We start from the raw sequence: 140,211 nt of genomic DNA on the forward strand, positions 1-140,211 counted from the left end.
ATTCCAGGGGTGTCCAGAAGTCTTGGATACTCTTGGGTGATCTCTATTAAAGATTTAGACCCGTTCTCTCTTATCCACTGTGCTCTGTAGATAGCTGTTCCACTCATAAATTCCTCAACTTGACTAACTGGTTGCTTATTCTTTTTCAGCCACTCTGTCATTTTGTTATTGTCTGCCTCACTGACTTGTGAATCTGCATGAATCAAACAGCATCAGAGTGATTAATATCTCAACAACGTAAAGCAATATTTGAAGAATGTTAACAGGCCGATGTAACAGTTACTACTAAAATTACCAAAATTAGGAGAAAAAAAATCTGTGGATTATTTAGACAGTTTCACATTGAACTGCTTTGATCACACCACAATTTTGATTTAAGGAATAAAAAAGGAATAAGTAAGAAAGTAGAAAGAAGAATGTAAATAAGGTTTCAGCACCTTTGGTTAAATTTTTCTTATACCTGGCAATAAAGTAATCCTCTCAGTCACTGTAGCTCGGCACTCATCTGTGGTTTGTGACCTCTGTCTAGATGTTGAACTGTGCCTGTGGCGGCGTTTCCTGATATTACGGAGTCGTTCCTCCAGAAACCCTGTGGCCGGATGGCAGTATCGCCCTGGTGTATACCATACCTCCTAAAACATCAACACATATGTTAAATGGATAGTTTTCCCAAAAATGTCTTAAAAATGTCTTGAGTTTTTCAAATATTCTACTTCTGTGTGAAGGTGAGTGTAGTTCTGATAAACTTGGGATCAGCATACTCACATATCCACTGCCCTCTGAATCTCTAAGGCATGGAAATTGTGTGACCAGGGTCAGAGCCAACTCTTTCTTTCGGTGTGGTGATGGACTTAGTGGTAGAAGGATTGTACAGATATTAGGTTACTCTTGAGTAAATTGAATTGACAGCTTATGACTGAATGACTTTATGTAAAGTGGAACAATGAATAAAACATTACTTACTATTCCCCAAACTTCTCCATTAAATGGGACACCAAAATGCGAACCATTTTCCTTCAGTCTTCAAGACATAAGTTGTGGTTTTGTTCCAAATTGGAGAGAATAGAAGACCCATGTGTGGTTCCCTCTAAAATCTGTCGTATATCCTTAATGGAGATTTTGTTATTTTTTTTTTAATTACACATCAGCATAACTTCATAATGCTAGAGAATTTCAGATGTCAGAGAATTTTAACATCAAAGATGAAGGTGTCTATAAAGTGTGTATTTGTAAGGTATTAAATATCAGGGAAAAGGAAATATGTACAAATGAGGTTGAATTTTCCACAATAGTCAGTGTCACAGTAGGAACTTCAGTAGGTACCTCGGTTTCACTAGCATTGTTTTCAGAGTGTGCTTCTGTCTGTATGTGAAAAAAAAAACATTTTGGTTTTTAATTGCAGTTACAATATACTTTACATAACCAACCAAATAAAAAAAAGATATATTAATAATTGGACAATACAGTTCCAGTAGATTACCAACCTAACATATGCCCTGCAATTGATTAGTGCACCACACCAAGAATTGGCCTTTTAAAATTATAATAACAAACCTTAAAATTCTAATATATACATATAACCTATGGTAAAGTGTGTATGTCTAGATGTAAAAGAAGCTTCTATTTATAACATGTATTTAATAAAGATAGATAAGGGGGGAAAAGTAAAAGCTTGTACAACTCATTTCATGTAAAAGAAAAAAAGATACTGCCTTAAAAACGTCTGTAGCGCAAGGGAATGTAGTACAAGTCATCGTCTACATTATATGATTTCACTGCATGCAAGGGCTGAAAATCATGCAGTGAGTTCACAGAGACAGCCTCGAGAGCTTCATCAGAGGACACCGCGTATGCAAAGTAATGGCGGTCAAAACCCACAGTGTGCCATTTTTTTTACAACAAGTTTCACATCAATATCGAGGCCGATAGTTACAATAGCTTTTATCAGCCCAAACTGAGGTACTCCATCCTCTGTGCATCCCCTTGTAATGGTCATGCCTGGTCTGTACTCTGTGACATTAACTACTACCCAATCAGGAACATAAACCTCAGCAAATGGGGGTTCTTCAAGACCCTTCACAAATTCTCCCTGAATTGCAGCAAGAAATGAGCGGTGTCCTGGTCCAAAATCTGGGTTTTTGGAGAAAACACTTTCTGTCAGTAAGCGGTAGCACAACATCATCTGATTCCTAAAATTACAAACTACATGGCCCAGCTGTTTAAAGAAATGATGTCTTGCCTCAAATCGCATTGTCCAAAATTATTTTAATGGACCAATCTTCCGAATGGCTCTTGGGTAATGGAGGAGAAAGTGGTGTTTGGGTTTCAGGTGCAGATGTGGGTAAAGTTGCAAAAAAACTGTGTGGTGTTCCGCAATTAGATGTTTCAGGTATATGGTGGCCTCTGTTGTGATGGAAGGGGAGAAAATGAACTCCATGCAAGAAAGGAGTAGTAACAGTTCCCAATGTTTGTTCTCTTTTGGTATTTTGTCTCCAGTGATGATGGGCAAAAACCTTAAGCACCACCACATTTGAGCAGCAGTCTGTCTCATTGCCCCGTCAGGGTTCTTAAGTTCATGTTGTCCCAGTACAGTAGGTTTATTGCAACTATCAGGAAATCCATAATCAAAACTTGTCAATCTGTAGTTCAGTGTTTCTAAACTCACAAGCCCTTCAGCCAACAAGGATGCCAAGACCAATTTGACTTCAAAAGGTCCAATTCCCTCAAGAATGTCATGCATGATGTCTGGAGCTACATTGTCCACAACACTGAAGTACTTCAAATCATCCAAGACACATTTTCGTTTGAGTCCTGTTACTGAAGGGTTGTTGGATGACAAGTCCAAAATGCATTTGTGACTCAAGGCTTTCCTTTCTGTATGAAAATGTTCTGATTTCTGGATTTATTGATGTAAAAAAACTAATTAAAAAAATAGGCCTAAGTTCTGCTTTTCATGAAGTCAAATTAAAAAGGTTTCACTATATTAGTGATGACATTTTTTAATTGTGAGGAGGGTAAGCAACTGAGACAGGGTTTCCTTTTTCAGACTTGCTACATTATCTCTCACCTGCAAATCTGTGGATTAATGTTTCAATGTTCCACTTCTGAAGCTTTTCCCTTACATATGAATCCATAGCATCCTGTGTAAAAAATGTTTAGTTAATATAAAGTGAATTAACAAAAATAAAGCCTATTGTCACCAACCTACTATAAATTCACTGTTTGAAGTTTGAAGTTTGGTTTATTTATTTCAGACTGACAACTTAGTTTCAACACAGTTGAGCTGACAAACAACAGCATATTTCCTTCAGTCTGAAACAGGTGTAGGCTGAAGCTCTTGCTTATAATGCCTACCCTTTTTGAAAACATCTCATATTTTAATCAAATAAAATAAAAATACCTATTGTCTTACATCAATATAATGTTGACAGACAAATCTAAACAGAATACAAAAACATTAGTATTCCCTATGCAATACAATTGCACAATCCAAAATACAACAAAAACAGCTTATTCATTTATCACTCTTTACATTGATTCATATAATTTCCATGCATTATTTTTAAATAGTTTCTTTAACTTACTAAGTGTCCCACATATTTTTAGTTCCTCATGACAGTTATTCCATAAATTTACACCTTTAACTGAAATACAATGGTATTTTGCATTGGTCCGCACTTGGTTCCTTTTAAATATACAAGTTCCCCTTAAATCATGTTGGCATTCTCTTTCTATGAACAACCCTTGGATACTTTCTGGCAATTGATGGTTTTTTGCTTTGTACATGATTTGTAATGTTTTTAGTTCTACTAATTCTTTAAACTTTAAAGCCTTTAATTCAATAAAAAGGGAGTTTGTTGGCTCCTTATAGGTGGTTTTCTTTACTATTTGTAATGCTCTCTTTTGAAGCATAAATATTGGATTGGTGTTTGTTTTATATGTATTTCCCCATACTTCCACACAATAAATAATGTATGGAAGCACAAGGGAACAATAATATATAATGGTATATAATGATTTTTCATTTAAGAAATCTTTAACTTTATATAATATTGCAATTGACTTTGAAATCTTGTTCTTACAGTTTTTCTCAATTGCTAAAACACAATTTCTGAAACCTTGCTCCATTTTCTGAAAACATTAAACACAAAACCTCATCTTCAAGCACTATTTACAAAACCTCTGACTCCTCTTGCAAAATGAAACTTTCGCCTCAAAACAGTTTTACCTGTGTTCAAAATCAAACACTGCTCTCAAAACAGTTTTACCTGTGTTCAAAATCAAACACTGCTCTCAAAACAGTTTTACCTGTGTTCAAAATCAAACACTGCTCTCAAAACAGTTTTACCTGTGTTCAAAATCAAACACTGCTCTCAAAACAGTTTTACCTGTGTTCAAAATCAAACACTGCTCTCAAAACAGTTTTACCTGTGTTCAAAATCAAACACTGCTCTCAAATCATAAACAAAGTGATCAAAATGCTATACACTATCAAGCAGTCGGTAAATAATACACCAAAAAATTTAAAACACATTGTTCAAAACATATAGTTCTCAGGGAGAACTACATTTTTAATCTCAAAACAAATTTTATATTTTTTCATTGTACAGTCTACAGCAGTGCACTGTACTACAGTATACGTTACTCAAAGGGACACAAATGAAAGGAGTAAACATGTGATCAATGTGCTTCTTGTCTTTGGCCTGGGTCAGGCCAGAGCACTTCGTCGACATCACAAGCAATATTGTCCCTCCTGAGGCAACGGGGGAAGAAGCCTCTTGTGTGTCGTATCCAGCCCTGACATGATTCCTCACCAATATCACCACATGCTAAATCCATGGCTTGCAGCAGATTTACTCTGGTGTAGGGTTGTCTATCATAAACTTTCCATCTCCAAGAGGAGAAAAACTCCTCAATCGGATTCAGGAAAGGCGAGTATGGAGGGAGGTACAAGTTCATAAACTGCCCATTGATGTTAAACCATTCCCTTACCTGAGCAGCTCGGTGGAAACTGACATTGTCCCACACTATCACATATGTGGGAATGGGATTCTCATTTAGCTCTTGACCCTGCTGCTCTTCAACCTGCTGCTGAAATAAAATATCTCTTAGATTGGCCATAAATCTTAGAAGGTGCTGGGTGTTATATGGTCCGAGTGTAACATGGTGATGTAGAACACCATGGTTGCTAATAGCAGCACAGATTGTGACATTGCCACCTCGTTGACCAGGGACTTCAACAATGGCCCGCTGTCCAATCATGTTTCGGATTCCAAGTCAAATATTGTCTGTGTAGAAATACAATATACTGTATTTAGAATTGTGTAAGTCGTACAGAGACAGTGATATACTGTAGAGTACAATTAGGCCTACTGTATGCACTTCTAATTCACGTACATTGTATATACTGAAGACTAATGTCATTCACATAGTATGTGTTAGTACTGTAGACAATCTGGATTACAGTAAATGTTTCTGAATGTCCACTTACTTGCACATACTGAGCTCGCAGTTCTTTCACCCTTGGTGAGTTGCGCTCAAAAGGTACTCTGTATACTTGTTTCATTCGCATCCTGTTACGATGGAGGACACGGCCAATTGTGGAAATGCTCACACTGTCGATTCCCTGGAAGTGTGTGTTGTCTTGTATCACTCGTTCCTGGATTTCTCTGAGTCGTATTAAATTATCTTGAAGGACCATGCCCACTATAACGGCCTCTTGCTCAGGAGTGAATATAGCTGTCCTTCCACCTGCATGTGGCAGCCTTGCAATTCTAAAAAAAAGTAGATGTGCAGTTACAAAAAAATGCATGCAGTACTATACATACAGTAATGTAGTTTGAAAATGTCTATTGAAACAGTTGCATATAGTGTAGTACAGTAAATTTGCTATTACAAAAATACAGTAGTATACTGTACCTGTTCTCTTCTCTGAATGTCCTTACTATGGTGGACACAGAAAATTGTGAAAAAGTCCTGCTTCCCTCATTGTCAGTCCATGGACAAGAACATGGTCTATGACTGTTGCTCGAATTTCATCAGATATTTCCACTCTTTGTCTTCCTCTTCCTCCTCCTTCTCCTCTTCCTTGCCCCCCTCCTCCTCCTCTTACTTGTCCTCCTCCTCCTCCTCCTCTTCCTCTTTCTTGCCCTCCTCCTCCTCCTCCTCTTCCTCTTTCTTGCCCTCCTCCTCCTCCTCCTCTTCCTCTTTCTTGCCCTCCTCCTCCTCCTCTTTCTTGCCCTCCTCCTCCTCTTCCTCTTTCTTGCCCTCCTCCTCCTCCTCTTCCTCTTCCTCTTTCTTGCCCTCCTCCTCCTCGTCGCCCACCTCGCATACGCACTCATCCTAGTCCTCGTCCTCTCACATTGTTTCTTCTATCCATTCTCAGACTTTCTCCTTCCCACCTTCAACAACCTGTTTGCTCTCTGAACTGGCTTATATTGGTTGTGTCACATCATTTGAAACAGGTTGAATCAGTTTTGAGTGGTTGTGTTCAATCAAATGACATGTGTTCTCTATTTGTATTTGATTGTTGCCACTTGTGTTTACTAGTATGGATGACATGTGCATTAGAGTGCAGAATGTGTTTTGAGAATGAGAATGTGTTCAGAGTTTTGCTGAAAAGTCTAAGTGAGATCTGCAAATTGTGTTTTACCATGTGAAATGGATTTTAATGTTTTAGCAATTGAGAAAAACTGTAATATAAGATATATGGGGCTTCTAATTTAATTTATTGTCTATAATTACTCCAAGAAATTTAATAGCTGACACCCTTTCTATTTCAACTTCATTAATCTTTAATTTACCTATTGTATTCGATAAACGAATGCCGAATACAATAACTTTTGTTTTACTTATATTTAACATTAGTTTATTCTAATCAAACCAATTTTTTAGCAGTGCCATCTCTTTTCCCATTGTATCCAAAAGTTGTTTCATATTGTCACCAGAACAAAATAAGTTTATATCATCCGCAAATAATATCAGTTGTAATACTTTGGAAACCTCATATATATCATTAATGTATAACAGAAAAAGCAATGGGCCCAGCACAGAGCCTTGGGGAACCCCACATGTTACCTGCATCAGTTGTGACTTGCAATTATCTATTTGGACATATTGATGCCTTTTCTATAAGTAATTACTTATCCAAGAGTGAGCTACCCCTCTTACTCCATATTTTTTCAGTTTCTCTAGTAAGATGTCATGGTCGACAGTGTCAAATGCTTTTTTAAGGTCTAAAAATACCCCAACTGTGTATTGTTTATTTTCTATTGCGTTAGATATTTTCTCCACAAATTCTATTAATGCATGTGAGGTTGTTCTATTACTTCTAAACCCATATTGTTTTTTACTTAATATATTGTATTTGATAACAAAATCATTTAATCTTGAATAAAATAATTTTTCCAATATTTTTGAAAACTGTGAAAGCAAAGAAACAGGCCTATAATTTGAAAAGGTATGTCTATCTCCAGTTTTATATATGGGTATAACTTTAGCGATTTTCATTTTTTTAGGAAATAAACCTTTTTGAAGAGACAAGTTGCATATATGTACCAGAGGTTTCTCAACACACTCGATAATATGTTTTACCACAGACATATCCATATCATTCCAGTCAGTTGACTTCTTATTTTTAAATGATTTAACAATATCAATTATTTCTTTTCCATCCGTTCCTCTTATAAACATTGATTGCTTATTTACACTACCCGTTTCTCTTTCCGTTCTACTTTTCCTATCAATTCCTACAATCTCCCAGCCAGACTGTGACCAACATTGACAAAACAATAATTAAATTCATTAGCAATTTGTTCCTTATCACTTATAATTATATTATTCTTTGTCATAAAATTGGTTGTGCATACTGTCCTTCCAACGTTGTTTCTTACTATTTCATTTAATATTTTCCATGTTTTTGTTATGTTATTTCTGTTATTTTCCAATGTTTTACTATAGTACTCTCTCTTACTATTTCTAATAATATTAGTCAGTTTGTTTTTATATAACTTATATGCTTGCTCTGCTTCTTTAGTTATTTTTTTAATAAAAAGCTTATATAGTATATTTTTCCGTTTGCATGATTTTTGGATTCCCTTTGTTAACCACGGTTTTTCAACAAATTTCTGTTTCCCCATTTTCTTTACTAGAGGACAGTTTTTGTCATAAAAATTGTTAATATGGATATAAATTTATCATAGGCTTCATCTACATCTTCAACATAAACTTCCTTCCAGTCTTGTTTTATAAGATCTTCTTTGAAATAATTAATTGCACCCCTGGTTTTTTGTCTTATTAACTAAACTTGTATGTCTTTATTGGTCCCCTTACAGTATGGTATGGTTGCAAAAACTGGCAGATGGTCACTTAGATCATTAATTAGAAGTCCACTTGTTATTTTTTTTATCGATAACATTGGTAAATATATTGTCTATTAAAGTTGCACTATGTGTCGTAATTCTACTTTGACGTATAATAGCGGGGTATAAGCTCATACTATACATTGCATTAATAAATTCTGTTATTGTATTATGGTGGAGTGGGTTCAATAGATCTATATTAAAATCTCCACAAACAAAGCACATTTTCTTATTATTTATACTATCATACAACCCCACTAATGCTTCTGTAAATGTTTCAATACAAGAACCCGGAGTTCTATACACACAGCTTATAATTATATTTTTTGCTCTCTCTATCTCGATTTCTACAGTAATACACTCCATAACTTTGTCTCTAACAAGCGACATATTTTCCACAACTCTGCTCCTGTAGTAAGAGTCAATGTACAGAGCAACTCCCCCTCCCTTTTTCTCCCTTCTGTTCACAAAGAACATCTCATATCCTTCTATTTCGTACATCACAGCTTGATCATCAATGACCCAAGTCTCAGAGATTGCTATAACTGCCATTTTTTGTTCAATTTGTTGTAAACACTGTTTGATTTTTGAGAAGTTTGAATTTAAACTCCTACTGTTAAAATGTATTATGGATACTGCTCCATCCATTTTTACCTTAACATTGAATTGTTCATCGGTATAGTATTCACAGTTTATTTGTATATTGTGGAAAAAGTTATTCTCAGGATCAATTTCGTTCTCCATTTCTTGTAATTTACGCTCAGTATAGTTAAATGTTCTCAGTTCTAGGCTTTCATGACCCATACAAAGTTCAAAGGTTTGATTCTTTATTTTGTTCAGATGTACGTGTCCTTTGACTGTATGACCCATTCATCAGCATATCCAGCAGAAGTCGTTATTTATATTTATCCAATTCACTGAGTTCTCTTACCATAATGTTGCTTGCTTCCTCGGGTGATCCATTCAACTTGATCCATACCTTGCAATTCCTTGTAAGGTAGCTGTAATTTTACAGTATGAGCTTCTGCAATGGCCATGTATTGTGGTAAATGACCTCCTTTTAAAATGTCCTTTTACTGCTATGTGTCATTTAAAAAGTAATAAGTTAAATGTTATTATAAAGGAATAAAGTCTCAACCAACCGTCATTTTATTTAATGGGCATGTGGCGATCTGAAAAGTGTTATGTAACTCAACTGACTATTGTAATAACTTACTATCTTATTGAGTCATAGTTATCTTTTATAACTTTTAATCTTTATAGAGTTGTCTAGATAAAACTTTTTTTTTTAAGGCAGGATCTAAAGCAATGAAAAAAAAGCACACAATGAATGGCGTCTCGTCCGGACGCATTTTCTTTAGGTCCGAAAAAAGGACATGTCCGGGAAAAAGAGGACGTATGGTCACCCTAGTTTAACACTTTGTAGTATTTTAAATTCACACTGTAGTTGGGATAGCCCAAGTAAACATTTGCGCTACAATGTAGGCCTTTATATAACACAGCATACCTTCTTCCTGTAAGTGACTGAGACACTGGATGGATGGACCAGGCTTCCGCTGGGTCTTGAAGCCGAGCGCGTCGGTTAATATCTGAAAATATGAATAACTTTCCCAAAAAGTATTGGAAAGACCATTGAAAGTTAGGAAGAGTATCACAACCGAGTAGTACTAAGAAATTGGCTGGCTATATGGCCATATTGGTGTCGTTAGTCGCAGATAGCGGACAAAAAGCAGTCATACAGGGGAGATATAAACATGGAAATAATTGGCTGAACATTTAGAACGGAAAAACGGCAATAATACTATGTAAGAGCTTAAAGTCACGTTATAACGAAAAAAAAAATAACGTAAATATGCATACTGTAGTGTGTAATATTAACTCAACCGTGTATCTTCTGTCAGCTGTGGTGGTCAACCGTTGAAATTTGAATTTTAACCTAACGGGCTGCGTTGTTATAGAAACAACCCAATAAATGTTCTGAATAACCCAACAGAACGACCCAATATATTTAACCCAGCTATTGGGTACACAAAATAACCCACCATTTTATTGAGTATACTCTTAAGAATCAGTCTGTTAAATTTGTTTTGCTTTTGCACAATTAACATTATAAGTGATGTTATTTTATTGTTTGTAGATCGTTTCCTGGGATGCTTATTTGTTACGATCGTTTAACTTTTTATTTGTAATCTATTTATTGTCTCCTTTAACAGTGATAATGTAACATCTATTTATTTATATATTTTTAAATATGGAGTTACATTTTTTTTAGAAGACAACATACTATGGTATAGACAATTATAATCTATAAAGTAAACATAAGAATCAATCATAGTCCAATCAATTGAGAGAGAAAAAACTGCAGATGCTGGCTATGTTAGCGAGTATGGCTAATAAATCCACCGCTTTAACTGATCTCTAACTTCTTTATCTGAAGCAAACGCTGTTAAAGCACATTTAATGCTAATTAAATAAAAGGAAACAATCAACTTTATATACCTGAGATCCACGTGCATGCCTGTGCTCAGCCATGATGTTTGATCCGTGTCTCAAGCTAATGACGTAACTTCCAGGGAGGCATCACTGAGCCCGTTGTACACGCCCCAATCCCCTGACTCCACCCCCACGTCAAAACAGTGCCATAAAGTGAAACGCGCAGAAAAGTGAAGCGCAAAGGCAAAATGGTATCACAAGCTCACATGTGATGGAAATGCAGATTAAAAGGAGCATTGCAAAATAATTAGTAGGCATTGCAAAGAAAAAGATGTGTGGCAAAATCATTGCTGCCTAAAAATCTGTTGCAGAGATAAAAAAGGATCTCTCGTTGGAAAGAGATCCGCGCTCTCAGCTCGAAGAGCTTGTTGTCCAGAGACTGAACATTTGCCAGTAGTATACTGGGTAGCGGGGGTCGATTTGCACGATGCCTTACTCTGATGAGAACGCCGGCTCTTTTTCCCCTTTTCCTTCTGCGTTTCCGCGGCCGAGCAGCCCAGACAAAGGGCTCCGCCGGCGTGTTTGTAAACAGCGGGTCGGCATTGAGGAATTTGAAGTCTGGTTTTCGATGTGTAATTGTAGAACCAATGTCCAAAAGCGTTTGTCTGTTGTAAACAATAAGGCAGACAACATCCAAGACAAAAAAACAAAGAACTGTAAACAAAACAAATAATAAACCGCAGTGTTGTATCGGAACTCGCAACGCAGCAGACATAATCGGCGCCATCTTGAGTCCAACGATATTGCTGTAGTTTTGGGATTTTGAGAGGAAATGTGAAGAATTTGCTCTTTACTTTTAAGCAAGACACATGTTGAAGAGAATGGTTTAGATCCACCAACTTCTGCTTTGAGTGCACAGCAAGCTTCCGATGTGCAACTCTGCTTACATGCTAAGAGCAACCTTCTAACTAAAAAAAAAAAAAACCTTTCACCTAGACAAATTTATTTCTAAATATCCATTGTGAAGGTTTGTTGAAAACTACTTGGCTCTAGTCTTGTACCTTTCTTTTCCAAGCATCTATGCATATGTTGAATTAAAATACACTTAGCAGAGGATAGTTTCGATCCATCAAAATCTGGGTTATGGGCCCAGCATGCTTCGGATGTGCCACTCTGCTTTGCTATTGAGTTGCTTTCCAAGTGTTCTGCTGTCTTATTAAAAAGTATTCATTGAAATTATTTTACATTTCCATGTATACTATCTTTTGAAATGTACTTGATTTTAGTCTTGTACCTTTTCTTTTCTAAGCATCTATGCATATGTTGAATTAAAACACACTTAACAGAGGATAGTTTTGATCTATCGACCTCAGGGTTATGGGCCCAGCACGCTTCCGCTGCGGCACTCTGCTTTGCTATTGAGCTGCTTTCCAAGTATTCTGCTGTCTTACTAAAAAATAATTCATTGAAATTATTTTAGATTTCCATGCTTTCGATCTGTTGAAATCTACTTGGCTCTAGTCTTGCAATGTTGTACCTTTTCTTTTCCAAGCATCTGTTGAATTAAAATGCAATTAGCAAAGGACGGTTTCGATCCATCGACCTCCGGGTCATGGGCCCAGCACGCTTCCGCTGCGCCACTCTGCTTTGTCTCATTAAAACTTATTCATTGAAATTGTTTTAGATTCCATGTATACTATCTTTTGAAATGTACTTGACTTTAGTCTTGAACCTTTTCTTTTCTAAGCATCTATGCATATATTGAATTAAAATACACTTAGCAGAGGACAGTTTCGATCCATCGAACTCTGGGTTATGGGCCCAGCATGCTTCGGATGTGCCACTCTGCTTTGCTATTGAGTTGCTTTCCAAGTGTTCTGCTGTCTTATTAAAAAATAATTCATTGAAATTATTTTAGATTTCCATGCTTTCGATCTGTTGAAATCTACTTGGCTCTAGTCTTGCACTGTTGTACCTTTTCTTTTCCAAGCATCTACTGAATTAAAATACTATTAGCAGAGGATAGTTTCGATCTCTCAACCTCTGGGATATGGGCCCAGCACGCTTGCACTGCACCACTCTGCTTTGCTATTGAGCTGCTTTCCAAGTGTTCTGCTGTCTTATTAAAAATTATTCATTGAAATTATTTTAGATACAGATGTTTAGTATCTGTTGAAATATACTGGGCTCTAGGCTTGCACCTTTTCTTTTCCAAGCATCTATGCATATGTTGAATTAAAATACACTTAGCAGAGGATAGTTTCGATCCATCAAACTCTGGGTTATGGGCCCAGCATGCTTCGGATGTGCCACTCTGCTTTGCTATTGAGCTGCTTTCCAAGTGTTCTGCTGTCTTATTAAAAAATAATTCATTGAAATTATTTTAGACTTCCATGCTTTGGATCTGTTGAAATCTACTTGGCTCTAGTCTTGCACTGTTGTACCTTTTCTGTTTCAAGCATCTATTGAATTAAAATACAATTAGCAGAGGATGGTTTCGATCCATCAACCTCTGGGTTATGGGCCCAGCACACTTCTGCTGCGCCACTCTGCTTTGTCTTATTAAAACTTATTCATTGAAATTGTTTTAGATTCCATGTATACTATCTTTTGAAATGTACTTGACTTTAGTCTTGAGCCTTTTCTTTTCTAAGCATCTATGCATATGTTGAATTAAAACACACATAGCAGAGGATAGTTTTGATCTATCAACCTCTGGGTTATGGGCCCAGCCCGCTTCCGCTGTGCCACTCTGCTTTGCTATTGAGCTGCTTTCCAAGTGTCTGCTGTCTTATTAAAAATTTATTCATTGAAATTATTTTAGATACAGATGTTTACTATCTGTTGAAATATACTGGGCTCTAGGCTTGCACCTTTTCTTTTCCAAGCATCTATGCATATGTTGAATTAAAATACACTTAGCAGAGGATAGTTTCAATCCATCAAACTCTGGGTTATGGGCCCAGCATGCTTCGGATGTGCCGCTCTGCTTTGCTATTGAGTTGCTTTCCATGTGTTCTGCTGTCTTATTAAAAAAAATTATTCACTGAAATTATATTAGATTTCCATGCTTTCGATCTGTTGAAATCTACTTGGCTCTAGTCTTGAACTGTTGTACCTTTTCATTTCCAAGCATCTATTGAATTAAAATACAATTAGCAGAGGATGGTTTCAATCCATCGACCTCTGGGTTATGGGCCCAGCACGCTTCCGCTGCGCCATTCTGCTTTGTCTTTTTAAAGATTATTCATTGAAATTGTTTTAGATTTCCATGTATACTATCTTTTGAAATGTACTTGACTTTAGTCTTGAACCTTTTCTTTTCTAAGCATCTATGCATATGTTGAATTAAAACACACTTAGCAGAGGATAGTTTCGATCTATCAACCTCTGGGTTATGGGCACAGCACACTTCTGCTGCGCCACTCTGCTTTGCTATTGAGTTGCTTTCCAAATGTTCTGCTGTCTTATTAAAAATTATTCATTGAAATTATTTTAGATTATCAGGTTTACTATCTGTTGAAATATACTTGGCTCTAGGCTTGCACCTTTTCTTTTCCAAGCATCTATGCATATGTTGAATTAAAATACACTTAGCAGAGGATAGTTTCGATCCATCAAACTCTGGGTTATGGGCCCAGCATGCTTCGGATGTGCCACTCTGCTTTGCTATTGAGTTGCTTTCCAAGTGTTCTGCTGTCTTATTAAAAAATAATTCATTGAAATTATTTTTTATTTCCATGCTTTCGATCTGTTGAAATCTACTTGGCTCTAGTCTTGCACTGTTGTACCTTTTCTGTTTCAAGCATCTATTGAATTAAAATACAATTAGCAGAGGATGGTTTCGATCCATCGAACTCTGGGCCCAGCACGCTTCCGCTGCTCCACTCTGCTTTGCTATTGAGTTGCTTTCCAAGTGTTCCGCTGTCTTATTAAAAAATAATTCATCAAAATTATTTTTTATTTCCATGCTTTCGATCTGTTGAAATGTACTTGGCTCTAGTCTTGTACCTTTTCTTTTCCAAGCATCTATGCATATGTTGAATTAAGATGCACTTAGCAGAGGATAGTTTCGATCGATCGAACTCTGGGATATGGGCCCAGCACGCTTCCGCTGCGCCACTCTGCTTTGCTATTGAGCTGCTTTCCAAGTGTTCTGCTCTCTTATTAAAAATTATTCATTGAAATTTTTTTAGATTTCCATGTTCACTATCTGTTGAAATGTACTTGGCTCTAGTCTTGTACCTTTTCTTTTCCAAGCATCTATGCATATGTTGAATTAAGATGCACTTAGCAGAGGATAGTTTCGATCCATCGAACTCTGGGTTATGGGCCAAGCACCCTTCGGATGCGCCACTCTGCTTTGCTATTGAGTTGCTTTCCAAGTGTTCTGCTGTCTTATTAAAAAATAATTCATTGAAATTATTTTAGATTTCCATGCTTTCGATCTGTTGAAATCTACTTGGCTCTAGTCTTGCACTGTTGTACCTTTTCTTTTCCAAGCATCTATTGAATTAAAATACAATTAGCAGAGGATGGTTTCGACCCATCAACCTCTGGGTTATGGGCCCAGCACGCTTCCGCTGCGCCACTCTGCTTTGTCTTATTAAAACTTATTCATTGAAATTGTTTTAGATTTCCATGTATACTATCTTTTGAAATGTACTTGACTTTAGTCTTGAATCTTTTCTTTTCCAAGCATCTATGCATATGTTGAATTAAAACACACTTAACAGAGGATAGTTTCGATCTATCGACCTCTGGGTTATGGGCCCAGCACGCTTCCGCTGCGCCACTCTGCTTTGCTATTGAGCTGCTTTCCAAGTGTCTGCTGTCTTATTAAAAATTATTCATTGAAATTATTTTAGATACAGATGTTTACTATCTGTTGAAATATACTGGGCTCTAGGCTTGCACCTTTTCTTTTCCAAGCATCTATGCATATGTTGAATTAAAATACACTTAGCAGAGGATAGTTTCGATCCATCAAACTCTGGGTTATGGGCCCAGCATGCTTCGGATGTGCCGCTCTGCTTTGCTATTGAGCTGCTTTCCAAGTGTTCTGCTGTCTTATTAAAAAAAATTATTCATTGAAATTATATTAGATTTCCATGCTTTCGATCTGTTGAAATCTACTTGGCTCTAGTCTTGAACTGTTGTACCTTTTCTTTTCCAAGCATCTATTGAATTAAAATACAATTAGCAGAGGATGATTTCAATCCATCGACTTCTGGGTTATGGGCCCAGCACACTTCCACTGCGCCACTCTGCTTTGCTAGTGAGTTGCTTTCCAAGTGTTCGGCTGTCTTATTAAAAAAAATTATTCATTGAAATTATATTAGATTTCCATGCTTACTATCTGTTGAAATCTACTTGGCTCTAGTCTTGAACTGTTGTACCTTTTCTTTTCCAAGCATCTATTGAATTAAAATACAATTAGCAGAGGATGGTTTCGATCCATCGACCTCTGGGTTATGGGCCCAGCACGCTTCCGCTGCGCCACTCTGCTTTGCCTTTTTAAAGATTATTCATTGAAATTGTTTTAGATTTCCATGTACACTATCTTTTGAAATGTACTTGACTTTAGTCTTGAACCTTTTCTTTTCTAAGCATCTATGCATATGTTGAATTAAAACACACTTAGCAGAGGATAGTTTCGATCTATCGACCTCTGGGTTATGGGCCCAGCACGCTTCCGCTGCGCCACTCTGCTTTGCTATTGAGCTGCTTTCCAAATGTTCTGCTGTCTTATTAAAAATTATTCATTGAAATTATTTTAGATTTCCATGTTTACTATCTGTTGAAATATACTTGGCTCTAGGCTTGCACCTTTTCTTTTCCAAGCATCTATGTATATGTTGAATTAAAATACACTCAGCAGAGGATAGTTTCGATCCATCAAACTCCGGGTTATGGGCCCAGCATGCTTCGGATGTGCCACTCTGCTTTGCTATTGAGCTGCTTTCCAAGTGTTCTGCTGTCTTATTAAAAAATAATTCATTGAAATTATTTTTTATTTCCATGCTTTCGATCTGTTGAAATCTACTTGGCTCTAGTCTTGCACTGTTGTACCTTTTCTTTTCCAAGCATCTATTGAATTAAAATACAATTAGCAGAGGATGGTTTCGACCCATCAACCTCTGGGTTATGGGCCCAACACGCTTCCGCTGCGCCACTCTGCTTTGTCTTATTAAAACTTATTCATTGAAATTGTTTTAGATTTCCATGTATACTATCTTTTGAAATGTACTTGACTTTAGTCTTGAACCTTTTCTTTTCCAAGCATCTATGCATATGTTGAATTAAAACACACTTAACAGAGGATAGTTTCAATCTATCGACCTCTGGGTTATGGGCCCAGCACGCTTCCGCTGCGCCACTCTGCTTTGCTATTGAGCTGCTTTCCAAGTGTCTGCTGTCTTATTAAAAATTATTCATTGAAATTATTTTAGATACAGATGTTTACTATCTGTTGAAATATACTGGGCTCTAGGCTTGCACCTTTTCTTTTCCAAGCATCTATGCATATGTTGAATTAAAATACACTTAGCAGAGGATAGTTTCGATCCGTCAAACTCTGGGTTATGGGCCCAGCATGCTTCGGATGTGCCACTCTGCTTTGCTATTGAGCTGCTTTCCAAGTGTTCTGCTGTCTTATTAAAAAAAATTATTCATTGAAATTATATTAGATTTCCATGCTTTCGATCTGTTGAAATCTACTTGGCTCTAGTCTTGAACTGTTGTACCTTTTCTTTTCCAAGCATCTATTGAATTAAAATACAATTAGCAGAGGATGATTTCAATCCATCGACTTCTGGGTTATGGGCCCAGCACACTTCCACTGCGCCACTCTGCTTTGCTATTGAGTTGCTTTCCAAGTGTTCTGCTGTCTTATTAAAAAAATTATTCATTGAAATTATATTAGATTTCCATGCTTACTATCTGTTGAAATCTACTTGGCTCTAGTCTTGAACTGTTGTACCTTTTCTTTTCCAAGCATCTATTGAATTAAAATACAATTAGCAGAGGATGGTTTCGATCCATCGACCTCTGGGTTATGGGCCCAGCACGCTTCCGCTGCGCCACTCTGCTTTGTCTTTTTAAAGATTATTCATTGAAATTGTTTTAGATTTCCATGTATACTATCTTTTGAAATGTACTTGACTTTAGTCTTGAACCTTTTCTTTTCTAAGCATCTATGCATATGTTGAATTAAAACACACTTAGCAGAGGATAGTTTCGATCTATCGACCTCTGGGTTATGGGCCCAGCACGCTTCCGCTGCGCCACTCTGCTTTGCTATTGAGCTGCTTTCCAAATGTTCTGCTGTCTTATTAAAAATTATTCATTGAAATTATTTTAGATTTCCATGTTTACTATCTGTTGAAATATACTTGGCTCTAGGCTTGCACCTTTTCTTTTCCAAGCATCTATGTATATGTTGAATTAAAATACACTTAGCAGAGGATAGTTTCGATCCATCAAACTCCGGGTTATGGGCCCAGCATGCTTCGGATGTGCCATTCTGCTTTGCTATTGAGCTGCTTTCCAAGTGTTCTGCTGTCTTATTAAAAAATAATTCATTGAAATTATTTTTTATTTCCATGCTTTCGATCTGTTGAAATCTACTTGGCTCTAGTCTTGCACTGTTGTACCTTTTCTTTTCCAAGCATCTATTGAATTAAAATACAATTAGCAGAGGATGGTTTCGACCCATCGACCTCTGGGTTATGGGCCCAGCACGCTTCCACTGCGCCACTCTGCTTTGTCTTATTAAAACTTATTCATTGAAATTGTTTTAGATTTCCATGTATACTATCTTTTGAAATGTACTTGACTTTAGTCTTGAACCTTTTCTTTTCCAAGCATCTATGCATATGTTGAATTAAAACACACTTAACAGAGGATAGTTTCAATCTATCGACCTCTGGGTTATGGGCCCAGCACGCTTCCGCTGCGCCACTCTGCTTTGCTATTGAGCTGTTTTCCAAGTGTCTGCTGTCTTATTAAAAATTATTCATTGAAATTATTTTAGATACAGATGTTTACTATCTGTTGAAATATACTGGGCTCTAGGCTTGCACCTTTTCTTTTCCAAGCATCTATGCACATGTTGAATTAAAATACACTTAGCAGAGGATAGTTTCGATCCGTCAAACTCTGGGTTATGGGCCCAGCATGCTTCGGATGTGCCACTCTGCTTTGCTATTGAGCTGCTTTCCAAGTGTTCTGCTGTCTTATTAAAAAAAATTATTCATTGAAATTATATTAGATTTCCATGCTTTTGATCTGTTGAAATCTACTTGGCTCTAGTCTTGAACTGTTGTACCTTTTCTTTTCCAAGCATCTATTGAATTAAAATACAATTAGCAGAGGATGATTTCAATCCATCGACTTCTGGGTTATGGGCCCAGCACACTTCCACTGCGCCACTCTGCTTTGCTATTGAGTTGCTTTCCAAGTGTTCTGCTGTCTTATTAAAAAAAATTATTCATTGAAATTATATTAGATTTCCATGCTTACTATCTGTTGAAATCTACTTGGCTCTAGTCTTGAACTGTTGTACCTTTTCTTTTCCAAGCATCTATTGAATTAAAATACAATTAGCAGAGGATGGTTTCGATCCATCGACCTCTGGGTTATGGGCCCAGCACGCTTCGCTGCGCCACTCTGCTTTGTCTTTTTAAAGATTATTCATTGAAATTGTTTTAGATTTCCATGTATACTATCTTTTGAAATGTACTTGACTTTAGTCTTGAACCTTTTCTTTTCTAAGCATCTATGCATATGTTGAATTAAAACACACTTAGCAGAGGATAGTTTCGATCTATCGACCTCTGGGTTATGGGCCCAGCACGCTTCCGCTGCGCCACTCTGCTTTGCTATTGAGCTGCTTTCCAAATGTTCTGCTGTCTTATTAAAAATTATTCATTGAAATTATTTTAGATTTCCATGTTTACTATCTGTTGAAATATACTTGGCTCTAGGCTTGCACCTTTTCTTTTCCAAGCATCTATGTATATGTTGAATTAAAATACACTTAGCAGAGGATAGTTTCGATCCATCAAACTCCGGGTTATGGGCCCAGCATGCTTCGGATGTGCCACTCTGCTTTGCTATTGAGCTGCTTTCCAAGTGTTCTGCTGTCTTATTAAAAAATAATTCATTGAAATTATTTTTTATTTCCATGCTTTCGATCTGTTGAAATCTACTTGGCTCTAGTCTTGCACTGTTGTACCTTTTCTTTTCCAAGCATCTATTGAATTAAAATACAATTAGCAGAGGATGGTTTCGACCCATCGACCTCTGGGTTATGGGCCCAGCACGCTTCCGCTGCGCCACTCTGCTTTGTCTTATTAAAACTTATTCATTGAAATTGTTTTAGATTTCCATGTATACTATCTTTTGAAATGTACTTGACTTTAGTCTTGAACCTTTTCTTTTCCAAGCATCTATGCATATGTTGAATTAAAACACACTTAACAGAGGATAGTTTCGATCTATCGACCTCTGGGTTATGGGCCCAGCACGCTTCCGCTGCGCCACTCTGCTTTGCTATTGAGCTGCTTTCCAAGTGTCTGCTGTCTTATTAAAAATTATTCATTGAAATTATTTTAGATACAGATGTTTACTATCTGTTGAAATATACTGGGCTCTAGGCTTGCACCTTTTCTTTTCCAAGCATCTATGCACATGTTGAATTAAAATACACTTAGCAGAGGATAGTTTCGATCCATCAAACTCTGGGTTATGGGCCCAGAATGCTTCGGATGTGCCGCTCTGCTTTGCTATTGAGTTGCTTTCCAAGTGTTCTGCTGTCTTATTAAAAAAAATTATTCATTGAAATTATATTAGATTTCCATGCTTTTGATCTGTTGAAATCTACTTGGCTCTAGTCTTGAACTGTTGTACCTTTTCTTTTCCAAGCATCTATTGAATTAAAATACAATTAGCAGAGGATGATTTCAATCCATCGACTTCTGGGTTATGGGCCCAGAACACTTCCACTGCGCCACTCTGCTTTGCTATTGAGTTGCTTTCCAAGTGTTCTGCTGTCTTATTAAAAAAAATTATTCATTGAAATTATATTAGATTTCCATGCTTTTGATCTGTTGAAATCTACTTGGCTCTAGTCTTGAACTGTTGTACCTTTTCTTTTCCAAGCATCTATTGAATTAAAATACAATTAGCAGAGGATGATTTCAATCCATCGACTTCTGGGTTATGGGCCCAGCATGCTTCGGATGTGCCACTCTGCTTTGCTATTGAGTTGCTCTCCAATTGTTCTGCTGTCTTAATAAAAAATAATTCATTTGATTTTTTTTTTATTTTCATGCTTACGATCTGTTGAAATCTACTTGGCTCTAGTCTTGCACTTTTGTACCTTTTCTTTTCCAAGCATCTATGCATGTGTAACGTTCAGCCAGCTATTTATGTAGGTGAAGATACACAAAAACTTAACGGTCTAATCCTTAATTATAGGAGTGTTGGAATGAGTGAAAAATGATGGCTTGCATAACAAATGAGTTTAAATCCCCAAGTGTATTTACAAAATAGGTGGCTGACAATGTTCAAATTTAACAAGATATATACATATATACAGGACATACAAAGTAAACAAACGAACCGCGGTAATGAAGAGAGTGGATAAATAGTCCGTAATGGAAACTGTCCATACACTGTACTGTAAGTGTGTGTGTGTGTATGTTGAATGGGCCTCACCGGCAGATTAGTTTGAGTCCGGGAGCTCGATTAAACGCAGCGCTGCTCTGTGACGATTTCCTCAAAGGTAAATAATCCAACCTTAAATGATGATTCCACGATGAGGGTTTTCTTTGTCTCAGACTGGAGCTGCTTTAAGAGACGTCCTTTTACTGGGATCGATCGCCAAATCCTTCTATCACCAACGTGTTGCCTCTCTTAACACTGGTTTACCGGCTCCTTTTATACGGAAGTAAAAGTCCTTCCTTGATTTGACTGACGTCACGAGTATTCTCTGGAACGTCGTGAGAGAACTCTTGCGAGAGTAAACGGGAATCCAATCACACACCAGGGCAAATAACACAGGAAGAATGATTATAAAATAACAGCTGTATATATAAGAGTAATTATAATAATCACAGCAGTATAAACATTCCCCCCCCCAGCCAGCGGCATCGGAGAAGAGCGTCCATAGTAGCGCTTCAGGTTTACCACATTATAGGTATCAGTTCTAGGTGGGTTGCCCCAGCACACAGTGTAATTTATTGGCCCTGTTTTACTTTTTATCTCAGCTGGACCCTCCCACTTGTGCGCTAGCTTGGCAGAGAATTTGTTTGAGGAACTAGAGAGAGGATGAGTTTTAATCCAAACCAGGTCACTCATTTGAAACATTTTTCCTACGGTTATTATAATACCTAGCTTGTTTGGCTTGGCACATCCTCATTCTGTTCCTCACTTCCTCCATCATGATGTTTTGTCGTTCTACCAGGGAATAAGCAGCTTGATCTGGTGAAGGTGGTCATGGATAAGACATTCCAGTGGTCCTAGAATTTGCCTACCCAGCATGAGCTCTGTAGGAGACTTTCCTGTGGTTTCTTGCTGGGCGGTGTTAATGGCATAGCGGAATTCAGGTAGCCTCTGGTCCCAGGACTGATGTTGTTGTCCCACATAGGCAGCAATCATGGTTTTCACGGTTCGTTTGACCCTTTCCGTTAGGTTTGACTGTGGGTGATAACTCGTGGTGAGTTTCTGGACACATCCCCATGTTTTGCACAGATCACCCAGGATGCTGGAAGTAAATTGGGGACCCCTATCGGTCACCAGGTATTTGGGTACCCCCAACGAGTGAATATCTCCTCCCGCATAATCTTCACTATTTTCTGGGTCTTACTGTCTCTGAGTGGGAACATTTCCACCCACTTTGTGAAATAATCCACAATGACTAGGAGACAAGTATTCTGCTTCTTGCTGTTGGGGAAGGGTCCCATTAGGTCCACCCCTAACGTGTGTCCAGGTTCGGTGATCGGTGTACTCTGCATCAATCCCGATGGTTTGGTATTGCTGGGTTTATATTTTTGGCATATCTCACAGGTTTTAATGTATTGGCAGACATCTTTCCGGACAGACAGCCACCATGCCACATCTAGGATCTTCAGCAGGGTTTTCAACTGTCCGAGATGGCCTCCAAGTGGATTATCATGATAGTAATGCATGAAATCTGATGTTAAGGATTGTGGTACCACCAGTTGATATTTCACTTTTTTATGGGAACTTTGCGGTACCACACCCCTTGGAGGTCTTCAAAGCTGATGGGTTGGTCTTTGACTGCTCGGGGGTTCAGGATAGACTGCAGGTGAGAGATGGTATCATCCAAACTTTGAGCCTTTGTTATTTCTTCCATAGAGTGAGGTAATGGAGATGCATTATGTGAAGACAAGATCAGGCAAGGAGCATCATCAGCAACAGGTTTCTCCAGGACCCAGGACAACGCATCAGGTCCCTGGTTGAGGCAACCTTTCCTGTGATGAACTTGAAAACAGAACTGTTGCAGGCGGAGTGTCCAGCGGGTAAGGCGTGAGGAGGTCATAGGGCAGTTGAACGCCCAGGCGAGAGCCGCATGATCCGTGAAGACGTCGAAGGGTCTTCCCTACAGGTAATGTCTCCACTTTTCTACCGCCCAAACCACTGCTAGACATTCTTTTTCTGAAGTGCTGTAATTCTTTTCTGCTCCAGTTAAGGTCCTTGATGCATATGCCACCACCTTTTCTCCCTCCTCAGAATGTTGAGTGAGGATGGCTCCCAGTCCTACCTGGAAGGGTTGGTTAATATCAGGTTGTATTAGGACCAATGAATTTTGCAAGGCTTGTTTTAGTTCTTCCATGCTAGCTTGACACTCTGGGGTCCATTCCCACTTAACTCTTTTTTAGGAGGTTCAATGGAGCAGTAATGTCAGCAAAGTGGGAAATAAACTTATGGTACCAGCCTGCCAGTCCCAGAAATCATTGCAAAGCTTTAAGATCTTGCGGTGGGGGGAACTCCGCAACGACCCTGGTCTTCTCTCGGTCCACCTCCACTCCCCTCTCCGAGATTATATGGCCGAGGAAGTTGAGCTGTCGTTTGAAGAAGTGGCATTTCTTCATGCTCAGTGTCAGATTGGCTTGGGTCAGCCATTGCAGAACCATATCTAGGTGTTGAATATGTTGTTCAAGTGATTTGGAATAGATTATTATATCGTCAATGTACACAAAACATATTCTCCCTCTCAGATCAGACAGTACTCTCTCCATCAACCGTTGGAAGGTAGCAGCGGCATTTCTGAGCCCATAGGGCATCGACTTGAATTGAAACAGCCCCTTGGTTGAGATAAAAGCAGTCTTCTCTTTACTCAGTTCATCCATCTCCACCTGCCAGTACCCGGACTGCAGATCCAAGGAAGTAAACCAGGAAGATCCTTCCAGGGATTCAAGGATGTCATGAATCAACGGCATTGGATAAGCGTCGGGTACGGTCTTGCCGTCCAGCTTCCTGTAATCCACACAGAACCTGTAAGAGCCATCAGGTTTGGGGACCAGGACTACCGGTGAAGACCAAGGTGAAAAGGAGGGTTCAATGATATCGTCCCGTAGCATCAGGTCTACTTGTTCTTTAATAATCTGCTTCTTAAGAGGAGACACACGGTATGCACGGGACTTGAGGGGTATGTCATCTGATAATGTGATTTTATGTTGTACAATAGAGGTCTTACCCAGGGTGTTTGAAGTGGTGCGTGGCCAGGCGGCGTTTAACTTCATTAACTCCCCCTGACTGTCAGTGCCCCACTCAGGGATCTCTGAGGAAATGGACCTGAGTTCGGGCAGTCTACCAGTGGAGGGTAAGGCATAATATAAATTCAGCAGCGCAGCCATATTAGCAAACACTTGACCAGTCGGGTTGTTTGTCTTAGTGGGCATCTGTGATGTATGAAAGGGTAATAGGTGTATCCTTCATCAGACGTTAACCCATATCTGCCTCGTCCCACTTCTAGTACTGCTCCCATGGCTCTCAGGAAATCCAGACCAGCAATGAGTGGAAAAGCTAGGTGAGTGTCATTTAGAATATACCTATCCATTTTGCATAAGTGGTCATGCCATTGAAACTCAATCCGTTGCAGGTCTCTGGACTGGTGAATCGTTCCGTCTGCCATCATGAACCTTTGTGGACTGGAGGTAACCACTGATGGAATCTCCCCTCTCAACTGTTTCCACAGGCTTTCTTGCATCAAGGTGTAAGTGCTACCTGTGTCTACCACTGCCTTTACCTCCTTGCCCTTCATCCTTACAGGCACCACAAGAAGAGACGACAGTGGATGGGGTTGAGCTAGTGTTACTCCAGCCAGGTTTTTGTGGAAGGTACCTTCAGCCGATTTTTTGTTGGTTTTTCCTTGGCTGCTCTGAGTACCCACTTTCTGCCAGTAGTCTTTAGCTCCCATATAGTCCTTTTCCACCATGGAGCCGATTTTCACCAGGTGTTCAACAGAGGTAACTGTTCCCCTCATACACCCGGCAACTCTTGGGTTGATGTTGTTGAGTATGCGATTTACTAGCTCCTCCTCACAGATCTCTGGCTTCCATTTCAGACATAAGGCCCAGTAGTCATAAGCAAAGTCTCTCAGGCGTTGTCGTGGCTGCTGAACCATCGTCCTCAGTTTTTCCTCCACTTCTGAGAGGTAATTGTCTGGGAGAAAAGCAGCCATGAATGCCCTTTTGAAGGACCTCCAATCCGTTACCTTGACCTTCTCTGCCTTCCACCAGCTCAGCGCGGGTCCCTTCAGTACTATACTCAAGGTTCCTAGTAGCTCAGCACAGGGAAGGGGTCGAATCTCTAGGAAGTTGTCACATTGCTCGATGAAGTTGAGCACCTCCGCCGTCTCACAGGAGTCTCCGAAAGAAGGGAACTCGAGTCGGATAGGCGGACGGGCACAGAATGAGGATGCACCTGCCACTACAGAGGAGGTATGTACATTAAAGAGCAACATGCAGGTTGAATTTATAACTGAATTAATACTTTATATTGTCTGCAGAGGTCTTTTAAAAACACATATGTAGAAATTACTAATGAAATCTCATTTGATGTAGAGATTTTGATGAAAATGTGCTAGGCTCTGGAATACGCCTTTCCCGCTATCAACGCGTCATATGACGTAGGGCGAGGCAAACAAAAGAGCTCGCGGTCAGCTCTCATTGTGGGTGTTGATGTAGTTAGAGCAGTACAGAAAATTTTAGAGAAGCCATAATGGTAAATTATTGTGTTTGTGCTGGTTGCACGAATTCCAGCCTGTCAGGACATCGTGTCCATCATTTTCCTTCTAGAAAAAACAAGGCTTTTCGGTCTTGAGTGCGTTTTGTGCAGGTGAAGAGAGCAGACTTCACTGCCGCGTCTGTTACCACACACTCGGTCGTTTGTGGTGCACATTTCACTCCGGAGAATTATCGACCTGGAGATTTGTTGGAGTCTCGGATGGGATTTCGGAGTAAGGACCACGTGAGGCTGATTACTGATGCTGTTCCCTCGGTGCACTCGATGGAATCAAGTCCACCGTCAAAGTGTACACCGGATTTTGGCGCGGGCTGGACTGGAGGACAAAGTGCTAACGTTAGCAGACATTCTGTGCAACGAAAACGAGGACTTAGCAGAGTAAGTCTTACTTTTAATTATTTTAACTCTTAATTTGCTCATAATTATAGGCCTGTGGGCCATCATAGGCATGTTCGTCCACACCGGAGAACTCGGTTTCTTCATTCGCATCCATTGTAACCTGAGCTTGAACTTGACCAGACTCCCTCGCCCATCGTCACTTCCGGTTAATGCTTTATAGACGCGGAAGTTATTTTATCACAATTTATCTCAAAATATCGTTAATGGCTAAATATATATTACTCCAGTTCAGAAAATCTAGTTTTATCATCAACATACACTATGCTATATAGGGGTGTCCAACCTGCATGTTGCTCTTTAAGATGGGGAGCAAGCACCTGTTGTTGAACCACATACGTATCATCGAGAGATTTCTGAGTGGAAATTTTCTCTCTAGATGCTAGTGCTGGGGTCAGTGGTCGACGGATCATGGAACCTTGGGAAGCGTCAGGTGAATAGGCCTGTAATCTAGTGAGCGTGGGAGTACTAGTGAGCCTAATTTTTCTCATTTGATTTTCCCACTTTGCATCTCTCCTTAGAAAACAATCTGTTACTGCCTTTTCTAAGTTTCCCAATGCATTACAAAAATAATCCTCCAACCCTGCCAAGCTAGCGTCCACTGCTTGCCTAAAGCTTGTTTCCCTGATTCAATGTACTGTCTTTTGACTGTTTAAAATCTTGTTCTAAAGTGTGTAAGTTTTTAGTTAGGTCCAATAAATTACCCTTACATTGAATCAAGTCATCATGCATCACTTGTACCATGCCTATATTGAGTATACTACTTTCCTCATCATCATCATCAGTTTGTTCACTGTCAGACATGTACAATGAACTAATCATGGATGTTATTTCTTCAGGCGGATTGCGCCTGGTTAAAAATGAACCTGTGGTAAAATCCACCTCTGTTTGTTCCGTATTGAGATTATCATTTACCGGTTTCACCGTTAACATCAGTTGTTACATTTGACACATCCATTTTATATTGAAGAGAGGAGAAAAAAAAAAAAGAAAAAAAAGAGAAGAAAAAGAAAAAATCCACCCCAAACAAACACAATAACAATAATACGAATTTTCCCCGTACGGGCCACCACTATGTAACGTTCAGCCTGCTATTTATGTAGGTGAAGATACACAAAAACTTAACGGTCTAATCCTTAATTATACGAGTATTGGAATGAGTGAAAAATGAAGGCTTGCATAACAAATGAGTTTAAATCCCCAAGTGTATTTACAAAATAGGTGGCTGACAACATTCAAATTTAACAAGATATATACATATATACAGGACATACAAAGTAAACAAACGAACCGTGGTAATGAAGAGAGTGGATAAATAGTCCGTAATGGAAACTGTCCGTACACTGTACTGTAAGTGTGTGTGTGTATGTTGAATGGGCCTCACCGGCAGATTAGTTTGAGTCCGGGAGCTCGATGAGACGCAGCGCTGCTCTGTGACGATTTCCTCAAAGGTAAATAATCCAACCTTAATGATGATTCCACGATGAGGGTTTTCTTTGTCTCAGACTGGAGCTGCTTTAAGAGACGTCCTTTTACTGGCGATCGATCGCCAAATCCTTCTATCACCAACGTGTTGCCTCTCTTAACACTGGTTTACTGGCTCCTTTTATACGGAAGTAAAAGTCCTTCCTTGATTTGACTGACGTCACGGGTATTCCGGGAATCCAATCACACACCAGGGCAAATAACACAGGCAGAATGATTATAAAATAACAGTTGTATATATAAGAGTAATTATAATAATCACAGCAGTATAAACATTTCCCCCTATGTGGCTATGCTACACATGTGTTGAATTAAAAAAGACTTAGCAGAGGATAGTTTCGATCCATTGACCTCTGGGTTATGGGCCCAGCACGCTTCTGCTGCGCCATTGAGTTGCTTTCCAAGTGTTCTGCTGTCTTATTAAAAAATAATTTATTGAAAATATTTTTGATTTCCATGCTTACGATCTGTTGAAATCTACTTGGTTCTAGTCTTGCACTGTTGTACCTTATCTTTTCCAAGCATCTGTGCATGTGTTGAATTAAAAGACACTTAGCAGAGGATGGTTTCAATCCATCAACCTCTGGGTTATGGGCCCAGCACGCTTCCGCTGGGCCACTCTGCTTTGCTATTGAGTTGCTTTCCAAGTGTTCTGCTGTCTTAATAAAAAATAATTCTCTGAAATTATTTTTGATTTTTATGCTTACGATCTGTTGAAATCTACTTATTTAGGCTCTAGTCTTGCACCGTTGTACCTTTTCTTGTCCAAGCATCTGTGCATGTATGTCCCTCCATACATCAATTAATTTATTTTCTCTCATCAATTCGTTTAATTCTTTCCTTCCTGTGTCCGATTTAAAAACCATCCCCTCTGCCATGTCTAGTTTGCTGAAAACTGTGTTAAAATCCCCCATCATTATTATTTCCTTATATTTTTTTTATTACACTCCTTAAACAATTAAAAAATTCTTTCTTTTCTTTTCTTTGGTGCGTGTACATTCACTAAAATTAATTCACGTCCTTCATAATTTACTTCCACAGCCATGCATTTTCCCATCTTATCTTTGTACACCACTGTGGTTGTATTAAAAACATCTTTTCTCATTAAAAGCGCCACCCCTCTTCCAAGCCTACCATCCCCATTATTATATAAAATATCTCCTTCCCATTTCTTTTTGTATTCCATCATCACACTCTCTTTCCAATTTGTTTCTTGTAAAACAATGACATCTTCACCTCTACATTTTTCTTTCACTCTTTCAAATTTTCCCATGTCCATCTGTCCCCTTGCATTAAAAGTAACACAACTTAAAACCATTAAAATAAATACAAATAAATACCTAAAAACCATTATTCTCCATTTTCTCCCTCCAGGCCCTTTAACACTTCATATCTGTTTGCCTGTTCACCTTGGCTTCTTTTCGTAGTCTTTTTTCTTACATTTTCAAAATTCGGTGTTACCTTCAATGATCTCCTTCTTATTTTTCCTCTCCCCCTCCTGTCTTTGTCCAAATTGTCTGTTGTTATTTCCTCTTCACTTTCAGTCTCTTTACTTTGATCCATCCTTCCTTGTCCATCTTTCTCCATGTTATCCCGATAGCTTTTAAAATGGTCTGATATCTCCATTGCTGTCCTTTGTGTGTCCTGCTCCATTGTTTGTTCGTTATCGTTCTCCTTCCTCTCTGTTGCTCGCTCCTTCTTCCATTTCTTTTTGTCGTACATTTTCTTCCTCTTGTCCTTCATCATTATGTCTTTCATCCCCGTTGTTTCCTTCATGCACCTGTCCGTCCACCCAATGCTCCCTACCTTCTTCCTCTTTCTCCATCCAACACTCACATTTATTTAAAATCTCCTGACACTCCGGGCACCTGACTGCGTTACAGTCTCTTGCGAAGTGTCCCTTTTCTTCACATTTGTAGCACTTGAAATCTGGGCACTCTTTAAGCAGATGATCCGGGCTCATGCACAGCCTACAGGTCTTCACCTGGTGACTGTGCACCACCCTAAAATACTGCTGCCCTTCTGCTGTTTCCAGCCTTGTGCTGTAGGGCAATGATGCCACTTCTTTAGGGAACCTTACTTTAAGGAACCTCGTTCCATCCTCGATTCCAGTGCCCGGGTAGCATCTTCTTTTAATTTTTGATATGGGGTTGACTCTCCATCCCTCCAATTTTCCAATTATTTCTCTATCATCTAGGTAGACGGGCATGTGCATGAAGGAAACAACAAAGTCTCTATTTTGTAGTTTTTTAATTTCACAATTCACCCCTTTTATATTCAGCCCATCAATCAGTCAATTCCTCACGTTTCCTCATTTTCCATTGTTAGTTCATATTAATTTCCTTGTCTTGGTCTTAACGCTAGAATTTTCCCATTTCCATATTTATCAACCACTGCTTTGATAATATCCACGGCTCTCACCTCATTAACATTCTCCACATTCACAATCATCGTCGCCTCCTTTAAGTACTTCATTCCACCGATTTTGTCTTGAACATCTTGTTTTTTCCCGTGTCCTGCTCGTTGTTGATAATCCAGTCTGGTGTTGTTTGCCATGCATTTCTCTCCAGCCATTCCAGTATCGTTTGCCATTCGTGTTTCTCCAGCCAGTCCAGTGTCGTTTGCCTTTCGTGGTCCTCCATCCAGTCCAGTGTCGTTTGCCATGCGTCTTCCTTCAGCCAGTCCAGTGTCGTTTGTCGATAATCCGTCCATTTTAAGAAAGAAAAAAGAAAGACAAGACTAACCACCCTCCAGCCAGCAAAATGCTGCTGTTAGGTGGTTTAAAAACTGTCAAAAAAACAAACTTAAAGTAAGAAAACCTAAAAAACAAACACAAACAAAAGCCCAAAATGGAGCTTCCGCTGCGCCACTCTGCTTTGCTATTGAGTTGCTTTCCAAGTGTTCTGCTGTCTTATTAAAAAATAATTCATTGAAATTATTTTAGATTTCCATGCTTACGATCTGTTGAAATCTACTTGGCTCTAGGCTTGCACCTTTGGGATGGTTTCGATCCATCGACCTCTGGGTTTGATTTCCGTAAGATTTAGATGCTTACGATCTGTTGAAATCTACTTGGCTCTTGGCTTGCACCTTTTCTTTTCCAAGCATCTGGGCATGTGTAGAATTAAAACACAATTAACAGAGGATGGTTTTGATCCATAAACCTCTGGATTAAGGGCCCAGCACGCTTCCGCTACACCACTCTGCGTTGCTATGGAGCTGATTTCCAAGTGTTCTGCTGTCTTTTAAAAAAATTATTCATTGAAATTATTCTTTATTTCCATGCTTTCGATCTGTTGAAATCTACTTGGCTCCCCATATGCATTAGTAATGCAATGTCTCGTTCCCTTCGTCTCAGGGAACCAAGGTTATGTACATAACCGAGACCTTATCACGTTTGCTTTACACGCAAAAGGTCCCCAGTTCGAAACTGAGTGGAAACAGTGGAAGGGTTTTGCCATCAGGGTATATATTAAGAAATGTACAAAAAGTCCACAAGCAGACATGAAATTTTACAAGATTCCAGATAATATCAGACACATTTGTAAAGAATAATTGATATTTGTTTCCGAAAACATTTTTTTTAGCCCAAAAGTGCAGCGGATAATCAAAGTACGTTTTCTCTAGTACTGTGATTTTTGGGATGGAGTGTCTTGTCTAAAAATATATTCAGCATATGTGTAGCAGCAATTGTTGGTAATTCCCTTATAGGTACGTTTCCATAGTGTAGTGGTTATCACGTTTGTTTTACACGCAAAAGGTCCCCCAGTTCGAAACTGGGTGCAAACAGTGGAAGGGTTTTGCTATCAGGGTATATATAAAAAAATGTTCAAAAAGTCCACAAGCAGACATGAAATTTTACAAGATTCAAAAATGGTTGGTAATTCCCTTATAGGTATGTTTCCATAGTGTAGTGGTTGTCACGTTTGCTTTACATGCCAAAGGTCCCCAGTTCGAAACAAAGGAAGGATTTTGCTATCAGGGTATATATTAAGAAGTGTACAAAAAGTCCACAAGCAGACATGAAATTTAACAAGGTTCCAGATAATATCAGACAAATTTGTAAAAGAATAATTGATATTTGTTTACAGAAACATTTTGGTAGACCAAAGGTGTAGCAGATAATCAAGGTAGGTTTTCTCTAGTACTGTGATTTTTGGGATAGATTGTCTTGTCTAAATATATATTCAGCATATGTGTAGTGCAATTGTTGGTAATTTCCTCATAGGCGTGTTTCCATAGTGTAGTGTTTATCACGTTTGCTTTACAAACAAAAGGTCCCCAGTTTGAAACTTGGTGGAAACAGTGGAAGGGTTTTTCTATCAGGGTATATATATTAAGAAGTGTACAAAAAGTCCACAAGCAGACATGAAATTTAACAAGATTCCAGATAATATCAGACACATTTGTAAAAGAATAATTGACATTTGTTTACAGAAACATTTTGGTAGAACAAAGGTGTAGCAGATAATCAAGGTAGGTTTTCTCTAGTACTGTGATTTTTGGGATAGATTGTCTTGTCTAAATATATATTCAGCATATGTGTAGCAGCAAATGTTGGTAATTTCCTCATAGGGACGTTTCCATTGTGTAGTGGTTATCACGTTTGCTTTACATGCAGAAAGACCCCAGTTCGCAACTGGGTGGAAACAGTGGAAGGGTTTTGCTATCAGGGTATATATTAAGAAATGTACAAAAAGTCCACAAGCAGACATGAAATTTAACAAGGTTCCAGATAATATCAGACACATTTGTAAAAGAATAATTGATATTTGTTTACAGAAACATTTTGGTAGAACAAAGGTGTAGCAGATAATCAAGGTAGGTTTTCTCTAGTACTGTGATTTTTGGGATAGATTGTCTTGTCTAAATATATATTCAGCATATGTGTAGCAGCAATTGTTGGTTAATTTCTCATAGGCATGTTTCCATGGTGTAGTGGTAATCATGTTTGCTTTACACGCAAAAGGTCCCCAGTTCGAAACTAGGTGGAAACAGTGGTAGGTTTTTGCAATCAGGGTATATATTAAGAAGTGTACAAAAAGTCCACAAGCACACATTAAGTTTTACAAGATTCCATCAGACACACTTGTAAAATAATAATTGATATTTGCTTACAGAAACATTTTGGTAGAACAAAGGTGTAGCAGATAATCAAGGTAGGTTTTCTCTAGTACTGTGATTTTTGGGATAGATTGTCTTGTCTAAATATATATTCAGCATATGTGTAGTGCAATTGTTGGTAATTTCCTCACAGGCATGTTTCCATAGTGTGGTGGTTATCACGTTTGCTTTATACGCCAAAGGTCCCCAGTTCGAAACAGAGGAAGGGTTTTGCTATCAGGGTATATATTAAGAAATGTACAAAATGTCCACAAGCAGACGTGAAATTTAACAAGGTTCCAGATAATATCAGACACATTTGTAAAAGAATAATTGATATTTGGTTACAGAAACATTTTGGTAGACCAAAGGTGTAGCAGATAATCAAGGTAGGTTTTCTCTAGTACTGTGATTTTTGGGATAGATTTTCTTGTCTAAATATATATTCAGCATATGTGTAGCAGCAAATGTTGGTAATTTCCTCATAGGGACGTTTCCATAGTGTAGTGGTTATCACGTTTGCTTTACACGCCGAAAGACCCCAGTTCGCAACTGGGTGGAAAAAGTGGAAGGGTTTTGCTATCAGGGTATATATTAAGAAATGTACAAAAAGTCCACAAGCAGACATGAAATTTAACAAGGTTCCAGATAATATCAGACACATTTGTAAAACAATAATTGATATTTGTTTACAGAAACATTTTGGTAGAACAAAGGTGTAGCAGATAATCAAGGTAGGTTTTCTCTAGTACTGTGATTTTTGGGATAGATTGTCTTGTCTAAATATATATTCAGCATATGTGTAGCAGCAATTGTTGGTTATTTTTTCATAGGCACGTTTCCATAGTGTAGTGTTTATCACGTTTGCTTTACACGCAAAAGGTCCCCAGTTCGAAACTGGGTGGAAACAGTGGAAGGGTTTTGCTATCAGGGTATATATTAAGAAGTGTACAAAATGTCCACAAGCAGACATGAAATTTTACAAGATTCCAGATAATATCAGACACATTTATAAAAGAATAATTGATATTTGTTTCCAAAAAAATTTTTTTAGCCCAAATGTGCAGCAGATAATCAAAGTAGGTTTTCTCTAGTACTGTGATTTTTGGGATAGAGTGTCTTGTCTAAATATATATTCAGCATATGTGTAGCAGCAAATGTTGGTAATTTCCTCATAGGGACGTTTCCATTGTGTAGTGGTTATCACATTTGCTTTACACGCAGAAAGACCCCAGTTCGCAACTGGGTGGAAACAGTGGAAGGGTTTTGCTATCAGGGTATATATTAAGAAATGTACAAAAAGTCCACAAGCAGACATGAAATTTAACAAGGTTCCAGATAATATCAGACACATTTGTAAAAGAATAATTGATATTTGTTTACAGAAACATTTTGGTAGAACAAAGGTGTAGCAGATAATCAAGGTAGGTTTTCTCTAGTACTGTGATTTTTGGGATAGATTGTCTTGTCTAAATATATATTCAGCATATGTGTAGCAGCAATTGTTGGTTAATTTTTTCATAGGCACGTTTCCATAGTGTAGTGGTAATCACGTTTGCTTTACACGCAAAAGGTCCCCAGTTCGAAACTGGGTGGAAACAGTGGAAGGCTTTTGCTATCAGGGTATATATTAAGAAGTGTACAAAAAGTCCACAAGCAGACATCAAATTTTACAAGATTCCAGATAATATCAGACACATTTGTAAAAGAATAATTTATATTTGTTTCCGAAATTTTTTTTTAGCCCAAATGTGCAGCGGGTAATCAAAGTACGTTTTCTCTAGTACTGTGATTTTTGGGATGGAGTGTCTTGTGTAAAAATATATTCAGCATATGTGTAGCAGCGATTGTTAATGTTTCCCTCCTAGGTACGTTTCCATAGTGTAGTGGTTATCATGTTTGCTTCACACGCATAAGGTCCCCGGTTCGGAGCTGGGTGGAAACGGTGGCAGGGTTTTGCTATCAGGGTATATATTAAGAAGCGTACAAAAAGCACACATTAAATTTTACAAGATTCCATCAGACACACTTGTAAAAGAATAATTGATGTTTGTTTACAGAAACATTTTGGTAGAACAAAGGTGTAGCAGATAATCAAGGTAGGTTTTCTCTAGTACTGTGATTTTTGGGATAGATTGTCTTGTCTAAATATATATTCAGCATATGTGTAGCAGCAATTGTTGGTAACTCCCTCATAGGTAAGTTTCCATAGTGTAGTGATTATCATGTTTGCTTTACACGCAAAAGGTCCCAGTTCGAAACTAGGTGGAAACAGTGGTAGGTTTTTGCAATCAGGGTATATATTAAGAAGTGTACAAAAAGTCCACAAGCACACATTAAGTTTTACAAGATTCCATCAGACACACTTGTAAAATAATAATTGATATTTGCTTACAGAAACATTTTGGTAGAACAAAGGTGTAGCAGATAATCAAGGTAGGTTTTCTCTAGTACTGTGATTTTTGGGATAGATTGTCTTGTCTAAATATATATTCAGCATATGTGTAGTGCAATTGTTGGTAATTTCCTCATAGGCATGTTTCCATAGTGTAGTGGTTATCAAGTTTGCTTTATACGCCAAAGGTCCCCAGTTCGAAACAGAGGAAGGGTTTTGCTATCAGGGTATATATTAAGAAATGTACAAAAAGTCCACAAGCAGACATGAAATTTAACAAGGTTCCAGATAATATCAGACACGTTTGTAAAAGAATAATTGATATTTGTTTACGGAAACATTTTGGTAGAACAAAGGTGTAGCAGATAATCAAGGTAGGTTTTCTCTAGTACTGTGATTTTTGGGATAGATTGTCTTGTCTAAATATATATTCAGCATATGTGTAGTGCAATTGTTGGTAATTTCCTTATAGGCGTGTTTCCATAGTGTAGTGTTTATCACGTTTGCTTTACAAACAAAAGGTCCCCAGTTTGAAACTTTGTGGAAACAGTGGAAGGGTTCTTCTATCAGGGTATATATATTAAGAAGTGTACAAAAAGTCCACAAGCAGACATGAAATTTAACAAGATTCCAGATAATATCAGACACATTTGTAAAAGAATAATTGATATTTGTTTACAGAAACATTTTGGTAGAACAAAGGTGTAGCAGATAATCAAGGTAGGTTTTCTCTAGTACTGTGATTTTTGGGATAGATTGTCTTGTCTGAATATATATTCAGCATATGTGTAGCAGCAATTGTTGGTTAATTTTTCATAGGCACGTTTCCATAGTGTAGTGGTAATCACGTTTGCTTTACACGCAAAAGGTCCCCAGTTCGAAACTGGGTGGAAACAGTGGAAGGCTTTTGCTATCAGGGTATATATTAAGAAGTGTACAAAAAGTCCACAAGCAGATGTGAAATTTAACAAGGTTCCAGATAATATCAAACACATTTGTAAAAGAATAATTGATATTTGGTTACAGAAACATTTTGGTAGACCAAAGGTGTAGCAGATAATCAAGGTAGGTTTTCTCTAGTACTGTGATTTTTGGGATAGATTTTCTTGTCTAAATATATATTCAGCATATGTGTAGCAGCAAATGTTGGTAATTTCCTCATAGGGACGTTTCCATAGTGTAGTGGTTAGCACGTTTGCTTTACACGCAAAAGGTCCCCAGTTCGAAACTGGGTGAAAACTGTGGAAGGCTTTTGCGATCAGGGTATATATTAAGAAGTGTACAAAAAGTCCACAAGCAGACGTGAAATTTAACAAGGCTCCAGATAATATCAGACACATTTGTAAAAGAATAATTGATATTTGGTTACAGAAAAATTTTGGTAGACCAAAGGTGTAGCAGATAATCAAGGTAGGTTTTCTCTAGTACTGTGATTTTTGGGATAGATTGTCTTGTCTAAATATATATTCAGCATATGTGTAGCAGCAATTGTTGGTTAATTTTTCATAGGCACGTTTCCATAGTGTAGTGGTAATCACGTTTGCTTTACACGCAAAAGGTCCCCAGTTCGAAACTGGGTGGAAACAGTGGAAGGCTTTTGCTATCAGGGTATATATTAAGAAGTGTACAAAAAGTCCACAAGCAGACGTGAAATTTAACAAGGTTCCAGATAATATCAGACACATTTGTAAAAGAATAATTGATATTTGGTTACAGAAACATTTTGGTAGACCAAAGGTGTAGCAGATAATCAAGGTAGGTTTTCTCTAGTACTGTGATTTTTGGGATAGATTTTCTTGTCTAAATATATATATTCAGCATATGTGTAGCAGCAAATGTTGGTAATTTCCTCATAGGGACGTTTCCATAGTGTAGTGGTTATCACGTTTGCTTTACACGCAGAAAGACCCCAGTTCGCAACTGGGTGGAAACAGTGGAAGGGTTTTGCTATCAGGGTATATATTAAGAAATGTACAAAAAGTCCACAAGCAGACATGAAATTTAACAAGGTTCCAGATAATATCAGACACATTTGTAAAAGAATAATTGATATTTGTTTACAGAAACATTTTGGTAGAACAAAGGTGTAGCAGATAATCAAGGTAGGTTTTCTCTAGTACTGTGATTTTTGGGATAGATTGTCTTGTCTAAATATATATTCAGCATATGTGTAGCAGCAATTGTTGGTAATTTCCTCATAGGCATGTTTCCATAGTGTAGTGTTTATCACGTTTGCTTTACAAACAAAAGGTCCCCAGTTTGAAACTTGGTGGAAACAGTGGAAGGGTTTTGCTATCAGGGTATATATTAAGAAGTGTACAAAAGGTCCACAAGCAGACATGAAATTTAACAAGATTCCAGATAATATCAGACACATTTGTAAAAGAATAATTGATATTTGTTTACAGAAACATTTTGGTAGAACAAAGGTGTAGCAGATAATCAAGGTAGGTTTTCTCTAGTACTGTGATTTTTGGGATAGATTGTCTTGTCTAAATATATATTCAGCATATGTGTAGCAGCAATTGTTGGTTAATTTTTCATAGGCACGTTTCCATAGTGTAGTGGTAATCACGTTTGCTTTACACGTAAAAGGTCCCCAGTTCGAAACTGGGTGGAAACAGTGGAAGGCTTTTGCTATCAGGGTATATATTAAGAAGTGTACAAAAAGTCCACAAGCAGACGTGAAATTTAACAAGGTTCCAGATAATATCAGACACATTTGTAAAAGAATAATTGATATTTGGTTACAGAAACTTTTTGGTAGACCAAAGGTGTAGCAGATAATCCAGGTAGGTTTTCTCTAGTACTGTGATTTTTGGGATAGATTTTCTTGTCTAAATATATATTCAGCATATGTGTAGCAGCAAATGTTGGTAATTTCCTCATAGGGACGTTTCCATAGTGTAGTGGTTATCACGTTTGCTTTACACGCAGAAAGACCCCAGTTCGCAACTGGGTGGAAACAGTGGAAGGGTTTCGCTATCAGGGTATATATTAAGAAATGTACAAAAAGTCCACAAGCAGACATGAAATTTAACAAGGTTCCAGATAATATCAGACACATTTGTAAAACAATAATTGATATTTGTTTACAGAAACATTTTGGTAGAACAAAGGTGTAGCAGATAATCAAGGTAGGTTTTCTCTAGTACTGTGATTTTTGGGATAGATTGTCTTGTCTAAATATATATTCAGCATATGTGTAGCAGCAATTGTTGGTTAATTTTTCATAGGCACGTTTCCATAGTGTAGTGTTTATCACGTTTGCTTTACACGCAAAAGGTCCCCAGTTCGAAACTGGGTGGAAACAGTGGAAGGGTTTTGCTATCAGGGTATATATTAAGAAGTGTACAAAATGTCCACAAGCAGACATGAAATTTTACAAGATTCCAGATAATATCAGACACATTTGTAAAAGAATAATTTATATTTGTTTCCGAAAACATTTTTTTAGCCCAAATGTGCAGCAGATAATCAAAGTAGGTTTTCTCTAGTACTGTGATTTTTGGGATAGAGTGTCTTGTCTAAATATATATTCAGCATATGTGTAGCAGCAAATGTTGGTAATTTCCTCATAGGGACGTTTCCATAGTGTAGTGGTTATCACGTTTGCTTTACACGCAGAAAGACCCCAGTTCGCAACTGGGTGGAAACAGTGGAAGGGTTTTGCTATCAGGGTATATATTAAGAAATGTACAAAAAGTCCACAAGCAGACATGAAATTTAACAAGGTTCCAGATAATATCAGACACATTTGTAAAACAATAATTGATATTTGTTTACAGAAACATTTTGGTAGAACAAAGGTGTGGCAGAAAATCAAGGTAGGTTTTCTCTAGTACTGTGATTTTTGGGATAGATTGTCTTGTCTAAATATATATTCAGCATATGTGTAGTGCACTTGTTGGTTAATTTTTCATAGGCACGCTTCCGTAGTGTAGTGGTAATCACGTTTGCTTTACACGCAAAAGGTCCCCAGGTGGAAACAGTGGAAGGCTTTTGCTATCAGGGTATATATTAAGAAGTGTACAAAAAGTCCACAAGCAGACGTGAAATTTAACAAGGTTCCAGATAATATCAGACACATTTGTAAAAGAATAATTGATATTTGGTTACAGAAACATTTTGGTAGACCAAAGGTGTAGCAGATAATCAAGGTAGGTTTTCTCTAGTACTGTGATTTTTGGGATAGATTGTCTTGTCTAAATATATATTCAGCATATGTGTAGCAGCAATTGTTGGTTAATTTTTCATTGGCATGTTTCCATAGTGTAGTGGTAATCACGTTTGCTTTACACGCAAAAGGTCCCCAGTTCGAAACTGGGTAGAAACAGTGGAAGGCTTTTGCTATCAGGGTATATATTAAGAAGTGTACAAAAAGTCCACAAGCAGACGTGAAATTTAACAAGGTTCCAGATAATATCAGACACATTTGTAAAAGAATAATTGATATTTGGTTACAGAAACATTTTGGTAGACCAAAGGTGTAGCAGATAATCAAGGTAGGTTTTCTCTAGTACTGTGATTTTTGGGATAGATTGTCTTGTCTAAATATATATTCAGCATATGTGTAGTGCAATTGTTGGTTAATTTTTCATAGGCACGTTTCCATAGTGTAGTGGTAATCACGTTTGCTTTACACGCAAAAGGTCCCCAGTTCGAAATTGGGTGGAAACAGTGGAAAGGTTTTGCTATCAGGGTATATATTAAGAAGTGTACAAAAAGTCCACAAGCAGACGTGAAATTTAACAAGGCTCCAGATAATATCAGACACATTTGTAAAAGAATAATTTATATTTGTTTCCGAAAATTTTTTTAGCCCAAATGTGCAGCGGGTAATCAAAGTACGTTTTCTCTAGTACTGTGATTTTTGGGATGGAGTGTCTTGTGTAAAAATATATTCAGCATATGTGTAGCAGCGATTGTTAATGTTTCCCTCATAGGTACGTTTCCATACTGTAGTGGTTATCATGTTTGCTTTACACGCATAAGGTCCCCGGTTCGGAGCTGGGTGGAAACGGTGGCAGGGTTTTGCTATCAGGGTATATATTAAGAAGCGTACAAAAAGCACACATTAAATTTTACAAGATTCCATCAGACACACTTGTAAAAGAATAATTGATGTTTGTTTACAGAAACATTTTGGTAGAACAAAGGTGTAGCAGATAATCAAGGTAGGTTTTCTCTAGTACTGTGATTTTTGGGATAGATTGTCTTGTCTAAATATATATTCAGCATATGTGTAGCAGCAATTGTTGGTAACTCCCTCATAGGTAAGTTTCCATAGTGTAGTGATTATCATGTTTGCTTTACACTAAAAGGTCCCAGTTCGAAACTAGGTGGAAACAGTGGTAGGTTTTTGCAATCAGGGTATATATTAAGAAGTGTACAAAAAGTCCACAAGCACACATTAAGTTTTACAAGATTCCATCAGACACACTTGTAAAATAATAATTGATATTTGCTTACAGAAACATTTTGGTAGAACAAAGGTGTAGCAGATAATCAAGGTAGGTTTTCTCTAGTACTGTGATTTTTGGGATAGATTGTCTTGTCTAAATATATATTCAGCATATGTGTAGTGCAATTGTTGGTAATTTCCTCATAGGCATGTTTCCATAGTGTAGTGGTTATCAAGTTTGCTTTATACGCCAAAGGTCCCCAGTTCGAAACAGAGGAAGGGTTTTGCTATCAGGGTATATATTAAGAAATGTACAAAAAGTCCACAAGCAGACATGAAATTTAACAAGGTTCCAGATAATATCAGACACGTTTGTAAAAGAATAATTGATATTTGTTTACGGAAACATTTTGGTAGAACAAAGGTGTAGCAGATAATCAAGGTAGGTTTTCTCTAGTACTGTGATTTTTGGGATAGATTGTCTTGTCTAAATATATATTCAGCATATGTGTAGCAGCAATTGTTGGTTAATTTTTCATAGGCACGTTTCCATAGTGTAGTGGTAATCACGTTTGCTTTACACGCAAAAGGTCCCCAGTTCGAAACTGGGTGGAAACAGTGGAAGGCTTTTGCTATCAGGGTATATATTAAGAAGTGTACAAAAAGTCCACAAGCAGACGTGAAATTTAACAAGGTTCCAGATAATATCAGACACATTTGTAAAAGAATAATTGATATTTGGTTACAGAAACTTTTTGGTAGACCAAAGGTGTAGCAGATAATCCAGGTAGGTTTTCTCTAGTACTGTGATTTTTGGGATAGATTTTCTTGTCTAAATATATATTCAGCATATGTGTAGCAGCAAATGTTGGTAATTTCCTCATAGGGACGTTTCCATAGTGTAGTGGTTATCACGTTTGCTTTACACGCAGAAAGACCCCAGTTCGCAACTGGGTGGAAACAGTGGAAGGGTTTCGCTATCAGGGTATATATTAAGAAATGTACAAAAAGTCCACAAGCAGACATGAAATTTAACAAGGTTCCAGATAATATCAGACACATTTGTAAAACAATAATTGATATTTGTTTACAGAAACATTTTGGTAGAACAAAGGTGTAGCAGATAATCAAGGTAGGTTTTCTCTAGTACTGTGATTTTTGGGATAGATTGTCTTGTCTAAATATATATTCAGCATATGTGTAGCAGCAATTGTTGGTTAATTTTTCATAGGCACGTTTCCATAGTGTAGTGTTTATCACGTTTGCTTTACACATAAAAGGTCCCCAGTTCGAAACTGGGTGGAAACAGTGGAAGGGTTTTGCTATCAGGGTATATATTAAGAAGTGTACAAAATGTCCACAAGCAGACATGAAATTTTACAAGATTCCAGATAATATCAGACACATTTGTAAAAGAATAATTGATATTTGTTTCCAAAAAATTTTTTTAGCCCAAATGTGCAGCAGATAATCAAAGTAGGTTTTCTCTAGTACTGTGATTTTTGGGATAGAGTGTCTTGTCTAAATATATATTCAGCATATGTGTAGCAGCAAATGTTGGTAATTTCCTCATAGGGACGTTTCCATAGTGTAGTGGTTATCACGTTTGCTTTACACTAGAAAGACCCCAGTTCGCAACTGGGTGGAAACAGTGGAAGGGTTTTGCTATCAGGGTATATATTAAGAAATGTACAAAAAGTCCACAAGCAGACATGAAATTTAACAAGGTTCCAGATAATATCAGACACATTTGTAAAACAATAATTGATATTTGTTTACAGAAACATTTTGGTAGAACAAAGGTGTGGCAGAAAATCAAGGTAGGTTTTCTCTAGTACTGTGATTTTTGGGATAGATTGTCTTGTCTAAATATATATTCAGCATATGTGTAGTGCACTTGTTGGTTAATTTTTCATAGGCACGCTTCCGTAGTGTAGTGGTAATCACGTTTGCTTTACACGCAAAAGGTCCCCAGGTGGAAACAGTGGAAGGCTTTTGCTATCAGGGTATATATTAAGAAGTGTACAAAAAGTCCACAAGCAGACGTGAAATTTAACAAGGTTCCAGATAATATCAGACACATTTGTAAAAGAATAATTGATATTTGGTTACAGAAACATTTTGGTAGACCAAAGGTGTAGCAGATAATCAAGGTAGGTTTTCTCTAGTACTGTGATTTTTGGGATAGATTGTCTTGTCTAAATATATATTCAGCATATGTGTAGCAGCAATTGTTGGTTAATTTTTCATTGGCATGTTTCCATAGTGTAGTGGTAATCACGTTTGCTTTACATGCAAAAGGTCCCCAGTTCGAAACTGGGTAGAAACAGTGGAAGGCTTTTGCTATCAGGGTATATATTAAGAAGTGTACAAAAAGTCCACAAGCAGACGTGAAATTTAACAAGGTTCCAGATAATATCAGACACATTTGTAAAAGAATAATTGATATTTGGTTACAGAAACATTTTGGTAGACCAAAGGTGTAGCAGATAATCAAGGTAGGTTTTCTCTAGTACTGTGATTTTTGGGATAGATTGTCTTGTCTAAATATATATTCAGCATATGTGTAGTGCAATTGTTGGTTAACTTTTCATAGGCACGTTTCCATAGTGTAGTGGTAATCACGTTTGCTTTACACGCAAAAGGTCCCCAGTTCGAAATTGGGTGGAAACAGTGGAAGGGTTTTGCTATCAGGGTATACATTAAGAAGTGTACAAAAAGTCCACAAGCAGACATGAAATTTTACAAGATTCCAGATAATATCAGACACATTTGTAAAAGAATAATTTATATTTGTTTCCGAAAACATTTTTTTCGCCCAAATGTGCAGCGGATTTTCAAAGTACGTTTTCTCTAGTACTGTGATTTTTGGGATGGAGTGTCTTGTCTAAAAATATATTCAGCATATAGCAGCAATTGTTGGTAATTTCCTCATATGTACGTTTCCATACTGTAGTGGTTATCATGTTTGCTTTACACGCAAAAGTTCCCCAGTTCGAAACTGAGTGGAAACAGTGGAAAGGTTTTGCTATCAGGGTATATATTAAGAAGTGTACAAAAAGTCCACAAGCAGACATCAAATTTTACAAGGTTCCAGATAATATCAGACACATTTGTAAAAGAATAATTTATATTTGTTTCCGAAATTGTTTTTTAGCCCAAATGTGCAGCGGATAATCAAAGTACGTTTTCTCTAGTACTGTGATTTTTGGGATGGAGTGTCTTGTCTAAATATATATTCAGCATATGTGTAGCAGCAATTGTTGGTTAATGTTTCATAGGCATGTTTCCATAGTGTAGTGGTAATCACGTTTGCTTTACACGCAAAAGGTCCCTAGTTCGAAACTGGGTGGAAACAGTGGAAGGCTTTTGCTATCAGGGTATATATTAAGAAGTGTACAAAAAGTCCACAAGCAGACATCAAATTTTACAAGGTTCCAGATAATATCAGACACATTTGTAAAAGAATAATTGATATTTGGTTACAGAAACATTTTGGTAGACCAAAGGTGTAGCAGATAATCAAGGTAGGTTTTCTCTAGTACTGTGATTTTTGGGATAGAGTGTCTTGTCTAAATATATATTCAGCATATGTGTAGCAGCAAATGTTGGTAATTTCCTCATAGGGACGTTTCCATAGTGTAGTGGTTATCACGTTTGCTTTACACGCAGAAAGACCCCAGTTCGCAACTGGGTGGAAACAGTGGAAGGGTTTTGCTATCAGGGTATATATTAAGAAATGTACAAAAAGTCCACAAGCAGACATGAAATTTAACAAGGTTCCAGATAATATCAGACACATTTGTAAAACAATAATTGATATTTGTTTACAGAAACATTTTGGTAGAACAAAGGTGTAGCAGAAAATCAAGGTAGGTTTTCTCTAGTACTGTGATTTTTGGGATAGATTGTCTTGTCTAAATATATATTCAGCATATGTGTAGTGCACTTGTTGGTTAATTTTTCATAGGCACGCTTCCGTAGTGTAGTGGTAATCACGTTTGCTTTACACGCAAAAGGTCCCCAGGTGGAAACAGTGGAAGGCTTTTGCTATCAGGGTATATATTAAGAAGTGTACAAAAAGTCCACAAGCAGACGTGAAATTTAACAAGGTTCCAGATAATATCAGACACATTTGTAAAAGAATAATTGATATTTGGTTACAGAAACATTTTGGTAGACCAAAGGTGTAGCAGATAATCAAGGTAGGTTTTCTCTAGTACTGTGATTTTTGGGATAGATTGTCTTGTCTAAATATATATTCAGCATATGTGTAGCAGCAATTGTTGGTTAATTTTTCATTGGCATGTTTCCATAGTGTAGTGGTAATCACGTTTGCTTTACATGCAAAAGGTCCCCAGTTCGAAACTGGGTAGAAACAGTGGAAGGCTTTTGCTATCAGGGTATATATTAAGAAGTGTACAAAAAGTCCACAAGCAGACGTGAAATTTAACAAGGTTCCAGATAATATCAGACACATTTGTAAAAGAATAATTGATATTTGGTTACAGAAACATTTTGGTAGACCAAAGGTGTAGCAGATAATCAAGGTAGGTTTTCTCTAGTACTGTGATTTTTGGGATAGATTGTCTTGTCTAAATATATATTCAGCATATGTGTAGCAGCAAATGTTGGTAATTTCCTCATAGGGACGTTTCCATAGTGTAGTGGTTATCACGTTTGCTTTACACGCAGAAGGACCCCAGTTTGCAACTGGGTGGAAACAGTGGAAGGGTTTTGCTATCAGGGTATATATTAAGAAAAGCACAAAAAGTCCACAAGCAGACATGAAATTTAACAAGGTTCCAGATAATATCAGACACATTTGTAAAAGAATAATTGATATTTGTTTACAGAAACGTTTTGGTAGAACAAAGGTGTAGCAGATAATCAAGGTAGGTTTTCTCTAGTACTGTGATTTTTGGGATAGATTGTCTTGTCTAAATATATATTCAGCATATGTGTAGTGCAATTGTTGGTTAATTTTTCATAGGCACGTTTCCATAGTGTAGTGGTAATCACGTTTGCTTTACACGCAAAAGGTCCCCAGTTCGAAACTGGGTGGAAACAGAGGAAGGGTTTTGCTATCAGGGTATACATTAAGAAGTGTACAAAAAGTCCACAAGCAGACATGAAATTTTACAAGATTCCAGATAATATCAGACACATTTGTAAAAGAATAATTTATATTTGTTTCCGAAAACATTTTTTTAGCCCAAATGTGCAGCGGATATTCAAAATACGTTTTCTCTAGTACTGTGATTTTTGGGATGGAGTGTCTTGTCTAAAAATATATTCAGCATATAGCAGCAATTGTTGGTAATTTCCTCATATGTACGTTTCCATACTGTAGTGGTTATCATGTTTGCTTTACACGCAAATGTTCCCCAGTTCGAAACTGAGTGGAAACAGTGGAAAGGTTTTGCTATCAGGGTATATATTAAGAAGTGTACAAAAAGTCCACAAGCAGACATCAAATTTTACAAGGTTCCAGATAATATCAGACACATTTGTAAAAGAATAATTTATATTTGTTTCCGAAATTTTTTTTAGCCCAAATGTGCAGCGGATAATCAAAGTACGTTTTCTCTAGTACTGTGATTTTTGGGATGGAGTGTCTTGTCTAAATATATATTCAGCATATGTGTAGCAGCAATTGTTGGTTAATTTTTCATAGGCACGTTTCCATAGTGTAGTGGTAATCACGTTTGCTTTACACGCAAAAGGTCCCCAGTTCGAAACTGGGTGGAAACAGTGGAAGGCTTTTGCTATCAGGGTATATATTAAGAAGTGTACAAAAAGTCCACAAGCAGACGTGAAATTTAACAAGGTTCCAGATAATATCAGACACATTTGTAAAAGAATAATTGATATTGGGTTACAGAAACATTTTGGTAGACCAAAGGTGTAGCAGATAATCAAGGTAGGTTTTCTCTAGTACTGTGATTTTTGGGATAGATTTTCTTGTCTAAATATATATTCAGCATATGTGTAGCAGCAAATGTTGGTAATTTCCTCATAGGGACGTTTCCATTGTGTAGTGGTTATCACGTTTGCTTTACACGCAGAAAGACCCCAGTTCGCAACTGGGTGGAAACAGTGGAAGGGTTTTGCTATCAGGGTATATATTAAGAAATGTACAAAAAGTCCACAAGCAGACATGAAATTTAACAAGGTTCCAGATAATATCAGACACATTTGTAAAAGAATAATTGATATTTGTTTACAGAAACATTTTGGTAGAACAAAGGTGTAGCAGATAATCAAGGTAGGTTTTCTCTAGTACTGTGATTTTTGGGATAGATTGTCTTGTCTAAATATATATTCAGCATATGTGTAGCAGCAATTGTTGGTTAATTTTTCATAGGCACGTTTCCATAGTGTAGTGGTAATCACGTTTGCTTTACACGCAAAAGGTCCCCAGTTCGAAACTGGGTGGAAACAGTGGAAGGCTTTTGCTATCAGGGTATATATTAAGAAGTGTACAAAAAGTCCACAAGCAGATGTGAAATTTAACAAGGTTCCAGATAATATCAAACACATTTGTAAAAGAATAATTGATATTTGGTTACAGAAACATTTTGGTAGACCAAAGGTGTAGCAGATAATCAAGGTAGGTTTTCTCTAGTACTGTGATTTTTGGGATAGAGTGTCTTGTCTAAATATATATTCAGCATATGTGTAGCAGCAAATGTTGGTAATTTCCTCATAGGGATGTTTCCATAGTGTAGTGGTTATCACGTTTGCTTTACACGCAGAAAGACCCCAGTTCGAAACTGGGTGGAAAGCGTGGAAGGCTTTTGCTATCAGGGTATATATTAAGAAGTGTACAAAAAGTCCACAAGCAGACGTGAAATTTAACAAGGTTCCAGATAATATCAGACACATTTGTAAAAGAATAATTGATATTTGGTTACAGAAACATTTTGGTAGACCAAAGGTGTAGCAGATAATCAAGGTAGGTTTTCTCTAGTACTGTGATTTTTGGGATAGATTGTCTTGTCTAAATATATATTCAGCATATGTGTAGCAGCAATTGTTGGTTAATTTTTCATAGGCACGTTTCCATAGTGTAGTGGTAATCACGTTTGCTTTACACGCAAAAGGTCCCCAGTTCGAAACTGGGTGGAAACAGTGGAAGGCTTTTGCTATCAGGGTATATATTAAGAAGTGTACAAAAAGTCCACAAGCAGACGTGAAATTTAACAAGGTTCCAGATAATATCAGACACATTTGTAAAAGAATAATTGATATTTGGTTACAGAAACATTTTGGTAGACCAAAGGTGTAGCAGATAATCAAGGTAGGTTTTCTCTAGTACTGTGATTTTTGGGATAGATTTTCTTGTCTAAATATATATATTCAGCATATGTGTAGCAGCAAATGTTGGTAATTTCCTCATAGGGACGTTTCCATTGTGTAGTGGTTATCACGTTTGCTTTACACGCAGAAAGACCCCAGTTCGCAACTGGGTGGAAACAGTGGAAGGGTTTTGCTATCAGGGTATATATTAAGAAATGTACAAAAAGTCCACAAGCAGACATGAAATTTAACAAGGTTCCAGATAATATCAGACACATTTGTAAAAGAATAATTGATATTTGTTTACAGAAACATTTTGGTAGAACAAAGGTGTAGCAGATAATCAAGGTAGGTTTTCTCTAGTACTGTGATTTTTGGGATAGATTGTCTTGTCTAAATATATATTCAGCATATGTGTAGCAGCAATTGTTGGTAATTTCCTCATAGGCACGTTTCCATAGTGTAGTGTTTATCACGTTTGCTTTACAAACAAAAGGTCCCCAGTTTGAAACTTGGTGGAAACAGTGGAAGGGTTTCGCTATCAGGGTATATATTAAGAAATGTACAAAAAGTCCACAAGCAGACATGAAATTTAACAAGGTTCCAGATAATATCAGACACATTTGTAAAACAATAATTGATATTTGTTTACAGAAACATTTTGGTAGAACAAAGGTGTAGCAGATAATCAAGGTAGGTTTTCTCTAGTACTGTGATTTTTGGGATAGATTGTCTTGTCTAAATATATATTCAGCATATGTGTAGCAGCAATTGTTGGTTAATTTTTCATAGGCACGTTTCCATAGTGTAGTGTTTATCACGTTTGCTTTACACGCAAAAGGTCCCCAGTTCGAAACTGGGTGGAAACAGTGGAAGGGTTTTGCTATCAGGGTATATATTAAGAAGTGTACAAAATGTCCACAAGCAGACATGAAATTTTACAAGATTCCAGATAATATCAGACACATTTGTAAAAGAATAATTGATATTTGTTTCCAAAAAAATTTTTTTAGCCCAAATGTGCAGCAGATAATCAAAGTAGGTTTTCTCTAGTACTGTGATTTTTGGGATAGAGTGTCTTGTCTAAATATATATTCAGCATATGTGTAGCAGCAAATGTTGGTAATTTCCTCATAGGGACGTTTCCATTGTGTAGTGGTTATCACGTTTGCTTTACACGCAGAAAGACCCCAGTTCGCAACTGGGTGGAAACAGTGGAAGGGTTTTGCTATCAGGGTATATATTAAGAAATGTACAAAAAGTCCACAAGCAGACATGAAATTTAACAAGGTTCCAGATAATATCAGACACATTTGTAAAACAATAATTGATATTTGTTTACAGAAACATTTTGGTAGAACAAAGGTGTGGCAGAAAATCAAGGTAGGTTTTCTCTAGTACTGTGATTTTTGGGATAGATTGTCTTGTCTAAATATATATTCAGCATATGTGTAGTGCACTTGTTGGTTAATTTTTCATAGGCACGCTTCCGTAGTGTAGTGGTAATCACGTTTGCTTTACACATAAAAGGTCCCCAGGTGGAAACAGTGGAAGGCTTTTGCTATCAGGGTATATATTAAGAAGTGTACAAAAAGTCCACAAGCAGACGTGAAATTTAACAAGGTTCCAGATAATATCAGACACATTTGTAAAAGAATAATTGATATTTGGTTACAGAAACATTTTGGTAGACCAAAGGTGTAGCAGATAATCAAGGTAGGTTTTCTCTAGTACTGTGATTTTTGGGATAGATTGTCTTGTCTAAATATATATTCAGCATATGTGTAGCAGCAATTGTTGGTTAATTTTTCATTGGCATGTTTCCATAGTGTAGTGGTAATCACGTTTGCTTTACACGTAAAAGGTCCCCAGTTCGAAACTGGGTAGAAACAGTGGAAGGCTTTTGCTATCAGGGTATATATTAAGAAGTGTACAAAAGTCCACAAGCAGACGTGAAATTTAACAAGGTTCCAGATAATATCAGACACATTTGTAAAAGAATAATTGATATTTGGTTACAGAAACATTTTGGTAGACCAAAGGTGTAGCAGATAATCAAGGTAGGTTTTCTCTAGTACTGTGATTTTTGGGATAGATTGTCTTGTCTAAATATATATTCAGCATATGTGTAGTGCAATTGTTGGTTAATTTTTCATAGGCACGTTTCCATAGTGTAGTGGTAATCACGTTTGCTTTACACGCAAAAGGTCCCCAGTTCGAAATTGGGTGGAAACAGTGGAAGGGTTTTGCTATCAGGGTATACATTAAGAAGTGTACAAAAAGTCCACAAGCAGACATGAAATTTTACAAGATTCCAGATAATATCAGACACATTTGTAAAAGAATAATTTATATTTGTTTCCGAAAACATTTTTTTAGCCCAAATGTGCAGCGGATATTCAAAGTACGTTTTCTCTAGTACTGTGATTTTTGGGATGGAGTGTCTTGTCTAAAAATATATTCAGCATATAGCAGCAATTGTTGGTAATTTCCTCATATGTACGTTTCCATACTGTAGTGGTTATCATGTTTGCTTTACACGCAAAAGTTCCCCAGTTCGAAACTGAGTGGAAACAGTGGAAAGGTTTTGCTATCAGGGTATATATTAAGAAGTGTACAAAAAGTCCACAAGCAGACATCAAATTTTACAAGGTTCCAGATAATATCAGACACATTTGTAAAAGAATAATTTATATTTGTTTCCGAAATTGTTTTTTAGCCCAAATGTGCAGCGGATAATCAAAGTACGTTTTCTCTAGTACTGTGATTTTTGGGATGGAGTGTCTTGTCTAAATATATATTCAGCATATGTGTAGCAGCAATTGTTGGTTAATTTTTCATAGGCACGTTTCCATAGTGTAGTGGTAATCACGTTTGCTTTACACGCAAAAGGTCCCCAGTTCGAAACTGGGTGGAAACAGTGGAAGGCTTTTGCTATCAGGGTATATATTAAGAAGTGTACAAAAAGTCCACAAGCAGACGTGAAATTTAACAAGGTTCCAGATAATATCAGACACATTTGTAAAAGAATAATTGATATTGGGTTACAGAAACATTTTGGTAGACCAAAGGTGTAGCAGATAATCAAGGTAGGTTTTCTCTAGTACTGTGATTTTTGGGATAGATTTTCTTGTCTAAATATATATTCAGCATATGTGTAGCAGCAAATGTTGGTAATTTCCTCATAGGGACGTTTCCATTGTGTAGTGGTTATCACGTTTGCTTTACACGCAGAAAGACCCCAGTTCGCAACTGGGTGGAAACAGTGGAAGGGTTTTGCTATCAGGGTATATATTAAGAAATGTACAAAAAGTCCACAAGCAGACATGAAATTTAACAAGGTTCCAGATAATATCAGACACATTTGTAAAAGAATAATTGATATTTGTTTACAGAAACATTTTGGTAGAACAAAGGTGTAGCAGATAATCAAGGTAGGTTTTCTCTAGTACTGTGATTTTTGGGATAGATTGTCTTGCCTAAATATATATTCAGCATATGTGTAGCAGCAATTGTTGGTTAATTTTTCATAGGCACGTTTCCATAGTGTAGTGGTAATCACGTTTGCTTTACACGCAAAAGGTCCCCAGTTCGAAACTGGGTGGAAACAGTGGAAGGCTTTTGCTATCAGGGTATATATTAAGAAGTGTACAAAAAGTCCACAAGCAGATGTGAAATTTAACAAGGTTCCAGATAATATCAAACACATTTGTAAAAGAATAATTGATATTTGGTTACAGAAACATTTTGGTAGACCAAAGGTGTAGCAGATAATCAAGGTAGGTTTTCTCTAGTACTGTGATTTTTGGGATAGATTTTCTTGTCTAAATATATATTCAGCATATGTGTAGCAGCAAATGTTGGTAATTTCCTCATAGGGACGTTTCCATAGTGTAGTGGTTATCACGTTTGCTTTACACGCAAAAGGTCCCCAGTTCGAAACTGGGTGGAAACTGTGGAAGGCTTTTGCGATCAGGGTATATATTAAGAAGTGTACAAAAAGTCCACAAGCAGACGTGAAATTTAACAAGGCTCCAGATAATATCAGACACATTTGTAAAAGAATAATTGATATTTGGTTACAGAAACATTTTGGTAGACCAAAGGTGTAGCAGATAATCAAGGTAGGTTTTCTCTAGTACTGTGATTTTTGGGATAGATTGTCTTGTCTAAATATATATTCAGCATATGTGTAGCAGCAATTGTTGGTTAATTTTTCATAGGCACGTTTCCATAGTGTAGTGGTAATCACGTTTGCTTTACACGCAAAAGGTCCCCAGTTCGAAACTGGGTGGAAACAGTGGAAGGCTTTTGCTATCAGGGTATATATTAAGAAGTGTACAAAAAGTCCACAAGCAGACGTGAAATTTAACAAGGTTCCAGATAATATCAGACACATTTGTAAAAGAATAATTGATATTTGGTTACAGAAACATTTTGGTAGACCAAAGGTGTAGCAGATAATCAAGGTAGGTTTTCTCTAGTACTGTGATTTTTGGGATAGATTTTCTTGTCTAAATATATATATTCAGCATATGTGTAGCAGCAAATGTTGGTAATTTCCTCATAGGGACGTTTCCATTGTGTAGTGGTTATCACGTTTGCTTTACACGCAGAAAGACCCCAGTTCGCAACTGGGTGGAAACAGTGGAAGGGTTTTGCTATCAGGGTATATATTAAGAAATGTACAAAAAGTCCACAAGCAGACATGAAATTTAACAAGGTTCCAGATAATATCAGACACATTTGTAAAAGAATAATTGATATTTGTTTACAGAAACATTTTGGTAGAACAAAGGTGTAGCAGATAATCAAGGTAGGTTTTCTCTAGTACTGTGATTTTTGGGATAGATTGTCTTGTCTAAATATATATTCAGCATATGTGTAGAGCAATTGTTGGTAATTTCCTCATAGGCGTGTTTCCATAGTGTAGTGTTTATCACGTTTGCTTTACAAACAAAAGGTCCCCAGTTTGAAACTTGGTGGAAACAGTGGAAGGGTTTCGCTATCAGGGTATATATTAAGAAGTGTACAAAAGGTCCACAAGCAGACATGAAATTTAACAAGATTCCAGATAATATCAGACACATTTGTAAAAGAATAATTGATATTTGTTTACAGAAACATTTTGGTAGAACAAAGGTGTAGCAGATAATCAAGGTAGGTTTTCTCTAGTACTGTGATTTTTGGGATAGGTTGTCTTGTCTAAATATATATTCAGCATATGTGTAGCAGCAATTGTTGGTTAATTTTTCATAGGCACGTTTCCATAGTGTAGTGGTAATCACGTTTGCTTTACACGCAAAAGGTCCCCAGTTCGAAACTGGGTGGAAACAGTGGAAGGCTTTTGCTATCAGGGTATATATTAAGAAGTGTACAAAAAGTCCACAAGCAGACGTGAAATTTAACAAGGTTCCAGATAATATCAGACACATTTGTAAAAGAATAATTGATATTTGGTTACAGAAACTTTTTGGTAGACCAAAGGTGTAGCAGATAATCCAGGTAGGTTTTCTCTAGTACTGTGATTTTTGGGATAGATTTTCTTGTCTAAATATATATTCAGCATATGTGTAGCAGCAAATGTTGGTAATTTCCTCATAGGGACGTTTCCATAGTGTAGTGGTTATCACGTTTGCTTTACACGCAGAAAGACCCCAGTTCGCAACTGGGTGGAAACAGTGTAAGGGTTTCGCTATCAGGGTATATATTAAGAAATGTACAAAAAGTCCACAAGCAGACATGAAATTTAACAAGGTTCCAGATAATATCAGACACATTTGTAAAACAATAATTGATATTTGTTTACAGAAACATTTTGGTAGAACAAAGGTGTAGCAGATAATCAAGGTAGGTTTTCTCTAGTACTGTGATTTTTGGGATAGATTGTCTTGTCTAAATATATATTCAGCATATGTGTAGCAGCAATTGTTGGTTAATTTTTCATAGGCACGTTTCCATAGTGTAGTGTTTATCACGTTTGCTTTACACGCAAAAGGTCCCCAGTTCGAAACTGGGTGGAAACAGTGGAAGGGTTTTGCTATCAGGGTATATATTAAGAAGTGTACAAAATGTCCACAAGCAGACATGAAATTTTTTAAGATTCCAGATAATATCAGACACATTTGTAAAAGAATAATTGATATTTGTTTCCAAAAAAATTTTTTTAGCCCAAATGTGCAGCAGATAATCAAAGTAGGTTTTCTCTAGTACTGTGATTTTTGGGATAGAGTGTCTTGTCTAAATATATATTCAGCATATGTGTAGCAGCAAATGTTGGTAATTTCCTCATAGGGACGTTTCCATTGTGTAGTGGTTATCACGTTTGCTTTACACGCAGAAAGACCCCAGTTCGCAACTGGGTGGAAACAGTGGAAGGGTTTTGCTATCAGGGTATATATTAAGAAATGTACAAAAAGTCCACAAGCAGACATGAAATTTAACAAGGTTCCAGATAATATCAGACACATTTGTAAAACAATAATTGATATTTGTTTACAGAAACATTTTGGTAGAACAAAGGTGTGGCAGAAAATCAAGGTAGGTTTTCTCTAGTACTGTGATTTTTGGGATAGATTGTCTTGTCTAAATATATATTCAGCATATGTGTAGTGCACTTGTTGGTTAATTTTTCATAGGCACGCTTCCGTAGTGTAGTGGTAATCACGTTTGCTTTACACGCAAAAGGTCCCCAGGTGGAAACAGTGGAAGGCTTTTGCTATCAGGGTATATATTAAGAAGTGTACAAAAAGTCCACAAGCAGACGTGAAATTTAACAAGGTTCCAGATAATATCAGACACATTTGTAAAAGAATAATTGATATTTGGTTACAGAAACATTTTGGTAGACCAAAGGTGTAGCAGATAATCAAGGTAGGTTTTCTCTAGTACTGTGATTTTTGGGATAGATTGTCTTGTCTAAATATATATTCAGCATATGTGTAGCAGCAATTGTTGGTTAATTTTTCATTGGCATGTTTCCATAGTGTAGTGGTAATCACGTTTGCTTTACACGCAGAAAGGTCCCCAGTTCGAAACTGGGTAGAAACAGTGGAAGGCTTTTGCTATCAGGGTATATATTAAGAAGTGTACAAAAAGTCCACAAGCAGACGTGAAATTTAACAAGGTTCCAGATAATATCAGACACATTTGTAAAAGAATAATTGATATTTGGTTACAGAAACATTTTGGTAGAACAAAGGTGTAGCAGATAATCAAGGTAGGTTTTCTCTAGTACTGTGATTTTTGGGATAGATTGTCTTGTCTAAATATATATTCAGCATATGTGTAGTGCAATTGTTGGTTAATTTTTCATAGGCACGTTTCCATAGTGTAGTGGTAATCACGTTTGCTTTACACGCAAAAGGTCCCCAGTTCGAAACTGGGTGGAAACAGTGGAAGGGTTTTGCTATCAGGGTATACATTAAGAAGTGTACAAAAAGTCCACAAGCAGACATGAAATTTTACAAGATTCCAGATAATATCAGACACATTTGTAAAAGAATAATTGATATTTGTTTCCGAAAAAATGTTTTAGCCCAAATGTGCAGCGGATAATCAAAGTACATTTTCTCTAGTACTGTGATTTTTGGGATGGAGTGTCTTGTCTAAAAATATATTCAGCATATAGCAGCAATTGTTGGTAATTTCCTCATATGTACGTTTCCATACTGTAGTGGTTATCATGTTTGCTTTACACACAAAAGTTCCCCAGTTCGAAACTGAGTGGAAACAGTGGAAAGGTTTTGCTATCAGGGTATATATTAAGAAGTGTACAAAAAGTCCACAAGCAGACATCAAATTTTACAAGGTTCCAGATAATATCAGACACATTTGTAAAAGAATAATTTATATTTGTTTCAGAAATTGTTTTTTAGCCCAAATGTGCAGCGGATAATCAAAGTACGTTTTCTCTAGTACTGTGATTTTTGGGATGGAGTGTCTTGTCTAAATATATATTCAGCATATGTGTAGCAGCAATTGTTGGTTAATTTTTCATAGGCACGTTTCCATAGTGTAGTGGTAATCACGTTTGCTTTACACGCAAAAGGTCCCCAGTTCGAAACTGGGTGGAAACAGTGGAAGGCTTTTGCTATCAGGGTATATATTAAGAAGTGTACAAAAAGTCCACAAGCAGACGTGAAATTTAACAAGGTTCCAGATAATATCAGACACATTTGTAAAAGAATAATTGATATTTGGTTACAGAAACATTTTGGTAGACCAAAGGTGTAGCAGATAATCCAGGTAGGTTTTCTCTAGTACTGTGATTTTTGGGATAGATTTTCTTGTCTAAATATATATTCAGCATATGTGTAGCAGCAAATGTTGGTAATTTCCTCATAGGGACGTTTCCATAGTGTAGTGGTTATCACGTTTGCTTTACACGCAGAAAGACCCCAGTTCGCAACTGGGTGGAAACAGTGGAAGGGTTTCGCTATCAGGGTATATATTAAGAAATGTACAAAAAGTCCACAAGCAGACATGAAATTTAACAAGGTTCCAGATAATATCAGACACATTTGTAAAAGAATAATTGATATTTGTTTACAGAAACATTTTGGTAGAACAAAGGTGTAGCAGATAATCAAGGTAGGTTTTCTCTAGTACTGTGATTTTTGGGATAGATTGTCTTGTCTAAATATATATTCAGCATATGTGTAGCAGCAATTGTTGGTTAATTTTTCATAGGCACGTTTCCATAGTGTAGTGTTTATCACGTTTGCTTTACACACAAAAGGTCCCCAGTTCGAAACTGGGTGGAAACAGTGGAAGGGTTTTGCTATCAGGGTATATATTAAGAAGTGTACAAAATGTCCACAAGCAGACATGAAATTTTACAAGATTCCAGATAATATCAGACACATTTGTAAAAGAATAATTGATATTTGTTTCCAAAAAAAATTTTTTAGCCCAAATGTGCAGCAGATAATCAAAGTAGGTTTTCTCTAGTACTGTGATTTTTGGGATAGAGTGTCTTGTCTAAATATATATTCAGCATATGTGTAGCAGCAAATGTTGGTAATTTCCTCATAGGGACGTTTCCATAGTGTAGTGGTTATCACGTTTGCTTTACACGCAGAAAGACCCCAGTTCGCAACTGGGTGGAAACAGTGGAAGGGTTTTGCTATCAGGGTATATATTAAGAAATGTACAAAAAGTCCACAAGCAGACATGAAATTTAACAAGGTTCCAGATAATATCAGACACATTTGTAAAACAATAATTGATATTTGTTTACAGAAACATTTTGGTAGAACAAAGGTGTAGCAGAAAATCAAGGTAGGTTTTCTCTAGTACTGTGATTTTTGGGATAGATTGTCTTGTCTAAATATATATTCAGCATATGTGTAGTGCACTTGTTGGTTAATTTTTCATAGGCACGCTTCCGTAGTGTAGTGGTAATCACGTTTGCTTTACACGCAAAAGGTCCCCAGGTGGAAACAGTGGAAGGCTTTTGCTATCAGGGTATATATTAAGAAGTGTACAAAAAGTCCACAAGCAGACGTGAAATTTAACAAGGTTCCAGATAATATCAGACACATTTGTATAAGAATAATTGATATTTGGTTACAGAAACATTTTGGTAGACCAAAGGTGTAGCAGATAATCAAGGTAGGTTTTCTCTAGTACTGTGATTTTTGGGATAGATTGTCTTGTCTAAATATATATTCAGCATATGTGTAGCAGCAATTGTTGGTTAATTTTTAATAGGCACGTTTCCATAGTGTAGTGGTAATCACGTTTGCTTTACACGCAAAAGGTCCCCAGTTCGAAACTGGGTAGAAACAGTGGAAGGCTTTTGCTATCAGGGTATATATTAAGAAGTGTACAAAAAGTCCACAAGCAGACGTGAAATTTAACAAGGTTCCAGATAATATCAGACACATTTGTAAAAGAATAATTGATATTTGGTTACAGAAACATTTTGGTAGACCAAAGGTGTAGCAGATAATCAAGGTAGGTTTTCTCTAGTACTGTGATTTTTGGGATAGATTTTCTTGTCTAAATATATATTCAGCATATGTGTAGCAGCAAATGTTGGTAATTTCCTCATAGGGACGTTTCCATAGTGTAGTGGTTATCACGTTTGCTTTACACGCAGAAAGACCCCAGTTCGCAACTGGGTGGAAACAGTGGAAGGGTTTCGCTATCAGGGTATATATTAAGAAATGTACAAAAAGTCCACAAGCAGACATGAAATTTAACAAGGTTCCAGATAATATCAGACACATTTGTAAAAGAATAATTGATATTTGTTTACAGAAACATTTTGGTAGAACAAAGGTGTAGCAGATAATCAAGGTAGGTTTTCTCTAGTACTGTGATTTTTGGGATAGATTGTCTTGTCTAAATATATATTCAGCATATGTGTAGCAGCAATTGTTGGTTAATTTTTCATAGGCACGTTTCCATAGTGTAGTGTTTATCACGTTTGCTTTACACGCAAAAGGTCCCCAGTTCGAAACTGGGTGGAAACAGTGGAAGGGTTTTGCTATCAGGGTATATATTAAGAAGTGTACAAAATGTCCACAAGCAGACATGAAATTTTACAAGATTCCAGATAATATCAGACACATTTGTAAAAGAATAATTGATATTTGTTTACAGAAACATTTTGGTAGAACAAAGGTGTAGCAGATAATCAAGGTAGGTTTTCTCTAGTACTGTGATTTTTGGGATAGATTGTCTTGTCTAAATATATATTCAGCATATGTGTAGCAGCAATTGTTGGTTAATTTTTCATAGGCACGTTTCCATAGTGTAGTGTTTATCACGTTTGCTTTACACGCAAAAGGTCCCCAGGTGGAAACAGTGGAAGGCTTTTGCTATCAGGGTATATATTAAGAAGTGTACAAAAAGTCCACAAGCAGACGTGAAATTTAACAAGGTTCCAGATAATATCAGACACATTTGTATAAGAATAATTGATATTTGGTTACAGAAACATTTTGGTAGACCAAAGGTGTAGCAGATAATCAAGGTAGGTTTTCTCTAGTACTGTGATTTTTGGGATAGATTGTCTTGTCTAAATATATATTCAGCATATGTGTAGCAGCAATTGTTGGTAATTTCCTCATAGGCACGTTTCCATAGTGTAGTGGTTATCACGTTTGCTTTACATGCAGAAAGGTCCCCAGTTCGAAACTGGGTGGAAACAGTGGAAGGGTTTTGCTATCAGGGTATATATTAAGAAGTGTACAAAAAGTCCACAAGCAGACATGAAATTTAACAAGGTTCCAGATAATATCAGACACATTTGTAAAAGAATAATTGATATTTGTTTACAGAAACATTTTGGTAGAACAAAGGTGTAGCAGATAATCAAAGTAGGTTTTCTCTAGTACTGTGATTTTTGGGATAGATTGTCTTGTCTAAATATATATTCAGCATATGTGTAGCAGCAATGGTTGGTTAATTTTTCATAGGCACGTTTCCATAGTGTAGTGGTAATCACGTTTGCTTTACATGCTAAAGGTACCCAGTTCGAAACTGGGTGGAAACAGTGGAAGGCTTTTGCTATCAGGGTATATATTAAGAAGTGTACAAAAAGTCCACAAGCAGACATGAAATTTAACAAGATTCCAGATAATGTCAGACACATTTGTAAAAGAATAATTGATATTTGGTTACAGAAACATTTTGGTAGACCAAAGGTGTAGCAGATAATCAAGGTAGGTTTTCTCTAGTGCTGTGATTTTTGGGATAGAGTGTCTTGTCTAAATATATATTCAGCATATGTGTAGCAGCAAATGTTGGTAATTTCCTCATAGGGACGTTTCCATAGTGTAGTGGTAATCACGTTTGCTTTACACGCAAAAGGTCCCCAGTTCGAAACTGGGTAGAAACAGTGGAAGGGTTTTGCTATCAGGGTATATATTAAGAAGTGTACAAAAAGTCCACAAGCAGACATGAAATTTAACAAGGTTCCAGATAATATCAGACACATTTGTAAAAGAATAATTGATATTTGGTTACAGAAACATTTTGGTAGACCAAAGGTGTAGCAGATAATCAAGGTAGGTTTTCTCTAGTACTGTGATTTTTGGGATAGATTTTCTTGTCTAAATATATATTCAGCATATGTGTAGCAGCAATTGTTGGTTAATTTTCTCATAGGCACGTTTCCATAGTGTAGTGGTAATCACGTTTGCTTTACACACAAAAGGTCCCCAGTTCGAAACTGGGTGGAAACAGTGGAAGGCTTTTGCTATCAGGGTATATATTAAGAAGTGTACAAAAAGTCCACAAGCAGACGTGAAATTTAACAAGGTTCCAGATAATATCAGACACATTTGTAAAAGAATAATTGATATTTGGTTACAGAAACATTTTGGTAGACCAAAGGTGTAGCAGATAATCAAGGTAGGTTTTCTCTAGTACTGTGATTTTTGGGATAGATTTTCTTGTCTAAATATATATTCAGCATATGTGTAGCAGCAAATGTTGGTAATTTCCTCATAGGGACGTTTCCATAGTGTAGTGGTTATCACGTTTGCTTTACACGTAGAAAGACCCCAGTTCGCAACTGGGTGGAAACAGTGGAAGGGTTTTGCTATCAGGGTATATATTAAGAAATGTACAAAAAGTCCACAAGCAGACATGAAATTTAACAAGGTTCCAGATAATATCAGACACATTTGTAAAAGAATAATTGATATTTGTTTACAGAAACATTTTGGTAGAACAAAGGTGTAGCAGATAATCAAGGTAGGTTTTCTCTAGTACTGTGATTTTTGGGATAGATTGTCTTGTCTAAATATATATTCAGCATATGTGTAGCAGCAATTGTTGGTTAATTTTTCATAGGCACGTTTCCATAGTGTAGTGTTTATCACGTTTGCTTTACACATAAAAGGTCCCCAGTTCGAAACTGGGTGGAAACAGTGGAAGGGTTTTGCTATCAGGGTATATATTAAGAAGTGTACAAAATGTCCACAAGCAGACATGAAATTTTACAAGATTCCAGATAATATCAGACACATTTGTAAAAGAATAATTGATATTTGTTTCCAAAAACATTTTTTAGCCCAAATGTGCAGCAGATAATCAAAGTAGGTTTTCTCTAGTACTGTGATTTTTGGGATAGAGTGTCTTGTCTAAATATATATTCAGCATATGTGTAGCAGCAAATGTTGGTAATTTCCTCATAGGGACGTTTCCATAGTGTAGTGGTTATCACGTTTGCTTTACATGCAGAAAGACCCCAGTTCGCAACTGGGTGGAAACAGTGGAAGGGTTTTGCTATCAGGGTATATATTAAGAAATGTACAAAAAGTCCACAAGCAGACATGAAATTTAACAAGGTTCCAGATAATATCAGACACATTTGTAAAACAATAATTGATATTTGTTTACAGAAACATTTTGGTAGAACAAAGGTGTAGCAGAAAATCAAGGTAGGTTTTCTCTAGTACTGTGATTTTTGGGATAGATTGTCTTGTCTAAATATATATTCAGCATATGTGTAGTGCACTTGTTGGTTAATTTTTCATAGGCACGCTTCCGTAGTGTAGTGGTAATCACGTTTGCTTTACACGCAAAAGGTCCCCAGTTGAAACTGGTGGAAACAGTGGAAGGCTTTTGCTATCAGGGTATATATTAAGAAGTGTACAAAAAGTCCACAAGCAGACGTGAAATTTAACAAGGTTCCAGATAATATCAGACACATTTGTATAAGAATAATTGATATTTGGTTACAGAAACATTTTGGTAGACCAAAGGTGTAGCAGATAATCAAGGTAGGTTTTCTCTAGTACTGTGATTTTTGGGATAGATTGTCTTGTCTAAATATATATTCAGCATATGTGTAGCAGCAATTGTTGGTTAATTTTTAATAGGCATGTTTCCATAGTGTAGTGGTAATCACGTTTGCTTTACACGCAAAAGGTCCCCAGTTCGAAACTGGGTAGAAACAGTGGAAGGCTTTTGCTATCAGGGTATATATTAAGAAGTGTACAAAAAGTCCACAAGCAGACGTGAAATTTAACAAGGTTCCAGATAATATCAGACACATTTGTAAAAGAATAATTGATATTTGGTTACAGAAACATTTTGGTAGACCAAAGGTGTAGCAGATAATCAAGGTAGGTTTTCTCTAGTACTGTGATTTTTGGGATAGATTTTCTTGTCTAAATATATATTCAGCATATGTGTAGCAGCAAATGTTGGTAATTTCCTCATAGGGACGTTTCCATAGTGTAGTGGTTATCACGTTTGCTTTACACGCAGAAGGACCCCAGTTTGCAACTGGGTGGAAACAGTGGAAGGGTTTTGCTATCAGGGTATACATTAAGAAGTGTACAAAAAGTCCACAATCAGACATGAAATTTTACAAGATTCCAGATAATATCAGACACATTTGTAAAAGAATAATTTATATTTGTTTCCGAAAACATTTTTTTAGCCCAAATGTGCAGCGGATATTCAAAGTACGTTTTCTCTAGTACTGTGATTTTTGGGATGGAGTGTCTTGTCTAAAAATATATTCAGCATATAGCAGCAATTGTTGGTAATTTCCTCATATGTACGTTTCCATACTGTAGTGGTTATCATGTTTTCTTTACACGCAAATGTTCCCCAGTTCGAAACTGAGTGGAAACAGTGGAAAGGTTTTGCTATCAGGGTATATATTAAGAAGTGTACAAAAAGTCCACAAGCAGACATCAAATTTTACAAGGTTCCAGATAATATCAGACACATTTGTAAAAGAATAATTTATATTTGTTTCCGAAATTTTTTTTTAGCCCAAATGTGCAGCGGATAATCAAAGTACGTTTTCTCTAGTACTGTGATTTTTGGGATGGAGTGTCTTGTCTAAATATATATTCAGCATATGTGTAGCAGCAATTGTTGGTTAATTTTTCATAGGCATGTTTCCATAGTGTAGTGGTAATCACGTTTGCTTTACATGCAAAAGGTCCCCAGTTCGAAACTGGGTGGAAACAGTGGAAGGCTTTTGCTATCAGGGTATATATTAAGAAGTGTACAAAAAGTCCACAAGCAGACGTGAAATTTAACAAGGTTCCAGATAATATCAGACACATTTGTAAAAGAATAATTGATATTTGGTTACAGAAACATTTTGGTAGACCAAAGGTGTAGCAGATAATCAAGGTAGGTTTTCTCTAGTACTGTGATTTTTGGGATAGATTTTCTTGTCTAAATATATATTCAGCATATGTGTAGCAGCAAATGTTGGTAATTTCCTCATAGGGACGTTTCCATTGTGTAGTGGTTATCACGTTTGCTTTACACGCAGAAAGACCCCAGTTCGCAACTGGGTGGAAACAGTGGAAGGGTTTTGCTATCAGGGTATATATTAAGAAATGTACAAAAAGTCCACAAGCAGACATGAAATTTAACAAGGTTCCAGATAATATCAGACACATTTGTAAAAGAATAATTGATATTTGTTTACAGAAACATTTTGGTAGAACAAAGGTGTAGCAGATAATCAAGGTAGGTTTTCTCTAGTACTGTGATTTTTGGGATAGATTGTCTTGTCTAAATATATATTCAGCATATGTGTAGCAGCAATTGTTGGTAATTTCCTCATAGGCGTGTTTCCATAGTGTAGTGTTTATCACGTTTGCTTTACAAACAAAAGGTCCCCAGTTTGAAACTTGGTGGAAACAGTGGAAGGGTTTTGCTATCAGGGTATATATTAAGAAGTGTACAAAAGGTCCACAAGCAGACATGAAATTTAACAAGATTCCAGATAATATCAGACACATTTGTAAAAGAATAATTGATATTTGTTTACAGAAACATTTTGGTAGAACAAAGGTGTAGCAGATAATCAAGGTAGGTTTTCTCTAGTACTGTGATTTTTGGGATAGATTGTCTTGTCTAAATATATATTCAGCATATGTGTAGCAGCAATTGTTGGTTAATTTTCATAGGCACGTTTCCATAGTGTAGTGGTAATCACGTTTGCTTTACACGCAAAAGGTCCCCAGTTCGAAACTGGGTGGAAACAGTGGAAGGCTTTTGCTATCAGGGTATATATTAAGAAGTGTACAAAAAGTCCACAAGCAGACATGAAATTTAACAAGATTCCAGATAATATCAGACACATTTGTAAAAGAATAATTGATATTTGTTTACAGAAACATTTTGGTAGAACAAAGGTGTAGCAGATAATCAAGGTAGGTTTTCTCTAGTACTGTGATTTTTGGGATAGATTGTCTTGTCTAAATATATATTCAGCATATGTGTAGCAGCAATGGTTGGTAATTCCCTCATAGGTATGTTTCCATAGTGTAGTGGTTATCACGTTTGCTTTACATGCCAAAGGTCCCCAGTTCGAAACAGAGGAAGGGTTTTGCTATCAGGGTATATATTAAGAAGTGTACAAAATGTCCACAAGCAGACATGAAATTTTACGAGGTTCCAGATAATATCAGACACATTTGTAAAACAATAATTGATATTTGTTTACAGAAACATTTTGGTAGAACAAAGGTGTAGCAGATAATCAAGGTAGGTTTTCTCTAGTACTGTGATTTTTGGGATAGATTGTCTTGTCTAAATATATATTCAGCATATGTGTAGTGCAATTGTTGGTAATTTCCTCATAGGCGTGTTTCCATAGTGTAGTGTTTATCACGTTTGCTTTACACACAAAAGTTCCCCAGGTGGAAACAGTGGAAGGGTTTTGCTATCAGGGTATATATTAAGAAGTGTACAAAATGTCCACAAGCAGACATGAAATTTTACAAGATTCCAGATAATATCAGACACATTTGTAAAAGAATAATTGATATTTGTTTCCAAAAAAATTTTTTTAGCCCAAATGTGCAGCAGATAATCAAAGTAGGTTTTCTCTAGTACTGTGATTTTTGGGATAGATTGTCTTGTCTAAATATATATTCAGCATATGTGTAGCAGCAAATGTTGGTAATTTCCCCATAGGGACATTTCCATAGTGTAGTGGTTATCACGTTTGCTTTACACGCAGAAAGACCCCAGTTCGCAACTGGGTGGAAACAGTGGAAGGGTTTTGCTATCAGGGTATATATTAAGAAGTGTACAAAAAGTCCACAAGCAGACATGAAATTTAACAAGATTCCAGATAATATCAGACACATTTGTAAAAGAATAATTGATATTTGTTTACAGAAACATTTTGGTAGAACAAAGGTGTAGCAGATAATCAAGGTAGGTTTTCTCTAGTACTGTGATTTTTGGGATAGATTGTCTTGTCTAAATATATATTCAGCATATGTGTAGCAGCAATTGTTGGTTAAGTTTTTAGGCACGTTTCCATAGTGTAGTGGTAGTCACGTTTGCTTTACACGCTAAAGGTACCCAGTTCGAAACAGGGTGGAAACAGTGGAAGGGTTTTGCTATCAGAGTATATAGTAAGAAGTGTACAAAAAGTCCACAAGCAGACATGAAATTTAACAAGGTTCCAGATAATATCAGACACATTTGTAAAAGAATAATTGATATTTGTTTACAGAAACATTTTAGTAGACCAAAGGTGTAGCAGATAATCAAGGTAGGTTTTCTCTGGTACTGTGATTTTTGGGATAGATTGTCTTGTCTAAAAATATATTTAGCATTTGTGTAGTGCAATTGTTGGTAATTTCCTCATATGCATGTTTCCATATTGTAGTGGTTGTCACGTTTGCTTTACACGCAAAAGGTCCCCAATTCGAAACTGGGTGGAAACAGTGGAAGGATTTTGCTATCAGGGTATATATTAAGAAGTGTACAAAAAGTCCACAAGCAGACATGAAATTTAACAAGATTCCAGATAACATCAGACAAATTTGTAAAAGAATGATTGATATTTGTTTCCGAAAAAATGTTTTAGCCCAAATGTGCAGCGGATAATCAAAGTACATTTTCTCTAGTACTGTGATTTTTGGGATGGAGTGTCTTGCTTAAATATATATTCAGCATATGTGTAGCAGCAATTGTTGGTAACTCCCTCGTAGGTACGTTTCCATAGTGTAGTGGTTATCACATTTGCTTTATACGCAAAAGGTCCTCAGTTTGAAACAGTGGAAGGGTTTTGCTATCAGGGTATATATTAAGAAGTGTACAAAAAGTCCACAAGCAGACATGAAATTTTACAAGATTCCAGATAATATCAGACACATTTGTAAAAGAATCATTTATATTTGTTACCGAAAACATTTTTTTAGCCCAAATGTGCAGCGGATAATCAAAGTACGTTTTCTCTAGTACTTTGATTTTTGGGATGGAGGTGTCTTGTCTAAAAATATATTCAGCATATGTGTAGCAGCAAATGTTGGTAATTCCCTCGTAGGTACGTTTCCATAGTGTTGTGGTTATCACATTTGCTTTATACGCAAAAGGTCCCCAGTTTGAAACACTGGAAGGGTTTTGCTATCAGGGTATATATTAAGAAGTACAAAAAGTCCACAAGCAGACATGACATTTTACAAGATTCCAGATAATATCAGACACATTTGTAAAAGAATAATTGATATTTGTTTACAGAAACATTTTGGTAGAACAAAGTTGTAGCAGATAATCAAGGTAGGTTTTCTCTAGTACTGTGATTTTTGGGATAGGTTGTCTTGTCTAAATATATATTCAGCATATGTGTAGCAGCAATTGTTGGTAATTTCCTTATAGGTATGTTTCCATAGTGTAGTGGTTATCACGTTTGCTTTATACGCAAAAAGTCCCCAGTTCGCAACTGGGTGGAAACAGTGGAAGGGTTTTGCTATCAGGGTATATATTAAGAAGTGTACAAAAAGTTCACAAGCAGACATGAAATTTTACCAGGTTCCAGATAATATCAGACACATTTGTAAAAGAATAATTTATATTTGTTTACAGAAACATTTTGGTAGAACAAAGGTGTAGCAGATAATCAAGGTAGTTTTTCTCTAGTACTGTGATTTTTGGGATAGATTGTCTTTTCTAAATATATATTCAGCATATGTGTAGCAGCAATTGTTGGTAATTCCCTCATAGGTACGTTTCCATAGTGTAGTGGTTATCACGTTTGCTTTACATTCAAAAGTCCCCAGTTTGAAACTGGGTGGAAACAGTGGAAGGGTTTTGCTATCAGGGTATATATTAACAAGTGTATAAAAAGTGCCCAAGCAGACATCAAAGTTTACAAGGTTCCAGATAATGTCAGACACATTTGTAAAAGAAAAATTGATATTTGTTTACAGAAACATTTTGGTAGCACAAACGTGTAGCAGATAATCAAGGTAGGTTTTCTCTAGTATTGTGATTTTTGAGATAGATTGTCTTGTCTAAATATATATTCAGCATATGTGTAGCAGCAATTGTTGGTAATTCCCTCATAGGTATTTTTACATAGTGTAGTGGTTATCACGTTTGCTTTACATGCAAAAGGTCCTCATTTCGAAACTGGGTGGAAACCGTGGAAGGGTTTTGCTATCAGGGTATATATATATATATATATTTTTTTTACTTTTCTTTTATTTCGTATTATCAAGTGCAGTCATACAGTATGTCACGAATGAACATTTGATGGTACAATAATGATGGTGCAGTAAAGTGTCATGGGCAAGTCTACAAATAGAACAGCAGTCCATAGATATCTTCCATCCCAACAGGAATATAAGTGAGGGGAAAGATCCTTATCTCTGCAGTACCACATATACATTTGTTAGATAGTACAGAATTTTTTACAATACATATGACCATTGTTAGATTAATGATAAATAAATGAAATAAAAGTAAGAAAAATATAGTCTGCATAATAGTCATTTCAAATGAAAATGTTGGGCAATTGAAGACCATTTATTTAGAAAAACCTCTGCTTTCAGTTGTAATAATGTCGTTGTATGCTCCATGTTATAAACATCCTGGATTCTTTCCCTCCATTGTGCAACCGTTGGAGGGTGTGGCTTCAGCCAGGAGGCTGTGATTACCTTATTCGCTATTAAAAGAAGGATTCTCAGCAAACATGTTTGGTTATTCTCTTCAAGGTCAGCTGGCAGTATCCCTAGCACAAAGTATGATGGTTCAAGAGGTAAATCTATACAAAGACATTTTTTTATTTCTTTTTGTACTTTTTGCCAATATTCTGATATCCTTGGGCAGTCCCAAAATATATGGGTGTGATCTCCCACCAAGCCACAACCTCTCCAACAGCCGTCTGAATTATTGCTCCATTTTGATGTTATGAATGGAGTTCTAAAATATCTCATTTTAATTTTCCATCCAAATTCCTTCCAATTAGGGCTACTGGTTACCCTGTGTCCTTGACTGCATGAAGTCTCCCACTGCTTGTCTGTAATTATTGTGTTCATTTCTAATTCCCATTTTTCTTTAATATCTAAATTATTTCCTTTAAATTCTTCTTGCAATATTTTGTAAATATGTGAAATGAATTTTGACTTTACTTTTCCTGCTGTTATTGATATGAAGAAGCGCTCTATTTTTGTTGGTAGGGAGCAGAGCCTTTCCCATTCTTGATGATTTTGGAGGTAATGTCTAATTTGTAAATACCTAAAGAAATCTTGGTTCGGTAAATCATATTTCTCTTTGAGTTGTTCAAATGATTTCAAGGCTGCTCCGTCAAACAGTTGGTCCAAAACCACTAGACCCCTTTTTGTCCATTTCAGAAAACCCTTGTCCAGCCTAGCTGGTGAAAACTCACAATTATTTGCTATCCTTATAGCTCTGGAAATAGTCATGGGGAGTTGTAGTTTCTTCCTCACAATTGACCATATTTTTAAGGTGTTTTTACTTCATACATTAGTAATCTTCTTTTTCCCCCATATGTCTTGGTTTAGGAATGGAGTTGAATCTAATGGGAAATTTGGGCATTCACTCTGCTCCATTCCGACCCAAACAGTGTCAGTATCTTGGGACATCCACGTAACCATTGATCTCAGTTGGGCTGCCCAATAATATGTTTTAAGGCTAGTCAAGTCCAGGCCTCCGTTTTCCTTTGGGCAAAGTAGTCTTTTAAATTTAAGTCTGGGTCGCTTTCCTTGCCAAATAAATTTGGATAGCCATTTATCTAATATAGTAAAGGTGGAGGCAGAAACATATATAGGTAGTGATTGGAAAAGAAAGAGCAACCTTGGTAAAATGTTCATTCTTATAGTTTCTATTCTTCCCATCATGGAGAGTGGGAGAATTTCCCATCTAGTAAGGTCCATTTTTATGTTGCCCAATAATTTCCCGTAATTGGCTTTAATAAGTTTTGATAAGTCTGTCGTTATATCAGGGTATATATTAAGAAGTGTACAAAACGTCCACAAGCAGACATGAAATTTTACAAGGTTCCAGATAATATCAGACACATTTGTAAAAGAATAATTTATATTTGTTTACAGAAACATTTTGGTAGAACAAAGGTGTAGCAGATAATCAAGGTAGGTTTTCTCTAGTACTGTGATTTTTGGGATGGAGTGTCTTGTCTAAATATATATTCAGCATATGTGTAGCAGCAATTGTTGGCAATTCCCTCATAGCTAAGTTTCAATAGTGTAGTGGTCATCACGTTTGCTTTACACGCAAAAGGTCCCCAGTCCGAAACTGGGTGAGAACACTTGAAGGATTTTGCAATCAGGGTATATATTAAGAAGTGTGCAAAAAGTCCCCAAGCAGACATCACATTTTACAAGGTTCCAGATAATATCAGACACATTTGTAAAAGAATAATTGATATTTGTCTCTGAAAACATTATTTTAGCCCAAACGTGCAGCGCATAATCAAAGTACGTTTTCTCTAGTACTGTGATTTTTGGGATGGAGTGTCTTGTCTAAATATATATTCAGCATATATGTAGCAGCAATTGTTGGTAATTTCCTCATAGGCACGTTTCCATAGTGTAGTTGTTATCACGTTTGCTTTACACGCAAATGGTCCCCAGTTCGAAACTGGGTGGGAGCACTTGAAGGGTTTTGCTATCAGTGTATATATTAAGAAGTGTACAAATAGTCTTTAAGCAGACATCGCATTTTACAAGGTTCCAGATAATATCAGACACATTTGTAAAAGAATAATTTATATTTGTTTCCGAAAAAATTTTTTTAGCCCAAATGTGCAGCGTATAATCAAAGTACGTTTTCTCTAGTACTGTGATTTTTTGGGATGGAGTGTCTATATACCCTGATAGCAAAACACTTCAAACACAGACTCTAGTTAGGTGCCAGCAGCAACAGGTAAAATACACACAGATGAAACAGTAGAAAAGGAAAAACCTGAAACTGATAAAATGACAAAAGATATAACGATGAACATTTGAGAATAAGAATAAGTAATGCTAAGCTCTTGTGCAGCATGCCGTCAGCAACAGCCGAAGAACAGAAAAAAAGAGGCCATGCCCTTCAACACACATCAGGCACACATCTATCTGTACTTAACTTGCATTATTAGCCTTACACATCGGGCCACTGGTTAGTCACATTAAAGGGTAACTAAACCCTTGCTCAGAGTCTGACTCCACCCACTAGCAATATTTGAAAAATGCTCGAAAAGTGGGCAGACCCCAGCGGGGATAGAGGGGACGAACCGAGGGCGGGGCTGAGCTGGGGGTGGGGGGGGATGCGTGCACCTGAGACCCATAGTGACAGCTGCTGTCAGACTCTAAAATGGAGAGTGACTGGAGTGACGCAAGTAGCTTTGCCGAGGACCTTTCTCCCCCACCTTCACCTGAAGTGGAGGAGGGTGAATTGTCTGTGGACACAGGGCCGGAGCCATATCAATTCGAGCCGCTGGCTCAAACTGCGGTTTTAACTCCCTGTTGAGCATCCGAGTGCGCATTCACCTTCACTCGCGTGCAGGAAAAACAAACGAAACGCTGTTCAGTGATGTTTATCCTTTTAGCAGGATTTTTATTTAGCAAGCTTCACTTGAACATAACATCAGTTAGCTGTTCTCTCAACTTAGAAGAATGTGACGTAAAGCGTAACGTCATCATGTACAAAACCGTATACCTCCAAATAAAACTATACAGGTAGTCAATACCGTAATGCAATGTATAAGGGTGCAATACGTTTAACACTCCCGCATCGCGAATGTGCGTTTGTCGACCCCAGAGGATTAACTTTAGCCTAACCATAAATTGTGATTCAAATATATATGATCACTCACCTCAAGACGCCGCTGAGGTGGTGGAGTCCATGCAGGAGGAGCAGCGTTTGGCACTGCGTCGCTTTTCAGCGCAAGCTGTTTGGAGAAGCCCATTTCCACCTCCATTGCGTTGGAGAAGCAATCCCGCGTAAAGTGCAGTTTGCACACTCCTCCAGCTCTAGGCGGGAACTCGCGGTCTTCCAGAACAAGGACGTGCACCCCCTGGCGCCTAATTTCCAAGTCTGCTGGAAAGCTATACAGTCCAGCAGTGCTGTTGCAACCAGAATGTACCATCCTGACCACTGTACTAAATACAGATAATCTACGCTAACTTGAAGCTATCCTAACTGACGCAATACTATGCTACTAACTAACTATGCTTCAAACAATACTACACTAACAAATATGCTAATTAACTACCTAGGCTACACGAAATAATCTAAATAACTATATAAATGCTATGCTAAATAGATGCTAAAATACTCCTGATCGTTTTCAATACTCGCAATTCCAACTCCTGACTCGCTACAGTGGTTTTGATCGAAACGAGATGGTTTTTATACTGCCATGGGCGTGGTAGCTCGTACCAAGGGCGTGGTGAGCTGGAACCTGCTTACGTCAGCTGTCACCGCTTACGTCACGAGTACCGCAAACAGCCAATAGGAAAATTCAACTGCAGTAGCCACCGTTCAACCTGAAGAGGGCAGCACTCAGACGTTTTTACACCATATATTGTAGAATTAAAACACTTTATACACAAATGTCAAAAAAATTACTTGAATCAATGACCAGTACTAATAAAGCTCCATTCTTACAGATCATTAACTAAAAAAAGTTGGTTTAGGGTTTAGTTACCCTTTAATTAGAAAAAATACTCACAAATCTTTGGAATGAGAACCCATCTTGAAGCTACTGTTTCACTAATAAATGTCCAGATAAATTGGTGGGTCTCAAAAGAAAGTCTATAAGAGTGAGTCAGCAAACTTCTAGGGATCCTCTAGTGTTTTGAAGAAGTTGGTTGTAACAAAGCATAATCCAACCCTTATTCCTTGAGCCTCTTTTTTGCCTCATCGAACAGATTGCGTTTCTTTTAACTCAACTGCAGAGTAGTTGTTCAAAAATGACACACTTCATTCACTGCCTGCAGAGTTCCGTTCTGAGATTCCAACTCATCTCGCTGCTTCCATCACTCGTCTGTAAAATTATGAAACTTTACGATGACAGCTCGAGGATGTTGTCTGGGTACGTTTCCTGGTTTCCTAACCGCCATTGACCGATGGGCCCGGTCAAGTTTGATGCATCCATTTTTAATGCTCATACCCAGGTACTCTGGGATCCACTTCTCAAAGAATTTAACTGCATTTGACTCCTCTGTGCCTTCAGGAATACCAAGAATCCATATGTTTCTTCGTCTCCCTCTATTCTCCAGGTCATCTATATGGTTGATCAGTTCAGGCGGCCACTTCTCCAACTTTGCAATCTTAGTGTCCAGTGATGTGGTGGAATCCATTGTAGCTATCCGTTCTTCCACCTTGTCCGTGCGATGAACTACCACTAGAAGCTGTGCAGTTTGCTCTTGTATCGCCTCCAGAACAGTTCCGATTTTAGTATCAACCACTTTCTTTAAATTTCTCCATTTCAGCCAAGATATTGGCATCGCAGTCAACATATCGTTGAGCATTAGCGTTTTCGCTGCTAGTCTCGCCACCCATGTTCTCAGCAGCCATATGCTTGGGAGAATTCTTCTTTGCTCTGACCATATTATCAGACACTTTTGAGAAATGATCGGTCAGACTCATTATAGAATGACATGATTTTCAGAAAGTAATTTTAAACATAACCAGAGAACTATTTAGCACAAACACAACGTTTTAATTGTATTAAGCTATACAAAAAAGACAACAATACATGCTAAGAAATAACTATGAGATTCAATAACATACGTATCTCATTGTAATGTGTTAAATCAGTCTTTTATTCCTAATTCATTCAGCCTCTTTCCTTGCTGAACAATATTGCTGAACTGAATGAATGACTTGCCTCCTCCTCTCATTCAGCCAGTCAGCAGATCCTTGTTCATGAATGAGGTGACAGATTCATTACATTCAGTCGTGAATGAGTGTACAGTACATTCACTTCAATCATGAACTAGATGTCTCCTCTTGTTCAATGACCACTGTAAGAAAATTTTGTCATTCAAAGTGTTTCATTTATTTTTTTTTAATCTGTAATCCCCGTCTCGATGCAATTCAGCTGAGGGAAGAAAGAAATGACACAGAGACCCAATGCTATCAAATCCTTCCTCCACGTTTATTGTACAGCACTTCATTATATAGTCCAGCAAAACCACATTCCATTGGACCCACCAATGAAATAGTTCTTTACCCTATATGGGGGTAACATATATGTTTGAGCTACGAGTGAAACATGAGAGCACAGAAACAGGAAATACATTCCTATAGACACATCCTCCTGCAACTGTGATTTGTGATGACACAGCAAGCTACATCAACAAGAGAAGTTGTTGAGAGGCCTTTATTATTCCACAACCACGTGGTTCCAGACTAATATTTGAGAGCTGTGGCACCAGTGCCATTAAGTTCTACAGAATAGTGTGATTGCATTATACAGGCATATTTACACTTTAATCGCATTTCCTCCTCTTTGACCAAAGTTTGCATATGCACATGCTGTGCATGGATGACATGTGCACTGTGATGCACAGATCTGAAAACATGGACATGGTCAAGAAGTAATTTTTGGGTTCTGAGGAAACTTGAGTTCTCTTACGAGAGGTTCTCTCGTATTGCGTAAGCTAGCTTACGCTACGGGAAAGATTCATCTTTTCTGAGATATTGAAGCCAAAAAATTATCCTTAATTTTGTATCCATTGTCAACGCAGTGCAGCAACTGCTGCAGCCTATAGACGAAATTGCGTGAACTCGCGCCCAATGAGAGGCGCCCGCGCGCTCACTGTCCCAAAGCCCGCCAGAATGGGCGTGGCTAGGGTGCATATAAGTGCAGTTCGTAGGCTGGAACCCTGATTTTCATCTCTTCAGCGAAGCTCTTCGCATCTCTGAAACTGCAAGAAGCGCGTCGCCGTTCAAGGGGCATCAAGCAAGCTTGGACAGCGCTTCGAAGAAGCCGGCGCCGCCACCTTCAGCCATCCTGCGAGCTACGCCATCCGGCGACGTATCCTTTTAAAGCAAACTAGTTCCTCAGTGAACTTCACAAAAAGCACGGCGTCTTTTTAAAGATGCCTCGCACCTGCGGTTCATGCCGCACCCCTCTCAGCGCCGGAGACCGCCACATCATCTGCGCTCTCTGCCTGGGACTGGGGCATGCAGAGCTTGCCTTCGCTGACGGCGGATGCGACCTCTGCAAGGAGCTTCCGATGTCGACCCTGTGGGCTCGACTCAGCGCTCAGGACCGAAGCCGCCAGCGCCGCATTCTGTTCGCCGCGCCGAAGAAGCGCTGCTCCCAAAGGCTGCGGAACCGGGTTTAGAGCGACTGTCTCGCCGGAGCCTCTCCCTCGAGCATCGCGTTCACCCTCCCGCCCCGGGGCCGCGCAGTTGCCGCCCGGCGGTCGCACTGCTGCCACCTTGGAGAGCGAGGCGGAGGACAAGGGCTGCTGTTCCATCATGGCTTCGGACAGCGAGGTGGTCACAAGCCTCCTCATCGGCCCAGGAATCCAGCAGGACCAGCGCCCGAGTCGAAGGGGAACTGATCGCCTCCTCACACAGGCCGTCGACCGTCTTGGGCTCGAGTGGTCACCGCCCCTGAGCAGGCTCCCAACAGACTTGGCGGCTGCTTTCTTCAAAGCCGTCACCGCAGCGCCAGCGGCCAGGCCGCTCCCTTCCTGCCGGAACTCCACGCCGAGCTCTCTAAATCGTGGAGCAGCGCTCTCTCGGCCAGGATTCGATCCCACGTCTCCACCTCTCTCGCTTCAGTGGGCGGCGCCGCCGAGAAGGGCTACTCTTCCATCCCCCCGGTCGAGGATTCGGTAGCAGCACACCTTTGCCCGCCCTCTGCGAGATGGCGGTCTAAGCCAGTGCTCCCGTCTAAGGCCTGCAGAACTACTTCCGCCTGTGTTGGCCGCGCCTATTCCACCGCCGGCCAAGCCGCATCTGCTCTGCATTCCATGGCCGTCTTGCAGATCCTCCAAGCGGACCTTCTTCGGGAGTGGGATGAGAAAGGCAGGAACCCAGAGGCTGTTACAGATCTAAGGAGCGCGACGGACCTCGCCCTTCGCGCCACCAAAGCTGCAGCTCAAGCCCTAGGGAAGTGCATGGCCTCGCTGACTGTAACCGAGAGACACCTGTGGCTGTGCCTACACACAAGCATTACACTTCCCGTGTTCCTATCAGAGCACACTCACATAAAGCGGGCACAGCCCGCTCGAGTGTTAGAGTCAATAACTCTCTGCCCGCTCTGTCACACAGCCAGCAAACACCTCTCTATGTGTAAGTCCCGTGCCCGTGACTATGCTCGCGCATCACTTAACAGATGTGACTCTTTCCCCATTCATCTCAATCGGGAAGTCACTCACAGAACAGCATGTCCCTGCTGTCTGCGAGCAGTCATGCATAAGCACAATAAGCGCGCTCACACATTCTGTTCAGCCCGCTGTGTATGCGGCAATCAGGGCGACTCGGCCATTCACCCTCTAGCGTTACGCTTCAAAGCGTGGGAAGCTATCCCAGGGATATGCAAATGGGTGTTAAGCACAATAAAACAGGGCTATTTGCTACAGTTCGATCGCCACCCTCCCCGCTTCAGGGCGCGGCTCGAAACTACTGTGAACACGGAAGCAGCCTGCATGCTTCGTTCAGAAATAGCAAACCTTCTGTGCAAAAGGGCCATAGAGAGAGTGCCGCCTTCACTGAGCGAGTCGGGGTTTTACAGCCGTTATTTTCTTGTCCCCAAGAAAGACGGCGGCCTCAGACCGCATTAGATCTCAGGGTTTTGAACAAGGTGCTTGCAAAAAGACCGTTCAAAATGCTTACAATCAGGAAACTCCTCGCGCATGTGCGCCAGGGGGACTGGTTTATTTCTCTCGATCTGAAAAATCAGATGATCTATTTTCAGATTCAGATAAATCCCCGTCACAGGCCATTCTTGAGATTCGCCTTCGACGGTCAGGTTTATCAATACACCGTCCTTCCGTTCGGCCTGTCCTTAGCACCCCGTACTTTCACGAAGTGCATGGATCGCGGCTTCGCACCCCTCGTGAGTCAGGGCTTGTGAATTCTGAACTATTTGGACGATTGGCTGATTTTGGCACAGTCACATACGGAGCTTCTGTCTCACAGGACAGTTCTCCTCAGTCATCTGAACAGTCTGGGTCTTGCAGTCAATTGGACCAAGAGCTCACTACAGCCCAGTCAGGCAATTTCCTTCCTTGGAATAGAACTAGACTCTGTGGCAATGACGGCTCGCTTATCTACATGGCGCGCGCGCCGTGCTCAGCGACTAGCCGCGTTTTTTCAGATGAACAGCCTCACGCCTCTGAAGAAATTTCAGAGAGTGTTAGGTTACATGGCCTCAGCCGCAGCAGTACTTCAGCTGGGTTTACTGTGCATGCGCCCGCTTCAGCATTGGCTAAACACCGGCGTCTGCGCCGGGCGTGGGCCACAGGCCGCCAGCCGATCAGAGTGACTCAGACCTGTATATCAGCTCTGCAGCCTTGGATGGTGGCCGAATGGTATCAGCGGGGAGTGGCGATGGGAGCTGTATCTCGCCAAAAGTCATCTCGACAGGCGCGTCCAACACGGGTTGGGGCGCGGTCTGCGTGGGCTCGCCGGTTTTCGGCCTATGGTCAGTTCAGGAAAAGCTCCTTCACATAAATTGTCTGGAAATGATAGCGGTCGAGTGCGCGCTCGTGCACTTCCTCCCGGTCATTCAGGGTCACCACGTCCTGGTCCGTTCGGACAACAGATCTGTGGTATCCTATCTAAACCGTCAGGGCGGTGTCAGATCCAGGAACCTCTTCCATCTGACAAAACGCATACTAAGTTGGTCCCAGGGCCACCTGCGCTCGCTGAGGGCGACGCGCGTGCCAGGCCACCTGAGCGGCGGCCCAGACAGACTGTCCAGAGGTAATGTTCCCCCAGGGGAATGGTCCCTGCACGCTCAAAAAGTCCAGAAATTATGGCAAATATTCGGCAGAGCAGAGATAGACCTCTTCGGCGTCAGAAGAGAACTCTCACTGCCCAGTATTTTTCTCAAGCGAGGGCAGCTGGCCCAGGACTGGCCCAACCGCCCGCTTTACGCCTTCCCTCCGTCTCGCTATTGCCACAGGTAATGCAGAGGATCAGGAAGCGTGTCACTCGGTGCTCCTCATAGCCCGGCTGGGAGAATCAGACATGGTTCCGGAGCTTACGCAGCTCTCACTGACAGCCCCGTGGCCCATCCCAGTGAGAGCAGATCTCCTCTCTCAAGCTCGCGGCACGATTTGGCATCCCCACCCAGAGCGCTGGGCGCTGCACGCGTGGGTGATCAACGACTACCCGTCGCTTTGCCGCACTGGAGTAATGAACACTATCATACATTCTAGAGCCCCTTCCACGAGAAGACTCTATGCGTCCAAATGGTCGGTGTTTTCAAAATGGTGCACCGACAGAGACCTGGACCCACGGACATGTGGGGTGTCGTCACTGCTCGTGTTTTTACAAGAGCTGTTGGATAAGGGCAGATCCCCATCCACACTCAAAGTGTATGTGGCGGCCGTCGCGGCGTTCGCCGAAACCCTGCACGGCCAGTCACGGGGAAAAAACGAGCTGGTCATCCGTGGGAGACCTTCACGCGCTGTCTGTCAGTGCTGCGTGTATGGAGTTTTGATCAAGTGACTCCAAGGTCATTTTAAAGCCTAGACACGGCTATGTCCCCAAGGTGATCCGTACTCCTTTCACAGCACAGATTATTTCCCTATCGGCTCTGCCAGCATCCGATAGCGAACGTGACACAAATCTCCTTTGCCCAGTCAGAGCACTGAGATTGTATACTGCGCGCTCCGCCTCTTTCAGACGCGCTGAGCAGCTTTTCGTTTCGTTCGGAGGGCCCACCAAGGGTCTCGCCACCTCGAAACAGACACTGTCTAGATGGATAGTGGGCGCTATTGCTGCAGCGTCTGGCGTCGAAAGACCTGCCATGCCCATTAGGCATTAGGGCTCACTCCACCAGAGGCATGGCCTCCTCGTGGGCATGGTCCAGCGGGATTTCCATTCAGGACATATGTGTGGCAGCGGGCTGGGCTTCCCCCTCCACCTTTGTCAGATTTTACAATCTGGAAGTGCCCGCTCTGCAGGCAAAACTACTAGCGGTTTAATACGCTACAGCTCCCCTGGTGAGCTGCACTAATGGGACACATTCCACACAGACCGGCACCGCCGCTCTGTTTCCCTTCCCACTATGTGCTTATGTATCACACACACACTGACCCGCACTCTTGCCGGCCAAATATTATTTCCCCACTCACAAGGGCTCCCCCGGGTCCCCCACCCCCTGGGGCTCATGCAGTGGATGCTTGGCGCGCACGGCGTTGACAATGGGTTCCCGTAGCGTAAGCTAGCTTACGCATATACGAGAGAACCTCTCGTAAGAGAATGTCTCGGTTACCTCACGTAACCTCGGTTCTCTCTAGATGAGGGAGCGAGTATTGCGTAGCTGGCGTGCTTCAGCGCCACGCAGTGATTTTCGCTTCATTCAATGAAAACCAGGGTTCCAGCCTACGAACTGCGCTTATATGCACCCTAGCCACGGCCATTCTGGCGGGCTTTGGGACAGTGAGCGCGCGGGCGCCTCTCATTGGGCGCGAGTTCACGCAAGTTCGTCTATAGGCTGCAGCAGTTGCCGCAGAGCAACCAATGAGCTCGCTAGATAGCCCGCTCAAGGTCTGCAGTTGCTGCACTGCGTTGACAATGGATACAAAATTAAGGATAATTTTTTGGCTTCAGTATCTCAGAAAAGATGAATCTTTCCCGTAGCGTAAGCTAGCTTACGCAATACTCGTTCCCTCATCTAGAGAGAACCGAGGTTACGTAGGTAACCGAGACGTTCATGTTGATAACTTAATGTGAAATGAACACAATGCACTATGATGGTCGGAAACATTAAAAATATAATATTGTTAGGAGTATTTTGCAAAAACAAAAGGGAGGTCTGAAACCAGAAATCTGGTGGAAGGGCTTAAACATGGTGTATTTTAAAACTAAAAAAACCATACCACACTTCCATATTTGAATATTCTGAACAAAATTATAAATCAGAGACCACCTGCCACAGCAAGTGTCCGTGGATTGGATGTTGGATTTACACCTCTAAGGTTATACCTGAGGAGAAAGATAATGGGGATGGTGGTGAGCAAGTTCAAGGTAAGCTATACCTGTTATGCTACTGTTTTGGTGTGTTCACATCATGTCAGAATTACTATAATTATGAGATTTAGACTTAGTATTAGTGTTCGGCAGAACAGTGTTTGTTGTTAGCTTGATGCTGTAGACCAATATAAAGATTCAAGCATCAAGCGTGTAAAAATAAAATTAGTAGTAAAATTAGTTAAAAGTAGGCCTTTCTTTTTCCTTTCTGCTTGTTAACTTTTTACGTTTTGTACTGAGAATGAATGAGAGGAAGCTGAATAGTCTGAGGACATGGGGTTCACTGAGCTCGAACTAGACAATTCGACATTTAGCACAGATGACTCAGTTACCTGTGAATCTGGTATATTCATTCATGCTTTGGGTTACTCATAAACACTGCTATTGGACAGGATGTAATTATAAAATTGTCACATTGTCAGTATTTTAAAACAGTCGGGAATGGATTGTTACTCTTTTTCTGCAAATCTCACACCTCACTTCTGGTAGAGTGAATGCTGGCATGTTTGTCTGCTGCTGCTCTACATGTTCTCTTCAATGTTTTTAGATGCTTTTGTTTTGGTGGCCTTTTTTCTGACTGGATTTCCTCAAAAGAAATAAACACTGCTGCAGTCACTGATGATCTTCGCCAGGACTGCTACATGCAGTCTTAAATAGACTGCTTGATTCATCGACGTCCAGTGGGGCTGGAGTGCATGGACTTTGAATTTGGGTCATACAGGTTGATTCATTGAGTATGTTCTGCCTTCTGTTGCCCATCTTGGACTCTTGGAGTTTTGCCGTTGGTCCTCGCCAGTTTCTGAGGAGAGCTCCCTGCTTCTTTGCAAGTTCATGCAATCATATTTCTTCCAACATGGTTTTATTCTACTCATCTCTGGATTCACGGAATTTGAATTCCTCGGCCCGCCTGTCAGATGGAGTTTATAACTAATGCGTGGCTCTTGGAATTGTGCGTCTCCCCCGGTATGTCCATCGAGGGTCACGCAGACATTACTGAAAATTACAACTGATTGCCCTGACAACCACCATATACCGGCCATATCAGCTTCACGACATCGCCCTCTGAATGGTGAAGCAGGGTGTCATTTTGATAATCTCAGCTTGCTGAAACATACAAAATGTTTTCACCACAAAACACAGATGTCGCCACACTTAAGATGGCCCTCATTAATGCATGATCAATATCGATCATCAATACCGATTATTGATTATTATATTATTCTGAATGTCTTTTTATATCACGATCATTGGACTTTTTATTCATCATTGAGACCTGGCTGAATCCTGGCAAACAAATGGCCCTGGTGGATCTTACTCTGCCTTTCTGTGACTTCCCCACAGACTTTAGGATGAGGAGGTGGTGTTGCCACTGTTTTTAGAAACTATTTAAATGCAGAACACTACCTATGGACATGCATTCCAGTTTTGAGGTCCAACTATTAAAGATTGACATCTTGGGGCCTGCTTTCTTTGCACTTGTGTACAGACCTCCCAGATTTAATAAGAAATTCATCCAACAAATTTCTGACTTTTTCTCTGGACTTGTGTCACGTGGTGATAGGCTCCTGATTCTTGGGGATTTTAATATTCATATATGCTGTCCATCAAAACCTCTGGTAAATGAATTTATCTCCCTCACTGAGTCTTTAAATTTTGTACATGTCACTGGTCCTACTCACAATATGTGTCATACATTAGATCTTGTGTTATCTTATGGTCTTTTTGTATCCAACTTAGAGGTCATATTGCCATTTCTGACCAATATTCAATAATGTTTGCGTCTGTCTCTACTTGTCCTCTGCCTACTTTTTCTCTGCTCATACGTCACTCCTGGTCCATTCACTCATCTACTACCAATCAGTTTTCAGAATTTTATCAAACTCATTTTACAGATGATGTCTTAGCTGGACTTTACACTGAATCATTGGTTGAAGCTTTTAATACCTCTTGTAGTTTTACACTTAATAATGTCGCTCTGCTCAAGCCAATGAGCATTAAGGGTGTTTCACAGCCTTGGCTAAATGACGTAAACCTCACTCTCAGACAAGAGTGCAGAAAAGCGGAGTGAAAAGCATGTGGAAACGAGACAAGCTTCAGGTCTCTTATGACATTTTAAATGAGTGTTTAACTAACTATCAAAGAGCAGTAAAAGAAGCGAAAGCTACGTTTTTCTCTACATTAATCTCTGATAATGCAAATCGACCAAAAGTATTGTTCAAAACAACTGATTCTGTTTTAATCCCAACTAAAAATGCTTTTCTGGATGCCAACCAAGAGTCCTGTGAAACATTTCTAAACTTCTTTACTCACAAAATTGAGCAGATTAAAGGTACGATAGTACCTGCACAATTTGATCAACCACTAATTAATTCCCCGTCCAGCTCCCTGACTCACTTTGAACCAGTTTCATCCGCACAGTTAGCAGATGTAGTCTCTAAAATGAAGTGTTCCAATTACAAGCTGGATATTCCTTCTCCACACCTTCTTAAGTAAGTTTTCACGACTATCAGTTCCAGTGTTGCATAACTCCAACTTCGTAAAGACGAACACTCCTTGCAAGAGTTTGAATGCTGAGGACATCATCTGTAAAGGACAGTGATTCTTCACCGTGATGTCATTCAGCCCCCGATAATCTAAGGGAGCCATCCATCTTCTCCACAATGTAGAACCCCGCCCCTGTCGGCGAAGAGGAAGGGCGAATGAGACCAGCTGCCCCGATTCAGCGAAGTGCCAGGAAGCACTTCAATCGCACAGTCTTACGGGCGATGAGGAGGAAGGGTCATGGTGCGCGACCGGCTGAACACCACCCTTAATTTACACAATGGCACACCAGGACTGAAACAACAGCATGCTTACTACTGGCAAGTTCAAGGCCAGATGCTGATCTCAGGATTGGACTGGTGACAGGATGACATGATGATACAGTGCATCTACAAAGACAGCAGAATGTTTCAAACCATCCGAGATAGGGCTGACTATTTCTTTTTTTACTTTTACCTGCCAAGATGGCTGCAGATATAAATATGACACACAATTAATAGTTAAATATTGTATCAAAGTTGTTTTTTTATATTTGTAAATGTTTAACAGTGTATATTTACATAGTATATTTATTTTGACATGTTTACCTTACATGCTTTTACTAGGGGGCCATTTTGATAGTTGAAAAGGAGGCTGTGTATAGTAACTGTGTATAGCTGGTTGATGCTGCCAGTGATGGAGAGAGGGATGACAGTGTCAAACAGTTTGTGTTTTTTCACCCTGCGGATGACATGCTCAACATGGACCCTCAGCCTAGCAATAGATTGTGTCTCCATTATATCAACATCCGGAATCTGTTCCCTCTTTGACAGATACGCAGGTCTGTAGACTTTGCATGGCCCACAGTCATCCACAAGAAAACCTTTGGTCGACCATAATGGCCATTCCAGGTTTCAGCACACAGTAAATTGTCACAGTAAAATGTACTCAAATTGAAGAAAATTTTAATCTATGTCAGATAACATTTGGTCCCTCTCTGAAAAGAGTAAAAGTTACTCTTTTGATAGAGCCGTTTTTCCAGAGTTAATTATGCTCAATTTAGTGATAATATTTGACTCTTTCCTGTGATATTTGACTCTATTTAGTGTTTTTTTAATCAACTCTCATACAGTTTTACTCCGTTCAGAGCTAAAAGAAATTGAGTCTGCAATTTTTGAACTCTGTTCAGAGGAACGTCTAGGTTACTGTTGTAACTTCTGTTCCTTGATGGATGGAACGAGACGTTGTGTCGAAGAAGCAACACTAGGGGTCTCTCTTGAGAGCCTCGCGCATCTCTGAACTTGAGAAAAGGCCAATGAGAAATTGGCAGACAGAATTTGCATGTCCCTCCCCCAGACATACGGGTATAAAGGGAGGGAAACATGCATCTGTCCAATCAGGTTTTGCTCTGAGGAGCCGAGAATGAGGTTCGGCCAAAACAGTGGCTCAGTTCAGCGTCGTGGCCGGGAGGACACAACATCTCATTTCCTTCATCAGGTAACAGAGATTACAACAGTAACCTAGATGTTCCCTGTCTGTCGCTCACTTCGACGTTATGTCAAAGAAACGACACTAGGGGTCCATATTCAATCACGCCATGCGCTGAACTGTGTACATGCGCTGTTGATGCGGGTGCTGACATGCAGTTGTGTGGCAAAGCGACAGGTGTTGTAGTTTTTCATGCCAATTTTGTGAAAAATCACTCAGCATCTTTGAGGTTTTGATTTCAGAAGAATAGACTTTATTATCACACAATAAAGCCGAGTTGCCTACAGTGAAACCACAGTAACAACAACTGAAGCATCTCTGGGTTTGGTTTCACTTAAATACACCTCCTCAAACAAGGTGTGGCTTACATGCATTATCTGTCATGCTCTTCATTGACTCTGGTCTTGACCATATTAAGAAGTAACAGAATGTCCTTTGGAAGAGATCAATTCTCCCCCCTAAGTAATGCTATTTATGTTTCTGCACACACAGTCAAATAGTCAAACCTATGTGAGCACATATTCATCACGTCACAGGCCTTTACATACAGTAAACTGCATGTTTGCCCCTCAGACATAACTGTGGTATAAATCAACAATGTTTTCATCGATTACTCCTGATTAACTTGATAAAAAATATACTACATATTCCCTCCTCTGTGACTTTCTATAGTCACAAATTAACATATTTAAGCATGTACGTGCTCCTGGTTTGGTCTTGTTTTTGGTTGTCACAGTTATGTAGATTGCATTAAACAAAATATTCATCCTAATTTTAAGAGTTCTTGCTTGTAGTGTAGATGTCTTCAACCCAGATGCTTTGCGCATCGTAGAGGATCACCCTTTGGGGAGAGGTTAACCAGCACTTACACCCAGGGCGTGGTTCTTCCTATCTTCTTATATATTCATTGAAGGAATCAATTTCCTCCCAATTTGGTCTTTCTGTCCATTCAGGGTAGTTGCCATTGCATTGGGCCATTCACATCAATCAAAGTCATCTGCTTTACTGTTGCTTGAATCCAAAATTATTTTACTAAGGATCACACAGAATAGACACATGAACATCAAATTATTTATGATTTTCAATTTAATCTTAATGTTTCTCTATGGGTTTCACCCAGTACCAATTACCATGTTTTTCCTTAGCATTATCAATATTTTTTCAAACAAATACACCACATATTGGGACTTATTTCAATTTTATCTTGCATGACTGGTCATAGAGCAAACCCAAGAAAAAATTTCTCTGAGCTAATTTGAACAATAGAGAACATGAAATTATTTAAATTATTCTTTATTCTAGTCTCAGTTACAACTTTCAGTGTACCCACGATCAACCAATGCCTACCCTATATAAAACAAGAAATAAAAGAAATTGCTAATCTTAAAAGCTATCTGTCTTTTCTAAATTTGGGGGCCCCCTGTGTTTGACTAGAGACATTATGAGAGACACCGGGTCTAACCTCTCTGTTCACTATCAGGTGTTACTCAATCTCTCCAGTCAGACATTTTCTTACAAAAATAATAAACACTATCTGTCTTATTTTTGTTGGTTGATCAAGTTTACACCAATAAAGTTGCACACACATGTACATTGTTCTCCAGACATATTTAAACACATCAAAAATAAAACATATAATCATGGGTTTTCAAATGTATATATCAGGACATTATAGTTTAATTTAATATTGTTAAAAATGTTATTCTCTCATATTGGACTAGACAGAACATAAAACAGACACATGAATGTGAAATTTTCACATTTAAGATTTACTTTTCATATTCCAATTTCAAAATCCTTCTTTTTAATCTCCCTTTCCCATTTTCTGTGGCTTTGATAACTACTGGCCTCACTAAGAGAAATACCATACACATTCTATCTAAAGTATTTGGAGCTGACCTTTGGGAGCTGACCTGTGGGGTCACATAGGGAGGTATTTTTTAAAAAGTATCCTGTCATTTTACCCTCCTCTGCATGCCTCAGCTTTTCTGGCCTGCCTCATATTTCTCAGTGAATTTTAAACTTTCTGGATATAGCTCTTACTTTATTCTTTTTATTTTTCCTGTTCTTAGTTTTTACTCTTATCTTTTTATTTATTTATTTTTTAACCGTTTAATCTAAATGTCTTTCTAAATCATTCTCCTTATCTTCTTCTAATATATGAATTATTATACCCCATACATGAATACATTTCCTATCTGTTTGTCAATTTACTTTTTTAGGATCAGTTTTCATCTAGATTTTAGTTTTTATTTCTCCACTTGTTCCTTCTTAATTTTTACTTGGCATATAAAAATGAAAATTTATTTTAGCACCCTTAATTTAGATAAATCAATACATCTAGAGAATAAATTAATCTTTTATTTTTTAAATGTATTTCTTTCTACACTAATCTTCAACGGCAATATTTTGAAACAATTTTCCCAATTTCTTTCACCTTTACTTTTTAATACACAAAGTTCATTCACGTCACTTTATTATTTATTTATTTTGCTTTCTCATTTCTTTGAGATGTTACACAGTGGACTTCTAGATTTTACTCTTTCCACTGGAGTTTTACCTTATGTAATATAACAACACTTATCTTAAATACAACCTTTGTTTAAATTCCAATTACTTAGTTGACTTCAGTTTAATGCAATACACTGGACTTAAAGCTTTAATTCTTATTCTCTTTATTTATTATTTTATTTTTCTCCTAACTATTTTTGATTTTTCAAGCTATTTTTAATTTCTTTATCGTTGTTAAATTTTTAATTTCAATTTCAAATGTTTTATTGTTACTTGTCCCTGTGCTTTAGAGGTTAAACTTTAAGCACAGATATCTTTTGACTTCTCTGTATGAAGTTCACTTCTCTTCTTTGACTGAGTAGTTCAGAGGCCTGTCATATTTTTCAGCTGCTAGTCTAAAAAAAACCTCACAAGCTAAGAGTTAACTTTCTGTCTACGCAGCAAAGCTGAGTCTCTCTAACTTGGTCACACACCCTACAATATCTCTTGAATGTATAGATTATCTGCATGAAGTCAAATACATTTCTATGCTACAGTCTAGTTTAGGAGTTATGTTCTAGCCCATTCCAATCAACAGCTGCTAGACTAAGAACAGCCAAGACTAAATGTTTTCCAGCCAGTTGTAAGTTAACTTTTTGATTTCTTTTTCCCTAATTTTGTTTTACATCTATATTAAATGTATATTTCTATCTATATATCTTTATCATTGGTTTTATCTCCACTTTACAACCAGAATATTTATTAGGTGCCTTTTCTTCCTGTTATATCAGCTCTTCTCTGCCTCCATATATTGATGGAAGGTTGAAAATAGCCCAAATATATTTTCTGTGCTGTAAATTGCATATATACCCCTTACCATTTATGCAGCACAGGCTGATATTTTGGAACATTTTTAGTTTTCTATATTTTAACAAAGTTAATTATTCCAAAGTTTCTCAAGACAGGCTTTCAGTCCAATCTTTGTACTGGGCTTATGTCTGTACTCAGTCATACACATCCATACACACTTGCTCTTTACACACTTTCAAACACAAATACAGATACTCTCACAAACAACAGAAATGACCACACTTTTTACAAACACACGGCCTTTATAAACACAGAGCTCACAATAACACAAAATAATTCTAGAACGCAACTATTCTACCACTCCTCTTGAGTGACCCGTTCCTACAGGTTTTATACACACAAACACACACTCCTCTTGAGTGACCCGTTCCTACAGGTTTTATACACACAAACACACACTCCTCTTGAGTGACCCGTTCCTACAGGTTTTATACACACAAACACACACTCCTCTTGAGTGACCCGTTCCTACAGGTTTTATACACACAAATACACCCTTCTTGAGTGACCCGTTCCTACAGGTTTTATACACACAAATACACCCTTCTTGAGTGACCCGTTCCTACAGGTTTTATACACACAAACACACACTCCTCTTGAGTGACCCGTTCCTACAGGTTTTATACACACAAACACACACTCCTCTTGAGTGACCCGTTCCTACAGGTTTTATACACACAAACACACACTCCTCTTGAGTGACCCATTCCTACAGGTTTTATACACACAAACACACACTCCTCTTGAGTGACCCGTTCCTACAGGTTTTATACACACAAACACACACTCCTCTTGAGTGACCCGTTCCTACAGGTTTTATACACACAAATACACCCTTCTTGAGTGACCCGTTCCTACAGGTTTTATAAACACAAAACAATTAACAAAAATTTACAGATGATTGCATGCAATTATTTCTTCTGGAATCAAAACCCTTTATTTATTCTTATTTTCCTTTTTTTTATTGGTTTAGAAGAGCTTTTTGAGCGTTCTTACCACCACAGGCGAACTGGCAAGTAACACAAACGTTTATAAGCAAAATATGCTTACCTCCTAATGGTGGCCACCGTGTTTGTGTTCGCCTTCCCAGCCAGCCTGTGATGTAAAGACTCTGCTCTCTTCTGTCGCTGTTCGGGTGCCAATTGTTGTAGTTTTTCATGCCAATTTTGTGAAAAATCACTCAGCATCTTTGAGGTTTTGATTTCAGAAGAATAGACTTTATTATCACACAATAAAGCCGAGTTGCCTACAGTGAAACCACAGTAACAACAACTGAAGCATCTCTGGGTTTGGTTTCACTTAAATACACCTCCTCAAACAAGGTGTGGCTTACATGCATTATCTGTCATGCTCTTCATTGACTCTGGTCTTGACCATATTAAGAAGTAACAGAATGTCCTTTGGAAGAGATCAATTCTCCCCCCTAAGTAATGCTATTTATGTTTCTGCACACACAGTCAAATAGTCAAACCTATGTGAGCACATATTCATCACGTCACAGGCCTTTACATACAGTAAACTGCATGTTTGCCCCTCAGACATAACTGTGGTATAAATCAACAATGTTTTCATCGATTACTCCTGATTAACTTGATAAAAAATATACTACACAGGCAGTGTCAGACTCTTCCCCAACACCCCATAAAATCATCATAAACTTTTAGGTTCCTGGCACCCCGAAGGCAGAAACAAAGTGACGTGCCAAGAATGGGAGCAGGCCGACCAGCAGCGCCTTTTCTCTCTCTATGTTTCTCGCATTGAGGCAAAGCGGCTGGGATCCATCTTAACCCTATCACACACATCGGGGAAGGCATTACTTTCCAACTCCTATTCTTTCAGGTGGAAAAGACCCCGCGGAGACCACCACCTGCCCAGGCTGGGGGGAGGTAAAGAGTGACGGTATAGGGTTTTCAGGCCACATGTGGGAAATGGTACAGTTTTAGAACTTACCTACTGCGAGGGAGGAGATGCTACAAACACGGCGACTTAATTCACTTGTGATCATACTTTTTTTTTTTAGGAAAAAACTAATACTAAAATAAAAAATTGTTAAAACACATATTACACTTACATTTAATTAACTTGTGATCATAATAATAATAATAATAATTAAAACAATAATACAAAAAACAAATAGTGTTAGCGATAATGTAAGAGAGCAGACAAAGTAGAATTACATGAAACAATATGGTACAATAAACAAATCAGAATCACAACCATAAGACATCAGAATGTCTAACAAATTGTGGTGCAAAATATCCTTAATCTCTAAAACAGATGGTGCTTCTGTGGTATGTGCAACTTTGTAAGTATGGATATGTTCAGCTAAACAAAACATTTTCAGTGTAGTTGTTATCAAAACCTGCTCATCTTTGATAACAATATTCTGGATTACATGAAATACAGGCAAGTCATTCTGAACTTGAACACAAACCGCTAACCCTAACAATTTCCATAGCGCTTGACCCATTTCACACTTAGGACCTTAGACCACATAGGCACATTAAGTTTCTCAGTCATCTCAGCACCAACTTCCATTTCATTCAAGGGACCTAATTTCATGTCATTTGGATCAAATTTTGCCAAATGTAAGCCATTTGGCACTGGTAAGCCATTTGGCTTTTCAACTGCTTTTAAAAAAATGTATGCTTGTCTTCGTAATGCATGCACCAACAATGTAGCAGTGGTCCAATTTTCTGCATACAACTGGGGTAGTACACCGTAAAATTATGCTTCGGCAACAAGTTCTTATAAGGAAACAAATGCTTTAACAAACTGTGGTGCTCTGCAATCAGGTGTTTCAAATAAATGGTGATACCAGTGGATATAACTGAAGAAAATACTATATTGACTTTCTGAACAAATACCAGTGCTGATCATTAGGACGCACAAGATCTCCAAACATAATGGGTAGATGACGCAGTAAACACCAGCTCTGAGTGGCATTTAAGCCCAGGTCATTGGAACCCTCTCTTAATGCTACACCAGGAGGTTTGTTTTTTTGCTCCATGAAGCCATAGTTAAAACTCTGAATTCGTCTGTGTACTTCTGCTGATGTGGTGTAATTGTCAACCAGGTGCTTAATAAGTAATTTAATCTCATATTGTGCAACCCCCTCTAATATATCATGCACGATATCAACCGAAAAATTTGCAGTGGTCTGGAAATATTGCAATTAATTTAAAAGGCAAGACTTTTTACTCCCATTACATAAGGTAGCCTGGGATTGCTCTGCATACTATGACAGTGTTCAGCATGAAGTTCTTTAGTTCGCACTGACATCTTTGGACTATCTTCACTGAACTCTGTTTGAAAGTCTTCTTTCTCTAGTAGGCAAAAGCGGCAACAGTACCTAGCACTAAACGATTCCACAAAATCAAATAAAGAATGGACACCAAGGTTGTCACCAGTAACTTGGACAATGGTTCCATAAACTATATGATATAATAAAGGAATCTGAATTCCATTGGTTTCCAGTGTTGAGATATCCTGGACAAGCGGCCCTAGTATTTTATCAAACCGATAAGTTTTGATATCTTGTGCATGAAATAAAGCAACTAAATGGATATTTAGTAAACTCGAGTTGTATTTAGGGGAAATATTTCCAAGGGTAAAATAGATAACATCTCACGGTACATGAAAAAACACCCGAACCGTTCGGTTCGCTTGTCTCGGTTCGCTTGTCTCGGTCACGGTTCACACGGTTCGACGCATGCGCAATATAGCCTCGTGCTCAGACAGTTTCGCGCGAACATACAAAGACACAGTAAAAGTGTGCTGCAGAAATGGCAAGTGGAGGAGATATTGAAAGCTGCCCGGAGTTGGCTGATGCGCCCGCGTCGTTCAAATCCGGTGTGTGGGAACATTTTGGATTTCCTATTACTTACGATGACAACGGAAATAAAACAGTGGATAGAACTGCGACTGTGTGCAAGCATTGCGCAAAATGCATTCAATATGCTAATGGAAACACTTCTAATATGACAGTTCATTTGAGAAGACATCACGCCAATGTGTCGGTAAGCATAAACAGGAGAGAGCCGGTTAGGAAACAACTTCTAAGTTGTATTTAGGCAACCTTTCAGTGATAAGTCGGACAGGGCAATAGCCATAACTAAAGCATTGGGGATGTTTATAGCAAAAGATATGCAACCGTACAGCGTGATCGAGTGTGAAGGATTTCGTCAGCTGATGAATGTACTCGAGCCGCGGTATAATATTCCCTCCCGCCGACACTTCGGCACCACTATAATTCCAAAACTGTATGACGAGACACGAGGAGAAATTGAAAAAGAATTGTCCGAAACAGCCCACGTAGCTCTCACTACAGATGGATGGACCTCCAGGGCCACTGAAAGTTTCCTCACGGTGACCGCTCACTATATTACTTCGGAGTGGGAGATGAGAAGCTGCGTTTTGCAAACACGCCCCATTTATGAAAGTCATACCAGTGAGCATCTCTCTGAAATGTTGACAGACGCGGTGGCGGAATGGAAACTGGAGAGGGTAAATAGCATAATTCCTGTTACTACAGATAATGCAAAAAATATAGTGAATGCTATCAATTTAGCAGCGGGACTTGGGCCACAGATCGGGTGCTTCGCACACACAGTTAACCTTGCAGCCAAGTGTGCAATCTCACTAAACCAAGTATCCCAACTCTTGGGGAAGGTTAGGAAGGTGGTTAGCTTCTTTCACCGAAGCACAACAGCTGCCCATGCTCTGAAAACCAAGCAGGATATGCTGGATTTGCCCGTTCACAAACTAATTCACGACGTAACAACTCGTTGGAACTCCACATATGACTTGTTAGAACGTTATGTGGAGCAACAGGCTGCCATCTACTCTGCCATGATGGACAAGGATATGAAGAAGAAAGTCAAGGACATTGCCTTGTTAACTGAAAGTGAGACAAAACTGGCAGAGGGTCTCATTAATATTCTCAAACCTCTGAAGAATGTAATCACCCTCATGAGCACAGAAACATCACCCTCAGTTTCAATGATTATCCCACTGCAGAAGATGATACTGAAATCCATGACATCAAGTGCAGAGGACAGTACCACCATCAAAGAAGCTAAGGCAGCCATCACTAAAGACCTTAAAGGCAGATACAATGACCCTGGTGTTCAGGATTATCTGCACAGAGCCACAGCACTTGATCCAAGATTCAAGTCCCTGCCTTACCTGGAAGAAGCCTGTGTTCAGAAAATCTACGACGATCTAACCACGGACATTGTGGACATTGAAAAGCAGGTATTGTTTTTTTGTGTGTTTTTTTATCTAACTTAAATTTGATTTATTTTATATATTATTTTTTTGTTTTTTATCCTAATGATAATTGCTGTTTTATTTTTATTTTTTACTAAACCAAGCCTATTTAATCTATTTGTGCCGTTGTAATATTTTTCTATTCCCCACTGCCCAGTAGAGAATAACTTTTTGCTGCCATGAGAGCTATTTGTTGTTATTGACATTTCCAAAATGTTTATTTTGTCATATACTCATCAGGGTCAAAGCAGTGAAGGCCAAATGGCCAGTTCATCCTCAGGAGCGGAGCCAGGGCCATCAGAGACCTCTCCTCCCCAGAAAAAATCTGCCATGGCAATGGTATTTGCAGATTTGTTTAAAACAGAGGAAAGAAGAACAAAGCCTTTGTCAGACATCATTCATGAAGAGGTCACCTCATACAAGGCCACAGGCTGCATCTCTGTGGATGAAGACCCACTCGCATGGTGGAAGAGCAATGAGCATAAGTATCCTCACATTGCTAAGTTAGCCCAACGCAACCTCGCTGTCCAAGGTACATCTGTGCCAAGTGAACGTGTTTTCTCAACGGCTGGGGACATAGTCACTGCAAGTAGGTCTCGCCTCTTGGCAGAAAATGTGGACAAACTGATATTCTTGCAGAAAAATATGAAAATTAAGTGAACAGAGGAGTGTTTTTTTATGCAACATTTTATAGCCATTTTGATAGCCAGCATTTTTGTTTTTAATATTTAAATGCATACAGTGGCACTTTAATCTCTAGTTTCCAAATACTGCACTTTAATTTCAAGTGAAAGAAATGTATCCTCACTCTCAGGGAATAGAAGCATTGTTTATACTGTTTTTGTGTTAAACTGGTTAAAATTATGCTTGACTTTATGATTATGGCCTTTGCTAGTATAGCTTCATTATATTATGTTATTGCATTATATTATATATTTATGTTTAAAGTATTTTTTGACTTGTTTAAAAGACAGCGCTTTAAGAGTTCCTCTCTTTTTCTTTTAAAATATTGTTTTTTGTAAGAGCTACACTGAAGTTGGCAGTTTGATAATTGATAAATGCAAGTTAATCTTTGTGTGCTAAAAAGGCACAAGTTCCTGTAGAGATAACAATACACATTCTCCTTTTGTTGTGCCAAATAAACAAAAAGAATGTAATCATCAATGTCTTCTCTTTTGCTGTATCAAAATCTCACCTAGCTTTTACTCAGAGATGGTCCCAATAATGTGCTTAAACTAAAGTCAAGTCAAATTCATAGTGCATGATTACATAATTATCATAATACATATAAAAAAATGTATACTGTATTCTAAATTGTGGATAATTAAGCTAATAAAATATATAATATGCTGAAGGAAATTTCTGGAGTGTTAAAGATTAAAAGAAAAAATAACAACAAGAATCGTACAGAACCGAAAACCGTGACCCTAAAACCGTGATACGAACCGAACCGTGGGTTTTGTGAACCGTGCCACCCCTACCCCTAACGTATGTATTCCTCATTTTGATCCAAGGGGGTTTGAGCATTCAAATTCCTAAAAAAAAGGCTGGATCTGAACTGCATGTCTTTGTTTTGAGAAGAGCGCATGATTCTTAAAGAATTCTCCATCGTGTATGTCATAAAGACAAATTGGTCTTTGTTGTGAATCTCTCGTCATCATATCTTTAATATTAGGGTGCTTAAAATGGACTGTAATGTCGCAAGAATTGGTATATAGACAAATTTATCCTTAACAATTGTTTGGGCAAAAGTTCCAGTTGTACTGTTACACCGTGTAGCAAATCTTGTTTCGAGAACATATTCAACAAGATATATTTTTCCCAATTCTATGAAAAGTACTTCATTCTCTTGCTCTCAGTGTTTAATGCCACAAAAGGATTTTGCATTTTTTCAAAACACTGATCAACTTGAGGCTCAACAGTACTTTTTATGGGCTCCTCTAAAGATAGGCTGTTTTTCACAGATTCTTGAGTTTGACTATGAATGTCTCCAATCACTTCTTCTAGAGCACTAACAACATAATTAATACTTGTCTCTGCGACACCAGCAGAGTTCAGAGTTTAAGTTCAGCTACCACTGTTGCACAACTGTTTAATATATTTGTTTTTAGGAGTACAGACTCACAAGGTGAATTTTGGTTTGTTAAAACACATACATCCCCTAATGAAGTGGTAGATGAGCTTTCACCATAATCGGCGTGTGAACTGTCAATTGCACAACACTTGCTGAGATGCTTTTGTAATCCAGAAAAACTATGGTTAACATGTGAACAACCTCTTTGAGCACATTTTAACTTCAGACTTTTCCTGGACAAAGGCCATGAACTAACTTAAAGTGCCTTATAAGGGCATTGGCACTAGCATGCCCCCTTTTACAAATTAAACAAATAATCTGCTCGCTAGAGCATTCTAGCTCTCAACTCAGCAACTCTGGGATTCACCTTGGTGGTTTCAACATCTGTGTCATAGACAGTGGTTTGCAGAAAGCTATACACATTGGTCAATTCCTGACAGTAAGAGGTGGCAAATACAAAGTTAGCTTTGAAAAGCTCATCAACACAGGCCAGTGAATTAGAGGCCTTAAAGGGTAGAGCTTGTTTGTCGATTACAATAAAACAAGACTGGACCCTACTTCTCTTCAGCCCAACAACAAGTAGATATGGAATGCATGTCTAATGGGTAAAGTTGTGACCACAATTGAAACTCTATAGATCTGAATAAAGCTATGCTTGTCATGAATGCATAACTTCCTCTTAAATAATTTAGGGTATAGCACAATATAGTTACCTTCTTCAACTTCAGTGGCTTCAGCATTTTGGATGAGGACTTGGAGCTCACTAGTCTGTGTGAGGCCACGGCTCTGTGCAATAACCTGTGGTTGCAGAGGTCGCATCACCAAATAGAAGTCCAAAATCTTGATCAATCTGTACAAAATGCCAAAGATAATTAAAGTAGGTACCACAGTAGGAACTCACTTTGTTTACCTAACGAGTATGTTACTGCAGAACAACAATAGCACTTGATTTAATATTTGTATGTTTGTTTAAAGAATTGAAGTCTCACATACCAAGCCTGGTATATCCAGGAATCGTGGGAAAATGGATAGAATATCAGATGCCTCTTTAGGGTCATGCAGCATCTTCTGGCGATAGGCCAGTGTTAACTTCATCTTTTCCTTTACCACTGCCTCGTCAGCTGTATGCTTCATCAGGGCAATTGCTTCCTGACACTGACGTTCATCGTTCAACCAGCTGTCTTCTTTGTAGGGATCCCTGTCAACAGTTGGCCCTTCTGAAAGTGTTTAAGACAATATGAAAACCACATTTGTAATTCCTTTTCATTCCAAAGCACAACACATTCATACCAACACAAGATACATGACAGGCAATAACATGGAAAACATGCATAGATCCCAGAGTGACTATGTAAATTTCCCCAACATTGATGATTATGCAAAGCATGTTTGCATTTAAAAAGAACAGCGATTATATTTTGTAGAGATACTATGTAACACTTGACCTTATTCACAATATGACTTAATGACAGACCAATTTGGAACAAACGAATACTTCAAAGACAAGTCACCAATGTTAAGATGAGTAAAGTAATCAAGTTTTTATCAAGCCTTTCAGCCAAGCTAATAAAAGCACTGACTAAACATCAAATATTGCACCTGTTTGTGGTTGCCATGGGCGTTTCATCCGTCCCTCTGATCCTTCATTCTGCAGCATTTTAATTCTCCATGCCAAATATCCTCTTCCATCTTCTGCATTGTAATAATGCTCCGATGACCAGAACAATACACAGACCTAGTAGTTATACATTACACGACTAATGAAATAAATTTAATATCAATTATAATGTAGATTTCTCCTGGGGTCAGCCAAGTATGGGAATAGGGAGATGATTCCCTTCGCATATTCTTGCTTCAAACGTCGGAAAGGGCTTGTTCTACACACAAAAACATAAACCAATTACAACCCGTAACATCATAAACATCAATTTACAAATTACTGTATGAACAACCTACCCATGTTCATTTGTCAAATGTGCTACCAAGATTTTCACCATGTCACGTCTTCTGCCATCTGACAGACTTTTAGTGCGAGCATATTCATTTATGACCTTCTCGCCTCCTGGGCTGCTCTTTAGGATATCTTCGACCATCTGGAGAGGGGAATGATGTAATATTGAGCATGTCTTTATTCATAGATGTAATTCAGAGGCAAGATTGGTGATCCTTACTTGGGCAAGACAACGTTCCTCAACTCGATTTTTTTCAGGAGGACTTCTGTGTCGTCAGACTCTGACGTGCCCCCAGAATCTCCTAAGGAGCTTGAGCTTAAAGAATGTTCAATATAAACCATATCAATGGTCTGATTATCTGTTCATACTACTTTGATAGCATGCTACACAGCTATTGGGAATTTGTACAATAGACATATTAGCCTGTGCAAATCAGTGAATTGGTGAATATTGCTGGGAATAAACACATAACTTGATAAACATGTCAAACAATTTACCATCAAAACTTGCTGTGCCTGGGATGAACATTTCTAGGACACCAAGGTCTGGTCGTGTCAGCAGATATTCGAAAGCTTCCTCATCAACTTCTGCCTTCGAGTCATCAAAGACTTTAACATCCATTGTAGGAAGATCAAATTTCTTGGCAAATGAAGGAAGACAAACCATTGGCAAATTGACAAATGACAGCAATGCCAAAAACCTCAAACAGTTATTTTTATACCCCATAAGATACAATCATACACTTATTATATTACTATTAAAAACAAATTTTTCAGAGGGAAAAGTATAATGATATTAACAATGTTAAAGTTTGTTATTTCTCACCACATTCCAAAAAGGTATGAAATGTAAAAGGTGTTGGAGAAAAAATATAATTCTTGCTATCTTTGAACTTCACTCTGACAACGTTGTTGGTTTGCATCCTGAAGGAACCAAAAAGACAAAGTTAAACATAATGCGAAAAAACTCACAGTCAGATGAAAAAAAGAAACATTCGGGAACCCTTTAGAATACTGTTCCGTCATTAATTAATAACTACACAGGAACAAATGAGTAATGCACTATTAACATTCTAGTAACTACTATTAACTAACAAGAAATTCTGATTAACAAATTAGTGCTCAGTTCAATGAGGTAGTTCACTATTAACTAATCAATAACTATTTTTTCATACCTACCAGAGGACTACTGTATACAGGTTTGTAATTAATGTGAATAATGTATAATATATGGTAATGGTAACCCACTAGTAGTCATTACTAGGGAGTTATCATGCTTTTAACTTTATAATACTGATCCAAATAATAAGTAGTTCATTCTGAAGTATGTAGTAGGGTAACACTTGAGTCATTACTATCCAAAACCTTACAAATGAATCAAAAGTTTACAATGACTTCAGTCAATATTAGGGAGTTATCATGCTTTTCACTTCAGAATACTGATCAAAATAATGAGTAATTCCTTCAGATGGATTTGGTAATACTTGAGTCATTACTAGTGGGTTACCATTACCTTATTATACATTATTCACATTAATTACAAACATGTATACAGTAGTTCTTAGTAGTCCTCTTGGAGGTATGAAAAAAAAGGTTATTGCTAATAGTGAACTACCTAATTCAACTGAGCATTATTACTTACTAATTAGTTAAACAGAATTTCTTGTTAGTTAATAGTAGTTACCAGAATGTTATTCATTAATGATGGAACAGTAATGATGGAACAGTATTCTAAAGTGTTACCGAACAGGCATTAGTGCACTACTTTAATTTGTAATAACTGTCTAATAGTTCTGTTAAGGAATGGTGCTCAATGCTCATCCACATCAAAATGGCCTCCAGTAATCCAATTAAGGCTAACATTAACTTAACTCTTTACAGAGTCAAGTACATGTGGCGCACAACTCGAGCCGCTCGTCAAAATAGTTTAGTGGACAAACATTTGATAGGCAGCTAGCTAGTTTCACTAGTGTCAATTAAAATTAATGTAATCTATATGTTAGCTTTTTGCTTTCAAGATAACTTTGCTTAACTTAAATCTTGAGGCCAGATTAAATTAAGGTTAGGCTATGTGTTTGCCTCCACAGTGAAGCTAACATTAAATTAGCTAAAGTAGATTTTAGTAAAGTTTTGGTGCACCACAGCATCTAACAAGTGATTAGTAATTTTCCCTCATTAGCTAGGAAAACTTAAACCCTGTGTCGAGCACTAACATTCACGTTAAACTTCGCATCAAGTTAACATGAGAAATCTATCTCCATAATATTCCAAAAACGTGGCAAAAGGATCTGAGCTCAAAACAGAAGCGAATATTATGAAAATGAATAAGACTTTGAAACTTTACTTTAACATCCAGCAGAAGCGCACCTTCTCTTCTAAACCCACAAATGGCAGCGATCGTGATGTCTGTGACGAACAGTAATGGCGGATAAATGAAACTTTGGGAGGATAACATTTTGGGGAGGAGTCACGGTTACTCTTTAGTTTTGCTCCCACTCTACTGACACATTTTACTCTGTAAACTCAAAATAGACAAAAACAAAAATTTTTGAGGGGAAAAAAATTTACTCTGGAAAAACTACTCTGACATTTTTCCTGTGCAGAGACACAATCCCAGACTGCTTCAAAAGCTCCTTGTCTTGTTTTTCCACTGGAATAAGATGGGTACAGCCCCCTTCCTCAGAAAGCGACGCCATTCAGGAGTCGATGGCTCGATAACTTCATCACACTTGAAGTGACAACTGCAGACTCTTGTGTGAGAAGTGATGTTAAAACCCTCCCATCAAATGTTGTGTATCCACTTTTTGCATGCTTCATCATCCACAGTTAACATGTGAAAACTCAGCATAGAGTTGAACTTTGAGGAAGCCTCACACAATGATTGTCCAAACTACTGTTTTCACGTCATTGATATTTAAATTTTCTGGAAGTCATTAATATATTGTGAGATATTATATATGTTTATATTTATAACAATACTTAACTATATAATACTCAGTGTTGGGTATAATACTCAGTAACGGAATACATGTAACGGGATTACGTATTTAAAATACAAAATCCATTACAGTTGCAATTTAAATCATTGTTAATTACCAATACTGTTACATAAAAAAATAAAATTTGATTACTGAATAACATTTTATTGTCATTTGGTTCATTTAATGATTAGTCCTTTCAGATGGAAAACATTTTTACATATAAATGATGGGATCCAAAGGGCATTTGAACAGCAGTGAAACACTTTCTTATGATGTGTTACATTCATATGAGCAGACAAAGTAAGTTTGGAGCAGAAGAAATAGAAATAATCCTTGTGTAAATTATCAGCTTTACGCGATGATGAAATGCTATTTCTAGCTAATTTACATGCACATGTTACCAGGCACGATCATATTTTTTTTATCAAGAAAATTCACTTTGGATCATAATTTCTTTTTTTCTAGTAAAACCTTTGATATTAGGGCAAAAATCATATTCTTGATAATAATTTTTGTATTGTTTTCCTGTAAAAATATACAAAAATCCTTAAAACAAGCTCAATTAGACTTGTTTTAGAAACAACGTTGCATAAGATGTTTAGATGTTTTAAAGTTTTATAGTCAAAACAAGTCAAAACAAGTCTCTACTTTCTTCGAAGGCTGAGGAAAGCACATCTCCCAACCCCCATCCTCACTACATTCTATAGAGGGACTATTGAGAGCATCCTGAGCAGCTGCATCACTGCCTGGTTTGGGACTTGCACCGTTTCGGACCGCAAAGCCCTGCAGAGGATAGTGAGGACAGCTGAGAAGATCATTGGGGTCTCTCTTCCCTCCATCAAAGACATTTTCAAAAAACACTGTATCCGCAAAGCAACCAGCATTGTGGACGACCCCACACACCCCTCACACAAACTCTTTACCCTCCTCCCGTCTGGCAAGAGGTACCGAAGCATTCGGGCCCTCACGGCCAGACTGTGTAACAGCTTCTTCCCCAAGCCATCAGGCTTCTCAATACTCAGAGACTGGTTTGACACACACATGTCCTGAGTTGCACTTTAATAACTGTCACTTTATAACTGTCTGCTACCTCAATAACTGCTATGTGCATAGAACACTATCTCATAGTATGTTATGTTTACATCTTTAGAAACTGTCATCTTTTTGCACTACTGAGTACTGGTCGGCGCTGCACTGTCTATTGTCCTGTTCATTGTCAGTAATTTGTTGTACTGTCCTGTACTTTTTGCACATGTTTGCACGTGCACTTTATATAGATATATATAGGTTTTTTATATAGGTATTTTATTTCGTTGTGTAGTCTCATGTGGTCCTATGTTGGTCCTTTGTTGTTTTTATGTAGCACCATGGTCCTGGAGGAATGTTGTCTCGTTTTGCTGTGTACTGTACTAACTGTATATGGTTGAAACGACAATAAAAACCACTTGACTTGACTTGAAGTGAAAAAATATACCAGTGCTCAAGAAGTAATCCAAAGTATTTAGAATACATTGCTGACCTTGAGTAATCTAATGGAATACATTACAAATGACATTTTACAGCATGTTTTCTGTAATCTGTAGTGGAATACATTTCAAAAGTAACCCTCCCAACCCTGATAATACTTAAATAATTAATTGTTGTATGCAATTCAGTTTCTTCACTAGTATACTTTGCTATAAGCAAACCAGAAGCTGTCTGATATTTTTGGGGAAATATGTAGGCTGCAAATTACTTTTGACGCGGTTTATTTACAAAAGTGTCTGCGGATGACACTGGACAATATCCATCGCATATTGAGACGGAGCTGTTGCTCCATCCAGAAAAAAGAAGATGTGATTTAACAACGTGTATCAAGAATTGAATATGCCCACAAGGATGCCACACTCCTTGTAGAGTGTGCTTGAACCCGCAAGGGGGTGGGCACGGCCTGGGTCTGGTAGGCCAATGTAATGGTGTCCACGATTCAGTGGGCAAGCCTTTGTTTAGAGATGGCATTCCCTTTCCGCTGTCCACCAAAGCAGACAAAGAGCTGCTCAGAGCATCTAAAGCTCTGCATGTGATCCAAGTAGGTATGCAAACCTATGACAGGGCTGGGTCTGCCTCCTCATGGGGCAGCGCTTGCAGGTTCACCACCTGAAGGGGGTCGTGGGAACCTTGGCACATCGCCCGGTCGGGGTCTCAGGATCACATGAGAATCTGCCGGACTGAACTCCAGGCAAGAGTCGCTGACAGCAAACGCTTGCAGGTCCCCCACCCTCTTGATGGAGGTCAGCACAATCAGGAGGGCCTTCTTTAAGGAGAGGGCTTTCAGCTCGACTGACTCGGAGAGATCCCATGAGGGAAGAGGCAGGGCCTGGGAGGATTCAGCCTCCGGGTGCCTCTGAGGAACCTGATGATCAGGTTATGTTTCCGTAGGGACTTACCGCCCACTGCGTTGTGGTGTGCAGCTATAGCGGCTAGCTCGTAGGCCACTTAGGTCTTCCACGTCCCATCCAAGGGCCAGAGGTGGAGGTTCCAGAGGTCTGGGCGCGGGTGCCAGATTGTGCCCCATCCCTGAGAAAGAAGGTCCTTCCTCAGAGGAATCTGCCAGGGAGATGCTGTCGCGAGGAGTGTTAGGTCCGAGGACCAATTCTGGGTGGGCCAGAATGGGGCCACGAGGGTGACTTGTTCCTCGTCCTCGCTGACTTTGCACAGGGTCTGTGCAAGAAGGCTTACAGGGGGGAGTGCGTATTTGCGGAGACCACGGGGCCAGCTGTGTGTCAGCAGGTCTGTCCCGAGGTGGGCTCCCGTCAGGTAATACCAGAGTGGGCAGTGGGAGGATTCCCGGGAAGAGAACAGGTCTACCTGTGCTTTGCTGAATCGACTCCAAATCAGCTGGACCACCTGGGGGTGGAGTCTCCACTCTCCACAGTGCATTGCCTGCCATGACAGCTGTCCACTGCGTTGAGGCTGCATGGGATATGAGTGGCCCGTAGCGACCTCAGCCACTGGTGACTCCCGAGGAGGCAGGCGAGTTGCGACATGCAACGAGAGCGTACGCCACCTTGGTGATTTATATATACTACTGTTGCTGTGTTGTCCGACCGGACCAACACATGCTTGCCCTGGATCAACGGCAATAGCCTCCGCAGCGCAAGTAGTACAGCCAGCATCTCTAGGCGGTCTTGACCAGGTGCCCCAGCCTAGTTTGGAGGCATCTGTGGTGACCATGACACGTCTGGACACTTGCTGTAGGGGAACTCCTGCCTGAGGAAATGCAAGATCTGTCCAAGGTCTGAATAAGTGGTGGCAGAGCGGCGTGATAGCTATGCGATGTGTGCCGCGGCGCCATGCCCTCACGGGACTCGAGTCTGAAGCCAGTGTTGAAGTGGTCTCATATGCATCAACCCGAGTGGTGTGACTGCCTCTGAGGAAGCCATATGCCCCAGGAGCCTCTGAAAGTGTTTCATTGAGACAGAGTCTAACTCCATGCCGAGAAAAGAGATGCTCTGAACCGAGGCGAGCTTGCTCTTTTCCCAGTTGAAGCTCTAGACGGCAAAGGTGCCTGAGCACCAAATCACTGTGCATGCACAGTAACTCTTGAAAGTGTGCTAGAATCAGCCAGTCGTCAAGGTGGTTGAGTATGTGGATGCCCACTTCCCTTAACGGGACAAGAGCTGCCTCTGCGACTTTTGTGAAGACACGAGGGGACAGGGACAGACCGAAGTTGAGAACCTTGTACTGACACGCATGGTCATCGAAAGCAAACAGTAGGAAGGGTCTGTGTCGAGGTTGATCCAAGACTGGATAGTACGCATCCTTCAGGTCTACCGCCGTGAACCAATCTTGATGCCGGACGCACGTCAAAATGTGTTTCTGCATCAGCATCTTGAACGGGAGTCTGTGTAAGGCCCGGTTCAGAACTCACAGGTCCAAAATTGGCCGCAACCCACCGCCTTTCTTTGGCATGATGAAGTAAGGGCTGTAGAACCCTTTTCCCATCTTGGCTGGAGGGAAAGATGGTCGCGATCTCCGCACGCAGGGTGGCAGCATTCTCGCCCTGCACCGAAGTGAAGCGGACGCCGCTGAACCAGGGTGGGCGTCTAGTAAACTGAATTGCGTAGCCGAGTCGGATGGTCCTGGCCAGCCAGAGCGACTGGTTGGAAAGCAATAGCCATGCGTCCAAGCTCCGGGCGAGGGGCACTAAGGGGATGATTGTATCTGACGTACCTGGGGGAGCAGGCAACGCCGTGTCGAGGAGCGTTGCTTTGACCCGACGCGGCTGTGCTGAGGGGTAGCTTAAAGCACTTACCTTGTTCTGTGAAGCCGGCATATGGTGCATTAGTGACTGAGAGGAGGACCTTTTGGGCCATCCTTGAGACTCGTCACAACCCGCTGGCCATAGGTGGCGAGGGAAGCAGGGAAGCCGCATTCCCAGGTCCCTGGCTGTGGGTGCGCGGTGTCCAGCGCGCGTGACAACACCGGCTGTGGACACCGATTACGTGACCCAAGGAGTGAGGAAACTGCTCTTTTTTTTAACAATTTGGGTACTGCAGCCCGTTCGGGGTGTGGCAAACAAAAAGGAAATGGAAACAAAAGATTTACCTCCCAGCCCTCCACCGGGGGATGGAGTGGTCTGGATACCAGCTCCATAGCAGGTATCTCGCTCCCTGGGTCGTCCGTCTCAGGGGCGCTTTGGATCCTCACGGTTCCTCATACCGGCACAGGAGACAGTGGGCATCAGATTCCTGTGGGGGGCTCCATGCTGGGGCCAAGAACAGGGTTTGGGCAGAGGCGGAGCCGCCTGGGCTTTCACCGCCACAGGGGATGCCCTCTGTGACGGTGTGCAGGATCTTGAGCCACATCAGGGCAAGCTGTGCTGGATGGCCTGCTTTTTCACCACCGAGAACTGCTGGGTGAAGTCCTCAATGATGTCGCCGAAAAGTCCAATCTGGGAGATGGCCGTGTTGAGAAAGCGTGCTTTGTCGGTGTCCTTTATCTCGACAAAATTCAGCCACAGGTGGCGCTCCTGGACATCACCTGCCCGAGTGCCCGGAGGGCGAGGTCGGTCGCTGAGAGCAGCTCCTGCAGCACATCATGATCAGGACTACCCACGTGCAGTTCTTTTAGTTCCTTGTACTGGTGTACCCGCAGGAGGGCCATGGCATGCAGGGTGGAGATGGCCTGTCCAGCAGCACTGTAGGCTTTGGTCGCCAGAGACGATGTAGAGGACTACATCGTCTCTGGCGACCAAAGCCTACAGTGCTGCTGGACAGGCCCTGGAGGGGAGCAACCCAGGCCCCACCAGGTGATGGCGTTCTGTGGGCACAGGTGCATTTCGCTGTCTTATCCACCTGAGGGACCTCTGTGTACCAGTGGGCAGACCCGCCGTCAAGGGTAGTGAGAGCAGATGAACCTGGAAATCTGTTTCGGGCAGCGAAATGTGCCCTCCACGACCTTGTGAGTTCGTCATGCACCTCTGGGAAGAAAGGATCCGGGGGAAGGGGTGGGCGTGTCTGTGAGCAGAGGGATGCTGGAGGGTTCCAGTCAACCCGATACTCGCTGTGGCCCATGCAAGCATGGCGGTCAGCTCTGCATCGGCCTCAGACTGGGTGGGCAGACCCTAATGTGATCCCTCAGCGTCCGACATCGCCAGTGCGCTCTCCAATACAGCAATCAAAGACTCATCCAGCTTGTGTGCCCCGAAAGAGACGTCAAGCTGGTCTCATTTCGTAACTGGATGAGGGCAAACGAGCGTGCTGGGGAACGGGAGGTCCGCAGGGAATTACCCGGCGAAACCACGGCCATTGAACTCCCCAAATCGCCTGCCGGGCCGGCCTCATACCTGTGGGTAGAAGGCGCAGTGTAGGAGGCGGGCATATAATAACATGTGATATGCATGCATTTTCCATCCACGGTTACACTTAACAAAGGTGGTGACATTTATTCCAGATTGCCAGTTCTATATGTGAAGCATAGGAACATTTCGAATTTGTTGATGTGTTTAATAGACAATGTCTTAGTGATGTTTGAAAACATGGGACAGGAAGTAAGCCGTACTCTATCGAACTAAACTCCAAAACAGTGGACGTTTCGCAATAATCAGGGTTTCAATACTGAACCTTATATAAGTAATCTATCCGGATGGTCAGAAGGAAAAACACAATTAGATCCATATCCTAGAGATGGCTCATTTATTGATTGATTCATGAGCGAATCACAATCTATGGTTAAAAAAGGGTGGGGGGACCCTCAGTGGGATTATAAAAACAGTCATACGAGGTATGGAAGAAAATGTAACCATTCTGGGACAAAGGTCCTGAACGAAAAGAAGCTAATCAAATGCATGCAGCGGTCTCTGTGTTGGAACAACCGCCTAAATATCATATTGTCCTGAACAAAGCTTTAACCCCTAACCTCCCAACGACACCATGCTCACTGTTGTATCCCGATTGAACACAATTAAAGGGCAACTCATTCGCTGCAGCTGCAGTCACGGCCGTATTCGATTCAGATGCAAAGAAAGATACGAGCAAGGGTACAACATCTGCATTTCCTTTTATCCAGTGCCCAAACGGATATAAAATCATTTCACTAACATTGTCAGAGACGCTGGCTATATGCAAATAATTACCATACTGGCGCATCTAAAAATTAATTAACAGCGCATTGCTATGAGGGCTCTATTACGGGACGCACTCTAAACTCTGTGGGAATTAATGGCATTCCTGTTAAGTGTCATATGACACCAAAATTACCCATAACATCTCTAGATAACACAAACTATTTTAAAATGCATGATTTTGTAATTTTGCCTGACTCTCCGTTCTGCCTACTGGTTCGTGATCTGATGCATAAAATTGGAGCAAAAATAACTTTTGATTCTAACTCACTACAATTACTGTTTCCCTCAGTATATTGTCAGTCTGTGTTTATAGGACATTGCGGAGAAGTTTGCGGCTCAACGTCTGTCAACACTTCTGATGCAAAACAGGAAATGCTCAACGTCGACTCAGCACTATGGGCCGCCCACAAAGATGAGGTGGGCCTTATTGGCGTAAGACCATATGTTGCCAAACTCTGCTCTAACTTACCAGTATACTGCAAACAGTATCCACTATCTGAAGAAAAAGAACAAGGCAATAATACAGCAATGCCTGTCACAAGGTATTTTAAAACCTATTCACTCACCATACAACACACCAATTAATCCAGTAAAGAAAGCTAATGGTACATGGCGTTTAACACAAGATTTGAGGAAAATGTATTATTTAATTATTCCATTGTCACCTGTGGTACTGGATGTGTATACTATCATTAACTCAATTCCAGCAGACCACACTCATTTTACTGTTATTGATTTATGTTCTGCCTTCTTCAGTGTTACAGTTGGACCAGTTACGCAGCCCCTGTTCACATTCACCTATGGAGGCCAACAGTACACTTGGACCCGAATGCCTCAAGGATTTCGAGACTCGCCTGCTGTGTTCTCTGCTGTAGTGCACGCCACTCTCAAAGATACCAAGCTGCCACCACAGACCTGTCTACTGCAATATGCTGACGACATCCTGGTTTCCGGCCCCGACATTGAGTCACGTACAGCTGCTTCAACTATTGTGTGCAATGTATTGGCGAAGGCTGGCTTCAAGGCATCAAAAGAAAAGCTGCAATGGGTGAAACCGAATGTTAACTATCTGGGTCATGAACTACAAAAAGGAACAGTACGTCTCTCCACAGACAGAGTGAAGACAATTGCTACCTTCAAATGCCCTAAAACAAAAACTCAAATGCAAAGCTTCTTGGGTTTCGTGAACTATTTTCGAGCATGGGTGCCAAACTGCTTGTTATATGACAAAATACTGAGAGAAGCAACACTCTCAAATGCTAAAGAACCTATAGAGTGGACTGCTGAAATGGACATGGGTTTCAAACATCTACGAAACAGCCTCAGCTCTCCGCCTGCACTAGGCTTACTGAATCATGATGAACCCTTTCATCTGTACGTGCACGAGGCGGCAGGCACAGCAGCAGCGATCCTCACTCAGTCCCATTGCGGAACATATAGACCAGTGGCATACTTGTCAAAAATTTTAGAGGCAGTCGCCAAAGGTCTCTCTGCCTGTTTGCGAGCAGTGACTGCTGCGGTGTTGATGGTACAACATGCAGAACGTATTGTTCTCTCACATCCATTAGTTGTGCACACCTCTCACCAGGTAGGAACAATCATTCACAACATTACCACATGACAGCACAACACTGATCGGGGTATGAAGTTATTTTATTGGCTACTGCTAATCAGACAAATTATCCAACTTTAGATGTACAACAGCCCGACATTATCATTACACAAATTGCTGACTCGAGGTGAATTTTCCAACGATACACATGATTGCTTCGATTGCCTAAAACCATGTACTTCCTGCAGGCCTGATGTTTCATCATCCACCCTGGAGGAGGGGGACCATTGGTACATTGATGGGTCCTGTTCCAAGCCAAATTATTCCATATACTGGTTTGGTTATGCTGTAACGGAACTTCCAAATCTAATTATTGAAGCTTATTCGCTCCCATATAAATCTGCACAAGCTTCTGAGTTGTTTGCGTTGATCAGAGCATGCCATTTGGCTAAAGATAAATCAATCGATATATACACAGACTCGAAGTATGCTGATAAAGTACCAAAGTGGGCTGCAAGGGAAGTTGTGATAAGCCCAGACCAGAATAATTTGTTAAGGGATAAACAAGGGCGTCTGGCTAGTAATACTCGGTCAACATTATCACGGTATTTTGCACGGTTCAAAAGTTATCCAGTCAATAAATCAAACTTATTGCATAAATGGTGTACAAAATGCAGTCAAATTATTCCTGGACTCATGTCTAACATGTGCACAGAACAACAGACACAAGCCTACGAAGCACGACTCATTACCACACCCGGAACTGCCGTTCCAACACCTGCAAATAGATTTTACATATATGCTGCCATGCAGGAATAACAAATTATTACTCGTGATTCGCACCCTGGATGTCCTCCATTATATCGATTGCTGTTTGCATTTTACTTATGTTACTTTTTGGCCCATGTTTGCTACAATTACTAATGCAAAAGTTGAATGTGATGATAAACAGGCATAATATCACCTTGTTCCATTATGTACGTATACCAGATACTGAAGTATACCAGATACTGAAGACTACGTGATCCTTTCAGGATTAAAGTGGGCAATGTGAAATAATTAAGGCTTCTCAACAACTTCTCTGGGTGATGTAACTTGCTGTGTCATTACAAAGCACAGCTACCCCTTGCAAGAATAGGTTGTTTCTATTGGAATGTTTTTCCTGTCTCTGTACTCTCACGTTTCACATGTAGCTCAAACATGTATGTCACCCCCCAAATAAGGTAAAGAACTATTTAATTGGTGGGGGTCCAATGGAATGTGTTTTTTCTGGACCATATAACGAAGTGCTGAACAATAAACGTTGAAGAAAAATTTGATAGCATTGGGTCTCTGTGTCATTCTTTCTTCCCTCAGCTGAGCCGCATCGAGACTGGGATTGCAGATCAAGAAAATAAATTAAATACATTAAATGACAAAATTATCTAACAAAGTGAATGTTGTAAAAACAACTACAATTCTAAGCAAATAATTGGATTAATGAAAAAATGCATGTAAACAGCATGGGAAGGTTTGCTCATGTCATGTAAACAACTAAACACGATTAAGTCCTTGCTCTGATTATTGAATGACAATAATTGCATTTTTGGTGTACATGTAAATGTAGTCAATTAAAGGCAATTATTGCACTCAAATTTGCATGCAACTAGAATTTCCTAATATTATTAGAAGATTTTCTAGCTCAAAAGAAAAACAAGGAAAGTAGATGCTAATTTGAGCTTTAAAAAGGCAACAAAATCGGACTCAAATAATAAAGTGTTGTCCTTTCGTCCACTCTCCAGTTCAGTTGGTGGCGGTAATGTGCTAAAGCTAGTATGCCAACCGCCAATAAACACGAAAAGAAGATAGATTCCAGAGGTTGATGTATTAGCCACCGCAACTTAAGGTCTAACAATTGTAATGACACATTTGAGGAACATTTCAAGAGGCTTGTTTGAATGAAGATAACCTGCTGTAAGTTAAGATTTGCAATTTTTGTCTTTTTCTTTTCTTTTTAATTTTCATGAAATAATAAGCAAAAACGTGACAAAAAAAAAAAAAAAAGAGCCACCTTGCTTATTAATGTTTCACACATACTCACTGTAGTTTCGTCTTTGACAAAACATATCTGCTTGTATTCTACTAATTGATACCTTTCCAACGATGTACTGATTTTTGTGATGTGATCTCAAATCTATAAAATATGAAAACTGAACAGTTTTTAAGAACTGCATTTAAGTAGCATTTAAGGTTCTGGTCAGCCATATCCTCCTCTGAGACCCAGTCATTTATTTTTGTCCTCTGTAAAGGATACATTTCGTGATATGTTTCAAACGAACATTTTTCTTTAGACCACATATACTGCAGTTGTAGCCTGAATCTTATTATATCTTCTCATAAGGAGAAAAAAAAAATCTACATATACACTGGCGGCCAAAAGTTTGGAATAATATAAGGATTTTGTGGTTTCGGAAGGAAGTTGGTACTTTAATTCACCAAAGTGGCATTCAACTGATCACAAAGTATAGTCAAGACATTTCTGATGTAAAAAAACAGCACCATCACTATTTGAACAAAGTCATTTTTGATCAAATTTAGTCAGGCCCTTTTTCCAGCAGCCATCACTCCAACACATTATCCTTGAGTAATCATGCTAAAATGTTAATTTGGTACTAGAAAATCACTTGCCATTATATCAAACGCAGTTGAAAGCTATTTGGTTTGTTAAATGAAGCTTAACAGGGCTCCAGATTAACTTTTTGCCTTGGTTGCACTGGTGCGCTTAACTTTTTTTTTATTTAGGTGCACCAGCACAAAATTTAGGTGCACCCAAATTTTTCCTTAACGGCACAATTTCAAGGTCACCTTTTTATCCAACTATTCTTTATTTTCTCAGTGTTCATTTCTAGAATTTGTTGACTATGTGTAATAATAATGTCAAATATTCTTTGATAAAATTTATTTTTTTAAAAAGCAGTCTTCCAAGTACCTTTGCATAGTCATATCGGTGCAAAATCAGTGCACAATCCACATAGAAAGGGTCTGTTTTCATTCCAGCACAAAATGAACTATATCTGCCACCATATCGGTAATCTGTGAATTTCCCCCCTCTAAAATCGATATTGAATCGGTCTCAAAAATCCCATATCGGTCTGGGTCTACTAGAAAGCGAGAGACCTTTCTCCTCCCACACCTCCTCTTTGGCAGTAGTTCTATACTGTAAATTAGGGCTGGCCGATTTTTCTGATTAATTCGAATTCGTGTTTTGACACAATTTGTTTTTAATCGACAAATCAAGATTTTGCATAAATACATAAACGTTATTGTTAGATGCATTTTAAATTCACCAAAGGTTGATTAATAAGGAAGATAAAAATAATTCATAGCGCTTGTCTTAATTCCACTCCTGATCTGATCAGCTGCACGTGTGTGGCGTGCTCCAATTGAACGTGACTGGTTAACAACATGAAGAATGATATAAAAGACAGTGGCAATATTTCCAGTTGTATACAGTGTGATTGTAGCTCAACTTCGTCCACGATGATTCGGATAGATCGCTAATTATTGCTTTGTTCTGTGACATGTTTTAAGTGTAGTGTATCAATTGACAAAATATGACAAGCCAATATTTTGACAACGTTGTGAGTTGAGTTGTAATGATAAATTATTTAGATTTGCTTCACTGCTCCGCATGAACCGTCTCTGAGTCGGATGCCATCTCCGACGAAGGACCAGGACTTGGCATCTTACCAGGGACTGGGGAGACTGGCTGAAGTAGCTCCGTGTCTGGGCTGTTGTCAGAGCATTGACCGGGTAGAGTGTAGGGAGGAACAGGCCTACTTTTCTTACAGAAAAAACTCTCTATGGGTCTATTTCTTCTCAATATTCGACTTCTGCGTTTTTTTTTTTTTTTTGCTGATGCTGATTGCCGTAACTGATTCTCTTTTGCTCCGGTCGCAATTTCAATCACACAGCACAGAGCCTACATGAATATCTGGACCACAGCCAATCAGAGGCAAAGACCTGCCCCATCTCTGTCTCTGATTGGTTTAGACCACAATATGATCCAACCATGAGTGAGTTCTGTCTAGGAGAACAAACGCTTAGTTCGCGGGAAAAAAAAAATGTTCGCCGAGAAGCAGCGGATGCGTGCGAGGACGTTAGGTGCACCGGTGCGACCAAGGAAAAAAATTAGTCGCACCTTTACAAATTTTGGTCGCACTCTAGAGCCCTGCTTAACATTGTCTTTGTGTTTGTTTTCGAGTTGCCACAGTAGGCTATGACTGGCATGTCTTAAGGTCAATATTAGGCAAAAAATGACAAAAAAATAAACCTTTCTCTAGAAACTCATCAGTCAATCATTGTTTTAAGGAATGAAGGCTATACAATGCTTGAAACTACCTAAAAACATTAAGATTTCATATAAAGGTGTACACTACAGTCTTCAAAGTCAAAGGACAACTGGCTTTAACAAGGACAGAAAGAGATGTGGAAGACCAGATGTACAACTAAACGAGAAGTACATCAGAGTCTCTAGTTTGAGAAAAAGATGCCTCACATGTCATCAGCTGACAGCTTCATTGAATTCTACCCGCTCAACACCAGTTTCATGTACAACAGTAAAGAGAAGACTCAGGGGTGCAGGCATTATGGGAAGAATTGCAAAGAAACTGACATTGGACAACAGATAATTGGAAAGGAGTAATTATGATATCAGATAATTAAATTTATCATATAAATTATGATAAATCAGATAATTATGGATCCTAACCCCATTAAGCTTGTGTGGGATCAGTTAGACTGTAGACAGCCACATTTATGACGAGTGTTACAGGAAGTGTGGGGTGAAATGTCACCTGAGTATCTGGACAAACTGACAGCTAGAATGTCAAGGATCTGCAAAGCTGTCATTGGTGCACGTGGAAGATTTTTTGATGAGAACTCTTTGAAGTTGTTTAAGAAGTTCTTAAAAAAAAAAATTGCAAATTGCAATAGTAATTTTTCAAGTTATTAATGTCCTGACTAGGGCAACTTTGGTGAATAAAAGTACCAATTTCTTTCCATAAGAGCCAAATCTGTACATTTTCCCAAACTTATGGCAGCCAGTGTATGTATGTATTATTTATATATATATATATATATGGGGAAATGGATAGTTAATATATGGGGAAATGGATAGTTAATATATATATTAATATAATATGTTAATATATATTTTTAAATGCATTTATACAACATATTTATAAATATATTTACCAAAAAATATCCTTTGAAAAAATAAAAAAATATATTTATCTTGTGCAAAATAAAAAATCAATTTTCCCCTTTTTCTTGCCAATTCCTAAAATGCTCTCTGTGTCCTCATAGTGGCTTAGCGGCTCGCCTCAGTCCGGGTGGTGGAGGACGAATCTCAGTTGCCATCAACCCACGTCAAACCACGCATCTTATCACGCGGCTTGTTGAGCGCGTTACCACGGAGACATAGCATGCGTGGGGGCTTCCCACCATCCACCACGGCATCCATCCACAACTCACCACGCGCCCCACCGAGAGCGAGAACCACAACGAGGTTACATGTGACTTTACCCTGCCTAACCTGACAAATTTGGTTGCTTGGGAGACCTGGCTGGAGACACTCAGCATTACCTGGATTCAAACTCACGAACTCCAGGAGTGATAAGTCAGCGTATTTACTCGCTGAGCTATCCAGGCCCCGTGGAAAATAATTTATTTTTAAATACATTTTCCCTGCATAGATTTTAAAGCTTTAAAACCTACAGACACACACATGATACATTTTAAGGAAGACTGTTTTATTGTTCAACTAAATCCATTTGTTTACTTCCAGTGCACTTTTATCTGTTTAGTCCAGTGCCCTTAGATATTCCCTGTTGTTGTAGGAAGGAGAGATAGAAATAGATAAGATAGAAGATAGAAATGGACAGAGAATTTTATATATATATATATATATATATATATATATATATATAAAACTGAGGACAAAATATTTTTACAAACCTTTAAATATAGTCAGAATTAACAAGGCTATAACAACTTTGAAACTGCACCATGAACTCCTGAAAGTTAAACACATGCAACAAGCCAATAATATTTACTTTAGGAGAATGAGATGGGAGTGGGGTGTCAGATGAAGACTTAAAACATCTGTAAGAAAGGGGCCTGGGTAGCTCAGAGAGTAAAGATGCTGACTACCACCCCTGGAGTTGCGACTTTGAATCCAGGGCATGCTGAGTGACTCCAGCCAGGTCTCCTAAGCAACCATATTGTCCTGGTTGCTGGGTAGAGTCACGATGGGGTAACCTCCTTGTGGTCGCTATAATGTGGTTCGCTCTCGGTGGGGCACATGGTGAGTTGTGCGTGGATGCTGCGGTGGATGGCGTGAAGCCTCCACACACGCTATGTCTCTGTGGTAACGTGCTCAACGAGCCACGAGATAAGACGCACAGATTGACGGTCTCTGAGGCGGAGGCAACTAAGATTTGTCCTCTGCCACCCAGATTGAGGCGAGTCACTACGCCACCACGAGGACTTAGATCACATTGGGAATTGGGCATTCTAAATTGGGGTGAAAAGGGGGAGGAAAAAAAAACATCTGTAAGATTCTTTAAAATTAACATGCACTCTATTCCTGTGTATCATATTAAGTTTGTGTAATTAAACAATTATCAAAATATTAGAACCACGCTTGGATTCAATACATGTGAAGCTCAATCGACAGTATTTGTGACATAATATTGATTTCCACAAAAGTGTCTCCAGTGAGGCACTTACAATGGAAGTGAATGGGGGCCCATTTTTGACCGTTAAAATACTCACGGTTTCAAAAGTATAGCCAATAGACATAAACAATCTGTGTGTCAACATGATTTTAGAGTGATAAAATCACTTCCTAACCTTTTCTATGTAAAGTTATAGCCAATTATACTACTTTGTTTCTATGACGATGTAATGCCAACAAACCCTGATATGAATACAATTTAAACAACTTTACTGCTCAAATAATACATGAGTTTTAACAAGATGAAATGTAAGTGATTTTATAATATTATAAGCTTCACATTTCTGCCTTTTAAACCGTTGAAAAATTGGCCCCATTGACTTCCATTGTAAATACCTCATTGCACAGGCGTAGATTTAGGTTGGGATGATAGGAACATGTCCCTACCAACTTTCAGAAAATCGAAAATGTTCCGACCAGCATTTTGCCATTTTTACCACTTTTTATTTTCATTTTAATGACTATTAAAAATTCTCAGTATCATTATTTATGGTCCAACATTTTGTGAAGCAGCGCATAAACAGCATTGTCGCTTAGCACCGGTTACTTTTCTCAGCACTGTTCAGGATGCATGAATCACAAGTTGTTTGTGATTTACTGTATATTTTAATCATTTTCTGGAGATTACATGGGCAGATTTCCATTCGTATCTTGGGTACAATCTTTTAAACTAATAGATTTAAACAAGCATGCTTTTCGTGTACAAATGTTTCCTATATATATTATTGCATATCAGCGACTGTGCCAAGTAAGGGGGTGGATTAATGATGCAGAATTTGAAGATGTTAGTATAACTGCACAGACAACAGATTGCCATCCCAAATGAAAAATGTAGTGGTGGCCAGTGGGGCTGTACAATATATATATATATATATATATATATATATATATATATATATATAATTCTGAATAATAAATAAACTTGCAGCATGATTTAAATGCATTCATCTGTAAAGTGAACAGGGATAATAGGCACGTGGCAGGTAAGTGTGTTTCTATGACAACATAGACGTGTGTCGAGCGAGCATCAAAATAAGTCTGTCTATGTGCAAGGATGTTTGCATTTTTAAAGAATATTTCATATTTTCTGCGCACGATGTATAGCGTAATTTCGACTTGTCCCTTTTCTTAAAAAAAAATAATAAATATATTTGTTTGTTTTTAAGAAAAGAAGGGACGAGTCATAATACATTTTTATGGTGTGGCATGGGCATGTGGTCATGTGTCGGTCTGCGGGAGAGAAAGGGAATGGTAACCTGGTTCATAATTACCCCTAACACCTGTCTCTCCCGCAGACCCACACATGACCACGTCCCCATGCCACAGTGGTATTCAACATCATTCCACAAATACTGTTGATTGAGCTTAAATTGTATTGAACCCGGAATAGGCCTATTCCTTTAATGATGGCAGACTTTGATTGGTTTCTGTGTCATGGGCTCGATGGTGGAGGAGCGAGGAAACGAGGATGCACAATTTAAGAAGTGAGAAACACCCCTGGTCTTAAAGGTGCACCAAGTAATTTTTCCCCCTTTAAAATGTTTTTACTCCTAAATAAATTAATTGTAATTTTTAAAAATATGTATAAAATCATGATAGCATATCATCATAGCACTCTAGTCATATCAGTAGCCTTAAAAAAGCTGTTTTATTCTACATCGGGACTGCCATTTTAGAATCACATGACCAGCTGAATACTACTCGCTTAATCTCAGTAACCGTCTTGTAATTGGACATTTCACGCTTGGATTAAATTTATCATGGTTGATTGTGAATAGTGAATTTCTACAATGGCATCTGTAACTGAAAACTATTGATTTTGAATGGTATTGGATCCACACCACTAGGTGTCACTGTAAGTCCAAGATGACACTAGCAAAAAGTTACTGAGTGCTTCTTTAACATTCAGAGACACATCTCAGAATTTTTACATTAAAGGGGTCATGACATGGGTTTTTTTATTGTATTATTATGTTCACTTAGGTGCAATTATAGTATTAATATATTTTTTTTTAAGAAAAACTTTTAAAATCTAGTGATTTATGACCTTTTCCCACCCTGTTTCTCATCCTCTGATTCAAACAGTCTGTTTTGGGGGCGTTTTCCATTTAAGACTTCAGTGTTAGCGCCCACTGTTATGATTGGCTAACGTCAGTGCCTATGTATCAATTATTGGCGCCCCAGCCAGAACAATATGCAAGTAAACTAAGTAAAAACACTGTGATTATTCATAATGAATGAAATTGCGCTTTAAAAAGTAGTTTAAAGTTTAAAATAGATTACTTACAGTTTGCGTCGTCTTTGTTCCCAGAATAGTCGGCACGGACTTATCTTTGAGCAACAGTTTTCTGGCAAAGCCAGCATCATATTGAGATTTGTTCTCAAAACATTCATCCTTAAAATGTACAGAACAAACGCTTAAGTTAACACTGCCGTGACTGGGACGTCCGCAAAAAATAAACTGCATCCATTTTTCCCTGACGTCTGGATCTTTCGGCAGCTTATTCAGAGTTTTTGTTTGACCACAGCCAGGAACAGCACATCTGTGTGGCATCGTAATTTTTTCTGTTCACAAGTAGTCTCTGTCAGAGCTCGCTGTCCATCGACTGAACACTTGTGAGGCGCACGGCGATACGAAATGAGCGTAGTTGTCTTGCGCTTAAAGCGTAGTTATCTTGTGCTGGAGGCGGTCATATGCAAACGCTGTTACGTCACTTCTAACCGTCACGTCACTTCTAACCATGAATCCAGAACGAGCTGTATTTTGAGCTTGATTAAATAAATGATTCGTTTAGAATGGGGAGGACGTCTTAAAATATTAAACTTGCAGGACGTTTTAATGATACAAAGACCTCTTATATACCAAAAGATCAAGGCAAATTTGGTTTCTCATGTCATGACCCCTTTAAGTCTGCACTACAGATGCCATGCTCACTTGCGACATCTGTGGTTGCGGAAGAAAACTTTTCGTGAGTTATGTTTTGGCACTGCTCTTCTGCGCAGATGAATATCATGATTTGAGCTTATCTGGGTATCGCCTGTGTTCGATCATTACTGGGAGATATTCAGAGCCATAGTAATTTGTTCTACAGGGTGTACTCAACGAAACTGATCCTCTTTACCAAGTATCACTGCATAAGAACTTAATTCTCACACGTTAAACTCGTTTGTAAAAATCATCGCCATGTGGCGCAAAGGAACACTTTTTTTGACCATCGTTTAGTGTAAAGAAAGTGAGAGTTGTTATGAATAACATTGTTAATATTATTATTTGTATTGTGTTTTTTTTTACATTTTATGTGTAGAAGGTGATCTAACAATGCTAAATTAATGGCAGCATTAAAGTTATAGCATTGTGAATTGGTATATAGAAAGAAATGTTAGAATGTCAGACTTTTTCAATAAATAAAACCTGTTGCTTCATATATATTAGTTATCTAATTATCTTCCTGAAAATCAAAATGAAAATACATTGTGAACATTCAGAATTTTATTTGTTAGCCATACTGAAAAAAAAACAACAGCAATGCATAATTAACGGCATTAACCCGTGTTTTGACCCGGCTAGTTGGTAGAAATAGAGTGTTCAAATAAAACCCTGCTGATGATAAGTGTAATGAAATATATATGTGCTCATTATTTTAATATTATATATCATACAATTTGATATGATATGATTTCAAATTACAGAGAATGGTGTAGAGAAAGGCTTAAGTTTTCAAAATAATTTAATGTGGACCGATAGCCTGGTGGTAGTGTTTTTGGTACGACAGTCCGACATGTACGACAGGCTGCAGGATTGAGACCTGTTTTTCTTATCGTATTGTTTGTTTGTTTAGATACATGTGATAAGTAAAATATAACCAACAGATTCTTATAAAAACATTTAGCGATTTGGCTGGCACTAGGTTTCCATCCAACTATTGTTTTTGCTTATTTTGAAATTGCACAAAAGAAATCCTGAATGGAAACGCTTGATATGCGAATAAATAAAATAAATTCATTTAATATTGACTGCGCAAGGAGGTTGATTTTTTTTTTTTTTTAAAGAGTTTCTCATTAGTTAAAATGTGCATTAAGGTGATTAAGGGACAAGTCCCCTCCAATAATCAGATATGGCCGATAATTGATATCCTTGTTGCTGTTCTGCTGCAGTCCATTATCAGGGTACCCGCGGGTCTTAAAAACCTTGAAAAAGTCTTAAATTTGATCATCTCAAATTAAGGCCTTAATAGCCTTGAATTTGGTATACAAAGTCTTAGATTTCATTACAAAGGTCTTATATTTTTTTTGCCTTTCCTAGGATTGTTCATACCGTAACAAAATTAACTGTTAATGTAGGCTAATTAAAAAATCATGCAGCGTAACGTTGAGTGCACCTCGCGCTCCACGTCATAGCAGAAAGCGTGAAGCGTCGTGCACCGTTACTATGGTTACTAGGCAAGTGAGGTACAGACCGTACAGACCAAGATAGTAGATAGCCTAGTTTGTCTGTTAAAATGGGAAAGTGTCGGTTTAATCCACTGTGGCCAAGGAATCCGAATTACGTTTGGGTCAAGTCTGTGCCAGGAAATGACAGCGAGGCCTATTGCTGTTGGTGCCAGAAATCTTTTAAGCTAACGACGATGGGAGTTACGGCCCTGGACTCCCATATGAAGGGTGCCAAACACACCACGTGTAGTACTGCTCACCAGCGCCAACCACCTATTGTTCTGTTCTGTGCAGCACAGACCTCTTCGGTTACTGAAACAGCTCTGGCTATCAATAATGAAGAAATTTCTACATTAGAAGCATTGCCACCACAGCCAAGGAACATCCTATCTTACTGTGGCTCGACACCAACTCTGCGGGCAGAGGTGATGTAGGTCCTTAAAACAATCTCTGAGCAGCACTCTTACACATCAAATGAGAACATTACAGAGATTTTTAAAACCATGTTTCCTGACTCCGAGGTTGCAGCTACATTCTTGTGTGGAAGCAACAAAACTGCATATACAGGTGAAACTCGAAAAATTTGAATATCGTGCAAAAGTTCATTAATTTCAGTAATTCAACTTAAAAGGTGAAACTAATATATTATATAGACTCATTACAAGCAAAGTAAGATATTTCAAGTCTTTATTTGATATAATTTTGATTATTATGGCTTACAGCTTATGAAAACCCCAAATTCAGAATCTCAGAAAATTAGAATATTACATGAAATCAATAAAAAAAAAGGATTTTAAATACAGAAATGTCGGCCCTCTGAAAAGTATAATCATGCATATGTACTCAGTACTTGGTTTGGGCCCCTTTTGCATTAATTACTGCCTCAATGCGGCGTGGCATGGATGCTATCAGCCTGTGGTGTTATGGAAGACCAAGATGCTTCAATAGCGGCCTTCAGCTCTTCTGCATTGTTTGGTCTCATGTCTCTCATCTTTCTCTTGGCAATGCCCCATAGATTCTCTATGGGGTTCAGGTCAGGCGAGTTTGCTGGCCAATCAAGCACAGTAATACCATGGACATTGAACCAGGTTTTGGTACTTTTGGCAGTGTGGGCAGGTGCCAAATCCTGCTGGACAATGAAGTCAGCATCTCCATAAAGCTTGTCTGCTGAAGGAAGCATGAAGTGCTCTAAAATGTCCTGGTAGACGACTGCGTTGACTCTGGACTTATTAAAGCACAGTGGACCAACACCAGCCGATGACATGGCTCCCCAAACCAACACAGACTGTGGAAACTTCACACTGGACTTCAAGCATCTTGGATTGTGTGCCTCTCCATTCTTCCTCCAGACTCTGGGACCTTGGTTTCCAAATGAGATGCAAAATTTGCTCTCATCAGAAAAGAGGACTTTGGACCACTGAGCAACAGACCAGTTCTTTTTTCTTTAGCCCAGGTAAGGCGTTTGACATTTGAAGCCCATGTCCAGGACCCGTCTGTGTGTGGTGGCTCTTGATGCAGTAACTCCAGCCTCAGTCCACTCCTTGTGAAGCTCCCCACACATTTGAATGGCCTTTTCCTGACAATCCTCTCCAGGCTACGGTCATCCCTGCTGCTTGTGCACCTTTTTCTTCCACACTTTTCCCTTCCACTTAACTTTCTATTAATGTGCTTTGATACAGCAGAACATCCAACTTCTTTTGCAATTACCTTTTGAGGCTTTCCCTCCTTGTGGAGGGTGTCAATGATGGTTTTCTGCACAACTGTCAGGTCAGCAGTCTTCCCCATGATTGTGAATTCAACTGAACCAGACTGAGAGACCATTTAAGGCTCAGGAACCCTTTGCAGGTGTTTAGCTGATTAGAGTGTGACACTTTGAGCCTACAATACTGAACCTTTTCACAATATTCTAATTTTCTGAGATTCTGAATTTGGGGTTTTCATAAGCTGTAAGCCATAATCATCCCATATATAGTCTATATGGTGGTGGATGTGGTGGTGGCGTAGTGGCTAAAGCACAGGGCTGTTAATCAGAGGGTCCCTGGTTCGAACCCCATGGCCACCACCATTGTGCCCTTGAGTAAGGCACTTAACTCCAGATTGCTCCGGGGGGATTGTCCCTGTATTAATTGCACTGTAAGTCGCTTTGGATAAAAGCGTCTGCCAAATGCATAAATGTAAATATAATATATTAGTTTCACCTTTTAAGTTGAATTACTGAAATTAATGAACTTTTGCACGATATTCTAATTTTTCGAGTTTCACCTGTATTACTAAATTCGGATTGGCTCCCTTTATAACTAAAGAACTGACTGACCAGGTCAATATGGCCAACAGGTTTGTTGTCATGTTTGACGAGAGTCTCAATAAGATGACGAAAAGTAAGCAGTTGGACCTTCATATTCGCTACTGGGTGGACGACCACGTCCAGTCACGATACTTCGGCTCGCAGTTTATGGGTCATGCAACGGCGGTGGACCTGCTCAAACATTTCAAAGTAAGTTTTTATTCAGAATTTTAAAAATTGAGTTTTTTTATTTATAAATAATATATGATATAGTTAAGTAACATAACACGACCAAGTGAGCTGTTCTATAATATCACGATTGCAAATGTTACATTGAATGTATAGTTTAATAAACAAGTAGCCTAGTTAATATGTAGTCACTTACAATTTAGACGCATTATCGTTTTGTTCTATTTTACCGACGAAAATATTTACAAAAGAAAAGCAACACTAAGCGCTGTCTTTTGTTATTGAATGATTCAGAATTTTGAACGAATCGGTTTAATGAATGACTCAGTGATTCATTTATTAAGACGGTCACTTGCCGCCACCTATTGGTTTTTTCACCTTATTTTTTATTTTTTTATATTATTTGTTTAAACATCAATCTCATAAAATTATTTTTTACAATTGATTGATAACAGCCTTTATTATTAAAACTGAATTTGATCAAATGTAAGAATTTGACAGGAAAGCGAGTGCATATATATATATATAACTTGTAATATCCAAGAGGACACTGTCATTGCACAAAAAGTTGTGTGCGATTACGTGTCCATGCATGGGGGTGTTACCAAGGTGCCCCTCACACCAGAGCTCCTGTCTTCAGTCACATCAGCAAGGGTGAGGTACAGGATGCATCTTGAAAGTGAACGAAAGAAAAAAGAATCTCAAGCACATAGTCAAAGAAGAATAATGATTGAAGAGGAGTTGGAGCAGCTAAAAAAGACAAGACAGACCATCCAGGAAGTTGCGGAGCATCTGAGGAGGGATGCAGACAAGATGGCAGAGGAGGTTGAGGGCAAACAAGGCAGCAAAATGGCAGAGCTAATTGCCAAGTCAAACGCTTTGAGAAGAAGTCACAAGCAGAAGTTGACAGAACTTGAGAGCCTGGGTGAAAAAATTGCAACCAAGGCAGCAGAGCTGCGAAGGCTGTAGTGTTCAACACCAAGATCAAATCTATTTGTTTATTACAAATCAAATCTGTGTTACGCTGTTGCGTATGTATTAAATACAACTGATAATTTAAATAAAATATTTTATTTAATTCAAGTAGCCTACTTGTACATAATTATTTTCTAGGGTTCAAAATTTATACAGATTTGACATTTTCCCCTCATACTTCTGTCGGAATGGGTACGAAGTTGGCATTAAATTTCATTTGAAATTGTATTAAAAAGGTCTTAAAAAGCCTTGAATTTAATTTGGAGGATCCTGGGGGTACCCTGATTATGCATCGCCATCTAGTTGTCATTAGGGCTGAAACGATTAGTCGACATTATCGACAACAGCAACAATAGAAAAAAATAGAATAGTGGTTTGATCTAATTTAACATAAAATGAGATCACATTAAACTCTAATGATGACACACGAGAGCAGCATTGCAGTGAGATGCAATCTAAACTTTCCAAACAGCTTCAGGTGATGTAGATCGCAAAGTATGAGGGAATTATAATGCAAAAACACAAAATAAGTAAATAAAGAAGCACTCGTAGTGGAATAAGTGCAGCCAGAGCTCTGTAAAGGAAACACCCTGGCTTTACATCTTAAATGCAGTTCTAGTTAATGCATTATAACTTTATTAATGGATAGTAATGGATTAATAGATAATAAGCAAGCAGGTCATGCAAATAACTATAAACTCCGAAACTGGCATTTCTCTGTTCAGTCCGCACCTCTTCTATGTAGTTGCATGAATGTCCCGATCTAAGGGGGAGAGATTGAAACTGCATCCGGCTAATGCACACTCTGTCACGGGAACACTCATCCCTGGAGCACACATGCTTAATGCAGCTAGATTAAAACATGATGGCTCACAAATGATTGAATCGTAAACTGTGCATTTTTTATCGTGAAGAAAATTGGCATTATGCAGCTTTATTAATAAAAGAAGTTTTTTTAAAACCTTAAAGTTAAAGATGTATTGAAGTGAACAGAAAGGTGAGAGAGGATAGTCTTTGCCCCAATATACACTGCAACAAAATACATTTTTGATTTGTTTTTGTTTTGGCTTGTTTTCCAATATAAATATCTAAAACTATTTTCTTTAGCAGCTATACCACAGAAGAACAAATTGTTATCTGAGAATATAATATTAAAAATACAAATATTTTAACATGTATATGTGGCAGGGCGGAGGGCGGGACCGGGTTGTGATTCCGCACACCCAGCCCTTAATCAGGGTAATAAAGCCTCAGAGAGGGATAAAGGCCAACTGGAAGCTGCAGTGCAAGAGAAAGATAGATTTACGGACTGCTGTCTGACACCTTTTGTGCGTTTGTATTTTTGTTTAAGTTGCTTATTAAACTATTATTTATATTGTCAAGCCGGTTCTCGCTGCCTCCTTTCTATTAATCCCTTTACACTGGTGCCGAAATCCGGGGAGGAGGAGGGATGTGCCGTAGTAGAGTCCTTGCCACTATCATCCACCCCAACGGAGCAGCCATGGCCATCCGCCGGAGGGTGGAGGACCCCGGTTGCCTGGAAGTGGAGGAACAGCCGCCGACTGCGAGGGGAGGAGGGGCTCCCAACCAACCACCTGGAGCGGTTACTGTTTCTGGGGCGGGGGTGACCCCTACTGCCCACCAAAAACATGGCGGGGTGTTCTGTCCACCAAGAGCCGGAGGTCTGCCTCCAATCCGTCCCGGGAGGCGTGGCTGTCATGCATTAGAGGGTGGAGGAGTGGCCGAGGACCAAGCTACGGAGTATCGGAGAACCGTCGAGTAAGTATTTTTTTTTCCTCTCTTCCACTGCCACTCCGTGTTGGCCTTTCCCTCTCTTTTTAAAATGTTTAAAAACACGATCGCTGTTACGGCGTGTAGGTACCACACCTTTTTATTTTTTACTTTTTGTCCCCTCCCTCATCCAGGTAGACGGGGATGACCTGCCAGCAGACGGTGCGGAATGCACTCCCCTCTCCAGGGAAAGGAGGGGGGATGTAAGTCATACCGGAGGCTCCCCGGCCTGAAAGAATGAGGGAGGAATGTGGCAGGGCGGAGGGCGGGCCGGATCGTGATTCCGCACACCCGGCACCTAATCAGGGTAATCAAGTCTCAGAGAGGGATAAAGGCTGACTGGAAGCTGCAGTGCGAGAGACAGAGTGATCCGACACTTTTGTGTGTTTTGTCTTTTTGTTTAAGTTGCTTATTAAACTATTATTTATATTGTCAAGCTGGTTCTCACCGCCTCCTTTCCATTAATCCCTTTACAATGTACAAATCCATTAAAAAAATATGCATTCACCTGAGAAGCAGCATATAAGATTTTTAGACTTGCTTTTAAAGAATAGATTTTGAATATAAGTATATTTCGTCTTTATTGCACTTGCAGAAGTATAACCAAGTGAAAAATACACTTATACAAAATACACTTTTTAGTACACAGATTTAAGATACAATCTCTTAAAGCAACTAAATATCTTATATGGCAAGTGCATTATATACCAGGCTTTATGGAGACATACAGGTGTTGTATGGACTGCTTTCAAGATATTTTTATCATTATTCTTTTTTTTTCTATTTGGTCCTTGACTAGGGATGGGCATTTTGGTTATTTTGTCTACTCCAGTACTCAAGGGGCAATTACATGTTCGCAACTATATATATTATAACATGTCTGCTGCATTGCGTCTTGTTCCAGTGTATCATCTATTTATTATTATAAGCTTTATAAAATAGTATGTTACGAAATGTACAAAAGATTGCATAATCTAAATATAATGCGTCATATTTTGTCATCATATGAAGATTTGCTGTCCAACTCGGAATGTGTACAACGTTCATCTCTCCGTTCTTCCTTCAGGTTACTGTAGTAATCTAAATAAAATCCATTAACGAGTCAAAGTTCTTACATTACACGATTATAAAGTGTTTTTAGCAAACGTTTTACAGATACAGGTTTTCAAAACACGGTTAATTAAACTCTTTGTTTTGATTATTGTAACAACAGCATTGCAGCATCGTATTTGTTTGTTTGCCATGAGACGTCTCTGATAATCAATGACATGTTTGTGTTTAGTTGTCAGGTAATGGTCACTGGATTTCAAATTAAGTGAAAAGTCACATCATGCGTGATCACTATTGATCAACGTTTTCATAATCGATCATTGTTGCCACGTCCGAGTAACCGAGTCCTCGTGCCCATCCGTAAACTTGACAGCACTGGTCAGTATGAAGTGTTTTTTTTATGGAAAAGAGCAGTGTTCGGATTCTTGAAGAAAATATTATTTTAAGATTCTATGGGGGAAAAAACATGAGGCACATCTTGAGGGCAGTAAATCATTTTGTGTATTTTCTTTTTGATAGCCAGCTGACAGTCATGTCATTTTACAGATACATCAGTGATAAAGAAATTACAATTATATTCATCTTTTCTGTGATGCAGCACAAAAAACAAAGAAAAGATGAGTGAAACAGGCAATGTTCAAGACATGGTTATGGCCTTGGGTAAAACCATAGGCGGTAGGTAGCATAGGGCGGCAGCATTCATGGTTACATGATAAAGATTATGAGTAATTACATTAATACAGCGTGAGGGTAGTTCACTTGTATTTGTCCAAAGTTCCAGGTGAAAATCTAAACAGTCAAATCTCCTTTAATCTTTTAAAGCATCACATCCCACCACATCTCCTTTGTCTGTGTTCACATGGGGGATTGGGAAACACCAAAAGCAGATAATAGCCCACCTTAACACCCACCTTGAGCGTTCAATTGTGACATCAGAGAACTGATACCTCAACTTAACTTTAAGTAAAATGTAAAATAACATGCAAAATGCCTGCTGTATATACACATTTATTCACATAAATATTAATATTTGATATAGATGTCTTAAAAGTCAGTTAAAACATTCAAAACAAATGCTAAGACATTTCAGCATTTAAAGGTTTTTATTCAATTTGAGCCATAGTTTGTTACTGTTTATCAAAGGAAGATCAGTCTTCGCTGCTGACATGATATGGGAAGAAAAGTGGTTTGGGAAAATCTGAATTCGAACCCGCCTCACAATCAGAGTCAGCACCATAAACCGATGCTCTACTGATCACGCAATGTCTTGGATAATAATTCAAGTCATTGACCAAGATGCTGAAATCCCGAGCCAGAGAAAACGCCTGCCACACTCCCAGCCTCCGTTCACCGCAAGAACAACAGCTCACTCCCTTCAGACAATTTATTTCAACGTTAAAAATACTTTGTGGATGGTTAATAAAATAAAGAATGTGTCTTTGATGATGTGAAATGGGGATGAATCACGGATCTGTTCTGATGTCTTCTACAGATACAGTAACCATAGTATCACCATAATATTTTGTAGTAAAATAATTGTAAGCACAAAATTAAACATTGTTAAAAGCTATATTAAAACCATATTACTGTAACACCATTGTTAATTGCATCAAATCTATGTTTTCTGCCCAGAAAACATGGTTAATACAATATTCCTATAGTAAAACTACCTTTTATATTCATTGTGTGAATTATTACAAGTACAGAGTACATTTTACAGTGTTCAAATATATATAAGAGTTCAATTTAACACTGGACAGAAATGTATTTGGTCCCACTTAGAATTGGTGATAAATAGACTATTGTTATAGTGTTACATTTTCGAGTAAAATTTACCCTGTGGGGACCCGGGGTAGAATAGGTCCCTAGCACCCCCTTGCTGATCGTAAGAGGCGACAAATGGGGCAACTTGTACGCCGTGAGTTGCGACTCGTGTCAGTGGAGGAAGAGATCCTGGTGCTTGAGGATTGTGGCCTGCTGCGGCCGCCATATATCCAACACATCACTTTGGCTCCTACTTCATTCAGACGAGGGGTTGGAATGGCCCATTCCAATCAATCGGCTTGTCAGGATTTGCCCTGGACTTGGTTCAGAATTACAACCAACTATTTAGTTTTCACCTCTTCCAGAAGGCACTGGCGTAGGGTCAATTGAGTAGTATAAATCTTGTATTTATATGCTCAAGTATATCATATCTGTATCCTTGGTGTACATCCGGTGGAATCCGCGGCACTGTACATCCCCTTGTAGGACTCCGAGGTGGGTGAGGAGCAGAGATGATGAATCTATTCTTTCTAAACATGGCAAATAAACAAAACACCAAAAAACGGATACTGGATCAAGACTTGGAAGTCGAACTAACCACTAACATTTTTTCTTCAAAAGAAGGAAATTGGCAAAGATTTATTTTACTTGAGTCTCTATCAATTGACAGCCCTCTCACTAAACTGTCTCCTTTTGCTATTCAGAAAGGAATCACAGGAATAGCAGGAACAGTCAAGGATATTAAAAAGCTGCGATCGGGACAAATTTTGGTGGAGTGCGCTCGGAAAGCAAACTCCGAGAACTTATTACGAGCAACAAATCTGGCTGGAGTCACTATGAGAGCATTCTGTCACCCTTCTCTGAATAACAGCAAAGGAGTGATCCGCACCAGAGAATTGCAAGACATGGATGAAGCTGACATAAAAAAGAATAAGTATCAAAAAAGATGGACAAGTAATTCCAACAGGAACATACATTCTGACCTTTAACAGGCCTCTCCCGCCAGAGAGAATTCAAATAGGATACCTAAGTGTCACTGTAGTTTTCTACATACCAAACCCGTTGAGATGTTTTAAATGTCAGAAATTTGGTCATGGTTCTGCTGGATGCAAAAATAAGGCTGTTTGCCACAATTGTGGTAAGGATGACCATGAAACAAACTGTACTAATTCCGCTAAATGGTCTTGGTGACCATGCAGCCTCATCAAAGAAATGCCCTGCTTGGATTAAAGAGAAGGAAATACAAAAAATTAAACACACAAAGAAGGTGAGCTATCCTGAAGCCCGAAAACTTGTTGAAGGTCTCCCTGCCTTCACGCTGAATAGATCCTACTCTGCTGTGGTCAAACCAAATATACGAGAAATTAGTACTCAGACGGAACTGACTTGGATTTCTACAGACAAACCTCAAGTTATTAGTAATATTAAGAATGTATGTATCCAAACCAACCCGACTCAAGATACCCAGCTGGAACAAAGAGAACCCAGAGAGAAAAGGAAACCTCAAAATACAGTAACTCGACTACCAAACCAAGATAAAAACAGAACTTCAAAACATGACAACCCAAAAGATGTCGAAATGTCAGAACCTACGACTAGTCGAAGTCGTAGTCTTTCCCCTAAGTGTAAGAATAAAGGATTTGTACCTATCCTTCCCACTTGAAGATGAGTAATCTTTTAATCCAGTGGAATTGTCGGGGTCTAAAAGCTAATTTTGCAGAGCTGCAACGTTTAACTTCTGTTTTGAACCCCTTGCCTATTGTATTCAAGAGACTCACTTATCTCCAAATGATCCCCTGACTGTTAAAAATTTTAGACTGTTTAATGTCTATGGACCAAATGCACAAAGACCTTCTGGTGGATCAGCTGTCTTGGTTAAAAAGGATATTATTCACAGTCACATTGTACTGGATACCCAAATACAGGCAGTAGCAGTACGTATCACCTTTCATAGAGTCATTACATTATGCTCTATCTACATACCTCCCAGCGAAGTTATTACACTGAAAGAATTGGACAAACTCGTAGCACAATTGCCGACTCCATTTATACTTATGGGTGATTTTAATAGCCATAATCCTTTATGGGGAGAAGATCGATGTGATGCTAAAGGAAAGAGAATGGAGGATTTTATACATAAAAATGACTTGTGTTTACTAAATGATGGAACCAAAACCTACCTTCATCCAGGTCATGGCACATATTCTGCAATTGATTTGACTATATGCTGTGCTGAAATCTTTTTAGATTGTACATGGCGGGTCTGGGACGATTTATGTGGGAGTGACCACTTTCCACTTATTACCTCATTCCCTCAATCGGATGTCCAACAAAGACCTTCAAGATGGCAACTTAAAAAAGCAAATTGGCCTTCTTTCGAAATTATGTGTTATGAAAAATTTATTTCAGCAACTCAAGACAATCAGAACTCTATAGAAACTTTTACTGAACAGTTAATTGATATTGCAAATGAAACTATTCCAAAGACATCCTCTAAATCGCACTGTAAAGCTAACCCCTGGTTTAACGAGCAGTGTAAAAAAGCTATCGGGGCACGGAAAAAGGCGGAAAGACTTTTTAATAAACAGCCTTCAACGGCTAATTTTATATCTTTTAAAATTTGTAGAGCTCAAGCTCGTAGAATTTTAAATGAAGCAAAAAAGCAAAGCTGGAGACAATTTGTATCAAGTTTAACATGCTATACTCCCATGAAGAGGATCTGGAACATGATTCGCAAAATGAAGAACATTGGAAATGGATTTAATATCCAACATATTAAAAAACTAGATATTCTCCAGACAAAGGAAATGGATATAGCAAACACATTAGCAGAATCTTTTGAAAAGAATTAGTCAATAGAAAACTGCCTCCCTGAGTTCCAGTTAATTCGAATACAGCAGGAAAGGGAAAAATTGAACTTCTGTTCTGATAACTGAAGAAGTATATAATCAGCCTTTCAAGATGGATGAATTAATACACTCTTTAAAATGTTCCCATGACACTGCTGTAGGGCCAGACCAAATTCACTATCAATTCTTAAAGCACTTACCCCAAAGCATATTATCTCTTCTTTTAGATAATTTTAACTCTGTCTGGTCTTCTGGACAAATACCACCCTCCTGGAAAGAAGCAACCGTAATTCCTATACCTAAACCAGGAAAAGACCATTCAGATCCAAATAACTACCGACCAATCGCTCTTACCAGTTGCCTCTGTAAAGCGATGGAGAGAATGGTAAATAATCGGCTTGTTTGGACTCTGGAGTCGAAGAAACAAATAAGTGACTATCAATGTGGCTTTAGGCGTGGAAGGTGCACCTTGGATCAATTAATCCGACTGGAAACTTATATTAGAGATGGTTTCATTAGAAAAGAACATGTTGTTGCCGTATTTTTTGACTTGGAAAAAGCATATGATACAACATGGAGATATGGGATTTTGAAAGATCTTTACCACATGGGTTTTAGAGGACGATTACCCATCTTTATTTCCAATTTTTTGACCAGCAGATATTTCAAAGTCCAAGTAGGAAACACCTTGTCGGATATTCACAAACAAGAAATTGGAGTTCCTCAGGAAGCATTCTTTCTGTCACTCTCTTCAGTATTAAAATAAACAGCATTGAGAGTATCATTGGATCTAATATATTCTGCAGCTTATATGTGGGCGATCTCTGCATCTGCTATAGAGGGAAGAACATGAGTACAATTGAAAGACAACTGCAGTTATGCATTCACAAAATATATCAGTGGTCAGTTGAAAATGGATTCAAATTCTCTAAATCAAAAACAGTCTGTACCCACTTCTGTATCCAGCGATCCCTTCATCTTGACCCAGAACTCTTCATTAATAGAGAACCGATTAATGTTGTTAAAGAAATTAAGTTCTTAGGACTCCTTCTTGACAACAAAATGACTTTCATTCCTCATTTGAAAGCACTTAAAAACAGGTGTCTTAAAGCCATGAATATAATGAAAGTACTGGCAAAAACAAAATGGGGAGCAGATTACATGGTTCTTTTGAGACTCTATAGAACACTAATTCGTTCCGGCTGGACTATGGAAGCATAATTTATGACTCTGCCAGAGAATCATATAAGCGGATGTTGGACTCAGTACATCATCAGGGCTTACTGACTTCGCCTTGGGAGCATTTAGAACTTCGCCGATGCAAAGCTTGTACATCGAAGCCAATGAACCTTCACTTCAAAACAGACGATTGAAGCTTTCACTCCAATATGCTATCAAAATAAAGGCAAATAAAACCAACCCCGCTTATTCTTCAATCTTCAATCCACAATTTACTCCTTTGTATGAGAGCAAACCTAAAAGTATCAGATCCTTTGGTATTCGTATTAAACCTCATTTGGAGAACTTGAATATAAATTTGAACATTCTAACCCAAATACAATTCAATTCTATATCTCCCTGGAAACTAAAGAAGTCTAATATCAATTTGGACTTGACTCATCAGAAGAAAGGGGTGACCCATCCAAATGTATATAGACAGCAATATTTGGAAATAAGAAACCAATTCCCCTCCCATGTACCTATATTCACAGATGGCTCGAAGATGAAAAACAGTGTAACGGCAGCAATGGTGACTGGAAATCAACGCTATGGAATTCGTATTCCAAAACAGTGCTCAATTTTCTCTGCTGAGGCTCGTGCTTTACTTTTAGCTTTGGAGCACATTGAAAATTCTCTGCAAAAATTTTTTATAATTTTTACTGACTCTAAATCCTGCCTTCAAGCAATGGACACTTTAAAAATTGACCATCCTTTAGTGGACTGCATCTTAACCAAAGTGGATTATCTACTAAATCAGTTCTTCAGCATTATTTTTTGCTGGGTTCCAGGACATGTTGGCCTTTCAGGAAATGAACAAGCTGATGCAGCTGCTAAGGAAGCTCTTAATCAGGAAGTTAATGAATGTCAAATCCCTCCCTCAGATATCAGACCAATTATTAACCGATATATTTTAAATAAGTGGCAAGAAGAGTGGAATATGTGCAAGAACAACAAGTTGTATGTAATTCATCCGGAAATTTCAAACAGACTTTTTATCAATTTTAAAACAAGATTTGATCAAGTGGTCTACACCAGATGTCGTATAGGTCACGCAAATCTGACCCATGCCTTTTGCTTAAAGGTGAAGACCCAACCCTATGTATGTTTTGTAATATTCCCTTATCTGTCAAACATATTTTACTAGATTGTCCTGGTCTTAACACAAGTAGAATGCTCTTTTATGAAGTTACCTCGTTAAAGGACTTATTTAATGAGATTGTGCCTGAAAAGGTTTTGGATTTCTTATCATATATTAATCTTAAAAAAAATATTGTATAATATGACTTGCTATTTATATTTGTTTTGTTTTTATTGTATTTATATGATATTTGTTTTTTGTAATTGAATTCTTGCCATGAAAATAGCTTTGATCGCTGACATGGCATTAAATAAAACATACTACTACTACTCGAGTAAAATTTTAACATCGCTCAATAATCAATAGTACTTCCACAATTTAACGCAAAGGGGAAATGAACTCTTATAATGTTGATTTGCACTTTAATACTTAAAAATGACCTCTCGCAGTGTAAAAGTCCAACATCCATTTTGTGTTACTACAAGTGTTAAGATATTTGTCAATCAAATAACTATCAAGTGTTAATATTTCACTCTGTGGTGTAAGCACTTTGCTCTGCTACAGTGAAAATGGCTCTTAAAGAGTTTTTTTTTACCCAGCCAAAGACACTGTACAGTGTTTGCATTATATTTAAAACAAATCTTAGGGGTGTTAATTTTGCACTTCAAAATAGAAACATTTCTGCAGTCTCAAATTAACACTTAAAACATTTAATACAGAATAGAAAACATGTTGCCTAATATTGTGTAGATCCCCCTCGTGCCACCAAAACAGTGCCAACCCACATCTCAGAATAACAGTGCATGAATAGCACTGTTATCTGTAAATATTACAACTGTACATACAACTGTAATAGATTAATAACACTGTGGTACTTCTGTATGAAGGTTGAGTCTGGTAGTACCGTGGCCAGGGACAGATTATTACTAGCAAGGGCCCAGGGGCCAATTTTCTTTTAGGGCCCCCCAGTCCAATTACCTGTCAAAGTTGAGATCCACACAATCAATTTGATAAAAGTCTCTTTTAATACCCGGTGTGTTATTTACAGTCAGATTAACTGAAACTATTCAGTTAATGTTCTATTCATAAGTGATCATCCCTATTCCCTATTTCCTTTAAAGTCTATACCTTCACAGTAAAAACAGAAGTGTTAATTTAACTCCTATAGAGTTGAATTTGACTCTGTTTCAGATAACATTTGGTCCCACTCAAAATCAGTGTAAAATTTACTCTTTGGTCAGTGTCAAGTTTTTAGAGTTAATTATACTCAATATTGTGTAAAAAATAACAATGAAATGTGTAAAAGTATTTAACACTTTAGTTTAATCACACTGTTAAGAGTAATATGATTACACTGTATAGAGTTAATTTAACTACAAATTTACTTTAAAAAAGATGACACTTTAAGTGTAATATTTACTTTTAATTTCTCTACAGTGTTTAAAAAAAAAAAAATCAAAAGATGCAGCGTTACTGAATTATAGAACTATCAACTACTATCAAATGAAAACAAGCACAATAACATTAGATCACAGCACTCACAATTTATTGTAAAAAAACGCATTTCAATGTCAGTGAATTTACATTGCAAACCCTTTGCCTTGACTCTGACAGAAACATGTATTTACATTTACTATTACATTTATTCATTTGGCAGACGCTTTTATCCAAAGCGACTTACAAAAGAGGAAGAACATCAGCGAATCATCTTAGGGAGACAGTGGTACAAAAAGTGCCATATTACAAAGTTTCACTATCATCATAATAGTATACAAAACAGATTTAAGTGCAACAAGAAATGTAAATATATATATATATTTTTTTTTTTTTTTTTTTTTTTTTTTTTTTATTGACCGGTTAAGTGCTTTTGGTATAACATCATAAAAATGTTTACCAGAGAAAGCAATATGGCACGACAAGGAGAGTTGTGTCATTCCCTCCATATGACATTTGTAGGTCAAAAGGCCTAGGGTAATGCAGGTTGTCGACATGAAAAAAAACAAAATCCTGCTTTGATCTGATCACCTCATATGCATGGAAATGTTCTTGAAAAGTTACTGTAACTAAAGGCACTGTGAGTAGCAACAGTTTTTCACACATTATCAGAACTGACTCAATCTGATAAAACACGGGCACTTCAGATTCAACTTTGCCACGGATAACCAAGTATGGGCGATAAACAAACCCATTATGTTTAGCCCAATTAACCTTCATAACCTGAATGCTACTGGGCACTTGCATTGCCATAGCAATTCCAGAACCTCCTTTTACCATATTTAAAGACACCATTTTTCCAGGACCAATGTCTAACCGACTAAAAGTTGTTGAACTTCGCCAACTATGTGCCGTATGATATTGATGCTTTTTTGCCAGCGTTTTGGTAATATTTTTAAACGATTTAAGCTGTTTTTTGAAAAAATTATGCTTGCCTTCATACCTCATACACCAACTATGAAGGACAGGCCCAATTTTCTGGATGCAGCGGGGATAGTGGATAAGAAAATGGTGCTTTGGTAAAAGGTTTTTGTGAGGATACAACTTCTTAAACAGTGTGTGGTGATCCACAATTAAATGTTTTAAATATACACATAAACCTTGAGATAACATGGGTGAGAATATAATGTTCATTATTTGAAGTAGTAAAAGAAGCAGGTCCCAGTGTTGGTCAGTAGAAGTTACCAAATCTCCAAAGATAAGAGGAACATTCCTAAGTAAGCACCAGGACTGAACTGCATTCAGTCCCAGATCATTAGATCCTTCACCTAAATTAACAGCTACAGGCCTGTTGTTTCTCTCCATGAAACCATAATCAAAACTTTGTATTCTTGAATGTATTTCTGCTGATGTAACATGTTTTTCCTTCAAATACAGAAATAATACCTTCAATTCAGTACTGGCCCACCCCTTCTAACACATCATGCATCACATCAACTGAGAAGTTCTCTGTTGTGTGAAAATACTCCAATGAATTTAATATGCATGACCTTTTCACACCAAAAACGTATGGAAGGGATGGATTACAAGCCATTTCTTGACAGTGAGCAGTGTGTATATCTTTGGTGCGCAAAACTATTTTGGAAGAATCTTCAGAGAATTCTGTCTGAAAGTCCTCCTTTTCCGCTAAACAGAACCTGCAACAGTACCTTGCACTGAAAGACTCCACCAGACCAAACAAACTATGCAAACCCAAATTATCACCAGTAACCTGTACTACAGTGCCACGAACATAACCATCGTATAATGGAGTCTCAATACCATCACTCTCTAACACTTTAATGTCTCGAACAATGGGAGCAAAAATTTCACTAAAACCATACCGTTTAACATCTTGAGTATGAAATAAAGCGCACAGGTGTATGTTAGCCAAAAAAGAATTCCATTTTGGAGAGAAGTTTCTTAAAGTAAAATATACTCCACCCAATTTATGAATACCTCGCTTAGGACCCAGAGGGTTGGCGACCTCAAAGTCATCATAGAACATCTGGATCTGTATTGTCTGCTTCTCAGTTGAGAACAGGGGTGACTTTTAAAAATGATCCATCACAAATATCTCTCAGTCTAGAGTCGCTGGTAGCTGAGCTTTGCAACATTTCTGCAACATACTGACTTTTAAATATTGACTGCAGTGTAGATAAAATTGGAATATACATGAATTTATCTTGAACTACTACCTGATCATATGTTCCAGTCTTTTTATTTCCTCTTGTGTCAAATCTTGAACCAATCAAACATTCAACTGGTTCTACTATTTCCCACTTGTCATTCGTAAATTTTGATCGCTTGTATTCCGAATTTAAAATTGTGAAAGGATTCTCTAACCCCTCAAAACATGCCTCAACTTTCTTGCACATTTCCGTTTCTCTTTCATTACTAAATACATGCTTTATCACTGTCTCTTTAGCATGCTGATGGATATCTCGAACAATCTCTTCCATGGAAATCACTACAGAATTAAGTGTACTTTGACCAACTCCTGCTGCCTTTAGATCAGAAATTACAGCTGAACAACTATTTACAATGTATGGGGAAGATAACTGTGACTCAGCCTCTAAATATTCAGTCCACTCTTCAACATGAAAAACATGACTTGTATTGACGGTACTTTGAGGAAATGAAAGATCATATTTTACAGAATCAACTAAACTGCTTCCATGGCACTTATTAAGATGCTTTCTTAAACCAGAAAAACTACAAAAAGAACGTGAGCATCCTTCTTGACCACACTTCAGAAAAAGATTCCTGCCTGTACATAGCCCATGAATTATCTTAAAGTGCTTAACAAGGTTGTTTGGACTTCCATGGTCACTTTTGCAAAGAAAACACTTCATAGTTTTATCTCAACTAACGCACCATTCTTGCTCGCAACTCTGCAACTCTAGGAGTCTCCTTTGTTTCCCCATGTCGATGTTATAGATGGTTGTTTGCACAAAAGTGAAAAAGCTGCTCAGGGAAGAACTGTATGACGTACCAAAGACGTAATGGGCTTTAAAGAGTTCGATCAAAAGCTCCAACTGAACCTTTTGCCTTGCATGGAAGTGCATGCTTGTCAACCACAATGAAGTAGGAGTGAATGGTGCTCTGTGTGGATCCCTGGGCGAGAAGGTAGGGCTGACTGCTTTGGGTGATGTTGTCTAGATGCTGCTGCACACTGGTTCCAACCTACAACAAAACACATTCAACAGAATTGTTTTGGTGACTAACTTCTGACAATGGATCAGATTACATCAAACTGTGCACAAGACTGAGGTGATGGAAGATATATTTTAAACAACTGTTAAAGGATGTTCACTTTGAGAAAAAATTTTGCTGATAATTTACTCACCCCCATGTCATCCAAGATGTTCATGTCTTTCTTTCTTCAGTCGAAAAGAAATTAAGATTTTTGAAGAAAAAATTTCCAGGATTTTTCTCCATATCATGGACTTCAATGGTGACCAACTGTTTGAGTGTTAAAATGAGGGTTCAAAGTCTATCTCAATGCAGCTTCAAAGTCTCGACAAGATCCCAGCAGAGAAATAAGGTTCTTATCTAGCGAAACGATTGGTCGTTTTCAAAATAAAAATAAAAATTATATACTTTTTATCCACAATTGCACATCTTGTAGAATCTCAAGATCCGCCACACATTATGTCATGACGTTGAAAAGGTCACGCGGGACGTAGGCGGCAAAGACTAATATAAACGGCCTTTACCAAAAAAATAAAAAATAATTAATAAATAATAAACAATGATGTCGGACGATTTTGAAAGTAAAGGAGAAAATGAGATCAAGTTTTTCGCGCTTCCCTACCTTTTTGAACCTTACGTCTATGTCCCGCGTGACCTTTCTGACGTCATGACATAATGTGTGGCGCATCTTGTGCAATTGTGGTTAAAAAGTATATCGGTTTTATTTTTATTTTGAAAACTACCGATTGTTTCACTAGATAAGAACCTTACTTCTCTGCTGGGATCATGTCGAGACTTTGAAGCTGCATTGAGACAGACTTTGAACCCTCATTTGAACCCTCAAACTGTTGGTCACCATTGAAGTCCATGATATGGAGAAAAATCCTGGAATGTTTTCCTCAAAAACCTTAATTTCTTTTCAACTAAAGAAAGAAAGACATGGACCTCTTGGATGACAAGGGGGTTAGTAAATAATCAGCAGAATTTTTTTTATAAGTGAACTAATCCTTTAAGCATACCTTTTGAAATCTGATGAGCTGATCTACAGCTTGATATGCAGAAAGCTTTCCCGGCCTCTTTCTACCTTGTGCAGATGGTGGTAGCAAATAGAGCAGCAGCAAGATGGCAGACATGTCACTGTCCCAGCCTACAAATAAGTAAATAAAACCTGGTTAACGTTATGCCATAGCATAGCATTCAAATTGACAACTTGCACCATTACGAAAATGTACACTACACACCTACATAACCCACAATAAAAAGTAAAACAGTTCCATTCACCATTCTCAACTTCAGCAGCTGACCCAGCATTGCGCATTAAATCCAAGAGTTCTGTGGTGGGTACAAGTCCATGGCTTTCCTTTATTACTTTTGCTTTGAAAGTGGTTGGCCACTTCTCCAAGAATTTGTTGGCCGTGGCCTCACCAAACAGAAGTCTGAAATCTTGTTCTATCTGCAATGTAACACACATAGACAGAAGTGATGAGTGATACCTAATGCTATATTGGATATTTTGGTGATGCAGTGAATTAAGATGTCATACCAGTCCTGGTGTGTCCAGAAATCTTGGGAAGACCAAGAAGACATCTGATGATTTGGCTTCATCGTTGACCATTGCTTGCCGATATATGAAGGTCATTTTCATCTTCTCACGGACAGTCTTTTCATCAGCAGAGTGTCTCAAAACAGCAATAGCTGCTTCCACATCCTCATCAGATGGCTCTCTGTCATAGGTGAAGGTCTGGCGACCACGGCCTGGCCCACCAACTTAAGACAAAATACAATGTTAAGAACTCATTTCTGTACAATTGACAGGTCACCATTATATTCACATGTCACTGATCAGTAAACATACCTTTAGGAGATTTGCTGACTGAGGCACCTCTTTCCTCTGCTGTTTTTCTTTGTATAGTCTTCAATACGCCATGCAAGGTATCCCGAACCACTCTCCGGATCGTAGTAATGTTCCTATGTGATTATAAATAAATTATAAAGAAGTACTATTAACATTTCAAAGAGTGAATATGTGCATAATGTTGCAATAACCCATTTACTTACATATCCATGTTGTGAGTATGGGTCTTCTAGATAGGGAAACAAAGCTACTATCCCCTGTGCATACATCACTCTGACACTTTTGGGGGGTGTCCTAGCATATGAATTCAAAGTTAACATCACACTAAATTGACATTGCTCAACACAATTTACATAATTAATAACTGTAAATTAATAACAATGTTTCTTTACAGCCCATATATATGCTTAATGCTTACCCATGTGTTTCTGTCATCTCAGCAGCAAGTATGTTAATCATCTGTCTTCTGGTGGCATCTGTCAGAGATTTGGTTTTCCATACTCTTGCATAATGTGTTCACCTCCAGGCTTTGATGTTAGGATTTTTTCAATCAACTATAGGTGGAATAAAATGTGCTTTCCATTATTGTAAAACCATATGTAATGCTGAAAAAATTGTTATCTAAAGAACACTTACCATGGTGAAACAACATTCAGATTGGACTTAACAGCAATTTCCACCACTTACCGCTTTTGCCTCGTAGTTTATGTGGCATGGCCTTTTAGGCTGGCTTCCTTCGTCAGCGGCTACTTCTTCAACAGGGTCACACATCATGAAATTCAGGATGACGGTGTCATCAGATGTACCCGAGCATGATGATGATTGAGAGGCACCTGTTCATTATGAAATTTGTACAAAACATAGAAACATATTACAAGAAACAGTTATTTTTAAGACAATAAATGTTCTCATTCTGGCCTTTAAACTAAACAAACTAATTTGTGAATTGTCTGAATGAATACCAAGTCCTCCATTGCCCAGCATGATTTTGAAAGTTCCAGGTGACTCCTTCACTATTTCTTCAAAAACCTCTGTGTCAACTTCTGTGTCTGACTGGTCATACACCTTAATGTCTGGCTGCCTGCTTTCTGGTATGTTGAATTTTAGACACGCTGTTTAAAAAAAAATTAATAAAAAAAACATGCACTCCCTTCTCACAAGAATCAAAGGTCATATTTAATTTTGCCTCATGTATTCACAAAATGATGAAAGACAAGTATCTGCACCCAATTTTAAGTAACTGAAAATATAAAGCAGCAAAACAGAAATTATTATTGACCTAACTAGGTATCATAACATAATAGGTTAATGCTGTATTATTTTGTCATTGGGTGATGTATATTGGTTTAACCTACTGTACCCACCTTCTTTCAAGAAAGCATCGAATGTCAGCTCAGACAGCTTGACGTATTTCTGCTCTTTCCCGAATTGAACACGCAACAACATTTTGCCCCTGTTAACAAATTCACAAATCATCAGTAGTGGCAATGCACTATGCATTACTTAGATGTTACACTGCAATTACAAAGGGCGGCTGAAGAAGACAAAGTTGTGCTGGTTGAATATATATCTCATTAGCCATTTTAGTTCGAAGAGTAACGTAACCCGTTAAAATGGTTAAGCCATGTTAAACAAATACGTCATGCAATCAGTGATCTAAGTTATCGTTTTATAAGACCAACATTAACTATCAGAAGCATGCTAACATTACCGTATAAAAAACCCAGATTAACGTTGCCTGGGAAGCTAAAAAAATACGTTAGCTAAAAATAGCTATTAACTGTATTAAATCTTTTGTTGTTATAGCGACCGAGCTAAAGTTATTTTACGCATAAATCATTCTGACCAACTTCATTCGTGAAAATATTGCAACACATAAAGAAACACAGTTA

At 38.7% G+C, this 140,211-nt stretch overlaps 3 protein-coding genes and 60 non-coding genes across 68 annotated transcripts in view; 60 read left to right on the forward strand and 3 right to left on the reverse strand.

Moving 5' to 3' along the window:
- Positions 1-16,230: 16,230 nt before the first annotated feature.
- trnam-cau (transfer RNA methionine (anticodon CAU)) lies at positions 16,231-16,302 on the reverse strand. Its single transcript has one exon. It is a non-coding gene; the product is annotated as a tRNA-Met (tRNA).
- Positions 16,303-17,813: 1,511 nt separating this feature from the next.
- trnam-cau (transfer RNA methionine (anticodon CAU)) lies at positions 17,814-17,885 on the reverse strand. Its single transcript has one exon. It is a non-coding gene; the product is annotated as a tRNA-Met (tRNA).
- A 13,780-nt stretch (positions 17,886-31,665) lies between these two features.
- trnav-uac (transfer RNA valine (anticodon UAC)) lies at positions 31,666-31,739 on the forward strand. Its single transcript has one exon. It is a non-coding gene; the product is annotated as a tRNA-Val (tRNA).
- Positions 31,740-32,874: 1,135 nt separating this feature from the next.
- On the forward strand, positions 32,875-32,947 carry trnav-uac (transfer RNA valine (anticodon UAC)). Its single transcript has one exon. It is a non-coding gene; the product is annotated as a tRNA-Val (tRNA).
- A 943-nt stretch (positions 32,948-33,890) lies between these two features.
- trnav-uac (transfer RNA valine (anticodon UAC)) lies at positions 33,891-33,963 on the forward strand. Its single transcript has one exon. It is a non-coding gene; the product is annotated as a tRNA-Val (tRNA).
- A 618-nt stretch (positions 33,964-34,581) lies between these two features.
- trnav-uac (transfer RNA valine (anticodon UAC)) lies at positions 34,582-34,654 on the forward strand. The gene has a single exon. It is a non-coding gene; the product is annotated as a tRNA-Val (tRNA).
- Positions 34,655-36,271: 1,617 nt separating this feature from the next.
- On the forward strand, positions 36,272-36,344 carry trnav-uac (transfer RNA valine (anticodon UAC)). Its single transcript has one exon. It is a non-coding gene; the product is annotated as a tRNA-Val (tRNA).
- A 272-nt stretch (positions 36,345-36,616) lies between these two features.
- trnav-uac (transfer RNA valine (anticodon UAC)) lies at positions 36,617-36,689 on the forward strand. Its single transcript has one exon. It is a non-coding gene; the product is annotated as a tRNA-Val (tRNA).
- Positions 36,690-36,961: 272 nt separating this feature from the next.
- trnav-uac (transfer RNA valine (anticodon UAC)) lies at positions 36,962-37,034 on the forward strand. Its single transcript has one exon. It is a non-coding gene; the product is annotated as a tRNA-Val (tRNA).
- Positions 37,035-37,308: 274 nt separating this feature from the next.
- On the forward strand, positions 37,309-37,381 carry trnav-uac (transfer RNA valine (anticodon UAC)). Its single transcript has one exon. It is a non-coding gene; the product is annotated as a tRNA-Val (tRNA).
- Positions 37,382-37,998: 617 nt separating this feature from the next.
- On the forward strand, positions 37,999-38,071 carry trnav-uac (transfer RNA valine (anticodon UAC)). Its single transcript has one exon. It is a non-coding gene; the product is annotated as a tRNA-Val (tRNA).
- Positions 38,072-38,343: 272 nt separating this feature from the next.
- Positions 38,344-38,416, forward strand: trnav-uac (transfer RNA valine (anticodon UAC)). Its single transcript has one exon. It is a non-coding gene; the product is annotated as a tRNA-Val (tRNA).
- Positions 38,417-38,688: 272 nt separating this feature from the next.
- Positions 38,689-38,761, forward strand: trnav-uac (transfer RNA valine (anticodon UAC)). Its single transcript has one exon. It is a non-coding gene; the product is annotated as a tRNA-Val (tRNA).
- A 272-nt stretch (positions 38,762-39,033) lies between these two features.
- On the forward strand, positions 39,034-39,106 carry trnav-uac (transfer RNA valine (anticodon UAC)). Its single transcript has one exon. It is a non-coding gene; the product is annotated as a tRNA-Val (tRNA).
- A 605-nt stretch (positions 39,107-39,711) lies between these two features.
- On the forward strand, positions 39,712-39,784 carry trnav-uac (transfer RNA valine (anticodon UAC)). The gene has a single exon. It is a non-coding gene; the product is annotated as a tRNA-Val (tRNA).
- A 271-nt stretch (positions 39,785-40,055) lies between these two features.
- On the forward strand, positions 40,056-40,128 carry trnav-uac (transfer RNA valine (anticodon UAC)). The gene has a single exon. It is a non-coding gene; the product is annotated as a tRNA-Val (tRNA).
- Positions 40,129-41,397: 1,269 nt separating this feature from the next.
- Positions 41,398-41,470, forward strand: trnav-uac (transfer RNA valine (anticodon UAC)). Its single transcript has one exon. It is a non-coding gene; the product is annotated as a tRNA-Val (tRNA).
- Positions 41,471-41,742: 272 nt separating this feature from the next.
- trnav-uac (transfer RNA valine (anticodon UAC)) lies at positions 41,743-41,815 on the forward strand. The gene has a single exon. It is a non-coding gene; the product is annotated as a tRNA-Val (tRNA).
- A 1,293-nt stretch (positions 41,816-43,108) lies between these two features.
- Positions 43,109-43,181, forward strand: trnav-uac (transfer RNA valine (anticodon UAC)). Its single transcript has one exon. It is a non-coding gene; the product is annotated as a tRNA-Val (tRNA).
- A 271-nt stretch (positions 43,182-43,452) lies between these two features.
- Positions 43,453-43,525, forward strand: trnav-uac (transfer RNA valine (anticodon UAC)). The gene has a single exon. It is a non-coding gene; the product is annotated as a tRNA-Val (tRNA).
- Positions 43,526-44,137: 612 nt separating this feature from the next.
- Positions 44,138-44,210, forward strand: trnav-uac (transfer RNA valine (anticodon UAC)). Its single transcript has one exon. It is a non-coding gene; the product is annotated as a tRNA-Val (tRNA).
- Positions 44,211-44,482: 272 nt separating this feature from the next.
- trnav-uac (transfer RNA valine (anticodon UAC)) lies at positions 44,483-44,555 on the forward strand. The gene has a single exon. It is a non-coding gene; the product is annotated as a tRNA-Val (tRNA).
- A 605-nt stretch (positions 44,556-45,160) lies between these two features.
- On the forward strand, positions 45,161-45,233 carry trnav-uac (transfer RNA valine (anticodon UAC)). Its single transcript has one exon. It is a non-coding gene; the product is annotated as a tRNA-Val (tRNA).
- Positions 45,234-45,505: 272 nt separating this feature from the next.
- Positions 45,506-45,578, forward strand: trnav-uac (transfer RNA valine (anticodon UAC)). Its single transcript has one exon. It is a non-coding gene; the product is annotated as a tRNA-Val (tRNA).
- Positions 45,579-45,849: 271 nt separating this feature from the next.
- On the forward strand, positions 45,850-45,922 carry trnav-uac (transfer RNA valine (anticodon UAC)). The gene has a single exon. It is a non-coding gene; the product is annotated as a tRNA-Val (tRNA).
- A 611-nt stretch (positions 45,923-46,533) lies between these two features.
- Positions 46,534-46,606, forward strand: trnav-uac (transfer RNA valine (anticodon UAC)). Its single transcript has one exon. It is a non-coding gene; the product is annotated as a tRNA-Val (tRNA).
- Positions 46,607-47,223: 617 nt separating this feature from the next.
- On the forward strand, positions 47,224-47,296 carry trnav-uac (transfer RNA valine (anticodon UAC)). Its single transcript has one exon. It is a non-coding gene; the product is annotated as a tRNA-Val (tRNA).
- Positions 47,297-47,568: 272 nt separating this feature from the next.
- Positions 47,569-47,642, forward strand: trnav-uac (transfer RNA valine (anticodon UAC)). The gene has a single exon. It is a non-coding gene; the product is annotated as a tRNA-Val (tRNA).
- A 271-nt stretch (positions 47,643-47,913) lies between these two features.
- trnav-uac (transfer RNA valine (anticodon UAC)) lies at positions 47,914-47,986 on the forward strand. Its single transcript has one exon. It is a non-coding gene; the product is annotated as a tRNA-Val (tRNA).
- A 964-nt stretch (positions 47,987-48,950) lies between these two features.
- trnav-uac (transfer RNA valine (anticodon UAC)) lies at positions 48,951-49,023 on the forward strand. Its single transcript has one exon. It is a non-coding gene; the product is annotated as a tRNA-Val (tRNA).
- A 950-nt stretch (positions 49,024-49,973) lies between these two features.
- trnav-uac (transfer RNA valine (anticodon UAC)) lies at positions 49,974-50,046 on the forward strand. The gene has a single exon. It is a non-coding gene; the product is annotated as a tRNA-Val (tRNA).
- Positions 50,047-50,316: 270 nt separating this feature from the next.
- On the forward strand, positions 50,317-50,389 carry trnav-uac (transfer RNA valine (anticodon UAC)). The gene has a single exon. It is a non-coding gene; the product is annotated as a tRNA-Val (tRNA).
- A 612-nt stretch (positions 50,390-51,001) lies between these two features.
- On the forward strand, positions 51,002-51,074 carry trnav-uac (transfer RNA valine (anticodon UAC)). The gene has a single exon. It is a non-coding gene; the product is annotated as a tRNA-Val (tRNA).
- Positions 51,075-51,691: 617 nt separating this feature from the next.
- Positions 51,692-51,764, forward strand: trnav-uac (transfer RNA valine (anticodon UAC)). The gene has a single exon. It is a non-coding gene; the product is annotated as a tRNA-Val (tRNA).
- Positions 51,765-52,036: 272 nt separating this feature from the next.
- trnav-uac (transfer RNA valine (anticodon UAC)) lies at positions 52,037-52,109 on the forward strand. Its single transcript has one exon. It is a non-coding gene; the product is annotated as a tRNA-Val (tRNA).
- Positions 52,110-52,381: 272 nt separating this feature from the next.
- trnav-uac (transfer RNA valine (anticodon UAC)) lies at positions 52,382-52,454 on the forward strand. The gene has a single exon. It is a non-coding gene; the product is annotated as a tRNA-Val (tRNA).
- Positions 52,455-53,417: 963 nt separating this feature from the next.
- trnav-uac (transfer RNA valine (anticodon UAC)) lies at positions 53,418-53,490 on the forward strand. Its single transcript has one exon. It is a non-coding gene; the product is annotated as a tRNA-Val (tRNA).
- A 272-nt stretch (positions 53,491-53,762) lies between these two features.
- Positions 53,763-53,835, forward strand: trnav-uac (transfer RNA valine (anticodon UAC)). The gene has a single exon. It is a non-coding gene; the product is annotated as a tRNA-Val (tRNA).
- A 272-nt stretch (positions 53,836-54,107) lies between these two features.
- On the forward strand, positions 54,108-54,180 carry trnav-uac (transfer RNA valine (anticodon UAC)). Its single transcript has one exon. It is a non-coding gene; the product is annotated as a tRNA-Val (tRNA).
- Positions 54,181-55,130: 950 nt separating this feature from the next.
- On the forward strand, positions 55,131-55,204 carry trnav-uac (transfer RNA valine (anticodon UAC)). Its single transcript has one exon. It is a non-coding gene; the product is annotated as a tRNA-Val (tRNA).
- Positions 55,205-55,475: 271 nt separating this feature from the next.
- trnav-uac (transfer RNA valine (anticodon UAC)) lies at positions 55,476-55,548 on the forward strand. The gene has a single exon. It is a non-coding gene; the product is annotated as a tRNA-Val (tRNA).
- A 611-nt stretch (positions 55,549-56,159) lies between these two features.
- On the forward strand, positions 56,160-56,232 carry trnav-uac (transfer RNA valine (anticodon UAC)). Its single transcript has one exon. It is a non-coding gene; the product is annotated as a tRNA-Val (tRNA).
- Positions 56,233-56,504: 272 nt separating this feature from the next.
- trnav-uac (transfer RNA valine (anticodon UAC)) lies at positions 56,505-56,577 on the forward strand. Its single transcript has one exon. It is a non-coding gene; the product is annotated as a tRNA-Val (tRNA).
- Positions 56,578-56,849: 272 nt separating this feature from the next.
- trnav-uac (transfer RNA valine (anticodon UAC)) lies at positions 56,850-56,922 on the forward strand. Its single transcript has one exon. It is a non-coding gene; the product is annotated as a tRNA-Val (tRNA).
- Positions 56,923-57,194: 272 nt separating this feature from the next.
- trnav-uac (transfer RNA valine (anticodon UAC)) lies at positions 57,195-57,267 on the forward strand. The gene has a single exon. It is a non-coding gene; the product is annotated as a tRNA-Val (tRNA).
- Positions 57,268-57,872: 605 nt separating this feature from the next.
- On the forward strand, positions 57,873-57,945 carry trnav-uac (transfer RNA valine (anticodon UAC)). Its single transcript has one exon. It is a non-coding gene; the product is annotated as a tRNA-Val (tRNA).
- A 272-nt stretch (positions 57,946-58,217) lies between these two features.
- trnav-uac (transfer RNA valine (anticodon UAC)) lies at positions 58,218-58,290 on the forward strand. Its single transcript has one exon. It is a non-coding gene; the product is annotated as a tRNA-Val (tRNA).
- Positions 58,291-58,562: 272 nt separating this feature from the next.
- On the forward strand, positions 58,563-58,635 carry trnav-uac (transfer RNA valine (anticodon UAC)). The gene has a single exon. It is a non-coding gene; the product is annotated as a tRNA-Val (tRNA).
- Positions 58,636-59,241: 606 nt separating this feature from the next.
- trnav-uac (transfer RNA valine (anticodon UAC)) lies at positions 59,242-59,315 on the forward strand. The gene has a single exon. It is a non-coding gene; the product is annotated as a tRNA-Val (tRNA).
- Positions 59,316-59,587: 272 nt separating this feature from the next.
- On the forward strand, positions 59,588-59,660 carry trnav-uac (transfer RNA valine (anticodon UAC)). The gene has a single exon. It is a non-coding gene; the product is annotated as a tRNA-Val (tRNA).
- Positions 59,661-59,932: 272 nt separating this feature from the next.
- Positions 59,933-60,005, forward strand: trnav-uac (transfer RNA valine (anticodon UAC)). The gene has a single exon. It is a non-coding gene; the product is annotated as a tRNA-Val (tRNA).
- A 273-nt stretch (positions 60,006-60,278) lies between these two features.
- trnav-uac (transfer RNA valine (anticodon UAC)) lies at positions 60,279-60,351 on the forward strand. The gene has a single exon. It is a non-coding gene; the product is annotated as a tRNA-Val (tRNA).
- Positions 60,352-61,312: 961 nt separating this feature from the next.
- trnav-uac (transfer RNA valine (anticodon UAC)) lies at positions 61,313-61,385 on the forward strand. The gene has a single exon. It is a non-coding gene; the product is annotated as a tRNA-Val (tRNA).
- Positions 61,386-61,999: 614 nt separating this feature from the next.
- trnav-uac (transfer RNA valine (anticodon UAC)) lies at positions 62,000-62,072 on the forward strand. Its single transcript has one exon. It is a non-coding gene; the product is annotated as a tRNA-Val (tRNA).
- A 272-nt stretch (positions 62,073-62,344) lies between these two features.
- Positions 62,345-62,417, forward strand: trnav-uac (transfer RNA valine (anticodon UAC)). Its single transcript has one exon. It is a non-coding gene; the product is annotated as a tRNA-Val (tRNA).
- Positions 62,418-63,029: 612 nt separating this feature from the next.
- On the forward strand, positions 63,030-63,102 carry trnav-uac (transfer RNA valine (anticodon UAC)). Its single transcript has one exon. It is a non-coding gene; the product is annotated as a tRNA-Val (tRNA).
- Positions 63,103-64,063: 961 nt separating this feature from the next.
- trnav-uac (transfer RNA valine (anticodon UAC)) lies at positions 64,064-64,136 on the forward strand. The gene has a single exon. It is a non-coding gene; the product is annotated as a tRNA-Val (tRNA).
- Positions 64,137-66,773: 2,637 nt separating this feature from the next.
- trnai-uau (transfer RNA isoleucine (anticodon UAU)) lies at positions 66,774-66,846 on the forward strand. The gene has a single exon. It is a non-coding gene; the product is annotated as a tRNA-Ile (tRNA).
- Positions 66,847-67,118: 272 nt separating this feature from the next.
- Positions 67,119-67,190, forward strand: trnav-uac (transfer RNA valine (anticodon UAC)). Its single transcript has one exon. It is a non-coding gene; the product is annotated as a tRNA-Val (tRNA).
- A 2,762-nt stretch (positions 67,191-69,952) lies between these two features.
- On the forward strand, positions 69,953-70,025 carry trnav-uac (transfer RNA valine (anticodon UAC)). Its single transcript has one exon. It is a non-coding gene; the product is annotated as a tRNA-Val (tRNA).
- Positions 70,026-91,096: 21,071 nt separating this feature from the next.
- Positions 91,097-92,881, forward strand: LOC127645744 (E3 SUMO-protein ligase ZBED1-like). The gene is made up of 2 exons (XM_052129405.1): positions 91,097-92,206; positions 92,462-92,881. The coding sequence occupies exons 1-2, from the start codon at positions 91,097-91,099 to the stop codon at positions 92,879-92,881; spliced, it is 1,530 nt and encodes a 509-aa protein (XP_051985365.1).
- A 16,342-nt stretch (positions 92,882-109,223) lies between these two features.
- Positions 109,224-140,211, forward strand: part of LOC127644637 (gastrula zinc finger protein XlCGF52.1-like) — a 39,321-nt gene continuing 8,333 nt past the window's right edge. Inside the window, exons 1-5 of one of the 6 annotated variants that reach the window (XR_007970689.1) lie at positions 109,224-109,339; positions 118,890-119,020; positions 120,930-121,093; positions 123,486-123,822; positions 123,969-124,264. The gene's annotated coding sequence lies outside the window, so the exon portion shown is untranslated. Of the gene's footprint in view, positions 109,340-112,732; positions 114,793-118,889; positions 119,021-120,929; positions 121,094-123,426; positions 123,823-123,968; positions 124,265-140,211 lie in introns of those variants that run through there. The other 5 variants (XR_007970691.1, XR_007970690.1, XR_007970692.1 and 2 more) reach the window with 5 other exon arrangements.
- LOC127645745 (uncharacterized) lies at positions 136,282-138,741 on the reverse strand. Its single transcript, XM_052129406.1, has 5 exons — positions 138,738-138,741; positions 138,008-138,231; positions 137,746-137,917; positions 137,484-137,611; positions 136,282-136,455 (listed from the first exon to the last, which is right to left on the reverse strand). Exons 1-5 carry the CDS (start codon positions 138,739-138,741, stop codon positions 136,282-136,284), a joined length of 702 nt encoding a protein of 233 aa, XP_051985366.1.

The sequence above is a fragment of the Xyrauchen texanus genome, chromosome 6 (assembly GCF_025860055.1).
Source record: "Xyrauchen texanus isolate HMW12.3.18 chromosome 6, RBS_HiC_50CHRs, whole genome shotgun sequence".
Taxonomy (NCBI): domain Eukaryota; kingdom Metazoa; phylum Chordata; class Actinopteri; order Cypriniformes; family Catostomidae; genus Xyrauchen; species Xyrauchen texanus.

What these genes read in the sequence shown, in the direction of transcription:
- LOC127645744 (XM_052129405.1), top strand. Translation starts at nt 91,097, where the DNA reads ATGCAACCGTACAGCGTGATCGAGTGTGAAGGATTTCGTCAGCTGATG. An exon ending in TTGTGGACATTGAAAAGCAG is followed by an intron (nt 92,207 to 92,461) that starts GTATTGTTTTTT and finishes TATACTCATCAG; the next exon opens with GGTCAAAGCAGTGAAGGCCA.
- LOC127645745 (XM_052129406.1), bottom strand. An exon ending in TTCTGGACACACCAGGACTG is followed by an intron (nt 137,918 to 138,007) that starts GTATGACATCTT and finishes GTTACATTGCAG; the next exon opens with ATAGAACAAGATTTCAGACT. An exon ending in AGCTGCTGAAGTTGAGAATG is followed by an intron (nt 137,612 to 137,745) that starts GTGAATGGAACT and finishes ACTTATTTGTAG; the next exon opens with GCTGGGACAGTGACATGTCT.